The 140563-nt window shown below is 41.6% G+C and overlaps 14 protein-coding genes across 19 annotated transcripts in view; 5 read left to right on the forward strand and 9 right to left on the reverse strand.

The window, feature by feature from the left end:
• The first annotated feature begins 278 nt into the window (after positions 1-278).
• Positions 279-1225, forward strand: diras1b (DIRAS family, GTP-binding RAS-like 1b). Its single transcript, XM_076108141.1, has 2 exons — positions 279-587; positions 938-1225. Exons 1-2 carry the CDS (start codon positions 279-281, stop codon positions 1223-1225), a joined length of 597 nt encoding a protein of 198 aa, XP_075964256.1.
• A 12806-nt stretch (positions 1226-14031) lies between these two features.
• Positions 14032-14457, forward strand: gng7 (guanine nucleotide binding protein (G protein), gamma 7). Its single transcript, XM_076108193.1, has 2 exons — positions 14032-14144; positions 14332-14457. The coding sequence occupies exons 1-2, from the start codon at positions 14064-14066 to the stop codon at positions 14455-14457; spliced, it is 207 nt and encodes a 68-aa protein (XP_075964308.1). The 5' UTR covers positions 14032-14063.
• A 6569-nt stretch (positions 14458-21026) lies between these two features.
• Positions 21027-23532, reverse strand: LOC142968142 (growth arrest and DNA damage-inducible protein GADD45 beta-like). Of its 2 annotated transcripts, XM_076107912.1 has the most exons (4): positions 23401-23532; positions 22652-22753; positions 22287-22500; positions 21027-22084 (listed from the first exon to the last, which is right to left on the reverse strand). In XM_076107912.1, exons 1-4 carry the CDS (start codon positions 23436-23438, stop codon positions 21980-21982), a joined length of 459 nt encoding a protein of 152 aa, XP_075964027.1. In that variant the 5' UTR covers positions 23439-23532; the 3' UTR covers positions 21027-21979. The 2 variants fall into 2 exon arrangements, with proteins under 2 accessions (XP_075964027.1, XP_075964025.1); XM_076107910.1 differs by lacking the exon at positions 23401-23532 and having other exon boundaries at positions 22652-23386.
• A 556-nt stretch (positions 23533-24088) lies between these two features.
• LOC142968539 (interferon-induced protein 44-like) lies at positions 24089-28342 on the reverse strand. 2 transcript variants are annotated; one of them, XM_076108444.1, is made up of 8 exons: positions 28204-28342; positions 26758-27269; positions 26517-26568; positions 25857-26052; positions 25474-25626; positions 25177-25348; positions 24855-24955; positions 24089-24731 (listed from the first exon to the last, which is right to left on the reverse strand). In XM_076108444.1, exons 2-8 carry the CDS (start codon positions 27236-27238, stop codon positions 24480-24482), a joined length of 1407 nt encoding a protein of 468 aa, XP_075964559.1. In that variant the 5' UTR covers positions 27239-27269; positions 28204-28342; the 3' UTR covers positions 24089-24479. The 2 variants fall into 2 exon arrangements, with proteins under 2 accessions (XP_075964559.1, XP_075964558.1); XM_076108443.1 differs by lacking the exon at positions 28204-28342 and having other exon boundaries at positions 26513-26568; positions 26758-26841.
• A 3247-nt stretch (positions 28343-31589) lies between these two features.
• On the reverse strand, positions 31590-41959 carry LOC142968247 (microtubule-associated protein 1S-like). The gene is made up of 10 exons (XM_076108050.1): positions 41797-41959; positions 39752-39847; positions 38595-38677; positions 38132-38269; positions 37302-37791; positions 36970-37056; positions 34391-36885; positions 33707-33848; positions 33338-33555; positions 31590-31745 (listed from the first exon to the last, which is right to left on the reverse strand). Exons 1-10 carry the CDS (start codon positions 41957-41959, stop codon positions 31590-31592), a joined length of 4068 nt encoding a protein of 1355 aa, XP_075964165.1.
• A 655-nt stretch (positions 41960-42614) lies between these two features.
• On the reverse strand, positions 42615-43549 carry LOC142968658 (cocaine- and amphetamine-regulated transcript protein). The gene is made up of 3 exons (XM_076108632.1): positions 43415-43549; positions 43094-43174; positions 42615-42722 (listed from the first exon to the last, which is right to left on the reverse strand). Exons 1-3 carry the CDS (start codon positions 43547-43549, stop codon positions 42615-42617), a joined length of 324 nt encoding a protein of 107 aa, XP_075964747.1.
• Positions 43550-45163: 1614 nt separating this feature from the next.
• On the forward strand, positions 45164-48849 carry yju2 (YJU2 splicing factor homolog). The gene is made up of 8 exons (XM_076108338.1): positions 45164-45304; positions 45615-45715; positions 46357-46501; positions 46680-46814; positions 46899-47080; positions 47354-47504; positions 47977-48148; positions 48377-48849. Exons 1-8 carry the CDS (start codon positions 45281-45283, stop codon positions 48496-48498), a joined length of 1032 nt encoding a protein of 343 aa, XP_075964453.1. The 5' UTR covers positions 45164-45280; the 3' UTR covers positions 48499-48849.
• Positions 48850-49386: 537 nt separating this feature from the next.
• LOC142968490 (SH2 domain-containing adapter protein F-like) lies at positions 49387-53323 on the forward strand. Of its 2 annotated transcripts, XM_076108370.1 has the most exons (8): positions 49392-49566; positions 50286-50535; positions 50657-50758; positions 50931-51093; positions 51196-51453; positions 51536-51710; positions 52517-52636; positions 52808-53323. In XM_076108370.1, exons 2-8 carry the CDS (start codon positions 50290-50292, stop codon positions 52992-52994), a joined length of 1251 nt encoding a protein of 416 aa, XP_075964485.1. In that variant the 5' UTR covers positions 49392-49566; positions 50286-50289; the 3' UTR covers positions 52995-53323. The 2 variants fall into 2 exon arrangements, with proteins under 2 accessions (XP_075964486.1, XP_075964485.1); XM_076108371.1 differs by lacking the exon at positions 50286-50535 and having other exon boundaries at positions 49387-49566.
• Positions 53324-53329: 6 nt separating this feature from the next.
• Positions 53330-58043, forward strand: spmap2 (sperm microtubule associated protein 2). Its single transcript, XM_076108055.1, has 7 exons — positions 53330-54390; positions 55320-55395; positions 55999-56060; positions 56145-56202; positions 56540-56867; positions 57497-57656; positions 57733-58043. Exons 2-7 carry the CDS (start codon positions 55334-55336, stop codon positions 57966-57968), a joined length of 906 nt encoding a protein of 301 aa, XP_075964170.1. The 5' UTR covers positions 53330-54390; positions 55320-55333; the 3' UTR covers positions 57969-58043.
• A 32604-nt stretch (positions 58044-90647) lies between these two features.
• Positions 90648-97437, reverse strand: LOC142968391 (TLE family member 5-like). Its single transcript, XM_076108243.1, has 7 exons — positions 96886-97437; positions 94665-94762; positions 93158-93221; positions 92731-92775; positions 92585-92647; positions 92241-92315; positions 90648-91721 (listed from the first exon to the last, which is right to left on the reverse strand). The coding sequence occupies exons 1-7, from the start codon at positions 96910-96912 to the stop codon at positions 91482-91484; spliced, it is 612 nt and encodes a 203-aa protein (XP_075964358.1). The 5' UTR covers positions 96913-97437; the 3' UTR covers positions 90648-91481.
• Positions 97438-98140: 703 nt separating this feature from the next.
• On the reverse strand, positions 98141-124386 carry gna11b (guanine nucleotide binding protein (G protein), alpha 11b (Gq class)). Of its 3 annotated transcripts, XM_076108238.1 has the most exons (8): positions 123335-124386; positions 111980-112164; positions 109919-110073; positions 108540-108668; positions 107507-107635; positions 105097-105226; positions 104450-104603; positions 98141-103902 (listed from the first exon to the last, which is right to left on the reverse strand). In XM_076108238.1, the coding sequence occupies exons 1-8, from the start codon at positions 123468-123470 to the stop codon at positions 103712-103714; spliced, it is 1209 nt and encodes a 402-aa protein (XP_075964353.1). In that variant the 5' UTR covers positions 123471-124386; the 3' UTR covers positions 98141-103711. The 3 variants fall into 3 exon arrangements, with proteins under 3 accessions (XP_075964353.1, XP_075964354.1, XP_075964355.1); XM_076108239.1 differs by lacking the exon at positions 108540-108668 and having other exon boundaries at positions 123335-124385; XM_076108240.1 differs by lacking the exon at positions 107507-107635 and having other exon boundaries at positions 123335-124385.
• A 531-nt stretch (positions 124387-124917) lies between these two features.
• On the reverse strand, positions 124918-128118 carry LOC142968389 (uncharacterized). Its single transcript, XM_076108237.1, has 4 exons — positions 127836-128118; positions 126708-127256; positions 126463-126623; positions 124918-125848 (listed from the first exon to the last, which is right to left on the reverse strand). Exons 1-4 carry the CDS (start codon positions 127998-128000, stop codon positions 125416-125418), a joined length of 1308 nt encoding a protein of 435 aa, XP_075964352.1. The 5' UTR covers positions 128001-128118; the 3' UTR covers positions 124918-125415.
• A 646-nt stretch (positions 128119-128764) lies between these two features.
• On the reverse strand, positions 128765-131402 carry tpgs1 (tubulin polyglutamylase complex subunit 1). The gene is made up of 2 exons (XM_076108282.1): positions 131065-131402; positions 128765-129950 (listed from the first exon to the last, which is right to left on the reverse strand). The coding sequence occupies exons 1-2, from the start codon at positions 131400-131402 to the stop codon at positions 129296-129298; spliced, it is 993 nt and encodes a 330-aa protein (XP_075964397.1). The 3' UTR covers positions 128765-129295.
• Positions 131403-132337: 935 nt separating this feature from the next.
• Positions 132338-140563, reverse strand: part of LOC142967977 (inositol-3-phosphate synthase 1-A-like) — a 19116-nt gene continuing 10890 nt past the window's right edge. Inside the window, exons 4-11 of the mRNA XM_076107656.1 lie at positions 139884-140013; positions 138578-138771; positions 138079-138228; positions 137313-137531; positions 134440-134604; positions 134227-134340; positions 133373-133590; positions 132338-133207 (exon numbers count right to left, since the gene is read on the reverse strand). Of these exons, the coding sequence (XP_075963771.1) occupies positions 133018-133207; positions 133373-133590; positions 134227-134340; positions 134440-134604; positions 137313-137531; positions 138079-138228; positions 138578-138771; positions 139884-140013 (1380 nt within the window). The 3' untranslated portion in view covers positions 132338-133017. The remainder of the gene's footprint in view (positions 133208-133372; positions 133591-134226; positions 134341-134439; positions 134605-137312; positions 137532-138078; positions 138229-138577; positions 138772-139883; positions 140014-140563) is intronic.

Below are 140563 nucleotides of genomic sequence, written 5' to 3' on the forward strand. Positions count from 1 at the left end.
TTGGAGCCTCACCAACCTCATCCTCTCTAATTTGTAGTCTGGCTCACAGTCAGACCGCGAGGATAGTTAGAGTGCTTTCACACCCACTGGCCTGAGGTCGAGTCCCACCAGCGCTCCCCTTCCTGTTCCTCCATCTGCTTTGTGATTTGCTAAAATTCCTCTTTGCTAAAATGATCCTCTCCTCCCCACCCCTCTCCCTTCTCCCCCTGCATCCTCCGCCATGCCCCAAACCCTCGACATCATAGGTGTAACACTGTCTTAAGCCTGAGGGGGGCAGAATGCCGGAGCAGAGCAACGACTATCGTGTGGTGGTGTTCGGGGCAGGGGGAGTGGGGAAGAGCTCCCTGGTGCTGCGCTTCGTGAAGGGCACCTTCAGGGACACCTACATCCCCACGGTGGAGGACACCTACCGCCAGGTGATCAGCTGCGATAAGAGCGTGTGCACGCTCCAGATCACCGACACCACAGGGAGCCACCAGTTCCCAGCCATGCAGCGCCTGTCCATCTCTAAAGGCCACGCCTTCATCCTCGTCTACTCCATCACGAGCAAACAGTCCCTGGAGGAGCTCAAACCCATTTACCAACAGGTGGGGAGTAATGGTGTGTGTGTGTGTGTGTTTGTGGATGGCTGGGTTGATTGTACCTGAGTGTGTGCTGTAAACTTTACACGTATTATAACTAAATACAGAATGGAAATACAGGATAAATCTTTTACTTTGATTACTTCAGGCATGAAATGCAATACATTGTGCTTTACAGAAAATCAATCATTAAAAATGTGTAATAAAACAAGGATAAATACAATTAAATAATGTGTAATATATATTTTTCTTTGGATGTTAAGATTACCACCAAATCAATGTTTTGGGTGTTTATAATGTGCTCTCACCAGCCAGAACATAACAAGCTCTCCTCTTGTTCTCCTTCTCCTCTGCAGGTCTTGGCCATAAAGGGCAACGTCGAGGCCATCCCCATCATGCTTGTGGGCAACAAGAGCGACGAGACCCTGCGGGAGGTGGAGACCAAGGATGGGGAAGCCCAGGCCAACCAGTGGAAGTGCGCCTTCATGGAGACGTCGGCCAAGACCAACCACAACGTTACCGAGCTCTTCCAGGAGCTCCTCAACCTGGACAAGAAGAGGAACATGAGCCTCAACATCGACGGCAAGCGCTCGGGGAAGCAGTCCCGCGCCGAGAGACTGAAGGGCAAATGCAGCGTGATGTAAATCCAGGAGAGGAGGAAACAAGAGGTGGAGGTTGAGGGGGGAGGAGGGGGGGGGGAGAAAAGCGAAATAAGGAAGACGAGGGATTGGAGGGACTCACTAAACGCATCACTCAGAGCTAAACATCTGGAAGGTAGCAGGAATCTCATCATCCACATCCTCCTGTTTGACTGGTGCATTCACAAACACAACTCGGCAGTTATTTTGAAAACATACAGGATTTCAGTTCCGAACCTTACATCCATGTGCATTCTGCTAGAAGGAGAGATGAGGGGGGGACTGATGCAGAATATTGAGAGGCAGATTAAAATCAAGACGTGCGCGTCGCAGATGAATTACCTGTGGACGTCAGCCACGGTCGGAAGAAGCGTGGGTGTGGACTTTTGCGTCATCCGAGTGCCACAAAACCTGGCTGAGAAGCTCATCGAGACCCTGGACTGCAATGAATACCACAGACTGCATCATCCCCTGAAAACAGGCTGAAGGTTTCTGATCTACACGAAACATTTAGTGTCCCTCCCTCCCTGCTCAGCTCCCTCGTCATCCCAGCACCCTCAGCCTTCGCATACACCCCAAATACTATAACAAATATAGAGAAATGTAATGTATATGTAACAGAGCCGACAAAGTTCGTCAAGCTCACTCATCTGGTAGAAACACTATTATAGCCAAAATAGAGACTGAGGTGTCCGTCATGCTAGAAAGTGCAGAACCCAAAGGTTTTGAGACTGCTAGCGTGACGGACATTAAATCAGCAACAAAACATGCGACCCAGCTACATCCCAGAGCCACTCCTGAGGACTCTGATCTAAATAAACAAGGGATATTTCAATATATTCCATCTAGTCTACATAAGCACCGCCCAAACCAGTACATCAGTCACAAGAATAGGGTGAAGTTTGAAGCATTTAAGCTTAGTCTTTTCATCTCCTCCTAATCATCCCTTCTGAAAGCTAAAAAAAGACCATAATTAACCTTCATCAAGCTGTCATCATGTTAAAAACTCATCTGCTAAATGTCCTCTTCTGAAGTGGAGTAACATCCAGCGGCAGGGTATGCACACGCGCTACTGATATGACGCAACAATCCTTTTAAGACTCTCATCTAGTGTAGAATAACTCTGAATGAAAAGAAGCTGGACTCTCATCAAACATAGAAATACAAGTCTGCCTTGTCTACGAGGATGATACACTCGAGGATGATACACATCATTGCCAAGCTGGTAAGACGAAAGGGATGCTTTTTGGTTCTGAGGCTAAGAATGTCCGTTTGATTTGACACTTTTCATGTGTACGTTTCTCTTCTTTTGCCTTTCTTTCTTGCCTGTTTGCTTTTTGATGCTCTTTAAAGTTGTGTAAGTGTAAAAAACAAAAGCCCTCCTTAAATAAAAAGCACACAGAGATGCATGCAGATCATTCAGTTTGACCTGAATCACCAAATTCTGTTTCCTCTTTGGTTGGTTTGGTCACATTACCTCGCATTATGCTCATGCAGGCATCGGCAAGCAGGAAACAGAATGGGTCACACACACTTTTACACACACACGGCATGCGCACAAATGCATTCATGCAAGAGTAAAAAAAAAAAGAAAAAAGTCAATCTGAGTAACACTGTTGACTGATTACATGAAGACAAACAGGACTCACTCAGCCTCAATGCCCTCACGTTGCACTTTATATCATAAACACACATGCGCACACACACAACTGTAATTTGTCATGTTTTTGCCTATATGTTACGTTTTAACGATCTCCACATAATACAGAATATCCTCCTGGAGCCATTAAATAGCTCCACTGTATGTCCAAAGTGCATGAATACACCCGTTTTCACGCAGGAGCTCTGAATATTGTACAAAGTCTACACAGGACAGCCAAAAGCACAATACTTTTTTACCAACATATCTATTTGTACATTTATTTGTGTTTCTTTCTTTCTTTTTTTTTGTATGTTTTCCTTGTTTGTCTTCTTTGTGCGATTTTCAGCTTCAACATTTATTCACCAGTCCTAAACATGGAGAAATAATCGCATCATGATCACCGGTAGCTTCTCCGTCTCAATATAGATGTAAAGTGTTTTATTCGTCCGGTACATGGCACAATGAGGTTGTGGTTCTGCTGCACAACAGGGTATCGTGATGTGACCGGTTAGCTGTGGTCACGAGGCTCGTAGATGCGACAAAACCCCCACAGAATTGTAGGTCGCATAGGACAAAGAGGATGGGCATTATTTGTCTACTTTTCTCCATCTCTCAGGCGGTTTTAACAACAATTTGGTTGGAGGATAATCTGCTCCTGTACTGTTAAACCCAAAGACACAGATGATGCCCCTTTTTACTGAGTGCCCATCTCTTTGGAAAGAAAAAAAAAAAAAAGCACAGCAACTGTTTCCGTCTGTCTCCTTCTCTGTCTTTGTGTGCAGCAGAGTCAACAACTGGGCACTTTAGGGTGACATTTTACTTGAAGACTTGCTTATTAATCAGCAATGCCTCATTTATAAGCACCATTGTAAAATGTCCCTCCTGCATTATTCACGCCCACAGAAAAACGATTTAAAATAGTGTAGTTATTGTAAATAAACCATATTATGGGAGTTGACTGACATGTTTATAAGAGCTTCAAGTAAGATGTTACCCATGTTAAGAAAAACTGTACCCGCTGTCTTTCTGGGAATAAGTCCTTTGTGACCAGGAAATGTTGTTACAGTAGGAGGTTCGATGTTGCTATGTACTGTAATATACAGCTTATTAATAATGATGCTCATCATATATTGTATTTGACTCATCCACTCTTCAGATCTATCAATCAGATAATACTAGCAAAATGTGAATATGTAACTAAAGGTTCCACTCCATGGCTGTTGCCTTTTTTTTTCCCATTTTGAAAGCTGAATGAATCCGTTGGTATCGATGTGTTGTACTTTGCACGAATGTGAGGTCCTGTTAAACTCCAACATTAGCAATGTAAAACCTACCCTTTACCTGTTCGATGCCAGGAATGCTCACTCGTACTCTCTCTTCTGATTTCATTTCATCAATTCATATTTTGAAAAAAAAAAAAAAGTTGTATTTGAAATTGTTTGTCTTGGTTCGTTTTAGATGCCCGAAGGATGGAGAGATATCTGTCATGTACCAACCTTATGTGTCCTTCTAGAGGTTAAAAAGCTAGAAAAACAAGAGCTGGAAGTTATCTGTAAAACTATCAGACAGTTCTGACCTGATCTGATGTGTAGCTATACCGGCAGCGGTGGTGCACACGCTGCATAAATATGAGCTTGACACGTCTGGTTGCTTCACGCAAACGCCAGCTTGCGAGCGCATGTTTGTGCAATCTGTTGTTCTGCTGACGTCTACAGGAGACTGTCGTTGTTCATGTCCCTGCTCGGAATATGATACAGCAGGGAGGGGAAAACAATGACACAGCGTGCAATAGCAGCATGGACAACAAGCTTGAGCGAGAGGCTGCACTATTATTAGAAATGGTGTGAAAATATGGAGTGCATTAAACTAACTATAGGCTGTATAAGATTCAAATGTGCTTGCATGTGAGGAGGCGTGCATGGGAAGTGCGTGAGCGTTCGTTGAGTTTCTTGGGCTGTGTGAGTTAAATGCTGGCATGAATTAGGACAGACACCTCTGCCCCCGTCCTCCCATGGCCTGTCTCATCTCGTTTATCAATGAAGCATACTCACTGCTGCTGTCAGTGTCTGTGCGTGTGACCATGAGTGCATCCATGTATATGCGCAATCAGCCACCTATTTGCATCCCTTCACTCTGGCCTGTGTGTGTGTGTGTGTGTGTGTGTGTGTGTGTGTGTGTGTGCATGTTTGTGTGCTGTACCACCTTATGAAACGTCTGTCAGATATTTGAAGCTTTCCTGTGCAGAATGCCTACACATTTCTGCATGAGTCATCCCGCTCTGCTTTAACACGCCTACAAAAAACACACACACACAGACAAGTATATAACGGGCATGGAGGCAAAATAGACAGACTGCATGCTCTTAGCTACACACACACACACACACACTCTCTTTCACCCATATTACATTCACACAGGCCTTGTCAGTGAGCCAGATTCTCTCACTGTCTGTTGTTCTGCTCTGCGCTGTTGTACAGGCACCACTGTCAGCACTACGCCTCCATAAATCACCTGTGCGCCCCCTGAAATGTTGAGTTTCCTTCACATTCATACCTCAGACTTTATTTAATTTTTTTTTGATGTTGTGTAAGTCAGTTGCACTAAAACAGAAGGAAGGCCAACCCTGCTCACATCCGATTGTAGATAGTTGTAAATAGTGTTCAAAGGACATAATATTTCAGAGAGGAGAGTGTGCAGAGAAATGGATGCTGTGGTGGGAAGATGTGTTTCCTTCAACGTGTCCAATTCAAAGTAACTCAGCGAATCTAAGAGTTTCCTTCAGAGGGGAGCTACTTGGTGACTTTATGTCAACTTCACCAGCTGTCATGAAGTCGTTAAAACTTTGGACTTTTTTTAAAGTGTCCTATGAATTTCTCTGCAAGATAAACAGCCTATTGAGTGAACAGAGGAAAGCTACGGAAGCCCAAAGTGACCAATATTAGATATGAAATTCTGAAATATTTACGATGAATGTTTAAAATTCAGCTCGTTATTATAAAATCCAGTTTCTTTTCACAATAAAAGCTTACTGCAGATCATTTTTTTTTTTTTTCAGGGTTTTTATTTCCAAATGTTGCTTTACTGTTTTTATTTGTCCGAATGAACATTTATTTTATAACAGCACTTTTCATCACTAAGTCTTTGTTCGTCAATCATGACAAACAGGGCACAACCGGTTATGTGATTGACTGTCTGCTCAATCAGACCAAAGCATCAGCCAATCACATGGCTGGAATGAAATAAAAATGTCCTGCAGATAAAATAATATTCAATAATACTAAAACGAGTTTCTGGGAATATTTCACAGTTTTTGGTTAAATAATGTCATGTGATTATTTATTTCATGATGTCATTGCAATTAATATTGAACACTTTGGGTCTCCATTGGAATCTACATTGGCAGCACCTCAGACAAGGTGAAGTTCACCTTACCTTGTCTGAGGTAACTGGGTTCTTTAGAGCACGTTGGTGTACAGCAGAGGAAGTGTGGTTCACATGTGTTCTTCCATAGCAGGATGGGAAACAGGACCCTATGACACTTAAACGAAGGGCAGTCAGTGAAACATAAATACACCGGAAAGGTTCTGGTTTATAGTCGAACTTATGTCCCATTAACTCATTCCTACCAACGAGGGCAGTTTACAGTCCTGTTGAGTCAGGGGCAGAGGATCTGAAGGAAATCGTTGTTGGAGGATGAGTGGAAAACGGACCGTGTTAACCTCTCCGGCTCAGCCCTTTACATCTTGTCTGATCCACCCAGATCCTCACAAGCTGTTTTTTTGCTGACAGGGGGCATAAAGTGGGGCTTTTAGACTTGGTGGGTAATGTAGTTTGGTACTATCCTGTCTCTCTGGCCCTTCATTCCTGCATGGTCCCTATTGGTGTTCCAGCCAGCATGAGAACAAGGACACAAACTGTGAATCATCTTTGTATTCTTTAAATAAAATTCCTCAGCAGCATTTAAGGCTTCGGTTTTGCAAATATTTTCATTTCTTTTGAGCACTTATTGTTTTCTGTAAATTAATCTATTAGTTTTTGTTTTTTTCTGTTGGGACTTTTTATTTATTTATTTAACTTATTATGATGTATAGATATTTATTCTAGCAATAGTCTTCCTGTTAAAATATACTGTGCTGATGCATCCTCTGAATAACTGAAAATAACACACATATATATATATATAGATGATAATAATAATCAAATCTGCAAAATGATTTTCCTAATAAAAATGTGAACTTAGGAGTGTTTCTTGTCTTTTTGATGTTGCTCCGCTCACCACCGGTGTATGATGAATCAACGTCAACTGTGCTAAAGGTTTGATGGCTCTGTCGATCGGTCGGCCCACCACTTTGGTCCAGACCGAAATGTTTCAACAACTGTTTGATGGATTGCCATGATATTTTATTCAGACATTCATGGTTCCCAGAGGATTAATCCTCCATGACTTATGTGTTCCCCTGATGACTCTTCTCCTGACATCATGTACGTTTGAGTCAGATATCTCAACAACCATTTGATGGATTGACATGAAATTTCGGACATTCATGTCCCCCCTCATGTTGAATTTATCTCCTTTTTGTCACCCCTATACGCATGTTGTCAGTTCAACATTTCAATTTGTTCGATACTTTACCTGCAAAACTAATGACATTCTAGCGGAGTAAAAAATTACAATATTTCCCTCTGAACTGCGGTGGAGTAGACATGGGAATACTTAAGTAAATGAAGGCTATACTTAGTTTGAAAGCCTAAACTCTAGCAGACCTGCTTAGCATCAGCATGTCAGCATATAGATATGGAGAGAGAGAGAGCGAGAGAGGGATTCACAGACTCCCACACCTCCCTTCACTCTCACTTCTTAACCCTCTAACATCTGCTTGGGGATGCTGTGCCCAGCGCAGTTGCTATGGAGACAGTGTGACGTTGACGACTGCTGTCGCATGAGAGTGTGGTGTGACCCTGGTGGGGACAGAGATGTGTTACGACAGGCAGAGGTCCCCCCCCCAAAGGGACACTGTGGCGAAGCCCTCTGCTGTGTCTTAATGAGACGATGCTCGTGTCCACAAACACACACGCAGAGACATGCACACGTGTGCTTCTAGTCATTTGGGAAAGTCTGTGTATGACAGCTCAGAGCAGGCCGGGACAAACAAAAGAAGGTGTGGGTAGGTGTCACCACTGTCAGCCTGAGAGCATCTTTCAGTCGTGACTCATGGGCTTCCACCGCTCATTTCTTAGAAGATGAAGAGCCCTGCTGTAATCCACTGTAACCACACTGCCTCCTCAACAAGAGGGGGGTTGCAGAGGGAATACAGAGAGTGGAATCAGAGAAGAAAGTGAGACAAATAAAGGGGGGGGGGAGATGGTGAAAGATATGGCTAAAAGGTGAGGAAATGAGAGAGAAATGTATATGCATCAGCATAATTTCACACATCAATGGAAACGAGGCCAATGCGGTATTCTGTGTGAGTTATAAATAGCTCTCTTGTGGTTATAATAAGTACTTCAGGTTTCCATACAGCCACGAGGAAGACATGGCTGTAGACGTGTGTGTGCATCAAAGCAGCTCTATCGAATGCACATCTCCGTCAATGTCAACATCATTGTCTACATGGACCCAACAAATAAAGATTTAGGGTAAAAAAAAATAATCTCCTACTCATCAGACCTGTTGTCACCTCTTCACCACAGTGCGAATCGTCCACATTCAGCCAATGATCATGCAGCAGATGCAGCACTTTTAAGCTCTGTGTGGAGGAGTGGACTATCAGCTCCGATGCGTGTTTACGCCGGGCCTGCCAGGAATAGCAGGAGCGGCCCACACCTCCCCGGAGTGGACGGAACTATACAGTTGGGTGAAGGGCGCCACCGTGTGGCAGCACAGCGCAGTGCCGTCATGTGGAGCGGAGGCATAGCGACTGTGAGGTACACAACTCGACACGTACGTGCAGGTTGCATTTGAATCATGGTACAGTTGCGAAATATGGCTTATTTTATGCACATCTTGCAGCAGAAAAACAAATTACAAGCCAGTGCACTTTATTGAGCACTAACAAGTCCAAAAGTACCATGGATAGAAATAATGGTCATGCATTATAGTCTTCATTTAATGCATGCACCGATGAGGGAAATCAAAGTCAAATCAATTAATTCAATTAAATCTAGTTTTCATGCATTCGTTAATCGTGCAAAAATAAGTTTACAAAGAAAAACATATTATCAAGCTTTAACATATTAGACACATATTTCTAGTGCATTTAGGGTGTGCTACTTATCACATATTATAATCTTTAAAGCAATATGTTGGAGACGTTTGAAATAAACGAGAAAAAATATCTGAAATGTATACAAAATATTTGGGCCACTCAAAATACAGCATTCGTGATAAGGCTATATAAGGCTATATAAGTAAAGGGTATTTTTTATTTATTTTCATATAGAATGAAAATATTCAGGCAAATTCAGTAATCTAATTGAATATTTTCATGCAATCTGAGCTATCATTATCAATAGATCAAAATGATCAGAATTGTGCTGTTATATAGGCTATAAGTTGTTACGACACATCAAGGTTCCAAAATAAGAGGTTTCGAGGGGATCAAGCAAGAAACTTTTTTTTTTAAACTTAATTGTTAAATAAACATATGGTCTACAAACTGAGAGCAGGCAGAGACATACAAATCAATGTTGAATGGGGCTTTTTATTTATGCAAGTGTTACCCCATCTACTTCATTCTGCTTAATGTACAGTGCTGTAAAAGCCTTGGGTCCTGATGGGGCACCAGGGGTCCTCCAACAAAAAAGATGAGATATTGAAAATATCCAAATTCTTCTCGTTTGGTAGATGCATTCGGGCGATATATGTGAATGTTTGTTTTTGGGAGCCCCTGGGTTAAAGGTGCTGTCACCGGATCGGATGGAGTGAGGAAGAAGGGGAGAGGGAGGAGGAGGAGGAGGAGGAGGAGGAGGAGGAAGGGGGTAGAGGAGTGGACAGACAGTGGTAGCGGAGGGGGAGGCGTTTGGCTCGGCGAAGACGGGGAGTGAACGAGCAGAGAGGGTGAGAAACCAGCGGATCTGGCCCTTTAAATCAGCAATACAGCGCATTCGGAGGTGAGTTTGGAGATATTCGGTTATTTTTCTCCCTGTGTATAATAATTGTAACGCGTTCGTGCGCCTCTGTAACCCCGGCTTCTCGTCACCGAGGGCGGCTGCAGCGGAGAGGGGCTTCATCGGTGTCACGAATCCGGTTTTCCCCAGCCCTTTGCCGGCATAGAGGGTGGGGAGGACCGGGGAAAGGGTCAGTGGAAGATTTCCTACAGCTCGGCTGGACTCTGAGGACGCACAAGCCACTGTATCCAAAAAAAACCTCTAGATTTGATGTGCTGAAGTAGGCCGTGTGCCGATCAATTTGCATAATAGCGGAACATAAAGGCATGCGCTCCAGTCTTGTGCCCATTGTCGCTGGATGGGTTTATATTGGCTGCTGGAGCTTGCCTCCCTCAAAACATGTCACCACCCTGCTCCCACGGCTAACAACCAGGGCCTATTTGCAAACCCGAAGCGGTCTAGTCTGGTCTTCACTTGGGAAAATATCTCTGGTTTTGATATGTACACACAAGGTCTGCCTGTGCTTGCGCGCACTGTGCGTATGCGTGTGTGTGTGTGTGTGTGTGTGTATGCGTGTGTGGAGTGTGGATAGCCATGGGAGAGAGAGGACATGCTGTTCTATCCATCAAAATGCCCGCATTGTGTTTTCACACGGTAGAGCAGCAAGCAGGGCCTATAGCGGAGGACATGGCTCCGTACTGCAGGCCCGATCAGCGCTCAGGAGTTGCTAGGATCAATAAGGGTTGATACATGTTTGCGCGTCTTGAGAGCGGCTGTGTGCTCGCAGGCTGGCTGGCTGACCACGGCCTGTCCAGCACGGGTGGTGTTTTTGGTCCAGGCCGAGACAAATGACCTGCTTACTGTATATGTTAGCCCTCATGTGCACCGTCTTTGCAAGAAAGTGTTGTCAATTTGCGTGCGGGGGAGAAGAGAGATTTGACCGTGGAGGTGGCAGAAACTGACATTTGCGCTGGTTTTGAAGTGTTCAGCTTCCTTCTCATAGCACGGAATGCGCCGTAGCAGAAAGTTTGAAAAATCAACAGATGCAGGCACTCGGTTTATTATGTCACTGATGTGTGAAAAACGTCATTTAGGCTATAATTCTGAAATTGTACTGTCCCTGCGAGTTGCCACGTTTGTTGCTAATGCATTAGGGGAAATATGAAAACATACATTTCTGAGCAAACCCATCATTTGCATCTGAATGTTCACTCTCAAAAACAGAAGCGATGTAGTTTGTGAAAGGTACAACAGCTTGTAAACAAAAAGTAGAAAAGTGCTGTCACCTCGTTTCAATATTTGCTCACATGCTGTAAGAAAAGGTGTTTTAGAAGAACCATAGGGGGTTGACAACTAATACTCCTTTGATGAGCTTGTAGTTGGCTGTTAAACCCTGACAGCTAATGAGAACTTATGTTGTGATGGAAAGGTGGTCTGTTCACACACACTCACCTCCTACTTAGAGACAAAGATCAGGAGGTAAACCATTACATAGGGTTGAAAATAGTTTTTTTCATTAATGTTAGGGTTACATTCAGGTCAGGGTTGGGTTTAGGCATGAAGTGGACTATAAGCGAATCGTAGGGTAAATTTCCAGGGTGGGTGATATCCCCATAAAAATCCAACACAATAATAAGCGAGCCAATACCTTTTACTATTCAAAGCATCTAATGGGGTGTGCCATAATTTCTGAGGGAAGCTCATCATTAAGAGGTTACCTCTGAATACATTTTGCTCTGTTATTATGCTTAAATTAAATGGCTGTGTGTTAATTATCTGATCTAACGAGGAACTAACAAGTGTTTGTATTTTCTAGAACACAATCTAACGTCACACTACAGTTATATTGCTGCTAGTGTTTCTAAAAACAAGACGTCAACAGTATCTATACGCCCACTATAATCTCCAGGGAATTAAGGGAGTCAATTCAATGCCGTCAAAAACAAGTTTGCATGTGTGAGAGAGAACAAATACACAGAACAAATGGCTGAAAGAAAAAAGAAACCCTCTAAAATCAGGGCATTTTGCCTCTAAGGGTCTAGTTGGGATTAGGATTTGGGCTCAGCGTTAAAATCAGGATTAGGATTTAGAATTAGGGTTAGGTTGGGAGACAATTAATAAATGTCAGAAGTATGATACTACTAATGTGTGTGCAGATACAGAGAGATAGAATTGTATCATGTGTTATAATAAAACAAATCCATTCACACCCTCTCTCTCTCTCTCTCTCTCTCTCTCTCTGTCTCTGTCTCTCTCCCCCTCTCTCTCTGTCTCTCTCTCACACACACACACACACACACACACACACACAAAAGCCTTAATTACAGACATGAATCTCTGAGCTACTCCGCAGTAGGAGTAATTAAAGCAGGACTCTCCTCCCGGGAGAGAGGGCGACAGACAGAGAGACACAAAGTCGTAACACTCTCACAGTGATGAACGTGAGGAGCAAGGTGCGGTTTTGATCACTGTTTGGGAAACTTCCACACCGTGCTAAAAGACTTGTAAAAGAAAATAAATGGAGGTTTAAGGAGGTTTTTAAATTAATCTTTGATAGCACAGGTATGACAGGACTTTTTTTTGGAATGAGCAATTCAGCAGTGTCCTACCACCTGGTCATTCAAGCGGTGCTTTGTGACGAAACATGAAATTGTGATGACAGATGTTGTAGTATAAATCCTAAGGCTGATGATGGGATAGTTTGAGATTTTTCTAACTGAAGTCAGCTGTTATTCAGACTCAAAATTGCACAAGAATGACTATTCTAATGCAGATTTCCCTCTCACAGTTGTTGTATCACCATGCACACTACACTACACTACAGCTGGAACAATATCTTAAATCCAGTTTGGGATTCGTGACATGACAACGTAAATGGAGAAAACTAACATTCTTAAAAGTATTACATGTTTGCCTGTCTGTAACCTGGAACTGTTTAAGAAGCCATCTCACCTGCTCTGCTTTTTTTTCTTCTTCTTTTTTTTTTTTTTTTTACAGAGACAAGCCAATGTGAGCTCAGCTGCAGTCCAGCTCTGTCGTTTTGACTTGGCAACCGTTTTCTGGTCGTGCCTGCACCGCTCAGATCTCCATCCAGTCACGGTCGTGATCAGAGAGAGTCCTGTCGGCCTACCATCACTCAGGTAACAATCTATAATCTCATGTGCTAAAAGCTTGAAGAATATTTAGTATGAATGACTAACATAGATCGATAGACTATTTATTCAACTATTCAATTTCTCAGGTTGTTAAGTCAAGCTCCAGCCTTAGTTATACTATGCATATCATCTCCATGAACTGTGTTTTGATCAGGAAACTGCCATATTTCACTCATTAATAGTGTCGCACTACCATGTAGTCACCACACAGTGGTGCTATAACTCTACAGCTGAGGCCATTCAGTCCTCAAAATAAAGCTATTGATGACTTTAAAAAAAACTACAGAAGTGTCATCAACTAAATGTATAGTAGCAAAGATAAAATTGCTCATTGTGCAGAAAATTGCCCTTGTTACGCTATATTATTATATAATATATTATTGGATGATTAACATGGATGCATTAATGTCCAAGCAGCTTTTTAATGCGGGTCAGTAGTTGGACTAAGTCTACGGTGGCTAATTTAAAATACTTTATGAATAGTATAATCTGTAAAGCAACTAGTAACTGTCAGAAGAATGACGTTGAGTAAAAAGTACAATATTTGCATCTGAAATGTAGTGAAATAGAAGTACAAAGGGGCATAAAATGACAACACTCAAGTTAAAACAGCAAAGGTGTTATGATAATGTATGTAGCTACACCATCAACAATCAACAACTTGACTGCAACAAATGTACCTTTTATGTGTTATAGAATACAATATATATGTACTCACAATATATTTGCTTTCCTTTTAAATGTAAATTTCCAAGCCAGAAATGTCAACCCTCAATCTTGTCCTGGTTACACACCAGACACATATCAGAACACATCGGAAGCATGTCGGTCTGTAAATGCAAAAACTATGTTCCAGTGTTTTTAGTAGCAAACATTTTCTCACTCTCTCTCTCTCTCTCGTACAGTTTTCTCCTGTGTTGGTGTATTCTGATGGATCAGTATGTCTACCACTAATAATATCGCCCAGGCCAGGAAACTGGTGGAACAGCTGAGGATTGAGGCGGGGATTGAACGCATTAAGGTAGGACGATAGTTTACTGCCATGTTTGTTGTGAGCGTGATTATTCATCCACATCTGCCCTTTCCTTCCTTATACTTTTCACTTTCTTCTCCTTCCTCCCCTTTCCTCTTTTCCCCTACTTGTCTAATTTCTCTCCACATATCCTCCCCTATTTAAATCCCTCACCTCTCTCCCTCTCTCCCAACAGGTTTCTAAAGCAGCAGCAGAACTGATGAGTTACTGTGAGCAGCACGCTCGTGGCGACCCTCTGCTGGTCGGGGTTCCCACCTCTGAAAACCCTTTCAAGGACAAGAAGCCCTGCATCATCCTATAGCCGCGCTACGCTCCTCCTGCCACACAAACACACATTCACATACAGACACACATTACATGCACACATTCAAAACTTAAATTGATCCCTAGACACACACATGCAAACACACACTTCAAGTTTAGCATATGCACACACTCATGGAAACACACACACAAACACACACACACACACTCCCAAAATAGCCTCTCTGGAAAAGCGCCATACCCCGTAGCCACAGCTAGGGTGCAGGTATCTCGTTCTCTCGGTGGCTGAGATCAGTATATCACTGAGTATGATCCAAGGTGCTTTTGGTAATATTCACATGTGCTGGTAAATTAACTACAAGTGTCAGCTTAACTTTAAAAGGGAATTGGACATTAATAATCAGTAGGAAACCAGGATCTTTTTTTCCTTCTCTTGTCATGAAATGAGGGGTTGGGTAAAGGGCGGACAGCAGTGCCATAGGCAAGGAGTGGGAGGATGCATGTGGGCAACAGAAATGGACGGTAGCCGCTTATGCCGACCGTGCCAAACATGACCTGGTGTCCCATTAAAAGCTTTTTTTTTGTGGGAGTTAAAAAAAAGGTCTGAGAGCTTTGCCCACGAACCTGCCTGTGCAGGGTAATTTTGGAGCGAGTGGCTAAAGCCTTTGCCTTTATCGGGCTAGCATGTTCCCACCCAAACCTGTTTCAACAGACCTTCTCTGCCTGTGGCCTCTGGCCAAACCTCCAGCTGTGCCAACCTGTGCAGAAAGTCATCTCTAGATGCTGATCTGCTGTCATTGATTCCACTTCAGTTCATTATGGCTGCTGTTGGTCGAAATCGATGTCTAAGCTGACCTCAGATCTGCACCTATGAGGGGAACAACTGCTCTACACAGAACTCAAGCTATTAACCCTGGACGTTTACTGCATTTTTATTAAGAAATACCTGTTTGTGAACTCAACGTACGTTTTGATATTTTGTTGAAGCATTACTTAATAGATAAGATAATACTGTATTTTTTTGTTTTGCTTTGACATAGGTGTTGCCCCTGGCTGATCAGGTTTCTCTTCCTGTCTGACGTTAAATGCCAGCATTAATGAAACAACAGGAGATCTGGTTGTAAGCCAGGGGTATTACCTGCTCGAATCTTAAACTGAAGTTCCTATCAAGCCTCCCTGTGCTTTACCCTGAAAGAGGGAGAGGTCGCAGACTGACCACACACGAGAATCAGTCTGCAAGGACTGCAAGGCTGGAGGAGAAAAACCCAAACTTAAAAAGTAAAAGTGAAGCTGTCCTGAAGATTAGAAATTAATTATTTCTTACTTTCTCTGCTTATGTTTGATTCATTTGATTGGCATTTTTTACAAGGTTATGGGAAGAGATATATTGCATTGGATTGTGTAAATGTGGAAGTGTTTTAGTTTGCCTCTGTAGTATAGAGGAAGGGGATACGTCTTGTTTTAATGCATAAGAATAATTATTGCTTTAAATCAGAATAGAATAACAATTACCTGGCTTTACCAGTCTTTCAAATTTCCAGTCTCCCCAGTAGATGAGCTCAAACTGGTCAGGGACTGGATCGGTAGGAGCCAGCTGTCCCCTCCTGGTTTTGAGCTGTCCTCTCCTCCACAATGCTCCTCCTCTCTGACAAACCAAACTTGATTGTAAAAGCTGAAGTGAAAAAAAAAAATGAAGTCAAGAGAAACAAACTAAATGTATAAACTTTCTTTCAGACATGTGCAGAGGTGATAAGTTGAAGAGTAGCTGTTTTGGGTTTATTTTTTGAGTTTCTTCTTTCTATGGAGTCCATGGAACCTGGTCAGTTGAGTATTACCCTGTACAGTGTTTGTAAGAGACAAAATCTAAACACAGAATCCCTTACTGTGGATGTTGGATTTTTTTAGGTACTACTTATTCTGTTCTGTCAGTCAAAGATCATGTCTGTCTTCATTTTTGTTTTTGTCATTCAGGTTTATAGAGGCTCGCGATAGCGGAGGATGGTTTTAACCACCAATACAATACAAACACCTGATGGAAACAAAAGCCCTGTAAGGTTTAGGGTCGTTTCCTGTTAGAGGATTCATCAACACCGGACCTCATTCCAGTGGCAAAAACCAGCCTCCTGATCTATCCTTTAACACCAGAGCGGTCAAGTTTTTATCAAGTGTTGGCTTTGGTGGGCGACAGGCAACTAGGACAACACACACATGCACATAACACACTCTCTCTTGCTGTTGGTTTTTTAGGTTTGATTGTCAGGGGTCAAAGGTTAAAGGAGTGGCAAGGCTGTGTATTGAGAGCTGCTTTTGACGGTTAATTGCTGAACGCAGGGAGCTTTTTGCCATCATATTTACATCTGAGCATTTATCCAAGGCTTTTGTGAGGCGTGACGTACAGTGGCAAGCAGGGTGGAGTGATTTAGACAGGACTTACGGCTGCCGAGTGACTGTAAGGGGAGTTGAACCCATCGCTTTTCTGTTCTCTAATCACTACGTCAATATGAGACACCTGCTGCACTGACTTTTGGGAGTTGGGATTTATTAAAGATTGATACCAATGTCATGTTTGTACGGTAAATATGAAGCTACAGTCAGCAGCCGGTTAGGTTACCTAAGCTTAGCATAATAAATGGAAACAGGGGGAAACAGCTAGCCTGGCCTTGTCCACAGGTATCAAAACCCAAGTACAAACACCTTTAAAGCACACTAGTTAACCTTTTTTTAGTTTAATCTGTATGAAAATCAAAGTGTAAAAAAGACAAGTTGTGGTTTTTTTGCGCAGGGTGAACTTCAGAGGTGCTGGTGTTACCTTTGGACAATGCCAGGCTTTATATTTACCCACTTCTAGTCTTTATGCTAAGCTAAGCTAACAGAGTGCTTCAAGTCAAGGCTAAATTGCTAATTAGCATCAATATGTTCACTGTAGGCAATGATTCTTGGGCCAGCTTCATTCCTCATTTGTCTTTGTTACAAACACAGAGCTGGCGGTGCCCAAAGTAAGAAGAGAGCAGAAGCTGGAGAAAGGCCATAGAGGGAGCTAAGGGTGTGTGTGTGTGTGTGTGCACGTGCGGGTGGGTGCTGGGTGCAAAGTGTTTGGCGGATGAGAGGGATGATTTGGCAGAGCAATAGGCAGAGAAGAGAAAATAGAGATGTAGCAATTGTTAGTGCGTATTAGTGCGAGAGTCACAGTGTGTAAGAACACACAGTGCCTCCGGCGCTCTGCAGAGTGCCACATAGTAATGTTACAGTACTGCAGCCCTGCCATTCCAGGTCAGGGTAACTCTGACCGGAGGAGAGGTCATGTGACGCTGTCTAATTCAGAACATCATGCACGGCCTCCACTCACTCTTTTTATTTGTAAGATGCTCATTCTGGAGAAGAGTAAAGAAGGATTCTGTCACAAGATAAAATCGTTCAGTTGAAGTGTGGGAAGCTATTTTTGAAGTGATGACCAATAATAACCCCAACCCACGAAGCAGACAAAGAATTTATTTTTCTGTTTAGCTTGTGCCTGATTCAGCTACATTATATTAGCTGCAATATGTTTTCACCACTCATGAAAGCCTTAGAGACCTAAAGCAATAGTTTGACATTTTGGGAAATATGCTAATTTGCTCAGCAGAGAGTTGGATGAGAGGATTGATACCACACTTATATGTGGCAGCTAGTTAGCTTAGCTTAAAGACTGGAAGCAGGGGTAAACGGCTAGCTTGGCTCTCTCCAAAGGTATAACTTACCTGTCACCTCTAAAGCTCACCAAGGAACAGGTGATATCTTAGTCTTGCCGTCAGCACTAGGCAAGCAACAGAGGCTCCATTTTTCTAGTCCTTATGCTAAGCTAACCAGCTACTGGCAGTGGCTCCATATTTATCAAACCGACAAGAAAAGGGTTCAATCCTCTCAAGACTCTCAGCAATTTATCCATTAAGTGTATTTCCCAAAATGTCAAACTATTCCTTTAAATTAAATAAATCCCTTTATCTTCAACCTGATTTAGGTTGACATGAATGGTGGTCTTTCAATAGAATAAAAAAACAAGGATCCAGCTGAAGATACATAATGCACAAACAGAGATCTGAGTGCAAACTGCGGGGAAAGGTAGAAGGTAACCCAGAATTACTGATCTGGGGTTTGCTTTCTGCAGAATCCGAACATCTGAACTAAAAGTTTGCAAGGTGCAGCTAAAGTCAAAGAGGATAACAACTGCAGAGGAATCGCACAACATAGAACAAGCATGCACGCGTATCAGCGCACGCACATACACACACACACTGATGTTGTCCTGGAGATGTCTGACAGATGCTATTTTTTATCATTATTGTTATTTCAATCATTCCATATCTGGTTGGGCTTAAAATCAGAGACAGCCGGCCTAAAGTTCTGGTTTGGCTGACAGTTTGTGTGATTGGTTGGTTGTTAGTTTGCCTTATAGTGCCGTATATTGTGTTAATGCTGGTATTGGGGTTATCAGATCAGCAGAATGAGCAGTGTTGAAGTAGAACACATGGCTCGAGATGGAAATCCACTGGTTTTGTGACACAAAGCGTGCAGTGAAAGTGAAATTAATTTGAGGTCAGGTTGGGGGAGAGCTGAGGCTCCTCATTGGTGGACTTTTAAATCAAACGTCACTGAATCGGCTCTGAGCTCTTCCGGAGACTCATCTTTTGTGTTCTGCTCTCCTGTGTATGCATATAGTATATGTATCTTTTTGCCTTGATTGATTATGAAGAAAATATATCTATTTTTTGTAACTGTTCTCTGATGTGCCATAACTCATGTTTTCTTGCACACTGTTAATATTTTGTCGATATTGCTGTTAAAAAGATGATATTGAAAAGTAGATGACATTAATAAAAAGATGATATAATAACACACGCTCTTGTGTAATTGTTTTACCTCCGTGCCGGCGATAGCCCGTCGGACACGTTAGGTTCGTTAGGTTCTGTTCATCCGTCCATCCCATTCTCATGAACGCGATATCTCAGGAACGCCTGGACGGTTTTCTTTAAACACATTTTTGGCCATAACTCAATAATTCATATGCTAATTATGACAATTTCACACAAATGTTTGATAGGATAAAATAATGAAGTCACGACACTTTGATGATCACTTACCTTTTCCTCTAGCTCTGTCATCTGCTCAAAATTGTAATATGCTAAATGAATGACATTCCCATCAGCCTCAGCAGTTTGTGTTTACTGCTAATAAGCAATTGTTGCCAATTGTTGCATTTGCATGTTAACTTTGGCAATGTGATGATTGAAATACTGTGCAGTGGCAAAATAACACAGTATCCATTCAATTTGGGTTTAATTACATGTGAGGCATCCATATTTATTTGGTGTTCAGGCGCCTTTGTTTTAGTTAGTGGAATATATCTGAGTTTTCAGAAAACAAATAGTAATAATTAATGCTATTGAAAAGTCTCAAACTCCAATATGACATAAACACAACATAAATATAGTCTCATATACCATCTGTGCATGGCTGTAGACACTTACTCTTGTTCATTTTTAGCTGCAATTTACAGAATATGTTTTCAGTCTTTTTGTCTTTCTGTGCTCTGAGTAGGAAGGCCTGGCTTTTTTTCCTCACTCACTTTACAGGTATTCTATGCACATAGACACACGTGCTGCCTTGGTACATAGTGTACAATGCAAAGATGAATACTTGTTGCATCAAACAGACAAAACAAAGAACAGAGCAAACAAAGAGCACTGCTAAGTAGAGCCTTGGGGCATGAATGTAAGTCCCCTGGCTGTCTCTGTGCCCTTTGAAGCATTGCTTCATCAAGCAAGGGTCTCTTCCAAGTTTCAACCCATTGCCGTCCCTTCCCAGCTTCCAAACCCCTCAGCAAGTCAAAGCCAATCAGATTTAGGGTCGATGAACCAGAGCCAATCAGAGGTCAGTCCCCATGCTAGCCACACCCCTGTACTATAGTGGATAGTAAACATATGGGAGGTGCATGTGCCTGAATGTTCCCCCTTATGTTTTGCAGTCAGAGAAAGTGAACCGACATGTGAGAGCAGAGGGTGAAGTTGGAAACAAAACAGAGTGGGAGGAGGGCAGAGGGCAGGATGAGCCACTTGTACTGTGTTGCAGGTACATCTTGCTATACCTGATCATGTTGAGATACCATGGCACAGGTAGGGTTAAGGTCCAAGCCCTCTACAACATGCATTCACAGGTTTTGCGTCATAATGTGATGTGAAACATGTACACAACTACAATGCAAAGGGCTTGGGATATTAAATTCTACGTTTGAGCAGATAACTTGATTTCTTTCTGTCAGCTTCCCCCTCCCCCTGGATTCTTGACTAGGGACAGCGGGTCTGCGTCAGCTTGCTTTGCCTGTTTGTTCCAACACAAAGAGTTTCTGTCTCAACCCCAGTTTGTCTCTCTGACTAATGTTTACTATAAGAAGGGAGCTAGCCAGACAATTTGTAAGGCCCCGTCACCAACAAAGAATGAGCTTAAAGTGTGCGTCATTTTCCCATTACTTCAACCCAAATGTAAACTCAGCAATTTTTCCAGTTCGATGATGCAAACACGGCTTTTGTCTTGAAATTTGAGCATGAAGTTCTTGATATAGAAGTAAATCAATTATGAATACAATAATTTATTGACTTAGATAACAGAGCACACAATTAGACCTTAAATAGCCAAACGCACAATGGATACAATCAATAAATTACTAGTGTAGCACCGTTCATATTATATTAACAGCGTCTAAACAAAGCAGCATCCTGAAAGCACAAAGATATCGACTACGGTTTCTTTTGCAGCAAAATGACAATTTACAGCAGATGTTTTTCATCAGTTCAGTATTCTCCGTCGACAATAAAAGAAATATGCATTGTGCATTGACATTTTGTAGTCCTGAATTGCCAATAAATCCTGTGTGACTTTAACATGAACATCATTTCTATTTCAGTTTCCATGGTGACGATTCCTACGCAGGTTCAGCTGCTCATTTGAAGAACGCACACGCTGCACGCCCAGTCATTTCTAAAGAAAGAGTCAAGTATTGTACAAGCATACCACACATTCACACACACCTTCTCTCCAAGGACTCTCCCATGTCAGAATACACAGGAATGCTGGGCATAGTTTCATTACAGCATTCCTGTCCTGTCCTTACAAACAACATAGGTCTTCCAGGTATAAGTTGAGGTGCGGACACTTTTCTTTTGATGCTGCTACTCCTGTTATTGATTGTCACACCCCCATAAACATTGCAAGCAGCCAAACAGAAGAAGAAAATAGAAGCTTTGATTTAGTTTTACAGACAATGTAAAAAAAACAATGTGGCCTGGATGTGAATCTGCTTTTCTGTTTGCATCTCCTGCACAATGCAGATTTTGTAAACCGGTCTCCACTCTGGTTGTTTCACTAGTTACTGAAAGGAAGTACTTGGTTCCTGCTTATCAGTCAGGATAGCCCGTCCCAGTTCACTCCAGGCCAGTCCTGCATGAGCAACAACGGATCCCTCAGTTCATTAGCATCTGAACCCAGAAAGCTCCAGTCTTCGCTGGTGTATGCGGGTGCCAGACCCTTCAGCGTTCTTGCAGAGCCAGTTCAGGCACCCACTGGTCAAGGCGTCGACTCTCCTGGCAGTAGGTCCCCACCTCCTGTAGCCTGCAGTGGTCAGCCTGTGGGTTCTAGACAGGAAACAAAGACAACATCAAATTCATGTTCAGCCTCTAAGGTGAATTTGGTCTGCAGAATACAATGCAATAAATATTCACTCAAATAATGCCAATATCACAACATTTCACCTACAGCACTGCATGACAACACTCCGTAATGCTTTGTTGGTCTTTCAGTTACATAAGACAGGGCTATTGTGCTCAGTCAACATACCGTAACCAGCATGCAGTGGAGGTCTCCGTGCTCTTCTTCGTTTCTGGCATCCACAGCACCCAGCAGCTGCTGGAGCCGCTGAACTCCTAAGACTCGCAGGATGGTAATGCTGCTGTCGCAGCAGAAGGACTGTAGCAGGGTAAAGTGGATCTGCAGCGCCACATCGTCTACATCGTCAGCTGCCAGAACACACAGGACCACACTGTCCGGGTCTCTGGGGAGGGAGGAGAAAATTAGAAAATTGTGAGTTTAAGGCAGACACTTGCACTCAAGTACACAAGTTATTTTCTGAAATACAAGAGAAGCATCTACTTGTGAGTCTTAAACATTACAGGCATTGGCTAAACTTAATAGTTTCAACTCACGCATTAAGAAGTTTAGCTGATTCATAAATGCCAACGGTCAGGCAGTCTTGTTTCTGAGCCGTCACCAGCAACTCCTCCAGAGCCAGACCTACAGACTGCATCCTGAGAGGGCAAAACATAACATTTAACGTTTTGCATGCTTGAAAAAAAAAAAAAGTCCTCACAATGGTCATGTCATACACATGCTGCAGTTCTTTAACAAATGGGTCTAATATTGTATTAACCCATTTCATTAAATGCTGTTAAAACACCTTTACCTAATAAAAGAAAGTCCTAGAGAAGACAGATAAAAAGCAATCAGAGGTTACTCCTCCAGTCCCATTAGGTTTATGATGCATGTGGATGATTGTGATAAAATAAAGAGGGACTTGCCTTAATGCAGGCTGTGCAACATGCATGCACAGTAAGTCTATTGTGCAAGTACGTTATAAAATATGAATAATCAGAGTACATGTTTTTAAAAACAAGATTATGCAACAACTTTTAAAAGTTGCATTATGCGGTCAAACTTTAATGAGGTAAATGTATATCAAAGTATTTGGTGCTGAAAATATCTGCACCCAAGAAAGATAAAGTCTTCAACCTAAACTCACAAAGTGTGATTGTGCCTCAGCAGTTCAGGCAATGCAAGGCTCCAGGCAAGAGAAGCATTCCTGTCCAGCACATGATGTCCATCCACATGGCTCAGACGGCCATAAAACTACAGCCACATCTGACAAAGTGCAGAAAAACCGAGCGCCATATCTCACCTGTTCTCGATGGACACAAAGCTTTCCTCTGGAATCATGTTTGCAAGTCAAAAAAACGTAACCCGGTGAGAAAAGCGTGACAGCAGTCCGGTGGATTCACTAGTCCCTCTGTGCGTCTGTGCAGAAGCGTTGGCAGCGTTTGTTGTTGGCAACGTTACGTCACACTCTTTATACCGGGGCTGAGGAGAGGGCGGCACCGAAACCACACGAGTTTTGCAAATGGCTCCAAAGAAACTCAACGTCTCTCCTTGTCATGTGGACTGGTGGTTTGTTTGTTTGGTTACAGTGCGTCAGGCTTTTACACGATATGGGAGTACATTTGCTTTGTCAGTCAGCCTTGTTGCTCTGCGTGACATCTCGGTGCATAATAAAACATGTGCGCGTGCATAGGCATGGTTGCTAAATGTGCATTAAACAAAATGATTCCAGTTACATTCATTGGTAAAAGTAAACTTCGTGGGTATGTTGAGCTGTGCAGATGCAGTTGTGCAACGTGAGCTCCTCGTCTATTCACAACATCCAAGATTGCATAACTGGACACCAGTTTATGAAATTATGACTGACATCTGGTGGCTGACTGAGGGAAAGAAAAGTCTGACTAACCTTTCTACTGTTGTAAAACTGAAAGTCACAATAGTTTGAATTCAGTTATGTAAACATGTTCAAGTAAGACATCCGTGCAGCCAAAGACCTTAATCCATTTATTTCCATTGTCTGACTGTATAATGACATACAGATAACAGATAATGCATTTTTAACAGAAAATACACGCTTAAACAGTAAAAAAAAAAGTAGTTAACGTAAACACTGAACTTGATGTAAGAGTCAATTCACCCAAACTACAGAAAGAAGTATGAACATATTCAGTTGTGTGAAATCGGCACCATTCCTTTGTCTTTAGTTGTTGTTACGCTTTGGATAAAAGCGTCTGCTAAATGACTGTAATGTAATGTTATACTGCTGGCATATATATATCAAAAGTTAAACTATTTAAACAACCACACATTTCTTTTGATATATTTGATCAACCGACTCATTGGCTTGAATTATTGAGATATGGGAAATCGTGATCCTGTCTTTCAGACATGATGTTTGGTTTGTTCTGATAGAACTGGAAGATCATTGGATCTGTAGAGGTCCTGATGATCAACCACCTCTTGGTCCTCGATAACCTGGTTCTCAAAGAAGCTGTCTGTGTAGTTCAGCATCTGCTCCACGGCAGTCAACAGCAGTATGTCAATACTCTGGTCCAGCTCCAGCTCATCACTGTAGCTCTTCACTGGCAGCACACAGGACAACGGGATGCCAAAAAACTCACTCAACTCCCGTGCCTGAAAGACGGCAAAATAAATGGACATGGGTTAGAATCTCAACGCCAACACAAAAACAAGTCATTGATTACAGCATCGCTGTTCTCATGATTGTGTTGAGCATCTTAACATGATGATTGTTACCTTCCTCTGGATGTAAACACTGCGATAAACATTCTTTAAGTCTTCTGCCACCAGCGGACAGGCCTCGTCTACTTTAGTCATCAGCAGAATCTGAGGAATTCCTATAAGAGAGCAGAAGAAAAGGTAGTAGAAAAGACCAGATTGAAATAGCCGAGAAGATAAAGTCAAAGTTTACTGACCCTAAGATTCATTACAGCAACAAGAGAAATATAATTCAGCATGGGAAAAGGCTAAATTAATTGTTGTACACAAAAAAAACTAACAAGATATAAACGGTGAAATGGTGGAACCACGATAAAAATAATATTCTTATACTACTAACCCAGGTTGTTGGTCTTTTTACGGATGTCAGCAAACTTGTCCAGCATTTCTTGGGTGAGGAGGGAGACCTTGCAGGTGTCGACCACATAAACCACACAGTGAATCGCATCACTCAGGGTCGCTTGCTTCTTAAAGCCAGGAGAGTCCATCTGGAGTGGCGTTAAGGGATTAAGCTGAGGAACAAATAAAGCAGAAAGAGAATCATTTGTTATTAATCACTCAACAAAGCATCCTACATTCTTACCACGAAATCAGTTACATGAAGATGTGGGCAATTAGGTAGATAGTTATAAGAGACCTGGTAGCGATCCTTTATGTGACCTTTGAAGACGTTGACTAAGTCCTCAATGTTCATACCAGCCTCAGCGTTTTCCTCCAGCCCCATTGTGTCACACAGGATCAGAGGAACAACTCCACCACCTTTCCCTGCCTTGATGGTGTAGGTGCGGAACTGCAGGAGCGACATAAATGTAGTATAATTAGAGCATGTGGAATCCGTTCATATTACAATCAAAGCATGTCAACCTGTATATGAACTACAAAATGTAAAATATTGTCCTTTTTCATGTTTTTCTCTGCTGTTTTTGTTGCAGGTTATAAGCTGACATTCACGATTAGGCTGCAGCAAAAACAACGGACATATCTGCAGAGTATCACAAAGAGTAAAACTTGTGCCAGCACCTGAGTGGTCACACTCTTCCCTGCTGTACCAGCGATGGCCTGGGATGTCATGTTGCCTCGAAACACCGAGTTGACGGAGTTGAAGAAGGTCGACTTGCCGGCCCCGACGGGCCCCACCAACAACACTCGGGCTTGTTGGACTGTTTTGATCTCAGGATTATAGCTCCGAATGTCCTTCATCAACTGCTGCCTTCTCCTGGAGGGAACACCGATGATACACAAGACATTTAAGCCTACATCTCTAATACAAGTTAGCTGCAGAGGATTAGTTTAATGGTCATGTTTAATGTAGAAAGATTGAAGGTTTCAAGCGTGTTGCACCTGTAACCACACCCAACAGTGATGTCACAGTGTACCTACACACCTTGGAGTACAGTTCTACATCACTGCAGCAAAGTGAGGAGTTAAACCACTGGAGGTCGACAAAGACCAGACTTTAAGCTGCTGTTAAGTTTCTCTTTAAATTACAAATTAAAATAGGCGACAATCTCACAACAATAATACAAAATGTGTACATATTTTTCTATTTAAAGCAAAGTTAGTCGTACCATTAAATAAGAGGTGGATTTAGACACTTGGTTCTTTACTTTTGCCATTTACTCGAGTCACACCTTTTTTATTAATTGTGGCAAAAGTTGCCAAAGATTTCTACATACTGTATTCGCAGTCCAGCGAATGTTCCTCCACGGTTTGGCCAGAAGATCTCCCAAACCTGCAGGAATGTTCATATAAGTTAATTGAAACATGATGACATATTTTATTCAACACTAGTTTGCTACAGTCCACTTTAATAAAACAATGCCATTCTTAGTCAGTTCATTGCAGAAATGAATCAACGCATAAGCTAATTCAGTATAACAACTTACTTTAAAAGATAAAACACATCCTTATCACCACACACCTTCAACTCGATACACTTCAAACTCAGTCAGTGCCAAGTCTTCTCCGTGCATCTCTGCAGCCTTAAAGGTGAAGTTCTCCCCTGGTTTGGACATGATCTTAGCAACGTCCTCATGCAGGAACACCAAGGCACCATAATTCGGACCGGTGGCTTCATCTGTGAAAGCATACTGTCGGTTGATACCTGCCACCCTCAGTGGTTTGCTTCCTCCTGCGCTGAGGCTGTAGAGGAAGGCCTCCTCATCAGAGACTTTCGCTCCGCTCTGGGCGTAGTCCTGAGAGGTGTAGGCCCCGAAGACAAAGCCACCGTCATTGTAGGCGACGATGACAGTGGGCCCCTGTGTGTCACAGCGGTTGTGAAAAGCCAAAGCAGTGAAGCCGTGGACGCTGGCTTTGTAGAGCAGGTGAATCCTGACATGACCCAGGAGAGAGAGCAGCTTCTTCTGCTGATCTTCAGACAGGCTTGAAGTAATGACAGGCATGACGACTGTAGGGTAGATTGTCCAAACACACCTGAAGATGCAGCACTATGATTAGATATCATGGTAGAGTTTTCTAACAAGGCATTATCTTCATTACTTAAAAAAGCAAAAAGTGTTGGCATGTGAAATATGATCACTAAATATGATGTGAAGTGTCCAAAATCACATGCAACCTCATATAAAATGTATTCAACAAGAGAAATGTTTTTCAAAGGCGACGTCTTACTATCAAGATTACAATGTGAAAATATTACATTAGAAGTTAAAGTTCTGCATTCAAAATGTGAAACTTGAGTGCAGAGTTTTTATCAGACATATTGGCGTGCAGCTGACATATTGTGAATACTGGTGCAAAGATTTCAAAAGATTTAATTGTTGTAACTGGTTGAGTTGTAGCAAGTTTTAACTCGTCACAGGGTCACAAAATAAATCTGAGGAGTTGTGAATTGACTGGTTGGGGAAGAGAAAATTAAAGAGAAAGAGAAACTATTAACTCCAGCTGTCAGATAAATGCAGTAGAGTAGTATAAAGTAGCCTAAAGTAGAAATACTCAAGTTAAGTACAAGTAAAAATTGCACTTAAGTACAGTACATTCACTTAGTTACTTTCCACCACTGCTTAATTTCACATGAGATATCAGATGTACCTTTACAATTCCATGTGAAAAAAACGTTGACTGTCACGTGTAAAATGGCGTTTGTGCTTTGTTATAGGTATATAAGTCGTAGCTGTACCTAATGGTTGTATTAATTTCCATGATACATCATGTAAACATTACGGCAAATACTGTCAGCATCCCACAACTGTATTTCTTTGTTATTAAGAAGATGATGAAAAGATGGAAAATGCATCAAAGAGAAAGCGTAAGTATATCGACGGACAAAACCGCACTGATCGATAATTGAAACTTAACCAATGACACATACCGAATAACAGTCGATGCAGTTGAAGATTATCAAACTCACCTGCAGTAAAATACCTAAAAGTCTTTTGGTAGAATGCAGCAGGCTGCTGTAGTTAATTTGATCTTTGTTTCTCCGTCCAGGGAAAAAGAAAATGAAACTACTACTGTGGTTTGAAAAAAAAAAGTTTCCGTCACTTGGGTCCTTTCCTTGCGTCTTAGTCCCTCCCACCAGGGATGCGTGGAGGAAACCATGCGAGGAGAGAGGAACGAGGAAACGACAATTAAGAGACCAGGGTCTAATTGCTATTCCACTAATTGACAGAATTCGCTCAAGGGGAATTCTCGTTCTGCAATCTCGCGAGGTGACGTGTTGCCGGAAGACCGGCAGTGTATCGGATGTACTAGTTAGTTTTCATGTGGCTGACTGACTTATTATTAAAAAATCATCAAGTAATCATAAAAAAGTTTTGCCAACAAAATGTCTTTAAATCATTTATGCAAAATGGCCCCATTCAGAGTGTTACATTTATCAGATACGCATAACATTAAAATATTGTTATTGATTCTTGTTTTCAAGGTAGAGTTTATTTTCACAACTTATACTGTTTTGTAATGTATATTTTAAAAACGTATCATGTGTTGTTGTATAAAGCATTGATCTGAAAAGTATAGTATGGCTGTAACATAAATATAGTACACAGTATTACAATATGTCCCCTTGAAATGCAATGGAGTAGAAGTATAAAGTAGCCTATGACAAAATTGTACACATGTGCACCATCACTGGTTTTATGATTTTGTGATACTTTGTAAACTGATGATGTAAGTTTGTCTTAGCTTTTTCATTTGTGTCCTCTTGTGTGTGTATATATATATATATTAGTGCTGGGCAAGTTAACGCGTTAATATATATATATATATACACACACATATATATACACATACATACATACATACATACACACACACACACACACACCAGAGCAGCAAATGATGAAGAAAACGTTATTGCAAATAAGGAGCAGGTTAACTTGTTTGAGCTGCAACACATTCATAATTTATTCAACATCCACAAGGCAGCATTGCACTTCAAGGACTCTCAACAGACACGTTTGAATGGTGATGCACATTCTTTATTCATACATTAGTCCCGGCCCCACAACCCACACATTTGGACATTGTTACTGTATGTATTACTTACAGACAATTACAAAGTGAAAGGTTCTACTTGTTCATCCCATCGCCCCGCTCTGCCACAGTGCTTTACTCTCTGTCTTCATGAATATCATGAATGAAACAACATACAGTACATACAGTATTTTATACATGCGGGACACATAGTTACTATTCACTTTGCTACCTTGTGGTTCAAGTAATTGTCAATCAATTACAGCTCTACTTCATCCCCACGTGGCCAATACATAATTTAATCTGGCAGCCTTTTGCAGAAGAGTGTAATAAAAAGAAAATAACTATGACTTCACAAAATAAAACAAATCTCAAGGATAGTACAATCCTATGATAAAAGTTTAACTGTGAATTTATATAATTATAAAATGTCTTTTTGATCATTTAGAGATACAGAAACAAAATTACATTTGTTTTATGTATTTGGGGACGAAGGGGAAAGTGGTTGGTGGCGTCTTTGTGATCTCATGCTTTGGTATTGAGGAAACTGTTGTGTGCCACATTTGTGTGAACTGAGACAATCAGTTGTGATTGATTTACATCCCAGAATATGACACCCGTTCTTGGACATCCAGACTAGGACAAAAGGAAATTTAAAAAAAAAAAAAAAACAGTGGACAGACAGGTCTGGAGAGAATACAATGTAATCCATCACATTACATATGTGTGCTTTATTTTACAGATTTGTAATGTCTTCATAATTTCCTGTGAAGGAAAAATCTTAATAATTTGATACTAATTACAGGAAAAGCATTTGTATATTTCCAGAATAATTTCCTTGAAAGAACTGCTCCATTTAGACCACAGTAAATATTCATTCATTAGTCTTTTATTATTGGAAAATGTTCCCTTTACATGTGTCAAACTGTATGCTGGAATAATTAACAACTATTAACAAATAATATACCTAATTCCAGAAAACTTTCCAGGAAATTAGGGACTCATAAAATACAGTGTTGGAGTGTACCGCAGTCGATTTGATTACAGCCATTCAGTAATTTCAGTTACCGTATCAGGATTACTTTATTCCAAATATGAACGCAATCTAATTTATTCGTATTGACAGAGCACAGCATAGAAAGCTGTTATTAAACTCACTTACGATTTTATGCCGTGCGAAATATTTGTCTACGATAAACTATATTATCATATCAACAATCTAAATACATGTCATCACTTTTAATGTTTTTTTTAGTAAGATTACAAGTTAACATCAATTTCTACAAAAGCATTTGCTGTTGGATTCCTGATTAGCATGATTTTAAGCTCCTGTAATGGATTACAATTACAGTACCGTTCCTAATGAGATGATTGCTGTAATGCTATCAAACTTAATCTGGTACTCTAATCCCTGTCGACAGATTTGTTGTTGCACACTCAGATTCAATGATCTCAGATTCAATAATCTCAGATTATCACTCAACATCAGATACATCGCATCTCGTCAGTTTGCTCTGCGGAGATGGCAAGGTCAACAGTGAAGCCACTGAGGCACAATACTTGTTGAAAGCAGGTACAACACACCGCACAGCTCACCTCGTGTCTGCTTACAGTGCTCACAACAAACACCTGACCACACACTGGGAACTCTTCATTACAAGTACAATGCAAGACTCTCTTTTTACGATACATACATTATCTGTGCAAATCAGACAAAGATCATTTTTATGAATAAAAGCAATACAATGCGACCACAATGCTTTCATAAACAAACGTTTGCACACTCCTGCCATTTGGGAGTATCTGGAAAAGGGACGTCAACTGGTAAATGTGGCATGAAAAGCAGCAAAATGGACCCTTAAACGTAGCACTACTATCACTCTTCAGTGCTGAATGCATTAATAAAACAAGCCTACACAAAGTGCCTTTAACCCCGTGTATGCTATATATATTGACTAATCTAAAATCACAGCTTTCATGTGGATCCACACGTTTGCACCCCAACATGCTTCTCTTACAACCAGTGTGATCTCCTCTCCTGTTTTGCACAGGGTCATGGGTCGAAAAAAAATCATGCAATACTCCCCCACAGGAAGGGCTTTTTGGTGCAAAAGTAGCCCACAAAGAAGTGATTAACCAGTAGGGGAATGGGTGAAAGTTCCATGTTAGTTGTGTTCGTGCAGAAAGGGGCCATATATTCTCTTTAATTCCCCATAATATTTGTTGCTAACTTTCTGTAACTCTGTCTCTTTTTTTCTCTCTACACACTCTTCTGTCCTTCAGCTCATATTCACCCTCCGTCGTTGCATCCCCAAGTCTTCAAAACTCTATCTTGCATGCAGGAAAGGTCTCGTCCTGCATGGCGACCGTGCTGTTGGATCCCAGAACGGTGATGCCCAGCTCCTTCTGTCTGTCCAGGGTCTGCTGGTACCACTCCTGCATCGGCACCGACTCGAAGGTAGGAATCACTGTCACCTGCGGATAGACGGATAAAAGGGAGGAAATTTATCTGCAGTGTAGGTTACATTTGACTCCCATCACTTTCAGTCGTTCGTCAGTATCCGTGGCTACAGTCTTCAAGTCATTCATTTGCACACATTAAAATATGACTTCCGTATCTGCAGACAGTCATGCATAGGTTGCAGTTTGGGCTCCAGTTGCCAGCAAATTTAGGCACTGGCTTCAGTTTAATTAGTTGAAATCGATTTCTGTATATGTTCTGTATCCACCATTTTGTCTGTATGATCATCTTTGCACTGTCAGAGGTGGATCTATGGGCTCATTCTGACTCTCTGTCCCTCCCTCCCGCTTCCTCAAACCATTGCCATTCTCTTCCTGTCCACCAGATGCCCTCAGACTTTTTCTCCCATCCCAGTCATCTCATCTCACTCACTCACTCCTATAGGCACTCCCTGCTGCCCTGCAATAACCCCTTTCCCTCCAGTCACAGTCGCCTGACTTTCCCTGCCCAACTGCTCACCTGTCCCCACTTTCTCTCATCAGCTCTGCAGATATTTAACCGGCCATTTTCCACTCACTCCTTGCCAGTTGGTCAAAATTGCAATGCTGGTTTCTTGTCTTCTGTTTTTGCTTTTGAGCTTCTGAAACTAGCTACTGGAACCTTAACCTGGACCAGTAGCTGCCTGCCTACCTATATCTGTACCTGTTTCAGGAGAGCATGATTTACTCAGAACCCACAAAACAATAAGTAAAGCATGAAAGAAGAAAACAAATCTGCTTTTAAATTACGGTCTGACAAAAAACGTATGTGGACTACTGAACTGAAATCTCAAATATACTTTCAGTCAACAGTCTAATAGCTGTTCTAAACTGAATATATAGAGAGCTGAAGACCCACACCTCTTCCAGGTTAGCTTCTCTTACATTATTTGTACTGTCGCCTCTATTACTGTAAATAGACTTACCATATATTACAGTACACATATTTTGCAACAGTGGGTCTCTTTCTGAAAAGCTAAACTAATAAAAATGTGAGCAACTCGACAGATAAATAAAAAACAGCTGCGGCTCCCATGACTCTTAGCTTCAAAAGCTAACAGGACAAAGTATCCTCATACAACGGTTCGTATGATATCTGGTGCATTTTCCTATGAATGTCCAGCAACAAAAGCCCCCGTTGTGCAGAAACTGTTTAGGTAACAAAACTACTTACATACAAATGGATTACGTGGGTTATTTACGAATTATAGTGCATTACTTTTCATGACTATAACTACAAACAGTGTATGAGTACTGCCTGAATGGCAGTTATTTTGAATTCTGACAAAATGGGCTAATTGTTGTTTTATCTTATCATTTTGATTTGAGATTAGAGATTATTTTCTTGGCATTCAACAACGGCAAGAATCAATCAGCTGTTTGTGTGCTGTCAAAGGCTCATGGCTGCTGTAGTCATTTAAATCTGACAAAAATAATTCTTTATCTGAGCTGAAAACAAGCAGAGCTTATTTTTTCTTCAGAAGGGCTTATTGCTATATAAGCTAACCACCAACATCAAGTAATGTATGTTTCAATGTACAAGAATCTAATCGTGTGCGTGTTTCTACCTGCATAGTGTCAGGCCAGGACATCTTGGCATCCAGTAGTGCGTCCAGTGTATGCCTCATTAGCTCCTCTTTCTCTTGGCTGTCACCACTGATGATGTAACAGGAGGAGCGAATGCATCTGAAGAAGTCCACACTGACTGTTGGAGAGGAGGCTCCAGAGGGAATATAGGCCAGGTCCACGTACACACTGACTTCACCAACAGAGCTGGACTTGGAGCCTGTGACCGGGGGAGAGAGGATAAACTGCTGATAGACATTTCAATACAAACCATTGGACACACATCAAGTCTGTAAAGTACAAGGGGAAAAGGGAAAGGTATTGGATAAATTCTACAGTATTTAGTACGATTCACGTTTTACACCTCCTACCTGGATTGGGTGAGGATTTTGCTGGTGCTGAGCGGGTGCTGGACGAAGGCGTACGAGTAGAAGAGACGTTCCCCTTTGTGACTCCACTTTGGCTCCCTGTCCTGCTTTTCCCTGAGCCTGATCTTTGGGAGGCCTCAACCACCTGGCAACAGAAAAGCAAATGTGTACACAAGGTTTTATGTTAGATTTCAATTTAGCCATAATAATAAACATTAATTGTATCCTCAAAATCATAATAATGTTAAAAACTGAACAGGACTAAATACCTAAATTTGACACAATGTTATACTTTTATGATTCCGTATGGCACGAGGGCACTAAGGCTTGATTCAAGCTACAATATAAAAAAAGTTAACCAGAAATGTTGTCTGAATACTGGAGTTGTTACAATACCGATATCGCCATCCCTCTCTTGTTTCTCATCTCTGTTGAGAGTGCTAAAGGAGACTGTAACGTTAGCCAGAGCTAGCAAAATGTCACCAATTTGGCCATATTTCATACTGGAAAATCCCACCAGTAAAACGAGTAGCGACGACTATTTAACACACTGGTATTGGATCGATACTAGCCGATATGCAAGTTCAGGTATCTGAATCTGTATTGGGCAGGAAAAAAATCTCCTAAATACACATGTGAACTCATGCACCATATTACACAGACTTTATGTTAAAAAGACAAACTCACAGCTGGAGTTTTTTTCCCCCGCATTCCAGTGGCTTTTGCTTTCTTCCCGTTGGCGTCGGATTCAGACTGAGGAACAGGCATTGATGTGTCCGGAGGTGGGGGTAGGGGCAGGCTGTCCCTGAGAGGGGCTGGAAGAGGGTCTGGGGGCAGAGCCTGACTAGAGCGGAGATTATGGGGAGAATTAGACGGCTCACTGCTCGACTCATCCTCATCTGAGTCCAGACATCCATCTGCTGTGGTGGATGGGCAGTCCTCCGTGCAGACGGGGGCACACGACTCACTAGGTGATGCATCCTTGGGGTTGTTGTTGTTGCCGTGATGATGATGTGGAACGAAGGCTCCTCTGGAGGGCTCGCTAGCACCCGAGCTGGAGTCAGGCTGTTTAAGATGCTTGAACTCGCAGGGGGAAACCAGACATAGATCCACATCGTGATTTGACGCCTCAAAATTAAGTGAGTTAGGAGCTGGAGGCCGACCCATCTCTGAACCCTGCCCTAAAGATCTTGGAGGCTTCTTTATCGGTAAAGACATCCCAGTAAAATGGCCCCCATTGGAGTGGGAGTTATGAACACTGTCATCCCCCTCTCTCTGACTCACAGTAGTTGGTCCCTGCTCCAAGGACATGGACAGCGATTCGTCTACTTCTGTGGACTGAGGTGAGCTCACCTCTGCTGGCATGGAGTGTGTAGTGGTGGTGGTGGTGGTGGTGTTAGTGAAAGAGGGAGAGGGGTCTGAAGGTCCCTCTTTAAATGAACCCAAAGAAAGGAAACTTAGTTGCCTCTCTCTTGGGTTTGTGTGACTTTCCGGATTGCTTTTGGACTGCCCCTCACTTTGCTTGGATGATCCATCTGGCTGGTGGTCATCAGCTGACTCTAAGTCCCCCATCTGGGCCTGTAACCTGTTGAGAGTTGCCCTATTGCACCACACATCATCTGGGGACAGACAGTAAGGAGTGTGGCCTGCACTGTTGGGCCGTGAATCAGGGGAGGTAGGCTCTACGGTCTGACCGTCAGGGCTGACAGGGGCCTGGTTCTCTGGAGAGGATCGCGAGGGAGGGCTGTTTCTCAAAGCCCCGTCCAGGAGAGTGTATTCGGTCGGGGTTAAGTCTAGCTGGACTGTGCACTCGTTCTTTGGTGCCTTGTTCAGTGGAGATGGAAATCCTATAACCTTTGCTGGTTTGGCAGCATTTCCATGCGCATTCTGCAGGTCTACATCAGCTTTCTCTCCAGTCCAAGCCTGGTCTTGCGCTCCATTATCACCACTCGCTCCTCCCATTATCCCTGCAGCTTCTTCAGCTACAATACTCTTCTCTTTGCTCATGCCTCCAAGGCTCTTTTCATTTCCTGGCTCACTGATTTTTTGCTTTGCCTTATCTGCCTTATCTGCCGTTTCCACCTGCGCCTCACCTCTTTCAGTTTCCTCCCGGAGCCTGAGAAAATCGTCTGTCATATCCTCCGGGGTAGACGACTTGGAGCCACAGGGGTTCTCTTCAGACTCTTTCGCTGTTTTTTGATTGTGCTGCTCTGTATTAAAAACCCCTGGCTGTGGGCTTTCCAAAACTCTCCCAGTGTCAGGTTTTGTTGCAGTATTTACATTTACCTTCTTTCCATTATTTGCATCCTTTCCTGATGGTGTTCTTGTTTTTTTCACCCCTGTTTTAGAGTCATTTGTTGCTTCCTTTTTGAGCTTAGTTTTATTTCCATTCTTTGGTTTGACAGGGAGAACATCATGTATCCCCTGATTGGTCCTCTTAAAACCATTCTCCTGGTTATTCCCAAGCTTCTTCTCCTTTTTCCCATCCTTCCTTCCTCCTTTCTTTGAGGTATTATTCTCGGACAATGCTCCTCTTTGCTTCACACCTGTGTCTTTGATTCTGGTTTTATCAGCATCTCTTGAAGTGGGTCCATTTAATACTTTTCCCTTTTCCCTAACCAGTACCTCCTTTCCCTCTTCTTTAACTCCTGACTCTTTTCCATGTTTGGGTGTTGGCTCCTTCCCCTGTGACCTGCCACTGTCCTGGTTCTCTGTCTTCTTGGTCTTTCTGTCCTCCCCCAGTCTCTCCATGTCCCCAGTTGTCACTGTGGGTTTCTGGAGGAAGGCCAGTCCCTTTAGCTTCTCAAGCCCCAGCAGCAGCGTTGCCTGTGGGGTAACACCAGGAAACAGCACCCTGACTACCTTCTCCTGGGGACACGCTGGGTGCCACACCAGCAGGGCAGACACTGAAGCCAGGGTGGTGAGAGGGAGAGTTTGGGATTTGGATGCTGATGACACTGCGTCAGGCCAGTTATGCATGAGTGCCTGGTACTCCTGGCTGTTTTTGCCAGGGCTGAGGATATATAAATCCAACTGTCCCACTCCCATCTTCTGGAACAGGGTTAGCGGTTCAATGGGAACCCCTTGCGGGCGAAACAATGGCTGTGGTCTGATGTCTAACTTCTTTAACAACTGTAGGGTTAGGGCCGCCTGGTGTGTGCTCTTCAGTACATTATCCACACCTAACATGAGAAGAATGACAACTTAACTTGATGGCAATCACTCACATTAGAAATTACTTCAGTAAGTTTTATTGCATTACTCACAAGGCTGTTCATCCACCTGCAGCCTGCTGGGGGCGTTTAAGAACACGACTCCAAGCTCTGGGGAGATTAACCTCTTAGACGAGTCATCTGTTCAGATAAAAGAATATTAGGACACGGAGACAAAAGGGGAATTTGAACACGAAAGGGGTAAAGATGAATACACACACATCCCAAACTTTTTTTTACTTTTTTTTTCCCCGTTAAAAGTTTTTACTTATCCAAACCAAGGGTCTACCGATACAGGTGGACATCTGGTAAAAAGACTGTATAGTTTGAGGCTGAGGCAAATTTGTGATTTTTGGCTTTACGATTGAATGGACTTGGCTTCTTACCTTTGATATCAGAGCTCAGCTCCAACTCAGCCACCTTCCTCTCCAGGAAGACGTTGACCCCGAGGAGGTTTTCTGTCCCAATGTGCGTCAACAAAACGGCATCAACCCGGTCGAGGTGTCGGACCAGCTTCCAAAAACAGGCCTGAGAGTCCGAGCCGCCATCCACCAGCACCGTGAACCCGTTAACGGCAAAAAAGGCACAGTCACCGCGGCCAGCGGGGAACACGTAGCAGCAGGGGCGGGACAGCTTGAGAAAACCCACGGTGATGGGAGGAGGCAAGAGGTCAAAGGGAGATGGAGGGGAAAGAGTACCAGAGATGAGGGAGGTGAATTCCCCTAGAGCCTCCATGGCAGGCAGCACCTCTGGGGGATTGATGTGCAGCGTGAAAGGCTGGTTCCCCAAGAGAATCTTCCTCCACTGGCCGATGTTGGGACAGCCGAGGGTCAAACTGAGTTTGGAGGAGGCGGCAGAGCTCTCTTGATCGATGAACTACAATCAGAGCATTTTTTTTAGATACTTTAGTATACAGGCCAAATGATGAACCAGCTGGGCCAATGTTAATTATCATAAAATTAATAAATAGAATATTAGCTGTTTGTTGATTCTCAAATATTAACATCCGAGTCTGCCTAAATCCAATATAGGTCAGCTTCTCTTCCCCATCTTGATGACACGTTTGTTTATATTTAATGCAGAAGCTGCTGCTGATGATTTCTGAGTTTAGCAGTAAAATAAACTATGAAACAATTACTCAATTCAAAGCAGCTGAAAAAGCATCCAAACATTTATCGGTGCGGAAAATAAAAGCCAGAGAGACGCTTTGTCGTACCTGCTCTGTTAGTATTTGTTTCAGCTGCTGTGGTGAGAACAGTCCTCTGTGAAACAGCAGGTCTCCACTTTCCTCCACGCTCTGACCAGCCAAGATTAACAGCTTATGGGCCGATTCCCTGGACAGCAGAGCAAACACCTGACCAGGCCAGACAGAGATGGTAAGATTTTTATTTTTCCCCATAATCAACTGTAAAAGAAAGGCTTCAGAGACAAATAAAATACAAGGAGAGTGAGAATAATCCATAACAGGCCTTTTGAGCTCAATCAGCCTAAAAGTAACTGTTTTCATAATTTATTTATCACATTTGAGTCACAAGCAAAAATACTATTTACCTTTTTAAATGTGATTATTTTCTGGTAAAACCTTTTTTAATATTATTGCTAATTAAATATCTTTGGTTTAATAAATAAAGAAATAAATAAGAATCTGAATTCTTGCAACTATTTTTGAAACCCCTCACCTCTGAATGAACCTGTTCCTGAGATGGACTGATCAGCACCTGAGTGTCCAACACTCTGGTACTGTGGCGCAGACACTTCTGCCCTGAGGAGGCAGAGAAAAAACAGAGAATAGAAATGAAGGGACAGACAGGCAGACAGCCAAGGGGAAGATAACAAGAGCTGAAGTCAGATCTGAGCAGGGGGCAAGAGGCCAGAGGCAAATAGGAGCGGAACTCAAAGAAGTCAATAAATTAAAAAAAGCGAACTGGGATACCCGGGCGGGAGATTGACTCCCTCAACGAAAAAGAGGAAGGAAGAACAGCTGAGTCAGAGGGACCGTCTGAGGATGAGATGCCAAACATGACAAACAGCCAAATTAACTCAATCTGCAGTGAATATCCAGTCTGAGGGGAACTGGATCAACCTTTGAGGATACAGAGGGAACACAGCCAACTGGAAAATAATGACTCAAATAATTACCAACGTTTCTTTAAGTCAGAATCAAAAGTGGTTGCCATTCGTCACTGGCTCACCGGTTTGTGATACAGCAGCATGCACGAGTTTAAATGTGAAACATTTTTGTGATTCAAGACAATTTGGGAATTAAATTGGTTCGCTTTCTTGCCGAGACTTGGGTGAGAAGATCAATGCCTGACTCGCGTCTGTGTGCTAAATTTGATGCTACAACCAGTAGCCGGTTAGCTTAGCTTAGCATAAAGACTGGAAATATGGGGAAACGGCTAGCCTGGCTCTGGTGCAAAGATAACAAAATCTGCCCAACAGCCTCTGAAGCTAAAACAAAAGGCCTAATTGTTTTACAAAACCCTAAAATAACATGTAAGCTCAAACATTATTAAAGGATAAGTAGCTGCAGTAATATTTACCACATAGGCAACCTTTGGCTGCTATTTGTCCTCCCTTTTTTTTTTTCCCTGGTTGTCCTTGGCTCTGCATACTAAAAGGCTGCATACAGAAAGAGAGGTGGCACAGCTTGGTTACAGTTCTCCATTGTTTTTTGTTCGACAGGCCCACCCATGTTTAACAATCACTCGACTGCGCCTCTACTTTCCTTCCTTCCTTCCTTCCTTGTGGACCCTAGACCAGTCGAACTGGAGAGTTACCATGAGCACGTGGCTTTCTTCGCGATAAAGGGTCAAATTAACTTATTATTACTGACCTGCACCCTTGAAAGACGCCGTGTGTTGGGAGAGAAACTCTTGGAGATAGAGATTCAGGTTACAGGATCTTAAGTCGATGTCCCATGACTGAATACCTGGAGACATAAAATACACCGTCACATGGGGCAACAATCGGTTTCACTCCATCAAAATCAACATAAGGGTCCAAATATTCGCAAAACACAGTGTGAAATTAGTACATTTTCTAGTAAACTGTGGTGGGAAAATGATTTTACCCGCTGTTGAGTCTTTTTAAGCTGAAATGAAGAATATTATCAAACAGAACTTGCCTTTCAAAAGTATTTATTCTCTGGCCAGAGAAGAGGCACAGTTACACAGCGTCACTCAGACTCTGTAGAATTGTGCACTCCAGAAGTAAAAATCACACACAGTTATATACAAGAGTGATCAAGGGTTGGGGCCTGTTTACTGGAACATCCTGTTTCAGGCCGTGCAGGCCATGGTAGTAAAGTATAAGAGGTGCTTTATCTGTTACAACAGACACACAGACATATATGTTTTATCCTTAAGGCATAGGACATGTGAATATACAATACTTGTTATCCAACACAGAGAAGAAGAGGATATGGGGGCAGGCAGTCAGCTGCTGCATGGATCACAAGTCTCATGATGCAAGCTTATGATAGACTGCATGTATCACAACAAGTAAATAAAACCATTCTACTCATAAGAATATCAAGTTTCTATTACACAAACAGCAAGATACATTTGAGCATGTATGTTAAGTTCAGAGCAATAGTACAAGCACTTAAGCATTTAGACAATATAATATAAGTAGAAATTTTCCATTACAAAACTCAAACACCAGTGTATGTCGATTTAGGCATTTATGCAAGTATAAGTACAAGTTGATAGGAGACATTTTTGATTACACTGAAGTAATCCATTTAAGTATTGGACATTTAAAAACATTAAAATGGTAAATATTTCTCATTCTATTTTTTGCCGCAAATCATGAGTAACGTCTAAATGGAACAGATTATTAACTGGAGTCTACATGAAGACCATCAAAGGTGTAATAGTTAAATGTTGTCAAAATTCAAACATATGGTTCTTTCTTTTCAATGTATTGGGACTGAAACTTTTCATTACAAGAAAATGGAAAGGGGTTGAGTTGGGTCGAAAATATTTAGTAAAACTGCACCACTAAATTAACAATCATAAGAAACCTAAAGTAGAATTATCTGATAGTATCAACATAAACTGAAAACTCATAAGCTTTGTGAAAGTGTTCACGTTGATGGCAGAGCAGCTGTAATCAAGTGGCCAGTGAGGGTATTACACAACAGATAAGAAAGAAGAAAACCATTTGGTGATTTTAACTTTAGACTATTCTTTTGATGAATAAACCATTTAAACACATTGCGAAAACCTTTAAAAAATGCCTGATGTCACACTGCTGAAAACAAGGCTGTTTTTCTTAGTTCATGAAAAACTGACATTTTGGAGATGCAGCCATGAAATGTTTATAGGCCTAAATGATAAATATCTGTATCTGTCTCGTGTTTCCGCTGTTCCCTTATCTATCTACAGCCTGTATGCACATAAACTGTCTGCACTCAAATCTGCATTTATAGCTGTTTGCTTACACAGTACAACACAGTCTGTCTACCACTGCCTGCAGTCTCCACAGTTACAGCTGTACATTAGCACACAAAGGTTATGGCACATCGTTTACAAGTGGCTATGTTGGACTGAATATTCGCCATGCAACATTTCCCCCAAAGCTTCTCCTTGCATAACGATATACTGAGAAAAAAGACAAACCACCCGCTGCAGACTGCTTTTAATTATAATGTGCCCAGAGGGGTGAGGTGATGCTGATTGTGGAGTATTGCCAGATGACGCATCCTCCGATCAGCGGGGTGAATAAAATTACATAAACACTGCAATGGGGTCAGTGTAGCATCCTCGATGATGAATCAGTCGACGAGAACTTGCAGGCTTCTGAGTATTTTATCCAAATGTAGAGAAAAGCAAAACGACATGCAGCAAGCATTAAGAGGCGTTGACGTAAACGTACCTCGTTCAATCTCCCTGCTGATGGGTCCCGTCTGTCTGAGGTTTGCGGTCCGTCCTACAATGATGAGCAGGGAGTATTTGTGGAGGCTCAAGTCGGGGTTTGCGGTCGCAGCGCGCCTCGACTCCTCCTGGACCTCCCTCTCCGACACCCGGCTGGACGCCATGTTGGAAACTTGCTCTTGGATGTGATGTCATTGAAAAATCCTGACAGCGCTTTTTATTGCAGAGAGAGATGACAGCTGGTGTGCCGGGATGCAGTCGTGCATTATTGAATGTTGAGAGGCGGCATTATTGATGACGCGTGGCAAAAACGAATCAATATATATTTTCTTTATTGTCGTCCCATAAGTGTTTTTTGGTGCTGTAATTTTAATCAAAAGCAATTTTCCAACAAGGATTTTGCGGGGAAATTACGATCCTCCAGTTTCTAGACTACAATTGAGGTGGTGCATTTTATAATACTGCATACTGTAACCCCTCGTTTGTATATAACAGTGCAACAGATACACAAACACTTGGATATAATTTAGTTTATTTATTGACCGTATCTTACAAATGTGTTTAGAAATCGTTGCTTATAGCTTTGCTATCTCCCCCCATAGCAGGAACAACAAACACAATTACAGGGGGAAAAATAATTTATGACAAAAACATACAAAGTATTTCACAAGATGCCACAATCCCACACAAATAGCTTCCACGGTGGAAGAACACGTTAGATCTATTCAAAACATAACGTAACATTTTGTAGTCTAAATTTGTCAAATAAAAACATCATTTATAATCACATATGTCATTCATTTTTCTCATTATTTTCCTTCACAAACATTTGAGAACATAAAAGTTACAGGTAGTACCCCGGGGACAGCTGCACAGCGTGCCAATGCGCGCGCCTTTACGCACAGCGCACGGCTCCCCGGCGTCACACTGGAACGACAAAAGCAACATAAATTCATGAAAATAGGGATATTGTTGTTCACTCGTTTTCTTCATTAAAAAAAAACTGTGTTTCAAAAGTAATGGTCATACAAAAGTCAGAAAGTTATGTGTCTGCATTGATTTCCATGTTCAAACACTTATTACAAAATACATTTTATGAACAGGACAAATCCTCGTCAAATATGCTCTGTGACACCAGAAATCACATCTACGAAAATCTTCTATTTTAGCATATTTGTAGATGTTATAAATTCAATGAATTTCACAAACATAGACTTTTTCAAATGTATTTATAAATAAACATATTCTGTCCTGGAAATGCAAACTAATTAAGCAGTTTTATAATATCTTACACCTACCGAAGGCAGCCAACCATGCTTTTTCTCTAAGGGCATCTCTTTGCTCCTCAGCTTCTCCAAAACTTCTTGCAACGCGTCAATCTGCAAAGAAATGCCAAAAAGTAAAATATTCATCAAATATATTAAAACTTGACACGTGTTCATTTTGAGGAAAACTCATTCTTTAAATTTAAAAGATCAACGTTTTCTTTTATGCGTGTGCTATTAATCTTTTTGTAAGAGAGTCACTTTCTCGAACAATGTTTATTGTTGCGCATCGTTCAACAGCCTTCATTCATCCTGCTGACATTTCACATCCAAACCCCTGGTAAAATCTCTCACCAGGTCTTTCTCCTGTTGGGTTTTCAGAGGGAAATCCAACGAGCGCGTCTCCATGGAGGAGTCTTCTGCATGAGCGAGCCACAGGTAGGCGCAGCAGCAGGTGACCGTGAGGAGGAGAGCCCGAGCGCCGACCATGGTGCTGACACAAAAATTGAAGCAGTCTCTTTTTGGCGAGTGGAGAAAAGTGGAGTGGGAAGTCTGCGGTTGCTCTGTGAAGGTTTGGAGGTCTTCTGTAAAGGGACCCCCTCTTTATAGGCGCTTTACGGCTGCTGTTGACATCAGCCACCCTCTGAAATATTCATGAAAGGTTTCGACACTGGTGACACTGCTCAGCACCTTTTGTATCTTTAGAGGAAGGGACCTGACAGGATGAAATCAGGGTAGGTTGGAAGGTGGATTTACATTTCACAAAACATATTTGATCACGTAATTTATTTGCTGAGTGGGAACTAAACTTTCATCACCATATTCCAATCTTAGTTCAGTTTGAAATCTCAATCTATGGTCTGCAAAGTAAGCCTTTTCAGTTCAACACACATCTGATTCATTCATGAGTCATTTTGATGTGTCAGAATCAGGCTGAAATCCCACCACATCATAAAAGTTACACTTCGGAAAACTGTAAATCTGTCAAATCCAATCGGAAAAGAACGCAGCCCAGTTAGGTTTTTATCTTAAACATGAAATAGTATTGACTACCTCTTATGGAGGGTAACTTTTAGAAACATTCAATTTTTTGCTGCTAATCTATTCTGCCTATCTTCTCTTGTCACCGCTGTTCAATTAAACTGAAATCTGACCTCAGGTTAACCCACATTGACACCAATCTGTTATCAGGATCCAATTTCCTTTTGTAGGAATAACCTTAACTGCCCTCTAGTGTGTGTATGTGTGTGTGTGTGTGTGTGTGTGTGTGTGTGTGTGTGTGTGTGTGTGTGTGTGTGTGTGTGTGTGTGTGTGTGTGTGTGTGTGTGTGTGTGTGTATGTATGACCCCATGTCAATGACAATTCTTCCATTATATTGATCCAATCTCTCATTCTCTTATATTGAGACAATCTGTCTCCTGAAAAAGGCTAGACGAGGCTAAGGATGAAATAAGGGCAGTGGTCAATATATGAAGCCTATGACTCATTCAGGTTGAATAAAAGCGATTTAAAAATATTTCGAGGTTTGGGGTGTTTGGCACAGTATTTATGTGTGTTTGTAAACACACAAAATACACAATGTATTTAACATTTCAATTATTTTACAGATATATGATTATTCTGAAATGTGTGTGTGTCTGTGTAACTTTCATTGCATTATATCACACTGTCATGACAGATGCACTGGGATCTCATTACACTGTAAAGTATAATCACAAGAGTATATTTCTATTATTCCATTGCTTTCCACAGCAGGTCACAGAGGAATTTCGTACCATTTATTAATATTAGGCTATAGTGTGGTGCCAGTATGGTCGACCATTCAGCAGAATATCTATCAGAGGAGAAAATTACAAAACAAATTTTAACTGAACCCTTTCGGAGAAATTAACACAGACAAGCCAATATTTATATTAATATAAAACAAATGATTATGTTTTACTTCCCTGTAATTGTCTCTATTCATCTGATTATATCACTGTCTTCCTGTTTTATGTTAACGTTTTATGCCTTCAGGAACTGAAGGCTGCTGTTGTAGATGCTCACCCCTGCCGCAGGGGGGCAGCAGCACACTTTGAAGTGCAGCTCGTGATGCTAATAATGAGACAACCGGAAGTGTACAGTGCAGCCTACAAGCAGCTAGCACTGTTGTGGAAATAGCTCTCAATCTAATTATTCCAACGGTTTGTTCTCCACGTTGGGTTTCCAGCAAAAGCAACAATGTCTGAAAGAAAAGTATTAAATGTAAGTATATGAACGATGTGCCTCTTTGCAACGGTTAAAACAGTTAACGTTAGCCCTATGCGCCAAGCAGGCTAACGTTGGCTTTGAAGCTAAGTGTACTGGTAATAACGAGGATTACTATTCCGTAGTGGTTTGCTAGGTTTGTTTCAACTGTTCATTTGCGAAATCTTATGTACATAAGGTGTCAGCTACAGTCACTTTCTATAGGAATCAACCTCCATTGTTACTACTGCTACTACATATTTACTGTTAGTTTTAAAACATGTTTCCCTCTTTTCAGTTACTCACGTTTGTGTTTTTTCTTCCACAGAAATACTACCCCCCGGATTTTGATCCTGCCAAAATCCCCAAACTTAAACTCCCTAAAGATCGTCAATATGTAGTCAGATTGATGGCTCCATTCAACATGAGGTTTGTGTTTTTCATCCACGCTCCACATTCTCACACAGCTGGATGATGTTTCATTACATGGTTAAAGGAGCTTGTTTTCAATACACAAATACAAACAGCAGTAGCTGTCACATATTTACATCCAGGATCTCAGAACAAAGTTCCAGTAGCTTGATAGCCTCATTGAATAGAATAATAGTTGAGTGGAGAGGAGAAGGGGGTATCGCTTGGGAAATTAGATGCTCTGTCCTTCCACCCAGGGATCCGTCTTTCTCCCAGAAAGCATGTGTTAGAAAACATCAACAAATCAAAGCCCGTTATTCCTCAGCCAACATGTACAGAGATTCTGATACATGTACGTTGAGCTACAATTGGTCAATAATATTGTCCCTGCTGATGTAATGATCCGGCTCTGATTCTGAATATAGTTTTAAGATCGCAGTACAGTCAAAGGAGGTTGCAGCTGGAAATTTTGTATGCCTCTGTTGACAACAATACAAATTGCCTTAATGAAGGCCTCGTAAAACTAAACTTGTAAATGGTTTCTCTGTATTTTTCAAGTTGACTGAGAAAGTAAGGATCCCGCTGAGCTCTCTTGGTAAAACACTGTTAATGGGTCACGTGACTGTGTTCATCAGCATTGCCTCTCTGGTTGTTTGCAGGTGTAAAACATGCGGAGAGTACATCTACAAGGGGAAGAAGTTCAATGCACGTAAAGAAACTGTGATGAATGAGCTGTACATGGGACTTCCCATCTTCCGTTTCTACATCAAATGTACTCGATGCCTCGCTGAGATTACGTTTAAGGTGAGAGTATTCAATGCACTGATTGTAGCTATGATATTTAATGAAATGATACAAAACAAATACTAGTAAGTAAAGGTAATATATAGAGCTGTGTCTGTGTTATTTTGTGAATGAGACATCTCCAGCATTATGGATAAATTAGTTTCTCACACTTCCTTATGACATGTTGTGACTACAGACTGACCCAGAGAACACAGACTATGCAATGGAGCACGGTGCAACAAGAAACTTCCAAGCAGAGAAACTGATCGAGGAGGAGGAGAAGAGAGTCGTACAGGAGAGGGAAGAAGAGGAACTGAACAACCCCATGAAGGTCAGTGTTTAAATGCAATTTCCTGTTATTATTTTTAATTGCCAATAGGAATGAAGAGTTGATGATTTCCCAATCCTCTAAAAGGTGTTGGAGAACCGCACAAAGGATTCCAAGATGGAGATGGAGGTGCTGGAGAACCTCCAGGAGCTGAAGGAGCTGAACCAGAGGCAGGCTCAGGTGGACTTTGAGGGAATGATCGACCGGTACAGAGACCAGGAGAAGAGAGACAAGGAGAGGGAGAAAGAGGAGGATGAGCGAGAGACAATGTGAGTGAGGGAAGTTTATATAGACAATGGGTAGTTAAAGAATGTTTTTCAAGTGTACATTTAAGTAATACAAATGTATTTGCTAGAATCATTTAGATATCAAACACTGACGGACATAAAGAATACATAACAAATGCTAACAGATGCAACTTTGATCTCTGCTTATGTTTTTGAATGGGTTTTATTATGTGTATTCCTCTTCATATCAGTGGGAGCTCAGAGCAGTAGTCATTAAAAACCCAATTAAAACTGGATGCGTTTATTGTTTCACAGAGAGATGCTGGATCGTGCCCTTGTGAAAAGAATCCGAGACTCTGACTCTGATTCAGAGAGGGAAGAGGAGAGCAGCAGTTCCGAGTCAAAGAAACCCAGCACAGACAAACCAACAGACATCCTCACTACAGTCAAACCCACAGAGTCACAGGTACGTGTGACCACTCACATGTCTAGTGTGTCCCCGATTCAGTGAATGACAGCTTCAAGTATCTGTCAAGGTTTCTTTTAACATATTTCAATTTAAACCCTCAATATTTTAGTCCTGTAACCTGAAATCCTTCATCTGAGAGCTCATTGTTCCTCTGGCTCCTTCTGGTTCGTGCAATATTTAACAAACGATGCCCAAAAATAACCACATCTTGTCGTTTTGTATTCTTGATGAACTATTGCTGTCAGTGCGAAGCTGGGTTACAAAGTCATCGCGTTTCAAGTGGCGGCTTCACAATAAAAGTCACCCCTGGTTTCACTGGTTGAACACTTTAAACTGTTTCTTAATACCACTCCAATATGGCTTAAGGAGAGCGAACCATGAAGCCGAATTGTACGCATATATTGTACATCTTAAAGAAGCCGTCCTATGAGCAGGAAGTACTTGATTGTTTCATGCTGTGTTTCCACAGGGAACCTCAGCTGGAGGAGTGAAGAAGGCCAAGGTGGAGAGCTGGGAGAGGAGTGTGGGGACGCTGGGCGGTAAAGGGGCACTGGGGTCTCTGGTCGTGAGAAAGAAACCAGCGGTGGCTGTCAACAAACCCAGACCAGCGGCAGCAGCTGCTGCTCCCCTTTCACAAACAGGTAACACATCAGTATCTCCTACATCTTATATGGAACTCTTTTATAGCCTCTGCTGAAATCTTTAGTTCCTCTCTTTGATTTATTTCCTTTGTCCGTTTCTGTTCCCATGAGCACCAACTTATTTCTTTTTGTACATTTCCAGATTTTATTTCGTTGCTTGTTTGCGTCTTTCATCAAAAGTTTGAATATGATTTGGAAGGCACGGCAATTGTTTCTCTTGTTTTACAGATTCAAAGGCGTCTACGGCTGACTCCAACAATGCCTCCAAGCCTGTTACCACACAAAATGGGTCATCTTCTCTCAGCCTGCTGGGGGCGTATTCAGACAGTGACAGCGATGACAGCGAATGAATAGAAGATGCTTGGGATGTCTTTTTGATTTGAGCGACGGACACACAATTGTATAAATGATGCATGAAGAAATATAGGGATTTGGACCATTTTTGTAATTGCTGCACAGAAATCAAAATCACGTATAAACCAGTTTGAGGGTCTATCCTATAAATATCCTTTCTCTAAAGAAGTGACTGATAAAGTGTTGGTGGGCAGTCATTAGCAGGGATTTTAGTCTGCTGTTTAAGGACTTTCCTGAGAATTTTACCTTGAAAAAATAGTAATGTTTTCTTTTTTTGTGAGTCAAATTTGCCCTATGAAAATATCAGGTGTATATTTTAGTGTTTATTAAAATCTGTTTAACTTCAACTCCTTGTCCTTGACATGCTTTGATATCTTGCAACACCTCTCTTTTGATGCTATGTAATTTAACATTTGTGTGGACCATTAAATGTGATTTTAATTATTCATTCATAAATTTCATCTGATTTCTATTAGAGCTGGGTGATGCAATATTGACAGTATGATATCTGGGAGTTTGCTATTTGGTACAGAGCTGTAGATATTCAATATTCAAATAATGCATTAATAGCATCGATGTCTTGTCTTTTCAGGGCCTCTTATACAGCTTAGTGGTTTTCTATCATTGCCATTAAAGTTAATGCCTATAAGGTTGTCATATCTGCATCAATATGTTATTATATATCAGACCACAAGAAGACACATATCAGTCTGAATTACTCGAACTGCAGCTGTGAGACAAATGATTGCATTTGTGGATTAAGTACTAGTCACACTGAGTCACAAATCCACTAACGTTGCACATTGACAGCATTAATGTCGGCCAACCAAAAATATCTCCCTATGCCCCTTTAAGACAGTCCTCTGCGCCAGTGTTGTGTCTGCTCCACGGTCTCGTCTGGTCCAGCTAACATTAGCGGACTGACCTGCTTGGCTGAGAAAGCAGAACGGATTTCACGGATAACAATGTTTTATTTTGAGGCCTAACAACGTTAACAACGACACGCCGGATGGTGAACTGGAAGACATAACTGGAACGGGACGCCGTCAATGCGAAGAGAGAGGGTGAGCGTAAAGAAGTAACGTTAGCAGTCAACGTCAGTCAACGGTTGAGCCGCTTCGAGGTTAGCTGCTATCCAGCTAACTTAGCTTTGGCATATTTACTGAGCATTCACCATCAAGTGTACGAGTCACATTACTTTAACCCTTTAGTTGTTTTTGATAAATAACATATCAGCGGTATGTGTCTACATATTTAGCTTGGTGCTAATAGTGTTGAAGAAAATGCTGACCTTAATCTAGCGTTACTATGATGAATAACGTTATGTGATTGATTGAAACCCCTAATTTACCCCCTAATGCTAACTAGCTATTGTCAATGGTTGACCTTTATCAAAAAGAGGCTCTTTCTGCTGGACCTGTTGATTGATTGATGCTAACGCCTTTATTTCTCCGAGCATGATCAGTTCTTCTGGGGATTTAAACTCTAGCGTTAGCTAAATTCATATAATATTATGCTAAAGACAATCAAGTCCTCGTGGGGATTTATTAGCCTGCTTTACTTATAATACTTTTTATAGGCCCAACTCAATGTTACACATTTGGCTGGTGTCGCATTTCTTTCTCAGTGTTTAATTAGCAATTAGGTCAACGAGTATATCTTTTATGGCCCTGATGCAAGATCTTGTGGTCATTTGTCTAATTCTTTCTTTTCAAAAAAAAATGCTCCAGCACTTTGTCATCCTTAATAATTGTCAGCTATCTGTTTGCCGCCTCATTCCCAGATCCATGGCAAAGTGGTTGAAGGACTACCTAAACATCGGCACCAGGCGTGACCCTCCACAGCCCCCGAGGCCAGATTACAGTGAAAGTGAGATTTTGAGGGCCTACAGAGCCCAGAAGGAGCTAGATTTCGAGGACCCATATCAACACTCCGATAAGGAGCATCAGAATGGTGGTTTCAGCCCCTGTAGCGCCACAGTGAGCCTTCCCTCTTTCCCTGCATTCGGTTCCGTGCTGCCTAATGGTGTGGAGGTATGACATGCATCTTTTTACAGTCAGCCTATAGTCTTTTCTCCTAGATCTCCCGTTTGACATTGAGTACGGAGGTGAATTTTGAGCATTTAAAGTTGTGTTTACATGTGTTGTGTTCCAGGTGAAAGTGGTGTCTCCCAAGCACAGACTTATTAAAGTGGACTCTCAGGAGTTTGGCTGCTGCAAAGTGCCCCTAAATCCTGTGACTATTCAAGAGGAACCTGTAAGAACTGTTTGTGTTCGGCTTTACTTTTCCTTGGCATTTCTCCTTTATTCCTTCTTTATCTCATTTTGCGTACTCATTTTCTCTCACACACGCATAGATTTCACACACAGTTATATTTCCAGTTTATTCGTTTGTGAGATGCTTATATTTTCTCTCTCTCCCCACCAAGGTGATTCCTTCTGCCCCAGCAGCGTCGGACTCTGACACAGATTACTCTGATCCGTTTGATGTCCGTCCAGACCCAAGAGGCAGACCAAACTGGGAGCCCAAATCTGCATCAACAGACTGCTGCAGCTACATGGAGCCATTTGAAGCCCAGCGGATTATCTCAGGTTTGTTATGAGACATTTTTCTCTCACGCATTTTCATTTATTTATTTATTTTTTGGTTTCAGGTCAAATTTGAAAGTCCTCGACTCTTTGTTTATTGTGCAGAACTGCAGCTCAGCGTTATGAATAACAGGTCTGGGAGTGCAGACGGCGGCCAGTTATACGATAACCCGTACGAGGAGCGGCCTCGTCACTACCACCGAGCTGCTCCAGCAGCACAACAACAAACTCAGACGGTCGAGGTTGGATTTGCCCAAATAGAGAGCAGAGAGAGCAGGCTGCCTCGGGACGATGAGAGGCCGGCTGACGAATACGACCAGCCCTGGGAGTGGAAGAAGGACAACATATCTAAAGCTCTAGCAGGTAAACTGACATTGCCATTATATACATTTCAAATGTGTGTGTATGTGTGTTTACCTACTTGTATATCTCTGTCTGGCCATAGTTCAGTTTGAAGGGGCAGAACGGGAGCGCTCACGAGCTCAGACAGACCAGACCCGGCTCACCAAGACGGGCACCGCATCATCCACAGCTGACTCGGCTACACTCCTGCTGGTTGGTGACACGCCTCCTCTCCTGGGAGAGAGAGTGGATCCATCTATGCCACTGGAGAGACAAGTGTACGTGGACGTCTGCAAATGTTAAAAGATGGTGTTTTTAAATGTTTTCATGCCGTCCGTCCAGTCCATTGTCGTTAACGCGATATCTCAGGAATGCTTGGAGGGAGTCCAGCTGGTCTTTAACGGGTGAACTGATGTTCAATCTTCAATTAATGCAAATGCGTGATCTTTATTTTTAACTGTGTGGTGTGTGTCACTAGGAAAATGTTAAGATTTTTTTTATCACCTCCAGTGGGACAAGTTGGATTTGAATGGTTGTTTTATATCTTCACAGTTGAGCAAACAGAGGAAATTACTTTCCAGTTGTATGTTGATCCAAAAGGTTTAATTTCTTTTGGGAATGCTCACACAGGTTGACGGCAGCACTGGGTTTTGTTGCATTTCCTTTAGTTGTGTGTAGTTATGTGTCCCCTGGCTTTACTCCCTTTTTTAGTACAATAACTCACGATTCATGGCTTTGCTTTGAAATCTGAAGGATGAAGTAAAAGCATATACCATTTAGGCTACCACCATTATAAGTATACGTTATTGGGCTGTTTCGACTGTCTCTGTGGTAGAGCAGGATTCAAAATTAAAGCAACACAAAAGTCACAAATCAGGCATCAAAAAAGGATTTCCTATTTAGCATTTAGGGTTAGCAGTTACAAGTAAAGACAGAAGTCAAATAATTCAGTCATAGGTTTTTTTTTCCTCAGTGCTGAAAGCTAAACTTATGTATTGAAACATGTTGATGGAACGAAGTAATTGGCATGAAGACAATGGCAGCCCACGAGTAAACTCTTCTGTTGCCGTGTTTCCTCCTGCAGGTGGTACCATGGAGCCCTGAGCCGCTCGGAGGCAGAGAGTCTACTGACTCTGTGCAAAGAGAGCTCCTACCTGGTGAGGAACAGCCAGACCTGCCGGAACGACTACTCGCTCTCACTCAGGTAGACACTCCCGCTCTCTTACTCCTGCTGTGAATGACGAATCTCTCAGTACTTCCTGTTTGGTGTTTTTTTTTTTTTTTTTTTCTTTTGATGATAAAGTCTGACACGTATTTATTTACCAGACTACAAACCTAAGAAGATAGATTTCCTTCTCTCTTCTCACTCTGCCAGGAGCTGTAAAGGCTTCATGCACATGAAGTTCACTCGGTCTGCAGAGGGGCGCTACGTGCTCGGGGAGAACAGCCCTCCCTTCTCCACCATCCCCGAGGTCATCCACTACTACACTACACACAAGCTGCCTATCAGAGGAGCCGAACACATGTCCCTACTGTATCCTGTCATAGTGCAGACCCTCTGACACTGACGCACTCGCGTACTCTTTCTATTGGTGCTACTGAATACAATATATACTCAATGTTTACCTATTTCCTTCTTATTTTCCTACATGCCTTTTCACCGCCATTCTACCTGAACTGCCCGCAAGAGATTGGACTGTTAGGTGCAATCTTTTCCGTTTAACATTACCCCAAGAGCTACACTGTCACCTTAATAAGAGAGCTCGGTGCCTCATGAATATTCTGGTTGTGTCACTGAAATCCTCTTATTTTAATACCATGGACTCCTGAGAATCAGTAATCATTGATATTAAGATTGGTAGCTGGAACTTTTAGGTGAATATAAAAAGACAGAATCTACAGAATATTGCATGGAGATGTGTCTCTTTTACTGTAGAGCATAAATATACTACACTGCCAGATCACTTAAAGGATAATACTGGTGTTGTCTAGGTTGAGTTTTCAACCCAGGCAGCAGTTATTTCCATGTGAGACGTGGGGATTTAAACTAGATATAGACGGTAGAAAGTACTGCAACTGCAAACAACACTATTATTATCCTTCAAGTGTTTCAATATCAAGCAAACACTCCACATACTGTGACTGTTATATAGCTGCGTATAACTTCACCGAGTAGCAGACTCCTGCGGTACTAGTTTAGAGAATAATAACTGCAGTATTATATTGAAAGCTTTTGGCTTTGTGATCATTACTGTTCAAGGAGCTTTGGTAGATTATTTACTGTTCTGTTTTATAAGAATTTAAATGTCTTTTGAAAATAAAAGTGTCTGTTTTTAAATAGTCTGTGCGTTGTTTGATTTTGTGTTCTGTGTCTGTGTCTGAATTTTAAATGAATGATTGTGAAATAGGCATTTCACAGCATATACTGTCCCCGTACTGAAGTAGAGATGAGGTGAGAGAAGGTAAGTTAAATGTGCTCTTTATCTCCTCAACTTCAACACGTTCCACGTCTGTGGTGTTAACACCAGTATTGATGCCCTTCCTTCCAATCTCTCCTTGTTTATGTGAATCACTTAAAATGTCTCGCATACGGTTTTGAATTGTGTACCTATAGATGGATATATTTTTTATTTATATGGGCCACAATACAGAACAGTAACCGTCACCTTTTAAGTGATTAAGTGGGGAATACCTAAGTGTACCAAACAGGGACACGGAGTCGGCCATCCCTTTTTCATTGACAATCTTCGGTAGAGACCTTTTCAAACTTGACATGATTAAGAACCTAAATAGGCTCGTTTGTATTTCTTGTAGCAGCATTTGTTATTGCAGAAGCTGACGGGAAGTAAACAGGGACCAAAGCTCTTACTGGCAATGAGAAGGTCCACACCAGCGTCACCCGATCCCCTAGTAACCGCGGGTGTCGGTGGCACCACGAGAGAACGAGGCACCGAACAGGTAACAAGTTAAAGATAAACCTTTATCTGTACTATTTGTACTGCATGTTAGACGTCTTTGGTGCTATCAGCTACAGATTGAATGTATCGAGTGCTTGGTTTCTTATGTTTATTATACACTTAGTTGTATTATATTACCAATAGTAGGCTTACATGGGAACATTTAAGTCAAATCAAGCCTGCAACTAGTGGTTATTTTCCCCATAATGTTGATATTATTTATAAATTAATCCATTGAAATGACAGGAAGTAGTAAAAATGTGCATTACAGTTGGTATCTTCCTCAAATTGCTTGTTTTATCTGCCCAACAGTCAGAAACACAAACGTATTTACTTCATACTGACATATTCTAAAGATGAGCAACAAATTCTCACATTTTAAAAGCTTGAAACCAGCTTATGTTTCGAGTATTTTCTTGATAAATGACTCAAGAAATCTCTTAAAATATGTAAATAATACTCAGCTTTGAATGAAAATGTGTCTGAAATGTGTTTCTCTACAATGAAGATTCAACCACCTAAAGATATCAAAATGACATCTACTCCTTTCCCTAACTGAATTCAATATAATCAATAATATGTAAATATATAATATAAATGCAACACAAGATGTCTCGTATACCGAAAAGTCCATTCTGAAAGCGGCTTTCTAGTGGAAATTCTGCACAGGGAACTTTTAAATGGAGGGTAATCCATTATTTTCTGTCTGGATGGATATCTTAATCTTTTTGTTTTTCTGGGTCTCGCTTATGGCAATTTTAAGACTGAAATGACGGACTACCATAACATTCATTATCTACGAATGATAAAGTGCGCCATTGGCATTGAATTCCCTTCATGCACACTGTTTATTGTCGTGTTTGTGAAGGTTGATTACATTGCAATAAGTGATGAATTACATCAGTAATGTGCTCTGTTTCCCCACATCAGCTTCATCTGTGTCCATGGCAACTCGGACGCATCAACTCGCTCAACCCAAACCCAACCAACTCAGACATCCAGACCGGTAGGCCCAACGGATCCCCTGTGTCTCTTTACGTCTCCTCTCTGTCTCTCCTCTGTCTCTCTACGTCTCCCCTCTGTCTCTCTACGTCTCCCCTCTGTCTCTCTCTGTCTCCCTATGTCTCCCCTCTGTCTCTCTATGTCTCCCCTCTGTCTCTGTACATCTCCCCTCTGTCTCTCTATGTCTCCCCTCTGTCTCTCTATGTCTCCCCTCTGTCTCTCTACGTCTCCCCTCTGTCTCTCTATGTCTCCCCTCTGTCTCCCTATGTCTCCCCTCTGTCTCTGTACATCTCCCCTCTGTCTCTCTATGTCTCCCCTCTGTCTCTCTATGTCTCCCCTCTGTCTCTCTATGTCTCCCCTCTGTCTCTGTACATCTCCCCTCTGTCTCTCTATGTCTCCCCTCTGTCTCTCTACGTCTCCCCTCTGTCTCTGTACATCTCCCCTCTGTCTCTCTATGTCTCCCCTCTGTCTCTCTACGTCTCCCCTCTGTCTCTCTATGTCTCCCCTCTGTCTCTCTATGTCTCCCCTCTGTCTCTCTACGTCTCCCCTCTGTCTTTCTCTGTCTCCCTCTTTCTCTGATGAGGTCTCTTTCTTTCTTACCTTCCAGTCGTTCTGTTTACTTCCTGGATCGGCTGCCACCAGAAAAGACCGGATCCACCACCAGAACTGGTACATCTCCACTGTTTTCCCAATTTACAAACCTGCCCTCTCCTGTTTTTTTGTGATTCTGTGCATAATTATTTTTCCTTGTAGAGTTAACCCCTCGCTGGTCGGAGCTATGTAGAAGTAAAAGGTTCTACACTCAAGTCACGTAAATATACTAACATTATAATATTACTAATGCATAATAGCCTACTACTAATGACAAACTAACAATTCATGTACGTGTGATTATATTTAAGTTTCTTCCTTTTTTATGTCTATAACTTCAGTATTATGTCCGTTTCCTCAGCACTAATTCCATCAAGTCAGAATGTTAAGATACCATGAATTATAGCCATTGTAGAAAGGCTTTTAATGTGACAAAAAAACATCAGGAAGCGCATTTCATTTCAGACATTGTCAGGACTTTATCGTTCTCTCCCCGACAAAGTCTTATATGTCTGATTTGATGGATTTAGTCGTTGTTTTTATCAAACCAAACCCAGGAAAACTCAGCCCGTAAGAAGGAGCCCTGTGGAGTTTTTGACCACTATGAGTACTCTGGAGCAACGCATTTATGAGCAGCACCCAGTTTGTTCTGGTACATTCGTACCTTTCCCTTTCCTACTCACACCAATTGCTCCTCTTTATCACTTTCCGTGTCCTCTCTCACTCATGCTCTCGTTTACTCTCTTCTTCTTCCCCAGACTTTCTCCCATTTGGGAGGTGAGTGAATGGGCTCTCCGTGCCGTACCATCCGATCGACTGTGTAGTCTGGCTCAACCTCGGCCCCCTGCAGCTGGCTGGCAGCAGGAACGCCCGCTGCTTGCTCGCGTGAGTAACACACACAAACCATTTACTAAGAAACTGCCGTGTGTGCGGTAGATCATGAGTTAGCTGCTCTTCAATTATGCAATGAGCAAGTCTTTTAAACTCCACAGCCAACTGTAAGGCCAGGCTTTCAGCTACTTCGAAAGTCTGACAACTGAACTCAAAGGACTTAAAGGTTGTCTTTAATTCTGTCATAGACAGTTTATTGGTGCAGGAGTTTTTTTTATCACTTTGCGCTCTGTGGTTTCACAGCTTTTGTATTTTCCTGATAGTACAAGTGATAGCAGCTGTTTTTGTTGGTTTTGCACATATCCGTTTAGCAATAATACACCTTAAAAGTTTCACATTTAACGTTCAGATGTACGACAACAACATAATTGGTTGCACTTTTTTGAGACCGCTTTGAGTGTAAACAGCTCATTTATAATGCAGTCCAATCCATCCAATGGTTGTTGACCGACCAACGTTGCCATCCCTTGAGCCAATCTGCTCGCACGGCTAAAAATGGGAGGCTTAAGACCAAGTTTCATTTATTTTATTTATTCCGAACAGCTCGCGTCTGACATTGTGCTCCTGTGCATGTGTGTGCTTGTTTAATATAATCTCATTCATGTCCTGAAATGTGACCGTAGTTGAACAGAGTGACGCAGACGGCAGTCGCCACTTCACGAATATGCCAGCTTGCCCAACCAAAAACAAGGCCAGTTCTGGAGGACTTTGGCCCAAAATCTAAGGCTGTAGCCATGACCCACATACCCTGCAAAGCGTCAGCACACATAGAGCTACTTGCAAGTAGGTCTGACACATTTTGCTCTATTGTGACATGGATTTACCTGCTATCTGACATGATTATATTTCATCTTCTCAGCCCCTAAGCACGACCACCCCAAGTTCGAAGGAGAGCGCTCGGTGTGCTGGTCCGTCTCCAGAGAGGCAAGAAACTTCGTAGCCAGCCAGAGACTTCTTGAGCTGTCCAGTCCCAAAGAGAGGAGCGCTCTGTTTGAGGGATACGACCCGTACGTGGTTAGCCAGGCAGCCCGCTCTGCCAGCCCCTCGCCTCGGATACGACAGCTCTGTCTGCCTCGCAAATGTAGCTCAATCTAGGACAGATGAGCTCTCGTCCCCGGAGGAGTGTTTTGTCTTCTGCTTTTCCTCAATGTGATAAAAGTTGTTTCCATGTAAAAACGTGACGTGTCTTATTTGCTGATATTAAGTATCATTATTCATACCAAGTATGACATTGGTTGGACTTGTAAGCTACTGGTATGTGCGTAATGCATTTTTAATTAGTAAATTATGAATAAGACGACCTGCCTAATTGCGAGAACGTCATTTTTAACAGGGAGGGAGATATTGGTAGCCGCAGCTAAAATTGCTTTGAGACATCCTGCAACAAACGTCCTTCAATTATTTATTGTTAACACAGACGGAGAGCCAGTGAGTCAACTCTGCAGGGAGATGTCACAATATTAATAATACATTTCAAAAGGCTATATGAACCATAACAGCTTTTACATGGATAAAAAAAGACAGTTTAAGTCCTAAACTGTTTTTGTTGTTGTTGCAATCCACAGTAGCCTAAGTAGGAATGTGTAGCTCCTTTTTTCAAAGCCTATCTTCTTTCTTTAGTTCTTTCATGAGACTTACATAATTGTGAAATCAATTCCTCATTTCGAGAGATTTCCACGATCCTCCAGGGGACCCCGAACCCCAGCTTTGGAACCGCAGGGAAGTGCGGCACGGACAAACAGCGGGGCGGGACAGATGTGTTTATTGTCACCTGAGAGCCAGCTATACTCTTCCATAATCGCTATAGATAGACTCGGCGCACGCACACACACACACCGGTAAGCGGACTAGATTTTGGATCAACCCGTTTCCACTCATGCGTTTTATTTCTCGTATCTCTAAACTTGTCCGCGAAGTCTTGCGCAATTGATGAAGTGGGTACAGAAGTCTTTGTAGTTCGTTTAGTTTATCGTGAAATTAATTTATGATTACTTTAATAAATTGACAAAGGTGGACGGCTCCTACTTGATGTATGTGAAGTTTTATATAAAGTTTGCTGGTTCAAACTTCTAAAATGTGACGATTTGTGGCTTTACTTTTCTCTGTTTTACATCCTTGCAAATTGATTTTATGTTTTGCACTGTGGGTAATAAGTGGGCTACAATTTCTTGTGTTTGGATAATCTTCTTAATCAAATCTAATAGGACAAGACGGTGTACATCGCACGTGGGAGACGTTTGCATGACAGGTAGGAACTATAATTACTCTTATCTTGAACATACATGTTAAATATATATGTAGAAGAAGAGTTCAAGTGCTATGAATGATAATAGAATAGTTATTGTAAGTAATAATACAACTTCATTCCAAAATAACAATGTGGAATCATTCCCACTACAATATTGGCCATGTATCTTTCCACAGTACATTGTAACAACATCATTTAGTACCCCCAAAATGGAATGTGTCAAAAGTTAAGAATATTATGAAATTACAGAATTAACTTCACCTCGACGGCTGTAACTTTAAAATGCTGCATCAGTAATATTACGATGCATGGGTAATTCCAGTCACTCTGCTGTCTAATGAGTGTTTTGTAGTTTTACTTAGTAAAATTATGACTGGACAATGTTGTGGGTTTTCTACTTCCATTTAAGTATCGCAGAAAATATATATTTTTGAAGCTTGTAGAGTTCACTTTTGTGTCAGAGAAGTGTTGGTTCAACTCTGTTTACAAACTGCTTATCAATGCAAACAGGGAGACTTACCGTGCACAATCCAACCTCAAACGACAGCTCCAAAAATGAGCTGTATCAACACCTCTCACTCAGGGTCACCAGTCTGGGTGTTATAAGGTTGGATTTATTTCAGAGCTTTTACTTGGGATTTTACTGGTATACCTGATAATACGCCGGTCCCTGATCTGAGGCTGCTCCCTCGTGTTTGTAACATGATGAGTCTGAGCTTTCACACCCAGGTGAGGTTTATATGCTGTTAATGGTAAAATGTCAGACCTGAAATTCTCTCTTTATTTTGATGGAAGAACCGTAGACCACCATTTAGGAAGTCAAATTTTCTCTACATGGGAAAACTGCTGCGACACATGCCCTATGTTGCAATGCTAAGTGTAAAAAAAACAACCTGCGAGAACTTGACATTACGGCTCATAACAAGAAAAATGGAGTGAAACTTATTTCACTACAACATTACAACATAAGCTAACCCAAGGAAAATGATGAAACGTAACCACTAAACCGAGTCATTCATTCTTTTACATCCTGGACTGTCGGTTCCTGAATTCTTCTCAAATCTTACATTATGGTGTTCTTCTTTTGTGAAGCTGTTCAGCGTGCAGGGTCCTCAAGCTGAGTCGCTTAGTAGTGTGATGGGGGAAAGTGAGTAAGCCGGGGTGCGCTGTCAGGAGAAAGCAGGTGGTGGTCATGGAGCGGAGACCGGCTGTGGTGTGGACCTGCCTGCTGGGGGCCGGACTCGCTTTGGGTAACATCCTCTCCTTTTTATAATCCAGAGCAGAATGACTGAGTTAGAACCAGAGTGGTGACATGTGCTGATATTTGTGTAGATGCCAGTAGTGGTTGGAGGATATAAATCATTATTGGAGAGGGATTATGATTCTTTATATTCGATCATATCACCAAGCAGGAGGTAAATTACTACCACACCTGTTTTGACAGGTACAATACTGTTGGTGTGATAAATACCAGCTACTTGTTTATCTGGTTTTCACAGACAGTGCATCAGTATGTCTGGTGAATAGACTCACCAGTTCGCACTAGGCCGTATGTCAAACATATGTGGGATTTTCAGCCTATTTTAGGGTTCTGTCCCCAACATTATCCCCACACATATCTAGGTGAAAGCGGAGCCAGCAAGGAGAGTCTCGAAAGTCTAACCTAACATCTTGTGCCGTCTTGTCTGAGCTTCAGTTTCAACCTCAGGCTAAATAGCAATGGCATCACGTTTATAAATATTTGATGGAAAATAAATCATGTGCAACCCACGTGATTGGATTGAGATATAATTATCCTACGTTTTTTTGTGTTGCCGACAGGCAACAGTTGGCGCATGGAACAGATTCACTTACAGCTAATGCTAAAAGCATGTTCTGCATGAAGATGTTTTTCCAAACCACTGCTTGTGCATGTTGTAAAAAAACTCATAGCTTCATAACAAACCTCCAAACCTCCTCATGGAGGACTTGCAGCATCTTGCCCATCCATGCCGTTAACTCCAACCTCTCTCCATCTTCTGCCTTTCCTCCAGCCTTCTCCGTTACGACCCCCAAGGCTGACCCCCGACCCCCAAGGCTGATTGGCTGTGTGTTCCACAATCGAGCTAACGTCACCTGCCATTGGGAGGCTGGTGACACCCCGACGACAAACTTCACTCTTGAAGGTCTTTTGTATTTTGAGTAAGCCAAAACATTCCTTTAATATGTTAGAAGTCATGTTCGGGCACATATAAGTCGGTGAAACATGCTTCCGCACTTTGAAGTTTTTTGCCATAAGCGAGACCCAAAAAAACAAAAAGATTAAGATATCCAGCCAGAGACAGAAAATAATGGATTACCCTCCAGGGTTTTCTTTCCCAACACAATTTTTGATTTAGATTTAGTAATGATAGGCTTTATTCTCCAGCCTGAATTATGTTAATTCAGTATATAGATATATTTACAGATAGGTCAGAAATTAAAGGGAAAAGACAATGTAAAGGGTCTTGGCAGGGGCCACCACAAGCCTCCATCCCCCCGTAGAGTCCAGACACTGGTGGTGGTGGTGGTGGCTGATGAGGCTGATAGAATGAGTTGATGAAGTTGATGAAGATGATGAATCTGCGAAGATTGGGCGGTGATGGGGAGGCGGAGGGGTGCGTAACAGCAGCATAAAGGTACTGAAGGTAGAGAGACGATCATATTTAAAAAGGAGACAGCAGCAAGATGATAGGCTAACGATGTAATTGTTTCGTTGTGCTGTTGGATAGAGGAGACCAGCTGATCTAAACAGCTGATATCATGATTGACAGCTCTGAACAATGAAATAATGAGTGAGCATGTGTGAGAAGTGAATGGCAGATGTATGATGAATAAACTACGGGCTTAGGCATGCAAGAGTATAGTCTTCCTTAGGCTAGAGCTTCATTTGCATCTTTTGTTTCTCCACTCATTAATGCATCTTTTAAAGGATAAGGCTGGTGTCGTTCTTTAATTTCCATATTGCCTACAAATCACGTGAAAAGCCTGAAAACAACAATTTGTTTATTTGTCTCGCAATACTTTCTGACTTGACTAATGTATCTGTGGCCCAAAACCTACTCACTCCAACTTAAGATGTAAACCTTTTAAAGAATATGTCACAAATATGTCGTTTTATAAGCTTAATACGCTCCTTAAACAGCTGGGCACTGTAGTGAGGAAGCCAGGGGGACTATTTGCAACACTTTTGGTATTTGCAGCAACAGGATGGGTTGTGTGAGATTGACACAAAATAAACTGCAGTGATAGTTTTTGGACAACAATTGAGCTTTATAACACATGAGCTATGTCAGGCTTTGGCTACAGACAACACTTGTTGACATTAGTAAAAATAAAGAATAACTCTAGCCTTGTTCTTTAATTTGTCACCTACACATATCTAGATAGCTGACCGTTCACTCTGTAAAAATGCTAATTTGTCAGCAACACACTTCCCTTAGGAAGTTGCTTAATTTGTTCAAATTTATGCGACTAATCATTTTCTAAGAGTCTGTCTAGCAAGTTTGGACAGATGTCACAGTTACTAGAAAGAGAGCGTAACAAATAGTTTTAATTTAATCTTTTTAAGATTAAATTAAACTTCAATAAACTTCAACCTGAGAAATAGCTTCTGTTTTACATGTCTTCTGCTGAGCTAAGATAAGCATTTTCTACTGAGCGGCTGGTAAGCAGAAAACGGATAGTGGCTTAGATATACATTTTATATCTGATATTTTATGTTCAGTTTATTTTACACTTCTATCTTCTGATTGGCTGGTATTATTATTATTTATTTTTGCTTCTTGCAGTGTGTGCAGCAGACCACAGACCACAAGGGACTGCACCTAGCATTTCATTGTGCAACTCCTTGTTGTAGAATGACAACTGATGAACATTGAATCTTTGTTTATCAGCGTTTATGACAGATTTCAAACAATGTCAAATTAGATTTGCAAGTCGCTCTTCACCAGTAGCAAACCATTGGGATTTTGAATGTTTGCAAGTTTGTGTTTGATAATAATTCTGTATGCTTTATGCAGATGCTTGAGTTTGTAATCAGCTTTGAATTTCACATTCGTGTGAGACTTTGACGGTGGTTTGATGAATCGAGCCGATAAGAGTCAGACAGCTTCCATCTCCCTTCAAGTTGCAACATTGTGTTTCAAATGGAGAAACTCGACTTTTTTTACACAGCAGTCTTCTGATGTGTGCGAGACTGTGTGTGTGTGCCTGCGCACTCATCTGAGACACGTGCAATGCATAGGATGCATATACATTTGCGTGACAAAGCATGCATCTATGATTGCTTGTGGTTTTGTACCTGTTTGTGTCTGCTTCTTGACTATTGTGTCTAGGGAAGGACTCAAAGAAACATTGTTTTTTATATTGGTGTATGTGTGTTTGTGTCTCTTTCTGTTTATGTCTATTTGGGGATGCACAGTATAACAAACAAAACTGTGAAGCTGTTCGCCTGCACCACATCTGACAACAGCTGCACGGCACAGAACAGCAAAACAGTGAGGAACGTCTTTTGCATCACCATCACAGCACACGGGCGCAACGGGAGCATATCGTCACAAAGACGGTGTCAGCCTGGTAGGACTGAAGGTGAGGCTGCTGTGCTTCCCTTACTTGCACCCGTATTGTTCCTGCTTACTTCTTTTTCACTCTTCTCTCCCTGTCTTTCTCAGTGATGTTGCCTCCAGTCGATTTGAACAGCATAAAGTCAGTCGGTTGGAGTCCTCAGTATCTGAACGTAACCTGGAGCTACGTCCCGGGTCGCTTTCCTCTGTCTCTCGATGAAATCAAATCTGGAGACCTGCAATCCCAAACAGAGTTCACAGCACAGGGGCAGGTCTGCAACTTCCAAATATGTCTAAACATAAAACCACACACACCTGCATGAAGGATCCCATTCAGAATATTATTGGTGCCGTTTCATAAAGTTAAGACAATGTCTCACAAAATCTGAGCAAGTGGCACACGATGTAAAAAGTTGCCTGATTAATGAATACATTGCAATGTTTTTATTATTATTATTAAAATCCTTCACGTTCCACTTTCAAGAATAAAAACAAATGTGTAGCTTCCTCACAAGTTAATCTTCATCTTACTTTGTGCCGTTTATCTTTCCTGTACAGTTTGATGCGCAGGTGGAAAACGTGACAGTCAAAGACGTCAGCTTCCTGGTTTGTCTCTTCAGGCCTGACACTTTATACACTGTCAGGCTTCGTCATCGCTACAAAGGACCAGAGAGTCCGTGGAGCCTGTGGAGCAAGGACCTACAGGGAAGGACAGGAGAGGATGGTGAGACAAAACAGAGTGGACAAACTTGTGTATTTGATAAAAGACTTGATCACTGTAGTCCTACTTAATAATTAAACCAGTGCTGGATATCGCAATTAAATAGTTAGCGCCTAGGGCACCCCCCCTTTTTTATTTTTGTATTATTTTTTTTATTTTTTTTTTACACAAGACTTCTATTGCTTTCTAAATTGATAACCTTTTATTTTTTACTTTTAGTACATACTGCAGCTGCCCTTACAAAGTACGTACTGTTGCATGCAGTATTCATTAAATTGGCACATACTTCTTTGTCATTGCTGCTTGAACCTAAACCCTCTTGCTCATGTATCCGCTTTGCAGACATTTGTGGGTCAGAATAGCCAGAAAAGCATGTTGCAACCGGATGCACTAGAACATCCTGGTATTTTTGACATACTGCATTTAACATCATTTGTATTGGGACGTACTAAATCTTTTCCTGGCACACTAAATAGTATGGTAAGATGGTAAGATGGGTATTGGAACGCAAAGTCTACAGCCATGCTTGCAGGTTTAAACTCTGAGTTAAAGGTAAGCATGCTATGTGCTGATATGTGCTAATTAGCAATAATGTTTTTCAAAGTAAACCAAATTGAAAATTTGTCCAAAAGATGGCACAAGAGTAAAATTCAGGAGAACACCAAAGGGGTTCACCAAAGTAATTTGGATTCATCCTTTGGACACCATGAAAGAATACAAAGGCTTTGCCGATCCGTCCAGTAAATGTTGAGATACATCCCTGCAAAGGGAAAAACTATTTGACTTGCTGGTGGCACTAGAGGAAGTTGTCACACATCAGCAATTAGTGACGCGCATGAGAAAGGGATATATGAACATACAAGACATTTCCACCTCGTACTTTCCCTGTAATTAAAGGCATATGTCTTTTCTAGTTTTCACTGCTGACAAAACGGATGCATGCCACCACCACATTGTTATTGTATTCAATAACATTCTGCTGTATCTCCTTCAATGTATTTAAAAAATATTTTTCCCCTCTTTCCCTCATATAGCTCCATCTGAAGCACCAGCTTTCTGGAGGCAAGTGAAACAAACAGACAAGAACGGTTTGAGACTCACCTCACTGCTCTGGAAGGTGTGTGCGTTGAAGTGTGTGTGTTGAAGTGTGTGTGAATTTGCGTCATGTGACTCATTTTGTCCCTTTGAGCTGTCAAGATTTACAGTTTAATAACTTTTGGATGCGATTAGTTTTTAATCACCATCCCCTCACTAAATGTCCCTAATTTGTTTTGATGTCTCTCTGAAATGACTAATTTAACGCATCATAGTCTGATTGAAGTTGAGAGCGCAGTTGAGATAGCTGTAGAAAGAGGAAGAGATAATTCAATTTCATACAAACTCTTTTTACATAACATCATTTTCTCATTTAAAGCTCCATCAGCTCACATCAGCTCACTTTTACTTCTCACGTTTTGTTCTCTGGTTTCTGGTTGGTTTTCAGCCCTTGCCTCACCTTATAGCCAATGGCAGAGTTCTCTTCTTCAATGTGACCTGTCAGACAAAAAGCGCCCAGGTCCTGAACGATCACATGAGCTGCAGAGATTTGCGCCCTACGTCCTGCAGCTTGCTCCTGCCTGCTGAACCATGCTCCTGCGCTCTGACGGCCTCCACCTCTGCAGGGACCTCGCCAGAAGCCCGAATATGGCTCAGTGGAGCTTCTGAGACAGGTAGGGTGTCATGACATCAAGGTACAGCCATCGATGCTATTGTTCATCATGACCTGAGTCTTAAATTCTACCCATACACAACTTTGCCCATCATTTAAGTAACTTTGATCCCTTTAAAAAGGTTCTCTCTGGGATTCAGTTTCAATGCTCCGTTGTAAGGGTTACCCAAGTCCTTGGAACTCTACTGGAGAGATTAATTATTTTGTCTATGCATTAAATAGGATAACTTCATTTATTTTCAACCTTGACCCTATACTCCCATATTTGTGGGTCTAAGCAACTAATGGTGGTAACCATTTTTTATTTGTTTCAGTATTTACAGAAAACAAGTGCTTGTTTTTGTTACTGACGAGCTCAGATTGTTATTATAAATGTCTGACAAGCTTATGGAAAGGACCACCGAGAAATAACATGTTGGTTTTTTATTGTTTTTTTACCATTCGCTTGATCAGTCAGTTTGTTATTGTCTAACCAAGTCTCATTCTGAAATCACGCCTCGCTAGACATTGGCCAAATCAGCTAAATATTCAGCCATGACATTGAAAATCTTTTCAATAACATGCTATCTGTACTCAACACTACAAGTTTCCACTGTGTCTTCTGGCGCAGCGCTGTTAATACTGAAACAATTAAAATAACTGTAAATAAACTGTAAATAAAGCCATGCCTTCAAACTACTCCATTACTTCTCTTCAGAGCCACCACCCCCGAGCCAATTCACTGCAGATCGACTGAATGACAGCGCCTTGGATGTTCGTTGGACGGCTCCAGTTTATAGGTCAACGAGCGGCTTTGTAGTGGAGTGGTTTGCTGTCAGAGTGAAAACCAGTAGCATCCTTTACTGGGAAAAGCTGAATAGTTCCCGTACAGCGCTGATCATCACAGGTAATCCAACAATATGTACAACAGCCTAATGTGGAAAACATTAGGACTATGTCCCACTGTTAGTTCTTAAAGGTGCTAATTTTACAAAAAGCCTAACAGCCACCCTCCAATTGCCATCGCCATGTTGAGAGCCATGTGGAGACAATCCCTCAATCATATATACAGTATACAGTATAATGTAATGAAGCGATTAGCTATGGAACAGATTTTATTAATCAAGTAGAATCACCAATACTGATAATTACTTCCATCTTTTTATCGTTTTAGAGGGTATAAAGCCGATGGAGCGTTATGCTGTTTCTGTCAAAGGGCTGCATGGTGAGAGAGGGGCGGGGCAGAACCGGACGCTTCTCATTTATACACGCCAAGGAGGTACGTGATCTACATTGTCTCATGCCAAAAGGTAAAAGTAGGTCCAGACCAGGACAGCTTCATTTCTACTTACGATGTAGATAAATGGTCACCAATGTATACTTTTCTTTTTTTTTTAAAGGCTCTGTAATCTCCTAAAATAACTGGGGACTGTAGTTTTTGGGAAACATCATTCTCCAGGAGTCATTTGTGCATTTTTGGGGGAATATTTTTAGCTGCTGCTGAACACAGCAGGAAGGTGTATGTGGTATCAACACAAAAAATGAACTATAGTGTTCAAGTTTATCGTAATGAAGTAACATGTCACCCAGAGCAATTCATCATTATTGCAACAATGGAGGTCTAGTGCACAGAGAAACAAGAGTTTGGCTTTGCAGGCAATACTTGCCAGTAAGATACATTTAGTTTTTGACAGGACATCACAGGACTTAGTGTTTGTGAGCTAAACTATTGTCTGTGTTATAACTTGGGTACTTGCTCTACTTCTTTTCCCTTGTGTGTTCCAAAGTATAATGTTCTCTTCTCTTGTACAGTAGCTTGTATACAGTGCACCATTAGCGGCTCTTTATATTAATACTTGATACTTGAATGGAAGTCGATACTAAATAGAACAATCGATTGGAACTTGTTCATGTTGTACCTCGTGTGATGAGGTGATCATGAGGTGATTTGATTGCTGCCAAACCGTGATGGTGTTGTCTCACAGTCTTTTTACGTTCTAACAAGCATACAACAGAGAAAAAGAGAACTATAACATTCAACGAATTGTTTGAAAATCAATTCCAGCCGCTGTGTTTATTTTCATTTTATTAATTTCCGCCTCTGCTGGTATGGTGATGAAGTCATGACAGCCTGTTTGTGAGAAAACAATATCAAATTTGTTTGATTGTAAGCCAATATTGTCAGACCAGACAACATCTGCTCAGCAGGTTGAAGCAACAACAAGTTAACCAGACCGGTTGTTGTGAAATAGAGACAGAGATCCAGCCTTCTGTGGGTGATCCTCACCACCCCCCTCTGCTCTTATATAGTGCCCTCGGCTGGTCCTAAAGTGGTGGTGCAGAAGATCTCCGGCAGCAGAGTGGAGCTCACGTGGAGTCCTGTACCTGTGGAGCAGCTTCATGGTTTCATCCGCTACTACACAATCTTCTACACAACAGCAAACCAACAAGACAGGAGTGAGTGATACACACACTTTCAAGCCCGCTGAGGCGACGCTGGCCCGCACTTTACACACGCATTAATCCAGATGTGTGTAAAAGGAAACGCTGGAGAGTAAGCGGCCTGTTGAGAGTGTCTTTGAGTAGGATGAGAGTAGTGTTGGATTTGCGTTTGTTTCAAAATCCAATATTCAACATTGATAACGTCATTCATCTATATTTCTCGACACGTTAATTGTAGTTCTGTTGAAATGAGTCAGTAGTTTTCTTCCATTTCCTTTAGCAGATGACTTTAAATATATATCATTGATTTGTCGGTTACATACACATGTGTATTGGTATGTTTGTGATGCATTCAAAACATTAACACCACTTTAACCTCTTGAGCACGACGCCCCCAAATTTAAACTAAACTAAAACATATTCCATTTGGTTGATTATTCTTAATCCTAAACTCATTAGCTAAGGCTTGCCTTCAAACAAACAAATAAAATGCAACACTTTGTTCCAAAAACAACCACATAAATAATTTAAAACACAATGATACAGACTATATACTTAAAACATTGTCAAAGGTAACAGTAAAATATCTTCAGATTACACGATTGTCCTAATCTTTGTATCCTTAAGAGGGGAGAATGAACACTTACAGTGAGCTCATGGATATTTTATTGAATTGTTTTTTCATATTTTGTATTTTTTTTCTTTGTTTTCATTCCTATTCTTTATTGCTTCATCACATTTGGTCCATGTTGTTCCTTTTCTTGTTTATTCAGAAGAGATTGTGCCCGGTCAAGATCTCCGTTACTCTCTGAAGGATCTGTCACCTGGTAACTACAACATCTGTTTGGTGGCCAACACTGACGCTGGAGCTGGAGCAGCTGGGCCCATCGTTAATGTGCACATAGGTAAAGACTGGAAACACACACACACACACACACACACACACACACACACACACACACACACACACACACATATTGCTGTTTCTTTAACTAAACTTAGTATGTATGTGTGTGAAGAGGCTGAGGAAATCCCGATGCTGCTGTATGCCATCCTTTCTGTCATTCTGACTTTACTGGCGTTGGTGCTGATGGGCTGCCTGGCACAGAATAAAAGGTAAGATCTCCGTGCACCAAAGGCACCAAAGGCATCCATCCCACACTAAACAACACAAAAACACCTCCTCAAAGTTCAGTGTCCTACTTTTACTGTTTTACCTACCTCGTACATTTGGCACATCATTTTATAATATATATATTTTTTTCATTCCGTAATGTTTTTCCAAACAAATAACTTCGTAGGCTAAAACAGAAGCTGTGTCCAGACGTACCTGATCCTTCCCATAGCAGCATGGCCCACTGGACCCCAAAAAGCCCTCCGGAGGTAAAGTTTAACCCCTCTCCCATCCTAAACCCAACATACTGTATGTTCACTTGTTTCTGCTGCCAAAAGTGGAAAATAGAAAACTGTATACTTCCGTAAATAAAATTAGATTTGTGTTTTTCACCTCAGAGTATGAAGTGGCCTGCAATCGCCGAGAGAACCGAAATCCAATACTCTGACGTTATTTTGCTTGGTGAAAGTGAGCCGCAGAACTTCGACCCAGATCTGGACCTCAGCTCTCAAAGTAATCTCCAAACATATTCCTCATACTGCTACTCTCCGCTCCCAGTTTCAGAGGCTCAAACGCCTCAAAATACCAGAAAATCTGAGAAGATGTGCATCAAAAGCTCAACTAGTGCCCAGACGACCTCCAACACTGATCTCTCCTCCAGCTCCTCCATCTACTCCACTGTCCTCTTCTCTCCAACGCTGAAAGGTCCCCCTACACCTGATCCATCCCTCTCCTACCTCCACTCCAATGGCTGGCAGCAAAGCGCTGTCAATGACGTTAAGCTGCAGCTAGGTGGAGACAGTGAGCCGTCTCTGCAGAGCAGGATCGCCACCATATCTGACTCACCTCTCTCACAAACAGATGAACTAAAAACCTTCCGTCTTTTTCTGAGTCAGCATCAAAGCCCTGTCTCCTCTTCTGACTTCAGCAGCATCTCTCGTTCCTCCGTCCTGCCTCCTCACCCAGCTGACGTCGCGTCACCCCAACACACTTTTTCTCAAAGCCTCAACAACTCGATTCCTTCGCTGCAGCCCGACACCTTCACTCGCCCCGGTGATACTTTTACTGGGACTTTTTCACCTTTTCCTCTCTCTGATTTTGTGGATTTCTCTCTCTGTCCTATGGAGTGTGATCCTTACATCTCCTCTGCTATTTAGTTTCATGCCAGGGACTTAAAAAATATATATGTTTTATTACAGTGTCCATAAAACATATGCACAGCCCCTTTGTCTTTTTTATTAAAACGTTCAGTTTTTTCTTTACAACACAATCCAATCAATTACATTATTTAATCTTTACAAGTGGATTGTATATCAGAAACACATTTTCTGATTATTTTAAATCAGTCTGATCAAGAAATTCGTTTTTCTCCGGCATTCTTTAATGCTGAGTATCCAAAACATTTTTAAAGGAATAGTTAAACATTTTGGGAAATACACTTATTTATAGACTTTATTTGCTTACCGTATCTGGTTCCCACTGCTTCCAGTCTTTATGCTAAGCTAAGCTAATCGGCTGCAGGTTGTAGCTTCGTATTTACTGTACAGTCATGCCGGTGGTGTCGATCTCTTCATGTAACTCTATAGGCAAGAAAGACAATAAGCATGTTTCTCAAAACATCAAACTATTACTTTATTTTAACTACTAAGTTTGAATAGGACAAGACAAAACATGAAAAAAGGAGGTTGAACAGTTTTTATGGACACTATTATCTGTGATTGACGTGTGACATTTTTGTACATGTTTAAACCACTGTGACTGTTTTATAATGTGTTTTGACAATGTGCTACTGTACACAGCTCATACATATTGTACTGAATGTTTGAGCCATGGCTTGAATACTGAGGAATGTAAATAACACAAAACGCAGCTTGCAACACCGTCTTCTGTACATATTGTATACACTGATGTGCCTGTTTTATTTTTCTTTATTCAGTGCGCCTTTATTTATAAATGTGATATCATACATACGACCTATTTAGGATGTTCCTGCCAGTTAACAGCATCTCTTCTCCCCCTATACATATTTTTTCAGTTACATACTTGCAATGTGACCCCTTTAGAGTTTTTTTAGTTTCCCCCATGTTGCTTTGAAAACTCACATATCTGAAATTCAGACCTCTTAAAACGCTGCTCAACCTTACAATGAGCCATCGTTTGTATCAGTGTTTGTAACTGACTACTTCAGAAATGAAGTTCTTTTCAGTCTATGTTATTGGTACAGTATGTTTGTGCATTCAAGTCAATGCGTCGCCATTTCCACATTAAAACAGAACATATGTTGTGTGTGAAAGTTTGGATTCATAACTTATTCGTCCTGCATAACTTGTGTTTTCAGTTGAGAAGATATCCTTTAGACTGGAAAGTTTACTCAGTATGTTTGTAGCCTTTTTATGGCACAGGTGATACTAATAACATTAACAATGTTTCTGCTCTATTCAAGTCTCCTAGTTAGCCGTGGCAGTGTAACAGTGAGCCCGCACAATACCGGGACACTGAAACTGAAGCAGCTAAATTGATTTCAGCCATGAAATGTATTATTTACACTTGCGCTTTTCCTGCTGTGACATCTCAAAATGTCTTCTGTGGAAAAAAAAAAAGCCTTAGGATAAGGAGTCAAATCGTCTTGGTAAAGCACACAGTGGTAGAAATAAACTATGTCAGATTAAAGAGTTTGATTCTGAAGGGTTCTAACACTGCATTGCTTTCCTACTTATGAACAGTATGCCGCTTTAAAAATAGAGCTATCACATTTTTATGCTCATATTATTCTGCCAAGAAAAGTAAGGAATGATAAAAAAAAAAATGAAAATGCTCATAGGAAGACAAAGCTATGGCATATTAAAAGTCAAACCCATGACTTTTGTGGGTGTTATGACTTTCAAAGTAAAAACTGAGATACTGAGTCAGATATGTGATGGTCAAAGAATTTACGTTAAAAGTCAAATTTCTGACTTCATATTTTTATTCACTTACCTGAAAGGTGTTTTCGCCTTTATTGTATAATCCCTACCTTTTTGTTTCCCTTGGGAAAAATGTTTCCGTAATATGGACATGAATAAGTGAAAGTGATCTCTCCGAAGAAGAATACTATTCTGTATATATCATATACAATACTTAAATTCCAAATCAATTCAGTGTGAGTCACCCTCAAATACTTTCTGTCCCCTGGGGGAATCAAACTCTTTAATCAGGCAATGTTAGTGAGACCTACTGTTACTCTTACTATACTAATATACCATATGAGGTGTTTGAGGTGGGTGCCATGCTTTTACCACGTGGTAAAAAAAGTGATAATTGTTCCTTTTTCTGCTTGGATTCGATCACCCAAATCAAGAATGCAAAGCAGAGAAAAAGATTTCGGGAAGTAAAATCCTTTGTGGGCGACTTTAGAGCGCTGTTCATGCAGAAAGACGCGCCCCCTGTGCGTAAAAAGGCAGGACAGGCAGGACGCAGCTCTACGCAGCGCAACGCCTCCTCTGCTGCTCACCTGAAGCAGCGCAACGTGAGAAACAGACAGGCGGACAGGCGGACAGGTACACAGGGAAGCAGGGAAGCGGAGCCGGAAGAACGAGCAGGTCGACTTGTCCACATAGTTTCTTCCATAGTAACTCCAGAAGTTTCCTAGATTACAACTCTGCCCTTTGCTTTTTTTTAAAAACGCGATTTATTTATGAGAGTGAAGCGGCGTTGGAGAAAACATGACAGAGCAAAGAAAGAAGTTGATTCTGATCGTGGTGGATATTCTTTGTGTCTTTGTTGGTGAGTGACTACCCTTGTTCTCTGACAATATGGCTGAAATTATGATTACTTTCAGACTGTAGAGCTCATCTGGTCTGCGTTCATTTGTGTATTTTTTTTGTGGAGTTGAATCAAGACTCCAAAATGATATTAAAGGGGGGGAGGGGGGGGCAGCTTTTACTGAAAATAATGTGCACGGTGACGCATGGGATTGCCCAACACACACACACACACACGCGCGCGCTCGTGCGAGATTTATAGATCTATCACAGGTCACTTGTTGCTTCATGACTGTCTGAACGTTTATAAGGTATTGATACCGAGTCCTGTCTGAAAAGGTAACTTGCACATAATTCAGTTGCAAAACGATGCAAATGAGAAGGAGTGTTCACTGCGGCACAATTTCAACTTTGCAAGTCATCATTGGTCTCTATCTTGTTCAAACAAGACAAACTGAGTCTTTCCCAACACTGAGTAAGAATGCTGCTGCTGCTGCTCTTTGGTTGTCACTTCACTGATTTCTCTTCTAAAATCATTTGGGTTGAGACATATAGGACACATCCTACCTCACTATCTGGCTTTCAGAATGTTGATTTGCTGAGGCGATGATGCACTCACAATCTGAATTAGTTGTTTTTTTGACTGCCCATAGGTCATAGGTTTGTTGTGTGGAAGTAACCACAAAGTGCAGTTTGTGCATCTCCAGCTGTAAGATCTGTAAATGCATGGTCATGCTTTTTCTGCACATTTGTTTCTTCCTGCCCCATGTGGCCCCTCTCTTTTTAAATATGGGTTAGGAGGAAGAGCAAAGATCACTGTCATGAATCTCTCTCTGTGACAGTTAAAATCCTGTTTTGTGTGTGTGTGTGTGTGTGTGTGTGTGTGTGTGTGTGTGTGTGTGTGTGTGTGTGTGTGTGTGTGTGTGTGTGTGTGTGTGTGTGTGTGTGTGTGTGTGTGTGTGTGTGTGTGTGGAGACACACACAACCCTGTGGGGCTCTTTGGTGCATAGGTGACTACTGTAGAGGGAACGAAACAACTTGTTGCAACTCGCTTCTGGACTCCAGAGATGACACAAAGTCCATTAACAGAATTGACATCTTCCAGCTGTTTGTGTCACATCTGCTCACATCTCTGAGACCATGAGGCTGACAGAGGTTGTAGTTGAGACGATGAAGGGCGCCAGAGTTGTTCATTTCCCCACTGAGTTTATTTTCTTTTAGATGTTTTTTTTTTTGAGGAGGTGAAATATGGGGTTCAACTAGAACTCTCCTGCAGTGGAATCCCTGTAAGGGCAACAAGAAACATTGAAGATTACAACATTTGTAGATCCATCTGTTGACTGACGGGGAAGAATGATAATGACCATTCAACTGTTCAACCCCCACTACTCTCTCTCTGTCTGTCTGTGTGTGTGTGTGTGTGTGTGTGTGTGTGTGTGTGTGTGTGTGTGTGTGTGTGTGTGTGTGTGTGTGTGTGTGTGTGTGTGTGTGTGTGTGTGTGTGTGTGTGTGTGTGTGTGTGTGTGTGTGTGTGTGTGTGTGTGTGTGTGTGTGTGTGTGTGTGTGTGTGTGTGTGTGTGTGTGGACGTGTGGACCTACTGTCAGCTCCCTGCGTCTGCATTTTGAGGGAGAAAGAAAAAGTTAAGACTGTAGGGATGAGCTCAAAAAATAAATTGTCTGGCGTGAGGTAAAGATGTTTTAGACATAATTAGCTGATTCAGTCATATTTTTCCTAGTTGGTCAGGTCAAAATACCTCAAATTAAGTGATCGTTCATCATTAAGGAGTACAGCTGTGAAATCTCATCAACTAAAGGTTTCTCAGTTGACAATGTATTTAGCTGACTAAGCTTCACGTTCATGTGTTTATCGTCTCACAGTGAAGGTTTGGATGTGAAAGTGTGTGTCGTTCATAGGGGTAAGTTAGTCATCAGCCCTATGATTTATGAATCACTTTGGATGAGTCTCTTGGTGGGTGATTTGTTTTTGTTTTTCATATTATCATATTTTACTTTTCCAGTAAATTCAATTGACAAAACTTTTAAAACTGCCAGATGAATAGCAGTAATAATTAGCTCAAATATTGTAATGTTTTGAAACAGATTCACCTCAATATGAGTACATAAAACAATATAATGCAGGATCTCCATCTGTACTTAAGGAAACACTTTCAAGATTTTGATTTAATTGAAGCAAATTTTCAGGAAAAAATATCAAATATCATAAAGTTCCTTGTCTTCCATTAGTAGATTGAATATTTTTAATGTTTCAGACTTTTGGGTTGGACAAAACATCTTTGATAACATCACATGGGGCTCTAGGAAACTGTGATGGTAATTGTTCACTCCTTTTTCTGCTGATTTACCATCGAGAAAAGAATATGCAGATCAATCAATAACAAAAACAGTCATCAGTTGCAGCCCGAGACCAAACAAGTAGAATGAGTCAAAGTTTTTTTTTTTTTTAGCTACAATGCGCAAATACTGTAGGTATGACTGCAACAAACATCAAGACAAAGTCAGAAAATAGTGAAAGTCACAATTTCACAGACCAAAAAGACACTTTAGCAACACGTTGGCCATCATTTTTTTATATTCCTTCTTTTAATCATTGCATCTTCTACTCCCTTGTTGCTTTTGTTTTCTTTCAACTTAAGAGTGTGGAGCGTAAACTGACATCAGGTTTGATCTCCCATGTTGTGTGTGTTTGAGTGAGTGAGTGAGTGTGATATGGCAAGAATGTGCTGAGTGTCCAGATTGTAACTGACACCGTGATTCTGTTCAGTATTTTATTTCTCCCTCTTCCCCTTTGGCAGTCAAACCTCCATCCTGCCCTTATTTCTTATCACTGCACACAGCATATACACACAGTTTGCGAGTGTACACACACACACACACACACTACTGCCCATAGGGGCTCACACAGGCAGATGCCACCCAGCAGAACGTCTGTCTGTTGTTACACTGTCGGTTATCAGATTCATGATACATTTCAGAGTCAAATTATCAAGATTTAAAAACAATGTAATTTCATGAGAAACAAGCTGCTCTGTTCATCTTTTTATTTCACCTTTGTCTCATCTCTTTTCCTGTGTGTCCTACATGCATTCTGTCTGTCCAGGTTATATACATTTCTAGCACTTTCACTTGGCATTTTAATACGTCTTGTTTAAAGGAATAGTTTGAAATCTGGGGAAAAAATGCTTTCTTGCTTGATCTGGAGAGAGTTAGATGAGAAGATTGATACACTCTCATGTCTGTAAGTTAAATGTGAGGCTACAGCCAGCGGCTAATTAGCTTAGAATAAAGACTGGAAACATGGGTTCATGTCTGAAGGTACATACGACTATTAGCACCTCGTAAAGCTCACTGCTGAACATGTTATATGTCAGTTGATTCTATCGAAAACCAAAGTGCGAAAACAAAATATTGCCAATGTATCGGGGGTTATTAGCTGGACTATTTCTCATAATTTAATAAATAATTCATATTTATGACTCTGGGAACTCCTTTTTGTTTCGATTTAGGTACTTTGGTCTGCACAAGAGTCTAATGATGATGCCAATAATTCTCACATGAAGTGACAGATTCAGACGATTTATTTTATTCCTAATCATTTCACTTTATTTTTAACACTCCATATCATTTATTCACTAAGACATTGTGTCCCAGGTTTGATGTCTGGAGACAAACTGCTGCTGGCTGTAGTCAGGAATATGGGAGGTGCAGGTCAGCAACCTCCTAAAACTTAAAAGCAAATACCAGTCATTCTGAAAATGCACGTTAGTCAGATGAACTCAGACAGGTTGGTAACTATTTGTCAGCTTGAATGCCTCACTCCCACATATGCAAGAGTTAACTGTAATATTATTAATCAGTTAGAAAATATGCAATGCAACACATGGCTTATTTACTGTCCCCACTTTAAATATACAGCATGTATTTTCTAATTCAGCATTAGAAGTTATATTTGTTCTTTTTTATGCATTTCTGGCTGAAACAGGATGTTGGTGCAGGACAAAGTGAGTAAAGACAGTTAAGTGTCTGTTAATGTGAACCAGTGTAAATAAAAGGGGCAAAAAATGGTTTCAAAGAGAGTTGAGTTCATTTTCCAGTTGTGCGTCATGGGTACCTTGGAAGGTGGTGAATGATTAGTAGATTGTGTTGCACATCTTCTAAAATATAGATTTACTTTATAAAGGGGCATTCATTCATCTGGTGATTGCGTTCTTATTTAATGGAGTCATTGTTTGGTGAAATGGCCATTATATGTTCCCAGAGACCAGGGTGTCTCAAAATGTCTTGTTTTGTCCAAAGCTTTGAAGAATGACAAATAATAAATCGGTTGTCACAAAAGCATATTATGCAGATTCATTTTCTGTTCATTAATCAATAAATAGATTCATCAACTAATCGTTTCAGCTCTAGATGTAAAATGACTTTGCAATGGTCAGCGATGACGATCAATGATTTCCTTTTGTTAAGGTGAGAATCAGCAGTGAGGGAAATGAAAGTGTTTTGTCTGTGTAGTTATAAATACAGCCACACTCGTACAAGTCACTACAAGCTTTAGGATTTAACTGAAGCGTCTGCAGAGTTTTGTAACAATGCTTTTGTGTTGCGCAGGCAATGCAGCGAGTGACTGACGACAGCAGTTGTTGTTTGTCTCTGCTGAGTGTTATTTGTGTGCCATTTTAACATTTTGCTCACATGTTTGAGATGCCCCACACACACACACACACACACACACACACACATAGACAGACAGAAACAGTATCTGACTGCCAAATATGTGTCAAAGTCAAGTTGGAAGTGTTGACTTCTGCTCCGACGTTCCTGTGTGAAAATGAAGGAGAGATGCAAAGAGACAGTGTATTTTTGTGGGCTAGCTTCTTGTAAAACAGGACATTGTGGAGGTAAATGTATTGTCTGCATGGTTTCAGAAGGACCTTTCAGTCCTATGGTGGTGTCATGTGAGAGAGGAAGAATTGTTTCTTTGTTTTTAAAGGTTAAAGTCAGTTTTTCACTGTTACTTTGCCCTCTTCAGTGAGATATGCGCTTCTGAAGGATGAAGCGTTATAGACTGCTTCAACATATCGCAAACTGTAAGTTCTTCAGTGAGAGCGCACCTCAACCGAGGACAACCACACTATCCTGTTTAGTGTACGTTAATAGAAGGAAGTGTTTAGAACTGTACAACCTGCTTTAACCACAAAGTGAAACACAATCATTGGACTCGTGTGCCAGATTATTTCTCTTTCAAGCACAGTACTTTAACAAGAAACAGGACAATATATGTCAGCTAAGTTTTTTTTACATAGTATAAATTGCCAGCTTAAAAGAGTCCATGTTGGCAGACAGAATAAACAGGAAGTGGAGGAGTATTTCTACTCCTTTTTATAGGTGGATGAAACTCAGGTCTGAAGTAGTGTTGCTCAACCTTTTCATACAACAAGGTTTCCTACTCTAAAGCTGCAATATACCAAGCTAAAGCATTTCCCCATCCAGGACTTTCCCTGGCAAAATCCATGGCCTAACAGGAAATGATGCGCTTTCTTTTCAACAATAGTTTTTTCCAGGTTTAGTAGAGGATTAGCCCCCACAAAATGTGAAGAACGATGATCGCCATTATGGAGAGAACAGACACTGGGAAATGCAGTGCAGAGATCTCACACCAATGAGCACCACAGATAAAGCCAAAATACACAAAGGAAGAAGTTAAATATTGGTTTTCTGAGCACCTCGGTGTGATGTGGAACACTAGTTTTGAATCCCCCGTTAGCTGCAGAGGCACAAATCTAACAGTCGTCTGTTGAGATTTAACCTCAAACAAATGGACACCTACGACACGGTTACCTGGTTCCCATTAATGTCTCAGTTATTTAGATGAGGACTCATCTTGAGGGCTAAATAACAGGAACACTTTCCACTTCCCGCTGGGTCAGAGGTCAAGAGTAAGTTGCACTTGTCTCTGATCCCAAATTCCATCATGTTTATTTTCTCAAAGTGGAATCGGGGGTAAGCTCTTGCCAGAAGAGATTGTGAAAGCGTAAGACAATCCTTTCCCTTCTTATCTCGTCTGTGGTTGTTTTGTTACCGAGGACAAAAAAAGGTGTGTGTGTGTGTGTGTGTGTGTGTGTGTGTGTGTGTGTGTGTGTGTGTGTGTGTGTGTGTGTGTGTGTGTGTGTGTGTGTGTGTGTGTGTGTGTGTGTGTGTGTGTGTGTGTGTGTGTGTGTGTGTGTGTGTGTGTGTGTGTGTGTGTGTGTGTGTGTGTGTGTGTGTGTGTGTGTGTGTGTGTGTGTGTGTGTGTGTGTGAGAGAGAGAGTGAACGAACTCATTTCTTAGGAAGGATGTAGGTAATGAGAAAGAAGTTCAGGAAAAGGAAAGTTGAGAATATTCTCAAACTCTGAAACATTTAGTCACCATGCCAAGGCTTTTACTTTTTAAAATGTTATCTTTAAAGTAGAATCTCCGACTTGCAAAGCAGCAAATAAATGACTTTGGACACGGTCAGTGGCTGTTTCCTCCTGCCTGCAATCTTTATGCTAAGCTAGGCTAACCACATCCTGACTCCGGCTCTCTACTTAACCCCTACAATTACAAGAGCGACAGAAATCTTCTCATCTAACTTTTGCTAAGAAAGGGAACAAACATATTTATCAAACTGTTACTTAAGTACTTTCACAGAGTAAACATGTACCCGGTCATTATTCTTCCACGAATGCGTCTCATAAAGGGTGAGCTCCATTTGTTGTCACAAAATATGTTGGTTAAGCATGTGCATAAACATATGTACGATGATTTCATTAAATCCATTTAAAATAACTAAAACACAGTATTGTGGAACAACTAGTTTCTAATGAGATATCGCCTAAATAAACTAAATAAAATCACTGGAATTCTGTGTATTACAGACAAATTAAGTCCTTTTCTTTTGAAAGGAATTCTGCAGTTTTTTTTTTAGTAAATTTGGGGAATGACCCTCTGTCCCCCTCAGCTCCACCCAGCCCCTGGGAGAGGAGACCGCCCTACCAGAAAAAATGGCCTATCAAAACATACAGGCCTTCTGGAATAATGGCAGATAAAAGCAGTCGGCCCCACTCGGATAATAGGAACGCTCCATGGACTCGGCTCCCAGAGGCTGTTGGAGCATGTTTGATACGAAGGGAAATTGACTTTCTCACTGATTCTGTTGTTAAATAAGCTTAGCAGTGGTTGTGTGTGTGTGTGTGTGTGTGTGTGTGTGTGTGTGTGTGTGTGTGTGTTTTGAAGGCCATTGCCCAACTCTGTCCACTCACGTCCCCGCCCTGGCAGTGTGTAGCCACCAGAGACTGGTGTCAAACAAGCAGCAGCCTCTTATCTAAATGTTATGCTTGCACCCTGCAGAATAAACAATGGTTGGACCTCACTTCAAAAGGAAGCTGAGAGCACGCATGACCTGCTGGAATAATGAACTCTTGAGATGTGAAGAGCAAAAAGAGGGGCTTCCTTTCATGAAAATAAATTCTCTTCAATGAGGTTAACGGCTTGTCATCAAAGATCATTACTGGCACTTGCTTAGAAAATGGAATAAATATTAAATAAGGCATAGTGGCCAGTCTTTGTGTTCCTAGTGAATTAAACTATTGGGTGGGGCAGACTGATAGGTGCTTGAAGAGTAAGTCAAGAGAAAAAAATGAAGCATCATATTTGCAAGTGTCTGCACAAAATAACACAGACGACTGTAAAATCAACTTTACCGTTTACATTCACTCTTATAGCGTCATTTTCAGCCATCCACGTTTCCAGTTTCAACTTCTTCCTTTGTTTATTCATACTTATAGTGTTGTGCATTAATATTGCTGTCAGTAGCAGGAAGCAAAGAAGAGTAAACACTGGCTCTAAATGTTCACACTTGACAGACTCTGGACCAGTAGACATCCACATTTGTACACATGACATCTAGTTAAAATGACCGTCCCAAAATTACGCAAGATGATTTAAGGTTAGACGTTGACCATGAATGGTAAATGTTTGGATGTTGACCATAAATGGGCATTGAGTCTCTTTAGAGTTTTTGCACATTTTCACAAATTGTGGTTAACCACAGACACGACCCAACATAACCGTTCTGGAACATGTTTCCCTGTGTTTCTATGTCCTCATGTCTTCCATTTAGTCCTGCCTGTCACACACTCTGAAAGGAAGGAAGCAATATGTTAGTCTCGAGCCACTCTTACGGCATTGCCCAGTAAATATACAGTCCAGCTCGCGCTTGCAAAAACAAACATTCCTCACTCTCATCCGCTTTAGGAGTTCAGTGATGAGCTCTTGAAAACAGGAAAAGTATTTAAGAGTTACCTGGAAGGTCCCTGACATCAGTCCTGTAGATTGGACTATTGTCCCTGCTCAGATTTAAGAGACAGCTTTATGTGTTTTCTGCTGGTGCTGTGCAACTCTGAGCTTTGAGTCTTTTGTTCACAAAAAAACTATTCGTCATTATAAACTTACATGCATTTTGTTAAAACCTCTGTAGGTTATAGACCCGTTTTTTTTGTACGAGAGTGTGGTTTCACATGTCTTTATTTTTATTTTTTTATGCGTGTGAATGTGTGTCCTAGTTCAATCCTCAGCTCCCATGCCCTTCGTTGTGTAAACGCTGCCCTGATGTCAAAGGTCATGGCTGTCCTGTCCCGTGTGTTTCCATAGTGAAACTCCATAGAGCGAGCGCGGCCCAGAGAGGTGAAGTTGTTGCCACTGAGCTCTACCGATGACAAATTAATTCACTTGGCAGAGTCGGGCCTTTGGACCCAAAGCTGAAAGATTAGTCTATCGGTGTGTTCTTAGCTGTTTCCTGAGCTGCATCTCATTGTGTTGCGGTTCACTTGTCGGCACACAGCTGAAGAGTCTATTTAATACAGCGTGATTCTAACACAGCGTGAACCAGCATCACTGTTTCAGTGCCTGCGTTTACTTAAAGCAGTTACAGTAGCTCCACTCTAGAGAATTTTACTTTAAATCAGAGTAGTGAACACCTATTTAAGGGGAATCATTTTTTATTGTATGCCTTTTGCGACCCAAGTTCCCAACCCTTTAGTCTGCAGAATTACCCCCTAGAGAAAATTTTTGAATTTCATAATCTAAACTGACATTTTAAAGCATTTTGAATTCACCTCATTATGCCACCGTTAACCCTCTGAGACCTGACATATACTGTTGTATGACTTTTTTCAACATACTACAATATGACTTTCAAGAAATGTATCATGACATTTTACGCCATACTATATTATGGCTTGTTTGTAACATTTTTATGACATGCATACATATTATGACTTTCATATAATACTTTTTTTTTGTGTCTCTTCTTCTAGCGGCTCTGCCCTCAGCCATCCTGACACTGATGTTCAGCCCGTACCAAAGAGGAATCTACTGCGATGATAAGAGTATTGGCTATCCCTACAGGAGAGACACCATCTCCCATGGAGCAATGGCTGCCGTCACCATCACCTGCTCCATCCTCATTGTTAGTCCATCATGTTCTTCTGAGAAATGTTGTGACACAGTAATAAGAATAAAACAGACAAAAAAAAAGATGCCTTTACCAAAGATTTTATTTCCCAAATGACCTGAAAATCCTTCATTAAGTCTCTTCAATCTGCTCCACAGATCACCACGGGAGAAGCCTACCTTGTTCACACAAAGCGTCTGCACTCCAACTCCCAGTTCAACCAGTATATGTCAGCTCTTTACAAGGTGGTAGGCACCTTCCTGTTTGGAGCAGGTGTCAGCCAATCACTGACCGACCTGGCCAAGTTCACTATAGGTCGTCCTCGTCCAAACTTCTTGTCCGTGTGCGCTCCGGTCAGCTGTAACGGATACATTCTGCAGATCAACTGTACCGGCTCCCAGCGCAATGTAACTGAATCCAGGTGAATCCCGCTGCCTTCACCAAACATAACAAAGATGTATAAAGACTGACATATTTTTGGAGTCAAGTTGCTGATAGCTCATATAAGAGCTGATATTGTTTAGCATTAAACATGTTTAGCTTTGTCAGTGTGGCTTAATTTGAACCATTATTAACAAAATCCTAATGGAAGCAGGACAATATTCATTTTAATGGTAATGTTAATGCACAAGTGAAATCCCATCAAAATGTCCTATTGGGATCATTTAAGAATTGGTGTGTTGGTTCTATTATAAAGGTGTAATTACATTTATTTGTCACTTCATTATCGTGCTTAGTGAAAATCAGTGAAAAAAAAACAAGTGAATTTTGTACATGAATTGTGTTTAATTGCCGTTTTGTTGCTCAGGTTGTCGTTCTACTCCGGCCACTCGTCCTTCGGGATGTACTGCATGCTCTTTTTGTCGGTGAGTGTGTCTTCTCCGTTGTTTGCTTGAGACTTTCTGTAGCTTTGAAATGTCTTTTTACCAAAGACACCCACAAGTGATTCAAAACAGGAGCCGGTGGTCAACACAGGCGCTATGGAAACATCATTGTTTCCTGATTACACATTGAACAATAGCCGGCAGAAGATGGATTCAAATTTTATTACCGTTAGTGTTGAGGAGTTTTATACACAGCGCTGTTCTGTGGCAGAGCTCTGACCTTTCTGTGGCGTAAGTGGGCTGGGTCGGCCAAAATAGAAATCAAATGGGAACAAGTATTTTCTATTAAGAAAAGATTGTATATTCTCATTATTTCTAGTTTGTGTGATTCCCCACAGAAAGGACACATTTTCAGAGTTTATGCAGGAATCTTGAAGTTAAATTTAGATAAATAAATATTTTGTATTTTTTTGTTTCATTTGATTATAAGAAGATACAACTAGTGGGATCCTTGTTTATTTTTTGTTAAAATACTTAATTTGTTGTACAATTAAATGTGATTTCGAGTAGAGGTTCATTGTAAATTCATATATAAGTTGATTTAAAAACAAGAATGTGTGTTTTTGTGTGTCAAGCTCTACATCCAGGCCCGAATGCAGGGGAAGTGGACACGACTGGTTCGACCGACCATCCAGTTCTTCCTGGTGGCGTTTTCGTTTTATGTCGGATACACGCGTGTGTCTGACTACAAACACCACTGGAGTGACGTACTGGTGGGGCTGCTGCAGGGAGCCCTCATCGCTGTACTCACTGTGAGTGCAACAATGTGTTTCTGTGTCTTTTGTACTCAAAGATTATAGGATTACAGGTGTTTTTAAAGCCCCTATGTGCAGCATGTTTATGATTATAGGCGCACATGATCAGAAAACCCCCAAAAAGTGTATCTCAAGACCTTTGTCAACTTATTAACTCCAAAACTTCCTAGTCTACCAGCAGTACGTTGCCCCAAACAGAAACTCGTAATTGTGAATTCCATAACTTTAACAAATGGACAACTTGCAGTGTAGAAATTTATGGTAAATATATCTAGTAACTTCCAGACACCAACTCTAACAAAAACAACTGGCATGCAATAGATTATGGGATACTGAGGGCCACACACACACACACACACACTGCCTGTGTCCTCCACATTATTTTTTACTTTTAAATACTGACATTTACTCTTCCTCTGCTCTCTAAGGTCCGATACGTGTCCGACTTCTTCAAGCAGCGCCCCCCACTCTGCACACACACGGACGAAGCAGAGATCGAAAACCTTGAACGCAAGCCGAGCCCGCAGCCTCCCGACTCGCAGCACGGAAACCACTACAACTACTCTGGACCTGTATGAGCTCTTTGCAGCAGCAGCTCTTGCCAACTTGGGCCTACACACACTCTAACAGCAGCTCCATCACCAAAGGACCTGAGACTTATACAGAAAAACACAATGCAGTAACCACTAACTAGAAATCCAGACTAGACCTGCTCCACTCAGCAAACGGCTTCCAAACAGTTTTACAGCTTTGAAAACTCAGATTCCCCAAACCTGTTGAAACAGAAGCTCGTGTGTGTGTGTGTGTGTGTGTGTGTGTGTGTGTGTGTGTGTGTGTGTGTGTGTGTGTGTGTGTGTGTGTGTGTGTGTGTGTGTGTGTGTGTGTGTGTGTGTGTGTGTGTGTGTGTGTGTGTGTGTGTGTGTGTGTGTGTGTGTGTGTGTGTGTGTGTGTGTGTGTGTGTGTGTGTGGCGAAAACACGTGGTTGTTTTTGTGTACATGTGAAACGAGTTGTTCAGTTTGAAAGTGTGCAATGTTAGATTTGTTTTGTGGCTTTTTCTTCTTAATTTTGTGCTGCTTTTATGAGACAAATGTTTCAAATTTGTGGCGGAGAATTTAAGTTTAAGTGAAAAGCAAAGACTGCCAAAGACATCTGTAAATGTCAAAAACACCGGCCAAAAAATACCTGTCCTTGCAAAGAGTGACAACCTTGGTGGCTGAATGTTTTCTACTTTGTTGCTTACTGCAGTCAAATAAGACTTATTTTACCTACACTGGAGCTAGATTATATCTGCCTGTTCCGTCATTTGTTTATCGTTCCTCAGCAGACGTCTATATTTAAGTGTCTTTAGAACATATGCATGTGTAATGATGGACTGCTTTAACAATAGACATGATTTTGTATAGTGCCAACATTTATTTTGTTTTATAACTTCTGTATCTAATAAAATAGTGTCGCTTTTTAAGAATGCATTACCACTACTTTGCTGTGACGTTACAGTGCAACTTTTTGAGCTGGCAACATGTTTTTTCTTCTAGATATATATCTATATATATACACACACACAAACTTCACCAAAATTAAACGGATGGCCATTTTTTTTTTCTTTTTATTAATTCAAGTGCTTGTAAAACCACAATTTCTCTTTAATTTCTCACAAACTGGATCTTCCTTCCCTTTTTATAAAAACATGTGTAACCTATTGTGAAACTGCACATAATGTACTCGGTTGTTTTGTGTAGTTTTCTCCATAAATATTAGCCAGCATGACGTGTACGAGTGCTTACTTCAACATCAGGGACAAACAAATGCGAAAGGAGTCTTTTTTTTTTTTGTGACGCAAGGGAAATACTTTCTCATTGAGCTTTTCTGTGTTCTTGCTTTACACACCGACGCAGGGTTCATGTCTAGACTTGCTACTGACGGCTGTGGGATTCCTCAGTGCCAAAGGAATGGGGCTGTTGGGCCACGTCAGAGGAGTTGCTTTGTTTTTTTTAAGCCTAATCATTTCATAGTTATAACACTTGCTAGATCAGAGCGCTGTGAATATCTTCTCGTCTTAAATGAAATTCTAATTGAATGCACAGAAAGCAAATCTTTGCGTCAGCCTAAGTGTGAAAAAAAATCTGTCTACGAACATTCTGTATTATTGTTAGTCTCCTGTGTGAAAAGGCCTTCACTAATAATTCATAAGACTTGGTCGGGCCACACCAATAAATCAGCCAGGTAAAGAGTGACCTTAAAAAGGTCCAGGGGTGAGCTTGATTTGGCGTCATCCAGCGGTGAGGTCACTTGTAGGAGAACCACGCCAACCGACGCTGGAACGCGATTGGCCCCATCTAGAGCCAGTCGTAAGTGTAGCATCGGCTCTTTGGAGAACAGCAAAGTCAATGTGTGTGTGTGTGTAGTGGGAGGGGAGTGGTAATGAAAACACAATTCTTATTTTAAGGTGATTATACACAAAAGAAAACACTTATATTCCATTTCTGCTAATAGATCCCCCTAAATGTTACACACTGTTCCTGTTAAATATTTGTCCACCAGAGGGAATTCCAGCAGAAATCTGAGAAAACATTGTAATTATTTTCTTCTTTTGTAAAGTCTTTAAACCTGCAATGATTGCGATTTTTAACACTGGCATAATCGTCCTAAGAATAGATGAAAGACTCAAACTGCAAAGAACTAACAAATTCAGTGACGGGATAAATCTATGACGACACCTTTTACATTACATAGTCATTAATATAAAAATAACTATCAGAGCAGCTTAACAGCCAAAGATTTAAGGCCCTCGTTAAATCTGGCATAGTGGTTAGATGACTCCTTCAGTGAAGTTACTAATTGGGGGGAAATTTTGCAACGCGTAGTTTTTTTTTTTTTCTTTTTAAAATTGCGCTGTGCCTCTGCATGTTCCTGTAATGAGATTCATCCCTCAAAATGCCAACTTGTGCGCGAGTCAACCAAAGCTCATACCACAAAATATTAACTCACGCTGCAGAGGAGTTGAAAATCAAACTAAACATTTTTTGTTATCAGGCTCACAAAAGCTACATTTCATGAATCTCAAAATCACTTCATGTACTCACGCTCCCCCCCCCCCCACAGACCAACCAAAGACAAATGAGCACTCTCAATCACATCTTTTATTTGTAAGGCACCAGAGAAGCTTCCTTACTGCTAAAAGGTTGATTCATTCTCATTAGAGTACACAGTTGCTTGTTTACATCTTTGTATTTTTTATTTATTTTTTTTGCCCCAGGTATCTTAAACTGTGTTCATAAACACATTGAACTGGTTTTTGTTTGCACAAAAGAAAAAGATAAAACATTTACAAACCTAGAAAACAATGTTAAGTGTTACTGCCTACTGAGAGAATGGGAGAAAAAAACAGGAAAAAACGACATGGTATACAACATTGTGCCTCTCTTTAACTGTAGGCTTGTAATGCACACATACAACACCAAAGTCTTCCATGATACACACACGTTAAAAAGCAGCTTTGAAACATACAAAAATGCTTTAAAAATATGTATATTGATATATTCATATGTATACAAATTGGCCCTTCACAGCAAAAACAAACACACATACCATTCATATGTCTGAGTTTTGCCAAAGGAGGTTTTTCTACAAAGACTGACGTCAGCATATAGAGCGCAAAAGACTAACCGATCTGTTCTCGCACTCTATATATTAAGGTCAACTCTCCAGGGAGGGAAAATCATCACCTACACTAGCACAGACAGGAAGAAGAAAAACTAAGAGCACTGAGCCACAACTGAAGTGCCTTTCAAATTAAAATACAGAGGAAAAGTTTAAGCTCCGATCTCGGAGGGTGCTCAGACGCTAAAGGTGGATTGTCAAAGCTCTGGAAAGCACTCACATTAGAGGGGAATAACAGCGCACATCTGCAGTGTACAGATGCTTGTCCCACAGTCAGGAAATGATGACGAGAAGAGGACAGCAGCGACCGTGAACACAGCGCTGCTGCCCTCTGCTGCCTTAAATATGAACAGTCTCATTCCTCAACGCCAGCTGTGTCCCAATTCCATGAGACATACTAACTGCAAACACACTGTATGCATTTAGTATAAGCATTCAATACACCACAAGTTTTGTAATCAAAATGTTTTTCCCATAATAGTTGTTCCACTACCATCAGTTACATTTTGATTTGCATTCTCAAAAGTCAACTGTGCAATACAGTACACATACTACTATTTAGTATGCCAGAAAAAGATGCGTTCAAAATGCACTCTCAGTACAGAAAACATTTGCCCTTAAAAAGTACATACTGTTGCATTCAATTAAGGCATACTACTTCCTCATAACATTGCATCTTGAACTTTAAAACCCTATTCTCTTACTGCGCAAAGGATTGTGGGTCAGATAAGCCAGAAAAACATGGTGGCATGCATACTACAAAATGTGCACTAGAGCATCCTGCTATTTTTTGGCGTACTGCATTTGGCATACTATTTATCGGGCCATACTAAATCCATTTCTGGTATACTAAATAGTATGGTGGTACAAGTATTGGAATGCACAGTATGTCTCAATACATAGTGTGTCAGAAACACCAGGATGTCTTACTGCATCCGGTCGCATTTTACCATATGCAAGCCAGCATGCTTCTCTGGCTGTTCTGACCCACAATCCTCTGCTGCAGTGGATATATGAGCAAGAGTGTCAAAGTTTAAGGTGCAAAGTTATGACGAAGTAGTATGTCACAATTGAATGCATACTGCATGCAACATTACGTACGTTTAACGGCAACCCTTTAAAGCAGAGAGGCGGACGTTTATCCACATGACAATGTGACAGAAAAAGAGCAACAGGAGAGAAGTTCCTGCCATTTCTGTCACCTCCACACATCTGGGCCAATTGCTGCATTGAGTGGGTGTAAATGGCGGATTGTCAGTTTTCCGACAGTTATAGAAATCGACAGACTGACTAATTAAATTACGCGACAACCCTGGTGGTGGGGGGGGGGGGGGGGGGGTTAAAGCGCAGAGAAGCACTTCTGATGAAGTATCCCGACGCTTTCAGTGGATTTCAAATCCAAACTACAGATATTAGTATTTTTTAGGTTTGTTCACACTAGCATCGTTTCTGACCGCTAAATCGACACAAAAAAGTCAAAAGTTATTGGCATTCGACTCTCATTATATATATATATATATATATATATATATATATATATATATATATATATATATATATATATATATATATATATATATATATATATATATATATATATATATATATATATATATATATATATATATATATATATATATATATATATATATATATATATATATATATATATATATATATATATATATATATATATATATATATATATAGATAGATAGATGAGCATGTAGTTTGGAATTGGAAAAAATGTAAAAACATCTAAATTCTTTTGCAAAAGGACACAATAATTTATTCACCAGGACAAATTCTGACTGTGGGAATCTGGTTTTCTGAGGGAACGCTTGGTTGATGTTGCTAACAGAGCTTTAGCAACTCACCCCGGACACATTCTTCAAAAAAACAATGCGAAAAAAAAATTAAATAAAAAAGAAGGAGGGGATCTTCCCCCGACAATAACACACAAGTTAAACAAGACAGGAAAAGACAGGTGCTTGATACAGTCCCAGTATGAACTGAAGTGCTCTTCTAACTTACAGAAATACAGTACTCTTACGTCTTTTACGACCATCTGGTTCTGAAGTTTAGATCCTGTTCAAGTTTGTCTTGGTCAGTTAAAGGGTGGACCAGTACGAGGAAGGGGTGGCGTGAGGAAAATACAAAAGGTGCTTTAAGAAAAAAATAAAGTTAAATTAAACAAGTGTTTTCTTCTTTCCGACAACATTCACTCAAGCACACACAGACACATGTTAAATGTCTAATTAGCCTATCTCTAACTTCACGAAAACACCATGTCAAAATAAAGTCAATTTTTTTCAGAGCTTAAATTCTTGTCATTTAAAGATGAGTCATGGCCCATGCCACGTAGTGCGTGCAGCAGCAGCAGCAGCAGCTAGGCCTATGAAACACGATTTAACCTCAAAGACGGGTATACTAACATTTGTACAAACTATAGGTTTTTAATTGAATGAAATCCAATTTATTGGGGATTGAGGTACACAGCTATGGTTAATGCATCCAGTGGTTGGTCGTATGAAAATGCAAAAAATGGTGAAAAGTCATGTGATTTATGTTTGAATGCACCCGACAAGTGAAATGTCTCTTTAAAAACATCCCATTTAACATCGGACTAAGATTCAATTTGGCTCCAAGTACATAAATGAATGTGATCCAACTCCAAACAGCTCCAGCCAACATTTTTCATTTTGTAAAAAGAAAAAAAGAAAAGATGGCGCTGTTGTGCGCTATGACTGGAGGAACCGAGATGTTGCTAGATGGCTAACTTTGACTGACAAGACGGACCAGTAGGAAAAACTCTGAAGGACTGAAGAGGACATGAACATTCAAAAAAAGAATAATTAAGAAATATAACCCAGTGAGAGGCAGATCTGTGTAAGGGACACTGCTGTTAGCTTTCATCCTCAGCGCTCACTCCAAATGGGAAAACATTTATCTCGGTTAAGCCTAACAACAGTGGCTTACACTACAAAAAAAAAAAAAAAACGCATCTATTTTAAGTCTAGAAGCCTGAACTGAGTCTATTACCACTAAAGAATAAGAACATTTAACTCTCACTCTCAGCCATTCAGCAGTTTCATTCTCTGCACATCCAAAAATCTGTCCTCTCTGCATGTCATCATCCCTGCAGTTACTCTTCTACATCAACACTCGGCAGACAGGCAGCCAGACTTACATCAATCTCCATTTACAGTTTTACCTTTTTTTTTTTTTTTGTTATAGACACTTCGCCCCCACAACTACCCCCTCCAAACCTCCTTGCCGTGTCTGCGCTAGTCTGACTTGTCCCCATCATCTCCTCGGGGCGCTCTCTCTGCGGCTTCCCGGGCCTTGTCCTCCTTCACCGCCTGGGCCTGGCCGTGGGAGTAGTTGGCCAGGATGGAGGAGAGGGAGAGCAGGCCGGAGCTGGAGGAGACGGCGGGCAGGGAGGGCGGGGTGAGGCCCAGGGGCAGCGAGTTCACGGGCAGGGCCAGGCCCTGGAGCTGGGACAGGTGCTGCACCTGGAGCTGTTGCTGGAAACACACACATGGCACAGAAAGATCCGTCAGTGCTTCTTCTTTGGCAGAGAATGAAGTCGCTCTCCCTCTGCGTGTGTCGTTATCCGAGCTTCTCCTTGCTTTGTTTACAAAGCCGGGTCAGCCAAGCGTGCACGTTAGGGCACGTTAGTGCATGCGAGCGTGCCCGCTGGCTAACTCAGGGCAGCTGCTCTCTTACGGTGGATTCAGCTAACAATGCCGTCTCGACCGACAGCGTTATTGTAGAAGCGTGGCACACAGCCTCAGTTTAACGCTGTTGGCTCTGTCGCCATTGTTTGCACTGTTAGCACTGTTAGCACTGTTAGCGGTGATCAAAACGCTCCCAATCTTTTATCTTGCACCTTCAACATTCTTTTTATCATTCTGTGTGCCTATTGGCTAAAAACATATTGGCTGGAAAATTGATTTGGTTTTATTTTACGTTTGGGATGAGACACAACTCACCTATCATCTTTACCCACAGGGAGAAAAACAAAAACAAAAAAAACAACTCACCCGTATGATGGAGTTCATCTCAGGGGGCGTGACTTGCTTGGCTCTCTCTATGGCGCCCATGACTTGCTGTTGATGCTAAAAACAAGACAAGACAAGACTTGGTCATGCACTTGACATCTAAGTGCATTAACATGACCTGAAATCTTCAGCAAGAGAGAGGACAAGTGACAAGATTGGACATATTTTTTTAGAAAATCGAGTCACCTCTGATTTGCTAGTTTATATACGATTAAAAAATACAACCAGAATGTAAAGTAAACAAGATGGTTTGATTGTACAGTTAGCCCCTTAAGCAGTGTGTGCTTGATGAGCAGAACATCTCAGGCACATACAAACATCATTACCTCTTGTGACAGGTAAGGCAGCACCTGAGCACAGATGCCATTCAGTCTCTTCACTATCTCAGCCTGGAAAGAAAACAGAACGATCAGAACGGCAAACTACCAGATCTTGACTACCGACGGGATTCACAACAGGAAACAGTGATTACCTGTTTGTGCATTTCAATGTTCAGCCCGTAGGACATTTCATAGTACTACAAAAACAAAGAAGGAGAAAAAGTTAAACATAGTAAACTGAAGCTTTATACTCTCAATACATTTGCCATACACAGACTTATATGTAGGTATATTATATGTGTGGATTATGTACTGAAAAATGTAGATGCTTTTGTCATGTGATCTGTAATTGGTCATTGGGCATCATAAAAAGCGTTAAAAGCAGAATCCGTTACTGATCATGAGATGAGTGAACCCGAGGAAGCCACTAAGTGAAGCGCAATCTGTGACTAAGTACGACTAAGGGAACATTCTCGGTGTGCTTGTATACCGACACTGCAACACTAAGTGACTTTGGTTGGTATATTACAGGAGATGAAGATTAACAGCCACGTCTCAGTGAGTTAATGCAACACTTACCATGATGTAGTGACGCTGCATCTCTGACTTTTCAGAGGCCAGTTTATCACACTCCAACTTCAAACTGGAAAAAAAACAATATAAATATTAAACAATAAAAATCAGTTTATACTAAGCTAAGATGCTTGCTGGCTGTAGCTTCATGTTTAGAATATAGACGTATGGGCTCATTTCCCACAATGTCTTAACGATTCGTTTCGATTAGATTACGCGATGCTGAGCCTCCGTGTACCAGTAAATACAATTTGATTCTAATAAATTATATTTGCTGAATTACAAAAAGCATTTAGGGGTGGGATGCAAGATAATGGGTTTCTTTAAAAGCAGATACCCATAACCAACATGTCCCTACCCATATTGGCTACACAAATATGCAGATTTGTCTCTATTAAGTTGTTTGACATGCTAACCTGAAAATAGCATCAAGCGTCACACTCACAATATATTCTTAAAGCAACCGAGGCAGACGGAAAATGAACTGAGAGGTATTTCTCACAAGTCAGTTGCCCCAACAATAAAATGTGGGAAGATGTTTCAGACTGAAATGATATCAAAACGGAAAATGTTGCACCTTTTACGTGGATGACCAGTCAGTGTTGATGGTATATGTAGTCCATTGAAGCAAAAGATATCCTCCGTGTGTGTGCTATATTGACCAAGAAACTGGAGTGTACATTTTACAGTGTTTTGGCTGACTCTGGTATTCGGCTGGAGAGAGGCCCCTCCAGAGTCTGAGCTGCTGAGAGCAAACACTGACTTTTCTTAAATTGCCCTCCGATGCAACCACGAACGGAATCATTCTGCTGTATTGAATGCCAGCAACAACCCCTAAAGAGGAAGCTGTGTGTTTGTGACGACGCATGAAAGTTGTCCTCCTGATTGGGACAGAGGTGTGCTGGAGACCCCGGGGATAAACTTGAAAAGACAACCCAGACCAGCAGGTGTGATTTTTGTCATTTGCTAATTTATTGGTCTGCCTTCAAAGAATGATTGAGAGCCACCAAAAAAGCTTCTGCAGTGGGGCAGCTGCTCAGTGGGCAGCCGCCACAGCAGAGAGACACAGTGGGGGAAACCGGTGTGTAGAGTCAGCAAGACGGGTTTGGCGAGTTTTAATTTATGTCTGAATGAAGTGTGTTTTACGGTAAGTCAACGCGGCAATTAGGCCGGTTTTAGTTTGGTGTAAGAGAGAAACTTGAATTCAGAAGGTGTACGTCGTATTTTTCTGTTTAGGTTCAAGAATATTCACTTCATTGACATTTTGAGAGTTATCAGACTAAAAAAAAAAAGCTTGTTTAATTAACAGAGCAAACTCGAAAGCAATGCATCTTGGTACATGTAGGCACAGCTCCGCTAGCAGGAGAACTCAGTTTTCTTGATCAATAAAGCACGAACTGAGGAATTTATTTCTTCAGTGAACTACATTCACCAGCAGCACTGATGGACATCCACATAAAAAAGGTGGCAAATGTTCCCTTTAACTGTATGTATGGATGTGTTAACCGCATACCTGTGGTACTGTGCTTGGAGGAACTGGAACTCATCCTTGATGCGGTCACAGGAGTCAGAAGTAGTGAACTTGAGAGGTTGACTGGACTGAGAGGATGCCTGGACAGCAGAGTAACATACTCAGTTTATTAATTCACAAAGATCCCTGCATCCAGGTCCAGACAGTCAGTCTGAAACCATACTTTGGATGCCTAACAATTCCCAACCAGTCCAGCAATAAAGGAATATAAAAAAAGTAATTTTGAGTTGTTGTGTTGTTTGTTTGGAGACAGCAGTTTGACCTCTGAGGTCAACCCTTTGAGAGGATAGCTAAAATGAAGGCCAGCCTAAACAGGGCTTCGTGTCTGAACGTACTGTATAAAATGAGATAAGGAAGGAGACCGTTTAATTTGCTGACAAATTGATATGCAACATCTGTCTTTAGAAAAACCACTGGCCCGACCTTTCCAGGACCAAAGAGTGTGTTGATTGAGGGAAATGTGTTTAAAGAAGGCGAGATTAAAGCAAGCCGGTGCTGACCATATGTGAGATTTATTTAGCCGCATAAGAAGTCTGGTTTATGTATAGACTACACTTAAACCATTAATCCAAAACTGTAATCCAGGGTTTATCCAGTTCACTAAACCTCATTACTCTCTAAATAAGTGGCACAAGGACAAGAGGTTTCCAGTGGGATTATGGGGCCGAACAGAGTCACCCAGTTACACACAGGTCAAAACCCTGCGTCCAAAACACTCAGTGTACTATAGTACTGTATTTAAAAGTATACAAATACAGTGCAGAAACTATTACTATCTTTATATTTTAGATACTAAACAGTTAATTGAGTAATGAAACAAAGTAACGGTCGATAACAAAACATTACCACAGAGCTAGAGGTGAAACGATCAACAGAAAATATTTATTTTACATTCAATTAATTAATTGGGTCATTTATCAAAAAAAAGTAGAACGTTAAATATTCACCTTTTTCCTGCTTCTCAAATAATCACAAATGAATGTTTGTTATTTATAATTTCAAAAGTGTTTTGAAATGTTACGTTATTTGTAGATGTGTTGGTTTTATTTCCACTATTTTCCCAAATTTCTTAGACTGTAAGAAAAATCAATTTATCATAAAAGTAACAGAATTATTTTCATTAACGACAAATGTGTCTGTCACAGCTCTCCAGAAATAGATGGTTGGAGAGGAACAACTGTATTACAGTGGTTCAGCTTCCTACCTATAAAATAGTTTAAAACTGGCCCTTATTGCTTGCCATAGTTTGATATCATTGTAAACTGGATGGAAATGTTGTGATTTGTCCTGCTGGTCATACAAAAGAAGGCATTTTAAGAAAACTGTGAAAAGGCATTTTTCACTATTTTCTGATGCTTGTTAATGTTTGTTTGTTTCAGCCCTAATCGTTTCACTTCTGTACATGTTTAATACTGATTAGCATGCTAACTGCTATAACTTGATCCACAATAGTTTAGCGTTTCCAGTGGTGCTTTAGTTGAGGCTTTTTCATTAGTCTAATTATGTGTGAACCTTTTTCCTGACTTGGCGTTAGTTGATTCCTTCTTGTTTTTAGTTTAGTCATGAACCGTTTCTTTATCTAATGTATATTGAATAAATTAAAAGAGCAGTTATTGTCTAATATGTCTTTAAATTCACCCGTTACAAGGCTGTTTAGCTCTTTTAGCCTTCTAACTTTAGCTCTTTTTACAGCTGTCAAATGAAAATGGAAACTTGCAACCGTTGTGATACTAAATCATTTAAGAGATAAAACCTTTTCTTTAAAAAGCAACAGTTGTATATAAGTTAACTAACTACATCTGCCGTCCCCTTGTATCTAAGCTACTCTGTCTATTGACAGTAGACACACTAAATCAAGCTAGCCCACGCACACTATCATGCTAACTTGCTCTCACAGACTGAGGCTAACACATGAACTTAAACTAGCTGTTTTGACTAACGGCTAAGCTAACGGCAGACTGTGTTCGCATCCAAATACAGAAAATATAGCTGGTATTTAAGTGACATACATTTTAACTCTCAAGCTGCTTTCTACCCTCCAACATAAAGGTGAATACGTCGTGAGGATATGTAGAGATGCATTGTGAGCTGACAGCTACCTGCAGCTAGTATCAGCTGTCGGCTGCTAGCTAGCCGTTAGCTCGGCTCGCTTTAGTTAGTTGCTTTAGTTTCCTACTGAGAGAAGTTCCACTAGCCAACTTACCGAGTGCCTTGATTGAGGAAACATCATGTCAGCAGTGTGTTTCGCTGTGTTCCCCTTTTGGTTTAATCGAATTACCGGGCTAGCTGGCTAAGCTAACAGGTCCCCAGATATTATTAAATGATTGGAGACGCTCTTCGCACTTTGTACTCTGTCATCGTTTAGAATAACGTTAGCTAACGCGAAAGCAGCAGGAGCCGAAGATCGTCTTCTGGTCTTCGCGGTGAGGAGAACCACCGCCTCCGAGGATGAGTCGGCTAACAAAAAAATAAAAAGCTCTTCAAAGGAACATCAGGGTTCTTCTTCTTTTTTTTTTTTTTTTTTTTTTTTTTCTTTTTTTTTTGGAATAACGTTAACGTTACACCTCCCCGGGGAAACCCTGGATGTTGACACATGAGCCGCTGACTTTCCTCTGCTTTGAAGAGAAGAGCGGTACCAACCGGAAAACAAACCGAGCAGCGGAGCCGCGGGCGCCCCTAGTGGCAGAGGGCGGAACTGACCCGCTCATCTCAATAGGAGCACAGCTTCTGCATCCACTGAGCATACATTGATTTCAGTAATTTAATCAATTGCACATTCGTTTGGGGGTGGAAGGAGTTCTAATATTTTTACTTAGCAATACTGCTCTGTAAAAATACTTAGAAGTGGAAGTCCTACATCCAAGAACAGCTAAATGTACTTAAGATATTAAAGTAAAAGTACTTGTTGGGGAGAATGGTCCCTCTTTCAGTTATATATATATATATATATATATTTTTTTTATCATAAATCATATTGAAATATTACTGTTGCTTTGACACAGCATTTAATGTTACAGCTGGTGGAGGTGGAACTAATTTGAACTACTTTTATACTGTTGGAAAGTTTTATCTAGCACTTTGTTTTGTTGTAAAATCTTGATATTCAAATTAACTATCAACTCCACCTGTCAGATAAATGTAGTGAAGTAAAGTTTAAAGTAGCATAACATTTAAATATTAAAGTAAAGTAAATGTACCTGAAAAATGTACTGCAGTAACTTTCCACCACTGGAGAACACTGCCTAAATATGTGGCCATGTAATGCACTGGAGCCCTTTTTAATTTAATGTTATACTATGCTCACATTCATCACAGGAATCTATGTAATATTGTGTTTCATCCAGTTTTCACGATACCTGACACAGAAAATACTGGGTGGGACTCTGGTCTCTGAGCCCTGTGTGTAGTCTGAAGGCTACTGAATGGGAACGTGGAAGGGACAGGGTAAAAATGCAATGCACAGAAGAAGGGAGTTTAATAGTTCAATTGGGCATCGGCATGCATGTTTGCCTTTATCATACAACCACTAAGAGACATTTTCAAATTCTAAACAGGGGTTTTCAGAAAAAAAACAAAAAAAAAACTCTTCAAATCCCCAAATTAATTTCAGTGCCCCAAAAACATTTTATTTAAATAATCCCAAACTGTTTCATAGAACTTCCCAAATCCTGAACATGTTCCCATAGGTCCACCCAGCTGATAACCAGGAGGCGAGGGAGTGCCTAATATTGCACCCCAACATCTTCTGTTCCTGCAGTTGCCATTAGGTATCATAATTAAATCAAAAACCTGAATCGTTTGCATTTTAAATTCCTTTGATGGCCCACGGTGGCTGCTTGATTTGCTCCCACTGGAAAGAGATTGTTTTTTGTTAAATTTTAAACTTAAGATCAATGAAATTCACAATGAGACTTGCTTTTGAGATTTACCGAAAAAAAGAAATGGATATTTCAGCAGTAACTTTAAAATCATAAAACCCACTCAACACACACACACACACACACACACCATGAGCAAGTATAGGAACAAATTTATTTCAATTTAAAACAGATACCTTGTCATTATGTTTCTCTCTTAGAAGGCGGCAATGATCATAAGTCATGTTCATGTTTGAATGAGGATCAGGCAACAGTGGTTGAAACAAATACATGAAACACATAAAAAAATATGGCAAGAGTTATGTAAATCAATAATCGATAATAACCAACTGATTGAACCCCCTTCATCGAGGGCTTTGCTTCAATGAAAACATCAAAGCCCTCACTTCCAACACAAAATAAACAGCACATGCAATTATAATTACAGTTTCTTAAAAAACAGCAGATTATCTTTTAAATCTTCAATCTTAAATACAGAATAAAGTCTTTGTGTGTACTTAATCATCTATCCTTTTAGTCTCTGGTGTGTTATATTTAAAAAGGGGGTGGGGGGGTGTCTCAGGTGGTGGTCCTTTGATGATGACCACAGCATTGGCACTTCGAGAGAGCCTTGCTCTAGAGAGAGTGGGGTTGGCACACTCAGTATAATACATAATTTACATTTGGTTTACATACAAAATAAAAGAGAAAAAAAACAGCGTTTTATACACCACTACACAATTGACCTTCAGGTTTCATTGGAGTGAGGAAAAATAAATCAAGTGGTCCAAAATAATAGAGTTCTGGTAATGTTTTCTTATGATACAGGAAGTGAAAAACACAAAAAAAAAGGGAAATAGATTTAAGTTTTTGAAATATGCACCGACTTCCACACTGATGTCCAAAAAAAAAGATAAGTTTGATTCCGCTTATTCTAACAAGCCCACAGGAAGGGAAATCACACAACCACGGTTACCCGAAAAAGGTCACAGAGCACGCTCCGAAACAGCAAAAGGACCGAAACACCATCTTTCATTATTCAAGGCAATGAAAGGCAACAAAAAAAAAACAAGTGTGTTGTAGTGAAAACCCAATCCAGTGTTTCACTGGTCGTCGCTCAAAACTGACAAGAATCAAAGAATGAGACGGAGATTTAGGTTTTGTACAGACTTGGCTTCTCTCTCTCAGCTTGTACATGTTGAGATAAAATGTGTCAGAAACACACTGCGGGCCGCTAACGCGCTACCAAAACCACACCAAGCAGCCAGTCGGCCCTTCACCACGCGCCACTGTTGTAGTGTCCAAGTTTGAAAATAAAACGTGACTCGTTACCGTTAAAGTGAGCTGCACTCAACAACACAGTACATCTTAAACATACTGATAAAATACTTGGGTATCCATACTAGTATATTGTTCCACTTAAATACTGGCATCCTCTTTCTGACAGCAGTCCAACAGATGGCTGTCTGCTTTCTTCCCGCTCAAGGTTAGTGTCATTTTCAGCAGACAAAATGGCAGTTAAGGACCACACGCGTTTAGAAATATACATTTTAGCCCCATTAACCTAGTGTTCACTGCATAACTCTTTAGTTTTTAGACCGATTCTCTTGTCTTTTTGGCAGCCTGTCGTTTCTGTTCACCGAAGAAAATCAACCAACGTGAAAATGGTTTGAGACGTTTCGTCATCTTGGTTTCTCGTTGTAATGCAGTTGAGAAAACAGACTGGTGAAAGCTCATCTTAGTTTAAAGGGTGCACTAATCAAATATGCGAGATTGTTTAACAGCCGACTCGTTTTGACCTAAAAATAAAATCCTTCCAGTAAGTTCCATACAGTGTGGTGTACAGATTTTAAACCTGGGAAAAAAAGAGCACAGTTCTCCATCAGGAGATTGATTGGATTGGTGCATCCCTCTTTGAATGCAATATCAAGGGACTGTTGAAGCAGCCCCTTCTCACTTAACACCAACAATCGCACAATAATGTTTTTAAAAAGGTGACTCAATGTCAACTGTGGATCGGATTCGCTCAGAATCAAGTTTAAACTCTGCAAGTTACTTCTCATACCTGCTAGAGTGAACAGAGGCCGATAGCTGCTCGCAAAGAAGGAAATCAATTTAAAAATAGGAGAAATGGTCATCAATAAAGTAAAAGATCTGTAGTTAATGGATTAAAACATGCAAAGCCACAAGCATGGTCATTAAGTCAAATACTTGGGGGGGGGGGGACATGAAATACTTGTCCTGGTAGTAGTGTATTTAGTGAAAAGTGTTTGTACACTGCGTGAGGCATCACAGGTAACACTGTGATACCAAATGCATACAAATAAGTAGAAGTGGAGAGTCAGATAATGGGTCCACCTAATTCACCAAAGGGCCGGATACTTGAAATAAACAAAGAGAACCGTTTAGTGTTGGTAAACTCTCTACACACACCGTATGCTTGCATTTACACCCTGCCTATACTTCCTATAGCACAGTAATCTCTAGTAGTGGATGACTTGTTCACTGTGGTCCTGTACTCCACTCCCCCACTGTCTGATGCACTGTGATAGCCCTTAATGAGGATGAAAAATAAGTCACCTGTAGAAAAGGTCAAAGACCAAAAAAAAAAAATAAAGTATATCTGCACTTCACTGGCACTATCAAAGCAAGCCTCAAAAAACTGGAAATTAACAATGCAAAAACCAACAACTGAATTTTTGTGTTAAATTACAAATAGCAAGCATGGACCGCATGGGTCTTCAATCATTGATAAAAAAGTCCACCTACGTTCGTACTGTACATTTTTCTAGGTATGCATTACAGCGCCGAGTCTATAAACCGAGAGGAAATACAAGTTTCTCTTTTTTTTTTTTTTTCCTTTTTCTTAAATCAAACAAAACAAATGTGAGGGCTCCTAAAGAAAACCAAACAGTATAATCATGGATGGATGGAGTTGTGATGGCAAAGTACAACTGGAAATGTCTCGATAAGAAATAGAAAGCAGAGATAAAGTCCTTACTATACCAGACATTCAGGGTTTTTAGTTTAGTTTTTTTTTTACAGCAGTTCAGACTCAAGTAGGCTCCGCCATGAGAAAAGGAGCACTTCAACATGACAGACTCAAAAGCAATCAAATTATTAACACCTTTAAACCTGGTCCATAAATTAGATAAATTAAAAAAAAAAAAAAAATCTTTAATTACTCTTAAAATCATCTCGTCACCATACTGTGAAGATTTCTACCAGCCCTAGTTAATATAGTCTGGAGCCAGAGCGGTCGCAGTAGTAGAGAGGAACCTCTTTTCTCAGACTATTGCTCCTTCCGTTTCCTCTACACCGCTCAGCTCCGTGTAGTCAAGTGAACAAAATCCATAATCACAGTATTACTACTACCATAAATTCATAGGAAAGAACTGTATGCTAATGAAAGAAGTTGATTTTTTTTGTAGATTTTTTTTTTTTTTGCCAAAGATGGTGTACCACAGAGCGTTTTTTTTGTACAGGAGTGTTTTGTGTATATGTATTTACAAACGAATACACACAAACAACGTTTGCAGACTTCAGAGTGCGTTTTCTGTGAAAGGATCATAAACCCCCCCCCCCCCCCCCCCCTCAACAGCAAGCAATCTATATATAAACAAAGTGACTATACAGTAAAAAAACAAAAAAAAACAGAAACACATCCTGATGTGATGTCACAGTCAGGAAGTGTGTCTGATTGGACGGCTGCGTGACGCAGGTGTGACGTCATCAGAGATGTGACCGCATGGATTCCATCCACACCACAGCACTGTGGTGTGGTGGGCGTGTTTAATTTACAGCTTGTGTTTTGTTGAATAAGCTACTTGCAGCCCGAGCTGCAGATGTGCTCCGTGGGCTGATCAACACTGATGACATCACGCTCCCCTCCACATCTGCTTCCGCCAATCGGAGCAGAGCCCATGTCGAAAGCAGGGTCCTCTCACCCGCTACTAGTGTTTTTGTAATAAGGGTGTGGGGGGTGTAATCAGTGGAGCCAGATGCTGTGATGGTCACATGGACGATTGTCCCTGTGAATCCACACAGAAAACATCTGGAGGGGGGAAGCAATGCGATTAACTAAAAAAAAAAAAAAAAGAAATACCATAAAAATCTTTAAAGGATACTTATGTCAAGTAAAAATTCTGGTTGCTTCTTTTTTTTTTTAAGACGTCTTTGTTTTGCAAAGTTTAAAAGTTGTAATAGATTTTCTTTACGAATTCTTATCACCATTCCTTTGAGTCATCATTTGTTAAATAGAAGAAGACGTAGCAACAAATTTCTATCATTAAAAACATTTTTTTTAAGAACTCAGCAATTAAGAGATTTTGATTAGCTATGTCTTGCCCTCTCGTGCTTTTAACTTAAGTGTGTTTATTAATGCATTTACTTCATAATATATATATATTTTTTGCGATTGTGATGCTGACACTGGTGGGTACATTCATAGATGCTAGATGGAGACAGAATCCTCGGCCCCGTCCCCTAGTGTCCGGTGTGAGGCTTCACTTTCTGTCCAAGTCACTCTGTCTCAAGAAGCATGATGCCACCCACTGGTTCCTAGTTGGTTTCAGGAGATACAGCACTCGCTTCCTTCCACACCGATAGGAGCTCACAAAGGACACGACAGAGGATCTGATCTCACACTGCTGAGGGTCAACTCCGGAGGGCCAAAGGGGTTCGATGCCGCTATTCACCAATACACAGCTCCTCAATGCTGCCCCAAATACACACACAAACACGTACCACACCCACACACACACACACCAACACCAAAGTCCCCTTCAGTCACTGTACAGTCCTTGTGAAAAGTTTGTGTGCCAGATAAAAAGTGCCAGAGCCAGCAGCCGAGGCCAAATCTGACACACGGAGCAGCTTTGGGAGGAGCGGGTACTCTGACACAACAAGCTGCCCGAGCGACGGAGGAAGAGGGCGAGCTTTGGTGAAAGAGGAGGGGCGGCGTTTGCAGGTGGGAGGATTTGTGAATGTACTGTACTGGAAAAAAAAGAAGGAAGGGTTCTGTTAGTGAGCGTGTGTGTGTGTGTGTGTGTGTGTGTGTGTGAAAGCCGACATGGTGTGCTGTGTAATGCATGTGAACTTGAGCGCACACTCCCAAAGAGGTGTGCTTTCGTGCAATGGGGGAGGAGATGTGCCGTAGTCGTAGGTGGGCCCTCACACCAGATTGTACTCTTTGAGGTTGAGCTGTAGGATGGTGTCTTTGACAGCTGCAAACACAAAGCGGATGTTCTCCGTGTCCGTGGCACAAGTAAAGTGAGAGTAGATGATCTTATCGCTGTCTGGGTTTAAGTCCACAAACATCTTGAGAATGAACTCCCGTGCTGCCTGTGCATCTCTCTGGGGACCTGGGAAACAGACAGACAAGCACATGCAAAAATTGTTTATATCATTATTATAAACCGAGCACAAAAAAGGAGTGGGTCAGCAATTTGGGAAATGCGTGTATTCCTGATGGATACATGTCTGTGCATGTAGTATTGAGCTTTAGACGGGAGGGGTAGCGTAGCATAATGACCGGGAAACGGCTTACATGACCAGAAAAATACTACTGTGGTGTTCCCTTCTTGCCATTGAATACCCGGTTGTCTCTGGTAAGGCCTTCTTCCATTGGTGGCGTTGTTGCAAATGGTCCGCAATGCAAATATGTTGTTTAAAAAGCCCTACTTTACCCAATAAAACCTGGAAAGCAGTAGATGTCTTGTAGCCCCATAATCTTGTAGGCCTATATTGCGTATTTAATCTGTGTAAGACTTCATTAAAAGTGGAAGCGTCTTCATTATTTTTCTTGCAGTTTTGAATAACACATTAGCTCCATCTAAGGGGGCGGCTTCCGACAGTCCATTGCTAGATTAGTCAACATATACACACACACCAACGTATAGATGATCTCACCATCAAACTCTGGGAAATAGTCCACCAAGTGTGAGTAGGAGATTTTCTCCTCTAGCAGGTCCTTCTTGTTGAGGAAGAGGATGACGGAGGAGTTTTGAAACCACGGATAGGTAATGATAGTCCTGAACAAAGCTTTACTCTCCTCCATGCGGTTCTGGTGCAGAGAGCAGGGGAACAGTGAGAAAAGTCATATGTTTTAGTTTAAATTGACTCATCTCATTGAGATGTATGCATTTTAACACAAGTTATTTTCATGCTGCCTGTGTGTGTGTGTGTGTGTGTGTGTGTGTGTGTGTGAAGAACACTGGGCCTCATTCACCAATATCTTCCCAAGGTTTTTCTTGAATTTTGTCTTCAGACGGTTAGATAAGTCTAAATCATGACGTGTTCTTGTAATGATAAATCCTATTGTAAACTGAAAACGTGTGCATGCGTAAAAGCCCCGCTAATCCACATATAAGGGCATGAGACTGCAGGGCTGTGTGCACACTGTAATAATGGTGGAGCACCAGACTCCAAATGTGAAAAAACAAATTCAATAGTTCTGCCGAATGGTTGGTGAACGAGGCCTATTGTGTTTTAGCAACATTAGGTGTTTTTCTCTTGCGTATTAACTGAATGGTCAAGGTACTTTGATGTCCACCTACCTCATTGTCGGACTCCACCAGGACCTGGTCGTACTCACTCAGCGCCACAAGAAACATGATGGAGGTGACATTCTCAAAGCAGTGAATCCACTTCCTCCTCTCTGACCTCTGACCTCCGACATCCACCATCCTGACGGCAGGATGAAGGTGAAGAGGAAGAGGACAAGTGAAGAATCAAGAAGGGGAAAAAAATATTTGCATGTATTTCTTGATGTTTCATGTTCTCATTACCCTCAATGTCTGGTAAAGGCTGAAAGGACGGTACTTTTAAAAACGTTCTTAAAAGGAGGTGTTGAATCCATCAAGATGTATTTACTTGTGATAAAACTTTACAATAGAGGAACACACTTGTTTCAGGTCCTGAAGTCATTCTCTGGTGTATGTCTTCCTAAAACCGTTTCAGCACATGACCCAAATAAAGATATAGCCTCTCATCCTGGGACCAATGAAAGCCATAACCCGTTTTTACTATCATTTATTTTTGGGTGCTGATATATCGTGTAAAAAACAATAAAAATAGAGGCCATCGTGCAATCCTAATAATGATATTTCAAGCCAACTAGTTTGGGGAAAAAACAAGACTTGATGGGTTCAACACCTTAAGAAGAGATTTAATCCTATTCACAAGTTCTTGTCTATGTGTTTTAAAGGGTTTCAGAGCAAACGTGAGCAGATCTCTACATTTGACGAGGAACTAAACAAACAAACAGTGTAGTGCAGTGTGAATATGCTTTTGTCCTTGTAAATAGGCGAGTCATGCATGCCACCACAAAGATAAAAGCTTCCCGTTTGACACAGATCTAGGATCAGTTTCACAACCAATGCCACTCAGTTTAGGAAATTGTGTTACTTTCATCATTTGTCAAAAGTGCAGTCGCAATGTCTGAGCAGAAGCAGACAAACTGCGGTATCAGAAACTACAGAAATGTTTGTAATGATCGGTCGTTATTGGATCTTCCCCGCAGATGACGAATGAGAATCTATGGTTGTATAGTGAAGATAGAAACACTGCAATACACAGGTAGCTGTGTAGCAGATTGTCTATCTGGTTGTGCATCTTATCTCAGAAGGAAAGAAATATTCTTGCTGGAAGTCTTAAACTGAGAGGCATACATTACATCCGATACTAGATCAGTCTGTACTTGTTTATGCGCTACTGTGAAAGTGAAAAGGTCAGAATGCATTCATTTCTCTACTCGACAGCTTTCTCAACCTCCCTTGGTGTGTGTGATAAAGCACCACACACAGACAATTTGTGAAGTTTTGAAACGCACTTGGAGAGGACAAATGGGGAAACGGGAGGAACAATGAAATGAAGGACATAGATGATATGGAGAGGGGCACAGGAAGAAAAGATAGAGGACAGGAGGCAGAGTTGAAATGTTGATGTAAGATACAGAGGGCACCTCTGGTGGTGGGATCCTTTTCATGGTAGAAGGACGCCTCCTATGTAACCGAATGACAAACTACAAGCTGAGAAAATTGCATCACAAGTCGAATGATATATACGTTGGATGTATGACTTCAGCACATGTGCGTGCAGGCCGACAAGCTGGCATTTGTTGAAGCCGTTCAATAAGAGCAGTCCTAAAGCTGACGGATGTGTGAATCCTCGTGAGGTTTCTGCTTCCCTGAGCTTCTCCTTGACACGGTCACCCTTCACTCGTCAGGGAGTTCAGGTCCCAGTTTCATTAAGCCTTCATTTGTGACGACCGATTCAGTAAAATCTTTCCGGTCAAAAACCGTTGATGTCGAGCCATCATACAAACGGCATCGGTACAACTTTAGGTTGAGCTTCCTGTACTTTGTTGGGCCTCTGGACACACAGGCGCAAACCTCAAGACCAGGTGAGCCATGGTCTCCTGAGAGAGCTGCACAAATCTAATATAAATTCACAAGACAAGGGTGCCCCCTGGTGGTGGCCCAGTCCACCGGGGTCCACAGAGACCCAGGGCCAATATAGGCCCTGCAGGACCTGCTGCCCAAAATAACATTCCTCTACCGCGGAGAGGACGACCTCGTTTCTTCTGCCAGCCGGAGAGAGGAGGAGGAAGAGAGGAGGTGACCCATTTACAGAGACCGGGCACCAGAATGTAGGACTGTGTGTTCGTCAGGGGGCTGTGTGATATGTGCGCGGTTTGTGGCAGGAGGTAAAAGAAAATGTAGGACGTAAAATGGTTATGACTTTAATTTCTATGATTGCAGGGGAAGGGTTGAGGAGTAAGAATGGGATACAGACACTCATCAATGCATCAGTTAAAAGTCACAGGTTATAAGTTCTTTCCAGTGATTTGGTGGACAAAAAAAATCAAACATGGGTTTATTTGGCGTTTTGGACAAAAACACATCAGAGGACGTATGGGTTGATGATGAACAAGGAGAGACTGAGCCAAAACGGGCATCTTTCTACCTGAAAATGATGCTTTGCAAGTCGAATGGGTACTCTATGATTCCTGTAGTGGGGATGCGCACCCTGAGCACATCCTGCTGAGTGGGAAGATAGCTGGAATCTGCAATACGATCCAGATCGGAAAGATAACTACAGGCGGGCCGGTCGAGGGGAAAAAAAAAAGAGAGATGAAGAGAAAAAAGAGACAGAAAAACAGTTATATAAAGCGGGACAAGCAATTACCGCAACCCCCCCCTGCAATTCCAGGAAGTGTGGATCAGTCCTGTTGAGGAAGCTTCACAGAAAAGGCCACATCTCAGAAACATAGGGTGTTAGTTAGTGTCACTGCTCCACCAACACTGTATCCAAAAAAACAACACAAGACTTTTGATGTCAGCTGTTAACTTGCAACCGCAGCTTTTAGTTTACTTGACTCCCCCCCCCCAAGTACTTTCGTGGCTTATGTTGCAGACAGTGTGGTGGCATCAGTGACAGTAGGAGCAGTGTTTCAGCAGCACATACAGCAGCACTTGGATTAGATAAAGGTTTGGACAAGTATGACATCAAGGATAGCAGGAAGCATATTCCATAACATATCAACTCGTAATTTCATTTTAAAAAGTTCAAATTCTTTTGTTTTTAAAACAGTGCCCAGATTTGATATGAACTTCCTGGTGAATCTTTGGCATCACTCACCCTTCTTCATCTAGTGTTCAGTGGCTGCTCTCCAAACGCTATAGTGCAACATGTCCGGCCTTAGTTTTGTTCCTGGAGCCAGAACATTAGCACAGTTCTGAACACAAACCACTGATATCTAATCAGGTTGACTAACACAACATCATCTGTATTTTTCTCTACAGGACAACTTGGTCTATTTAGCCAAATAAGTACGAGCTTTCCCCATACAGTTGTAATGCGAGGACATTTTGTTTTTTAGGGTACAATTTACAAAAGCCTTGCCCCTGTTTCACTAATGTGTTAGTATCCTGACAGTGATCAGTGGTTTCTGTCCTCTAGCCACGGTGATGCTGCAGTCCTGGTGCCATGGGGGTACCTGAAGATGCAGTTCTCCAGGTCAAACGGGTACTCTATTATACCCGTGGTGGGTACACGGACCCTCAGCACATCCTGCTGGGTGGGAACGTATCCCTCTGCAGTCACACGGTCTATATCGCTAAGGTAACTGGAGATGAACAGTATGGACAACACTGAAATGAAGTCAGATTCAATGATTTTCTTCTCTTCCTCACATACACACTACACATCAAAAACAAATGGATAGCGAACGTATTTACCATAACATACACATTCCCAACAAAGCAGGCACACCTGCATGCACACTGACATGAAGCGTCATTAATCTGTAGTACAGCAAATCAACAACCAGGGGGCCCGGTGAGTTACGTGCCTTTTGATATTTAGCCTGGGGTCACAGATTATTAGGACGTAATTATGGCAAATACACACAACAGGAGGCTGACACATTTGGCTACAAGGTGCAAGCACAATAATTGTACACCGGGGGGGCAAGTGTATCTCTTACTACTGGCATTCAGACATTTAAAATCAATCATTGTGAAATGACTTCAAAGTCACTGTTTTACTCTCTTTCAGCTAGATGAGACAGCATGAACTAAAGTAATGATCGAACAATTATCATATAGTGTGGATAAACATCTATGGTGGACTATAACCAACATTTAAAACACCCGCTTTTATAGCTGTGGCTTGGCATATCGGGTTGTTAAATCGTGAAATAGGCTGCTGAATTTTGCGATACGTCAGCTGTATGCGGACAAAAGGCTTACAAGGTAATTATACACAGGTAGTTACACACACAACCTGCAACTAAAAACACAACCAAATACACACTTATTACTCTAAAAACTGGTGTCCTGATCTCTGGTCTGGAGACAACTCTGTCTCCCTGCCGTACAAGAAATGAAAGGGTCAATTTATTCTGCAACTTACCTCAGGTGTTATCTAGTTAGCAGATGGATTTAGTTAACGACAAGTAAAAATTGTAAGTAATAGGTTTAAAAAAATGAAACAGCTTCAAGTCTGTCCAGAAACAATGTGAGCAAGTTAACTGTCACATTAATTATAGCACACCTCCATACTTTAAATCCTGGACGTGTATGCGGTTGCCACAAACACACCAACAACGCTTTTCCACATAATCCGTTAGTGGACAAAGTTAAACCAGACAGACTGTTGTACATAGGTTTGGGAACAGACATTATTGTTGTATAACTAGAGAATCAATTACATTGTAAATTTGCAAAAGGATCCCCATCAGATCCTGGCACTGAAATCTGCATCAGTTCCCAAACCAGCATCACAGATATACACTTAACTCAGTCACACGTATAGCATTCTTAAATCCTGGATTTCTACACACGTAGACACACAAAGACAGAGAAACTGACGTACTATTTAGTAGAGTCAGAGAGCTGGTACTCTCTGCGGCGGTCATAGGCCTCCTGGATCCCTGGGTCGGACCACAGGCTTTTGATAGCTGCGATGAAGTGATAGTCAAACCCATTGATCTTCTCAATGTCCACCTCCTTCACAAGCATGGCGTTGGACTGAAAAAAACACAAGCAATGGAAAAAAAGTTGAGATAAATCGAGATGTAAGACAATGATGAACTTGTTTCTGAAGATATTTGTAGGCAACTTTCTTTATTGTCCGTTTGGACCTGGTGGCTGATGACCCACATATTCTACTTATTCTACAAAATTAAGGTTTCTTCAAGACAAATTCAACGCATATCTTCTTGTGCAACTGAACATTTTTCCTAGGAATTAAACGCAGTTTGTCTAACTGGGAAAACAACAGATGAAGAGGTTGTAGGATGATGAATAGCAGTAGCTCCCATCAACTTTGCTATTTTTTTTTGTTTGTTTATTACTGGAGCGCAGAGCCTGAGACGATCTCTGCCAGATCTGCCGTACCAAAACGCCATCAAAAGTGGAGATGACCCAGGAAGAGAGAGATGAGAGCCGAGGACAAAGCTAAGCTAACCCAGCTAGGACCTAATGCTATTCCACTACCCGGCCTACGCTGATGTCCGGACAGCAGGACAGAGCGCTGGACCCCGCTGGGACGAGAGGAGGGGGCCTCTGTGTTTACGTCAATGATTGTTGGTGCTCAAACACAGAGTTGATGTGGAATCTTTAACGTTAAGATGCCTAGAGAAGGTTTATCCATGTGAAGAGTAACAGACATGATGGACATTAGACAATGGCCATACTGTAAATGTATAATGCACAACAGACATGCTATGAGGAGGAGAAAAAAGAGAAACACCTTTAGTGGGACACAACCATGACATGTCTATCCAAACATCCTTGTTTCCCCACATACGTTCATACCCTACCTACTATTATATGTTTTCATAGCTGTGACTTGATATTAGATACGCGAGACAGAAATTAATACTTTTCTTAACTTTACAGTGTTTTTAGAAAGGTCTTTACAGCACTTACTAATATACACACACACATTACTGTGATCCAACTATATGGGCCCATTGTGCTGTATCCGTAGAAATAGAATTGGAGTAGAACGGACATTGTTTGCAGAAGTAATTTGCCTAAAATAAAATGGTGATTGTTGTTATACACACAATCAGTGGGGCTGTATGCGTGCGTCACACAATATTGCTCCGCCCCTAAGCCGGCAGTGGAGCTAGTCACAGAGCCAATCAATGTCTGTTCAGGCCAATTAACACTTTTCTTACTTAAACAAAAGTGCAAAGTGTGGATTACATTCACCTTGCATTCCAGGTGTAAATGAGTCTTCAATTGGAGGTTCACAATAAGGACTGGAATTGAGAACTACAGTAGCATACAACAATAGACTATGTAGTTGTATTGTTCACACACCATCGGTAACTAGTTTCAGTTATTTTAATGAATATACAAATCAAACGGATGCCTCCGGTACCGAGAAATTAAGCGGAAATACCATAAATATATCTCCGTTAATGGCAACAATTCAGGGGGTGAATTTGTCTATAACTCGCCCGTTTATATTATATTAAGACTTTAGGCATGTTGCTCTCCCACAGGTCTCTCGCTCTTTTCTCCCCGTTAAAGGGTTTTTCCTGTTCCGGTGTGAGGGTTCCGGGACAGAGGATGTCGCACGTGTACAGATTGTAAAGCCCTCCGAGGGAAATTTGTAATTTGGGGCTATACAAAAATAAATTGAATTGAATTGAAGGCGTGGCAGCTTTGAGTGACAGGTGGGTGCTGTCTTAGGTCCATATTCTATAGTACAAAATACTCAATTATCATATCTGAAGCAGACTTCATCACTGGTTGACGTGGCTGGGGCTTGCTTAAAATACAAATGATTTCTGATCGGCTGTGGTCTTTCACTACACACTATCCCCATGGAAGTTTAGAAATCACACCTTTCAAATAACCAAAGGCGACTCTGGAACAAATGACCGTTAGGATATTTTCTTATTACCGAGTCAGTCCTTACCCGATTCTGTTCAAATTTGTAGGGGATCTTAAGGGTCTCAGTGGCGCGGATCATGGCCTGCATGGAGGTGAAGATGTTCTGGTAAACAAGCCGGATGAAGCCTCTCTTATCTTCGTCTGAGTACCCAGCTCCGTGAATGATTCTCATCTGCTTGATGAAGGTGCTCTTGCCACTTTCTCCGGTACCTGAACAGAACAAGGGAGGCAAATAGTTAGTATAGGTAGAAACGCAGCAAACTTACGGTGTGGGCATAGTGAGACGGCACGGCAAAGGCCTGCGTAGTCTTGTTTAAGACGTAATACACTCTAAAACACACACAGTACAGTCTTATATCAAGGATACAAAACATCTAAAGAAAATACTACACTTTATAAGCCCAGTAAAGTCACTTTCCAATCATCTATGCATCAACTGTCAAAAAGTGGTAAAAAAGTCAGCACAGCATAAGACTTTATACACCAGAAGCAGTACGACGGTGCTTCTGATGATAGAACATTGGCAACCATTTTGAGAAATTGGCAACCTGTTCTTGGCCAATATATATATATATATATATATATATATATATATATATATATATAAAAATAAAAAATAGGAACAGCACATAGCAATTGTGCACCCCGCTATAAATAAATGTCGCATTAGTGACATTTGGCATTTACTCACGTGTGCGTATAGGCATCTGTTTTAGAGATAAAACGATAAAAAGCAAACTACAAAGAATGTATTTACTGTAATAAAACCGTTATACCAACTAATGACCTGAACTTTATGGTAATCCTGGATTTTTAAACAAAAAAAACAACAAAAAAAACATTTTCTGTGTATTATACATCCATATACAACCAAGAGAACATTTACTAGATCACAATATTCAATTAAAAATCACATTTCCCGTGATCAGGATTATATTCGTATTGCTCACTCCACTTAAGCGCTAGAGCCCTTTCCCTTCCAATTAGTGGACAACTCATTTTGAAATCAGATTGATCGCAAAAGACGATTACAACAACCTCAAGTCTGCGATCTGAGACGGATGATCCACGAAAAGGCAAAAATGGCAGAAAACTTTGATGCCAGCTGAAGAGATCCAAGAACATGCTGCAGCCCGTTTGTGTATCTGATGTTTTATTAGTGTTCATTCATTACCAGCATAAGCCGGTAAAAATTAAGTAATGGTCTAAAAATGTGGTGCTCATCTAAGTCAGTTTTACACGTTATAAAAATCCTTCTACAGAAATTCCAAATATATTAACTAAAGCTGGTTACGAGCGCTTATATTTCAAAACGTCAGGATGTTATCGCACAGTTTGGAGAGTGAACGAATCAACAATGTTTCCAGGAAGAGGAGGAGATGCGAGTGTGTGGGGGGAATACAATCTAATTTGATGAATATGACGAAGACGACGTGCCCTACATTTAGTATCTAGCACTGAACTGCCTCTGCCGAAAGGTGACAGCAGGGGTCGTTGTCAAAAGGCTGCATTCCTTCAGTGATCCTCCTCTGGACTCCTGAGCCCATATCTGGCTGGAAGATCATCACTTTGAGTGGTGTCAGGTTTCCAGATTCACACATATGGTAAGGAGCCCGAGAAGAGGCTTTGGAAGACAGGCATGTGCTTCTAAAGATTTATTCTGAATCTACCAAAACACCCTGAAATTCAGTGGAAAAATAAATAATCTCTGCATCGAGTAAAAACGCACGTTTTCAAGCTTTTCAAGACCGACGGTGATTGCCAAAAATAATCCCCCACTTGGCTTGGTGTGTTGGGTCTAACCCACATTTCACACTAGCCCTCTATGTTCTACATGCCCAGAAACACAACCCCCCGGCCACACACACAAAATAAAAAAGAAGAAGAAAAAAAGCTGATGAGTGAAATTAAAAAAGGGATCCAGCACATATATAATATCTGCAGAAATTAAAGGGAAAGACGAGGAGGAAAACACACACACACACACTCATCTCAACACCACCTACATTCAAGGTTTTTGAAGCGCAGCCATATTTCCGTTACCATAGCAACCCCTCCTCTGTCTCCCTCTCTTTTTAGTTCCTGTGTTGTTTTTTATTTTTTTTAAACCCCTCCTATCCACCCCTTCTCTCTCTCTCTCTCTCTCTCTCTCGTAGCAGACAGTAAATATAACTGCGAGCCCCTCAGGCCTGCTGTGCTCTTCATCGTTTTGTGCACCACAGAAGAAGGGCCTCGGCTCCACAGAGACTTTTGGGGGTGGGCTGGTGTGAGGTCAGTAGCGGGGGGGGGGGGGGGGGTCCCAACAGATTTGGCGTCAAAGCAAAGGTGCCTATTTGGCAATATTTTGGATTTACTGCCACTGGGACACGTTTGCAAAAAGAAGTCTAACTTCCGATTACTGGTTGCAAAAAGTCAAGATGGCGACGGCCAAATCACCGAACTCGAGGCTTTATAGCGGCAGTCCACAAACCAATGGGTGACGTCACTATGATTAGGTCCACTTCATACAGTCTGTGGACCCATTCCAAAACGGAGGAGAAATACCAGACGGAAGGTGTTTCTGTTTTTAAAGCAGAACCCTTTAATCATGTATATTACCGCTACGCTTTTCTCTGTTGTATTGTTCGCCTTTGCCGCAAACACTTTTCAAACGTTTACTCCAGAGACCAAGGAGATGGCGTCATTTCCTGTAATTCATCACATGAGCGACAAAAGCCCAAGCTTTGGCTTGTTTACTGCCCCCATGAAAATATTGCCACATATCCTTGTTGTGCATCATAACATAGACCCAGCTAATTGAGGATCAAATTCTAAACACACATCTCTTCCCATCTCTCTCCATATTGCTCTGTCGGCTAACTACGGACCACAAACGATGAGGTCTCATTTGATTGGATGAATTTTTGTACACGCCTCTGAGTGCAGGATGAGTCATGCGACATTTATAACTGTTTTACGGGAAGACAAAAGTACTCAGATACTGTTTTTTTCACCTATATTTAGCATTTAACAAGAGAAACAATTAACAGAGGAAACGGGTGTTTAAAGTGCAAAGTAAGAGCTCTAATGATATTGTGGTCACCGACAAATATTTTTCTTTTTGCAATATGTCCGTTGTAATTATCAACACCACTTTTTCGTCACCCCAAGTGTGGACACGGAATGATTATAATCTCCATGATGAGATTTTCTTAAATGAGTGCCATGGCTTAAGAAACAATCTATAGGATCTGGCATCTGTTTCTAGTTTGTAGCAGTTCAGCACAGTGTGTATTGCAGACTAAAATACTGCCGCTTACTCCAAACCTTTTTGTAAAGCCTGTATTTGATTTTATTTTTGCTCACCCACACCTACTCGACCAGAACAGCACTCGGTGCATACTCGCTGTTGAACAGACAAAAGCTATCCTAAGGTGGACAGATGAACTTGTGTGTGTAATGTGCAGTGCAGGCTATACCATGTACAGTATATTCAATTTACAGCTGTGACACCCACGCACACGGAGCACTCGGCAGAGACATCGGCACAAAGCAGTGGAGTTGTGCCCAGATCCTGACAGCAGGCAACACATGTTGGAAAGCTGCAGTAGAGCTGAGAGAGAGAGAGTCCTCTTTCTGTTGTCTTTATGCTCGCGTGTGTTTGCTGGAGTCCTGTACTGTGTGTTGCCCAAGTCATTGCAGGGAAAAGGGAAAGAAAATGGGCCATCACAGTGAAGGTAACATCCATGCCTTGAGGTCCACAGGATCCGTGTGTGTCCACAGTTGGTTAGGCAGCTGGTGTGTGTGTTGTGTAGCTCCGGGCTCCCTTGGCTCAATCCCTTTCCTTTGTACGCCAGAAAGAGGCCAGTTTCTAAGATGAATTTAGTGAAGGATTTTAGACCCACGCTACATTTCGGTTAGCCTTGTGACTGCCTGATTCATACAGTATCTTTCCAGCGCGCTCCTATAAAAGGCCAACATCTGGCTGATGCCAATTTTGAGGTTCTGATAATACTTAAACCTCTGCTGTGTCTATGCAAATTTCTTCTAACCGCTGAGATTGGATTGTCAAGCGCTGCCTAAAAGGGCCGTTCATAAACCCAGATAAGATAACACTGTTCATACCAATGGACCGTTATGTGTCTATGTGAATTTATATGCAGGTTAGCCATGTTGCCGATAATCCACATCTCTTTGTTAAAGGAAAGCTGTGACGGGCATTGCAGAGGGAAGCCAGGTTTAACAGGGATTGCCCTGCTTGAGAATGAGGCCTTTTGTGGACTGCATGGGGATGCACAATGAGAAAAAATAATGGGATATGAGCAGACCGTGCAAACAAAGCAGGCCCTTCTCACACACACACACGAATCTGCTGCACTAAGACAGCGGTGTGTCAAGTCCATCAGGTGTTGTGTCACAAGCTGACATCAGTTGCGTTATGTAAAGGCTTATGAAAGCTAGCGGGGCAACGGAGGATACAGGTGAAGTGTGCGGCGTCTTAACAAGATGGATAGCTGTTACTAACCACACAATGTTTGCATTTCACTAGTTCTTCTTAGTTAGGCTGTTCAGAGCTAGTTTTAATTGTATGCACATTGTTGTTTGGTTTCCCCTGATTCCGACTTCTCGCTCTGATCCGAGAGGCAGTGTTTGTGTGTGGGCTGTGTAGTGTACCTTGCATTGGGCCACAAGCTGAGCTCCTTTTGTCTTTCCCTCTCTCTCACACTCGTACCTACCTGGCACAGAAAGCGTTATCAAACCCAAGTAGTGTGTGAGCTATTAAAAGGTGACCCCTTTTTTCTAGGTCATATCCAAAAAAGAATGGACAGATTCTAGTTATGAATATCCAAAATTCTTGACTGAGATGGAGGAGAATGGAGAGGCATATTTCTAGCCTAAGGGAGGTTAGGAGGGGTTGTGAAAAAGGGGGTAGAGAGAGAGAGAGAGAGAGTGTATTTGTGGGGGAGAGCTGGTGAGGGCATGTTAACGGTTGTGGCTGGTGCTGGTACAATCTGGGGAGGAAAAAAGGGAAGACAGAGGCTCGTAGTGTGTTGTCTGGTGAAAGAGGGACACGATACTTAAAGAGAACACAGCAGAGGGAGATCTTGTGACAGGGTCACGAGAAATAAATCAGACATCAAGCTGGAGAGCGATCCTCTTGCTCACTACCGGGACATTAGTGCCGCAGCGCAATACAAAGAAAATGCTCTCCGTGCTTCTTTTTGTTAGCTTGGCGATCACAGATTTTATTAGCTCCTTCTGCAAAGCATTGATTCACCCATGAGAAACGATAAAGATCTCTTTAGTGAATCACAGTCTATCTAGTCTCTGTTCTCCAAAATTGGGCATTTTGTTGGAAGAGAAAATCCCCTTTTTGTATCTGAGATTAAGGCATTTCTTATTGCATCAAAGGATAAACTGCTCTATCTCCCCAACATTTCTTTAGTCCTTGGTGTTAGGACCCCCCCCCATAATCTGACTCCTGCTACTCCAATGCATTTTTTTTTTTTTTTAAAGCAAAAGGATTTATGCTCGAATACCATGTAACACCGGTAACGACGAATTCTGCACCAAGCCCAGTCAACACATGTACTGCTCTCTGGTGCATTGAGGTAAATGTATCCACATTAGGTTTTCCACACTAGAAATCCCAAACCACAATGCAAGCCTGACATCCTCCATAAAATGACACGTGTAAGCATGCTCCATCGTTCCAACTCCAACGCAAAATTGAAAGTTGAAGTGACACGAGTTAAAATGGAATGATCACAGAGACGTGTGGGCTTTACTGTACGCAGCAGCTGGTGGGAGTAAACAGGAATGAACATGCCACCCTGTCAGCACAGAGAGGGCTGAAGACACTGAACTAAGAGGCACTGTCCCCGTCCTGTGGGGACTGAGGTAGCGGCGGTATATGGGACAGTCACCATCTAGCCTCATTCACCCCCAAATCTCCAAAGAGCGAGCCGCGACCCCATTTAGGTACGAGTGCATGTGTTCATATGTGCACCAGTGAGCAACTGTGTAATAGACACCATGTCGTAGGGAGAGACAAAGTGTGTGTGTGGCTGTCTAAGGTTGACCGCCTGAACATTTACTGGAATGTTCTGTGATGAAGAACGCACAGTGGGGTGCGTGCTTAATGTGTTACCTGTTGACTTGAAGTGACTTTAATTTCATACTATAGTTCATTATAAATGATCGTAACTGGACACTAGATACTGTACGGAGTGAGACACAGACTGCGTTAAAGCCACAGAACCTACTGCAATCGTGCTTCACGAGTTGTCCTACTGTACAAACAGTGCCTCCATCACAGTCTCATAACAAAACATTTCTAAACAAACTTAAGTGCCACACAAAGTAGCTGCAGTGTTTCCAAGGCCTCACGCATAATGCAGGACACACACGCAGACTTGTTGTCACCATGAAACCAAAACCAATGAGCACAAATGTACACTTTTCATGTCAACAAATCATTACACAGATACAATGAATTTTAGAGTCTCCAAAGTTACATTAAAGACCCTGACCTGTAATATCCCACGTTTGAGTCGGGTTAGGGATCTTTATTGCATGTCACGCCCAGTCTCTCCCTTTCATTTTTGTCCTCTCTGCCACCAGTTTCCGCTCCTACTAGTGTCGTGCCAAACCAACCTTCTTGTTGCCAAAGGTTAATGTACAATACTGTGACAATAGAAACTCGTTAAATATGATAATAACAGCATATTTATCAGCGGTGTGCTCGAGATCAGACTGGAGATGTGAACACTTAAACGATGGGTGAGCTTACTCGCCATCTTCCTATGTTTGTACGTTTTAAACAGAAAACATATTTTGATATGAAATGACATCTATAATACAATATAGCCAACAGCAAGTACTTCGTTAGGGGCCATTTTCAGCTCCCTAGCGAATCTCCCTTCAGCCAGCTGTGTTAACGTCACAGCCACACACACACACACACACACACACGTTCCTCACACACAGGCAGCTACGGCACATGGTAAAACATAAAGGAATATACTGCAATTCATTTTCAGTGGGACGTTATTTGTCCAGTAACCTGAAGCAATTTTATTTGGAGATTTGTTTGAGTGAGAGAAGGTCCTGTAACTTGGTGCAGTTATGTATTAGTCAATCTTTTACTATGATACCATTGTTTTTCAAGTTTCCATGAAAGAAAAGTAACAAAAATGTGTTAACGTGTATGCTGTCATTTATAGTTCTTAGAAAGAAAATTGAAATGTGCAAAAATCAGAAGGTCAGACTTCTAAGAATCGGCTAAGAAAATTGCAATCGGTGCATCTCTATTCTTTACCAAAGAGAATCAATTCCTTTTATTCCAAAATCAAAAATATGAATCTTACTCAATGATGACGGTTGGCAAAATATTTCCATTCACAGAAATGCTGAAACCGCATTCACAATGAACCACAGAGAAGTACAACGTGGTTGTCAAAGTGTTCCTCTGTACCTCAGAGAATATGTTAATATGCCACATGTTTGCTTGTCTTAACTCTCAAATATTGCAAAAGCCCATTTCATGATTTCCATATTAAAAAGTATTAGATCTGATCACGATAAAAAGGATTTCAGGAATAACTGGCCATCCGCATAGCTCCTCACATTCTCTCACACACACTCACACACACACACACACACACACACACACACACACACACACACACACACACACACACACACACACACACACACACACACACACACACACACACACACACACACACACACACAGAGGAGTAGAGCTAGAAGATCCCTATTGCCATATATGATCAAAATAAGACGGCTTGGCAAAAGAAGGAAGGTCAGCAATAAACATCTGAGCCTCTCCCCTGATCCTCTTCCTAGTTCAATCAGACTGTTCCTCTGAAGGATGTCTGAACCTGATACCGAGACGTACTGCATAGACAAGAACAACTCAATCAATGAGGACTTGGCAAATGACTGTACATTAAACCTCCACCTGGGATGATGTGCTACTGAGCCATCCAAAACATTTTGGGCTGGTGAGCAGACTTTTGGCCCCTATTTTTAATACTGTGCTCGACAAATTCTTTTGATGACCAAAAATGCCTTTTTGATGTCATTCTCAGGAGTTTTTAACTGATTGCCAGACAGTCTTCATATTTCATGTGAAGCCCACATTTTCATGAAAAGCAAACACCAACTGGTACAACGACAGCTTGACTGGGAGCTTACAGTTTGTCAGCACTTTTGGGAAACCCTAAAGAGTTTGCCCTTCCCTTTCACTTTACTGACTGCTCGCTCGCTCCAGCAGTTCATTTACCCGATGCAGCAAAGGCCACAGCTCCTGGTCCACTGTGTTTTGACCAAGTAGAGGCAAACCACTGGTCTGTGGAGCAGGAAGCTGTCAGTATGGCCCGATATGGCCTCAGTCAGAGGCAGCCAGACTGTGGGCAATGCTGCAGCCCTGGCAGAGTTGTTATTTTCTGACCAAGCGGGTAAGTATGATGTTTTTATAGTTTTTAACTGCAAAACCAACCCTAACATTTACCCTCTCTCAGTCTGGAAACACCATGCCTGTGTCTGGCATCAAATAAAACAAAACCCCATAACTGTTTTATCGACGAGGCATGGCTGTTCTGGCAACGCACCGTGACTATATAGCAAACCCTGGCAGGAAGGGAGAGGAACACCAAGGGAGGGTGGATCTGAATTATTGCAAGAAAAACACTTTGTTGGGAGAATGCTGCAGCATCCGTCAATCTAGAGGTGAACAAACTTGCAGATTAATCATATTGTCTGTCTGCACCGTTAATTTAGTCATTTTTTAAAGCAGGAAATACTAAACACTTGCTGGTTCCAGCCACTCAAAATGGGAGAATTTAAGTTTTTTTGTTTTTAAATTTCTGTAAACAGATTAACCTATCTTTGCATTTTGGACATGACGGGCAAGACAAACAATTTCAAAATGTCACATTGAGCAATAGGAAATTAAAAATGTATTAAGTACTTTTAGTTTCTGAGAGTTTCCCCCTTGAGGACAAATAATAAACCTATTAAATCTATTTAACCACCATGCAACTAACTCTTTTTTACATTCAAAACCCACAAATATTCCATTTAAAACCATATGAAATTAGAGTGGCTGCAAACCGTCTCATTGGATAACCTAGAACTAGAAGCTAATGCCGTTTTTGTTTGATAAATGACTTAAATCATTTAGATCACCACAATTGTTGTTGAATCATTTTATTTTGATCAATAGTTTTAGCTCTACCCTACAAAATAAATCCAGACACACAAGACTAGATGAGGTGAATTATGAAACCTTAAAAAGAAATATGAATCACATGCCTCCACAAAATATTCCAGTACTAATATGTATAAATCCATACAACTAAAATTGAGAATACTTGGCCAGAAGGAGCAGTTGGGCACTTTGCATTGAGTCTAGCTGAAATATAAAACCTGTCTCCTGTCAGGTAGCGAATGACCGGAGTCAACTAAGATGGATTAATGTCCAGTACTCAATATATCCTCCTTCCTCTTTAAGATACATTTGATGAAACACGGTGGTTGAATAGATTTAGTCGCTTCATTATTTGTCCTCGAGGAGGAAACTCTTTTAGAAACAGAGGTTGTCTTCGTTCTCCAGTGATGTGTGGAGAGGCAGGCGGCTCACTGAAGGCTGCGGGCCTGTGAATAATGCCAGGGGGGATAATAGGAGTCAGTGACATCCCAAAGTCTCAGCAGCGGATGTGTTTAACCAAGCCTATTAAGACCTACACTAATCCTGCCTTACACGTCCTTATCCAGGCGTCCACTGACAGCCTTAACTCACACAAGATGGGCCACTTACACCATGACTGATAGCAGGTCGTGCTTGCTCTGCCTTTCACACACCAACACTTTCACAAGTGTTTTTTAATGTCTGCTGTCAAAATTAGGGATGTATTGAAAAAACAACACACCAGATGGTAGTGCAATGTTTTACACAGAGTGTAAATGACCACCTTATTTTTTAAATATCCTGGAATCAACCCAACCGTTTATTGATCATCTGGCGGGAGAAATTTGATTGCAGCACACAAGCAAACCCTTTCAAAACTGCGACACAAAAACAAAACACCCCTCTGTTGACACGCTCACGTTGGCCACCAGGTAGAATAGAGTGCACTAGCGATTCAAACGTATGACGGAATAGAATATGTCCCATCGACGGTGTGGCTCTAATGTGGCCTAGTTATCCGAGCTGAGGTATCCAGCAGGGAAATGAAAAGGAGACACACATGTCAAATAACCAGGGCTGCTTTCGGTGGGCGAGAAATGGGAGCAAACGTTTTGAAACCAAGGATGCAACCTAGATAATTCTAATTGTCCTAAAATTTTTTTTTTTTTTTTTAAAAGGACACTTTCCTTTTTCCAAGGAGCTTTCACACATCTGTTTTAAGTGGCTGGCGGGTAACATGCACACACAGTTAAACGTTAGCCTGTTAGAAGACGCTTGCACACAAAATACATTTTTCTGAAAGCCACGCGACTACACTGGTGATAAAGCATAGCCCAATGTTCCTTTTTGTGCCCAGAGAACAATGAATCAATGCAGTACAGTGCAACTTGTTCAACAGCAGCTCCCTCTTGCCCACACACCAGCTATAAAAATAGCCAACATTAACCTACTCAGATAGACTCCAGGATGAGGGGGCAAATCCCCTCAGTATCCTCTGGAAGGGGTAGATGTGTGACACTGGGGGGGGGGGGGGGGGGGGGGGGGGCTAATACATATTAGAAAATTATAATGGAATGAATGGACAACCAAGCAAGGGCTAACTGAGGCACCTGAAGCTTCATCCAGTTGAACAAAATGTTATGCAACCTGGTGAAAGCAACAGTGTAAAGCAATCCAAAGCTGCTGCTTCTTTTATCAAGTGGCCATCTCCGCCTTTCAACCATCACCAGCTAACAAACCACGGGGGCAGTTTTTTGATGTTAGCCGACTAATTAGCTTGAGAGCTAGTCAATAATGTCAAAACTGGCCCACTGACAAGCATGTGGTATAGCCTGCAACATTAAAACGGTGACATCTTAGTAACTTCGATGCCAAATGATCCGTTGTCTGCACACCAATGCAAATACATATTACTCGAGTAAAGAACCAGTGCGGCTAGCTAGCCAGTCTTTGCAGATATGCACATTAAACCAGCCAGCTTACTGTTTTTTGTTTTTGTTTTTTTTACTCCGACCACGCATTTCGCAAATTCATGCGATAACGTTTCTCGCACTGAAACCTAGCCAGCTAGCAGCCTTAACTAGCAGCATATTTGCTAGCATTGCCAAGAAGGCCCAAGAACGTGAGTTGTCCATACAACGACACACAAGACGTAACAATTAAAACGTGTAACATGTTACATACCGAGAAGAAGTAATTTCAGCTCTCTCCTGGAGTCGCGCTTGTCTCGGCGGAGTTGTTTGTCAATTTCTGCATTGATTCGTTTCGACTCCTTCGCCTCTTCGCTCAGGCAGCACGCCATCATGGACTCCAGAGTCATCCCCTCTGCTGTGGGCAGCCCGGTTAAGACGGGACGCGATACACGGTCTCAGTTTATCAATCTCAGGCGAGGAGGTGGTCTGTCTGTCTGTCTGTCTGGACGTACGGACGGACGGGACTAGCTCGGGGCCTCGCTGTCAAGTTGTCCCAATCAGCCGAGAACAACTGCGACTTCACCCGGGTGTTCTCGGCAAAAATCACGGGAGATCCGGACGTCAAGAGGCGGCCTTAATACAGTTAATGTTAAAACTACTGCCGCAGATTAGCCACTTAATACCTGTTGTATAGCATTAACCCCCTCCTCTGTCTTTTCGTCTGTCACTGTGGTCCAAATTCAATCTTCACAATCTGCCAAAAAGTGGTTCAAAACTGCAGCCTCGCGACATCCGAGCCCGTAACAATTGATTTTCTCTGCAGCCTCACCAACGGTAGCTAGCTGGTTCACGCTACAACAAGTAGTATTCCTAGGTGGTCGGCTAACATTAGCGTGATCGCCGTTATTGCACTTATCTACGCGGCAGCAATGCGTCCGTTTTCTTAAGTAACTACATGAGCTAACGTGGGCTAAATTGCACGTAGCGGCTACACGAGAGCAGAGCCTCGCTAGCTCTCTTAACGACGCCTCGGCTAATGTTGTGTCAACCCGCAGTGATTGGAAACAGCGAGCTGGTTGAAGGAATTCGTTCGCCTAGCTAGCGATAGCAGGGCAGCACCCTATCACGTCCTGACTCATCTTGACGGTAAAACACGAGGCTACTACCACCGCCTTAAAGAGGGGTAAGATGCGGCCCGGCCCGGGTGGCTTTTGCCAGAAATGTATTCGCTGCAAACAGCTGGCTTTCGTCGCTGGAACAAGGTCGGAACACACACACTCCAAGTCTGATGCCGAGCGAGGAGGAGGAGATACTGGGGTGTTGAGTGACAGGCGGGGGGCTTGCATGAAACATTGTTTTTGACAGACCAATTGAATGGGCGAGGGCGGGTCCTCCGGGGTGGGATCCGACTGTGTGCACACAAGATGCAAAACCCCAATATGCATTAGGAAGGGCTTGGTTTTCGGGTTTTATACACTCTTTAAATACAGGCACCACCTGCTGCGTAATCTGCACTGCTGGGAAAAAATGTTTTTCAAAATCTGGTGCAACGTGGTGACTTATCAAGACATAATTAATTTCATTAAGTAGTCAAACCTCATCAATAACCTGCAGTATAACGCAAGCAGCATCAGACAGGACTGATTATTAGCGATGAACGTGACATCTTGTGGCTTAGAGCTGAATTGCATGCAACACATGTTCATAGTATTCATTCAACAAGCCCATTGGTCCATATTGGTTTCTAGGAATGTAGCTTTTTTTCCCTTTTACATTTTGTTCACACTGTGTAACACATGTTTACATTACACACAGGTTACAAACCATCAGAATCAAAGATGATATCAAACCATATACAGTAAACCCAGTTAAAACAAGACTGGAATCTTTATGCAATGATGCACTACATAAAAATGTACAAAATGGAAAAAAGAGCACATCATGCAGTCATGATTAATACAAAAATGCTACAGCCATGATAGTAGCCCCTTCAGGCTGTGATGCGTAATACACAATAGAAAACACTTGTTTCATATATGAAAAATTAAGGCAAATACATTTAGCTGTTTTTACATCCTTATCACGAGTTGGAACTTGTGAAGATTGGCCAAAGTAAACAGGTGTGTGTATGATTTTAGAAGATTTAAGACTTGATTTGAGGGCGTTGTCAAATTTAGCTTATTTTCAGTCAGTCTTTGCTTAACTTGATCCATCTCTGGTTCATTTAGGTTCAACTATGTGTTTGACATCAATGCTTTGTTAACAACCAAAGCGCTGTGTGGCTAAAAAAATCTAGTGCAAGTACAAATGTTTACCAGGATTTCAATAAGTCTTTATGTGTTGGAGACTTCTTCAATTACTCTGTTCCTCAAAAAAGTCACAGAAGAGCTTTCGGGCCTCCTCGGCATGACTTTGGTCAGTACTGGTGGAGGGAAGTTGCTTGTGGCTGGGCTGAGGGCTCTCTGCCTCGGCCACCTCCACCTGCCACTCCGCCTTGAAGGCGTCCCCGTGGGACTCGCACATGTTGTGCAGAATGCAGCAAGCTAGAATCATGGTGGGCACCACGTCCAGTCCGCAGTCGTTCCTCTTGCTCAAACACTGCCAGCGCGCCCTCAGCCTCAGCAGCGCCTCCTCGGAGACACGCAACGCTCGGGCGAGCAGTCGATTGAAGAGCCGCTGTGGCTCGGTCAGTGCTGTGTGGCTGGCCCTCCGGCCCTTTTCCCCAGGATAGGCCTTCATCAGCCAGCTCTGCAGAGGGTAGCAGGCCTCCCCCAGCAGCATATACCTAGACATACCAGACGGCTTTCAGTCAGTTACAGCACACCCTGGGAGACTGGAAATCCTAAGAGGACTCGGAATTACGGCATTTCAACTGCCAATGCCAATTGTAAACATGCAAATAATTTATTAATTTATTAACAACATTAATTTGTGCATGGAGCAAGGAAGTTTATGGATGAGACAACAGATGAAAATGGGTCTTATCAACCTTGAAGTTTTTAAGATATCAGATCACCAGTGGTAGATCTTGGAAATCAGAAAAAAGGGTGCGGCTAATCTAAGAATACAACATGCAACCTCTAATATAAAATAACAAATATTATGGACATAATATATATCAGCAGTCTGTGTGTATACTTGTCAGATGGTGTGTATATGTCAATCCTTCCCACTCCGTCATGAAATTGGCTTTTCAATGATGTTGGGCTAATTCTTTGACAACTGTGGAGATTTCCTAGATGGTGTTTATTTGAGCCGAACAGTAGATGCTGTTTTAAAGTGGACAAATGACTCCTAACAAACAAGAGGATGGAAATGCGGTATCTTTAAATGCCTGAAAAATGTGACGTTTGCACTGAATTGGATCCTGATCCAACCATGATGTTGACGTTTAACTACCTGAGCGGTTTTCCCATGAAGGTAGGTGGCGGGGCCGGCGACAGTCCACCGTCTGCAGCTGTGGCCCACAGGGATGAGTTCTGGAAGATGTCAGCTGGGTCCGTCCCACCTGGGAAACTGGCACATACGTCCCAGAATTGCCCCCGGCCACTGACGGCCACCTCAAACACCAAAAAGACAGGAACTCAAAATCCGACAGCTAGCGAACATGTATTGTCAGCGGCATATATGGGTGTCCTCTCTACCTGAGACAGCACTGAGAGCCAGCCAGCGGGGTTGGCGTAGTCAGATGCGTTGTTTGACGGGGTGATGATAGCAGTGTGTAGGGTCGATATGGCAGCAACGCAGTGAGGAAAGCCCCATTTGGACAGGAAGAGCTGGGCTGAATCCTCCAGCTCCTGCTCACTGGGGGGCCGCAGGTAGATGGAGCTGAGGAGGGCCACAATGGCGTGACACATGTCCCTGACACACCTACACACAGTGGACTTCCCCACACCAAACAGGGTGCTGATGGTGCGGTATTCAATGTTCGATGCCAGGCGCCACAGAGCCACTGCTACGCGTTTCTCCACCGGCAGCGCCAGGCGGAAGCTGGTGTCCTGGCGAGCCAGACGAGGCCTCAGCTTGTCACAGAGGTAGAAGAACGTCTCCCTGCTCATACGGAACTTATTCAGCCAATCAGACGGCTGGAATTCCGTCATCACCACACGCTCCCACCAATCAGTGCTTTGGGTGGTGGTCCAGGGACGTGTGCGGATGCGGGCGTTGGAGCGGATACTTCCTGCTATCATCATCTGAGGAGGATCAATAATGAAATAAAGATTTTCTTTAAATTAATTCACGTTTTTATTTCATCTCGCAAGTCACCGTCTTACAAAAGTAAATAAATAATTGATCCTAAGGCTAGATTAGGACCATCACTCATTTATTTTCAAACTGTGCTGTAGATGGGTGGAAGAATCCAAAATGTGCCATTTCTTAAATGGAGAAAAGTTTGTTCGAGTTTATTTGACAACAGCAACAAATTCTATCCGATACATTTTTATTAAACTTAAATCCAAATTCTGCATCCATAAATATAAATACACTAACTGCTCTGGTTGGTCAAATTAAAAACTATATCTCTATTATTGCATACAGTGGAAATATAAATTATTATTATATATTTTTTTGGAGGGGGAGTTCTCTGGTTCTCCTACTAAAATGACACATATATAATTGTGTTTTTATAATCCACAAATACAGTGTTTAGATATTTTAGTGTTGATAATGTAAAATAAAGTACACCTGATATGTTAAGGCCACATAGTCTACAGCAGTATTTATATGCATGGCCGTGATTATGTTGGGATATGAGGGAGGGAGGGACTGACCATGAGCATCCTTCTCTGTCTCTGGAAGAAGTACTGCCGATGTCTGATGCGTCTTTGAATCTCACTGCGCCTCTGAATGTTTGCGTTGTTTAAGTCTCTCCTGCGCTTCAGCAGCATGTAAGTCATCAGGAACATGAAAGACCGCAGCTGCTCCTCTTCCTCCATGTTGACAAGTTCAACCAGGAGGCAGAACGCCAGTTAACATTGAGTTACGAGGATCACAGCGACGTTTATCAAGCGACTCAGGCGCTGATGCAGGCAACGCTGCTGTCATTTCACCTCAAAGCTGTAAACCGGCGTACTTCCGCCTTCTTCCTGTTTATGAACCCGACGATGAACCAGAGTGGTGCTGCCATCTAGCGGCTGGAACGAGGTAGTGGTTGCATTGCTCAAAGTGTGAGACATTTGTCAGATATGTCAAATAAATGAGCCCATTTTATATAATAATGTTTTAATGGTTTTTAGATTGTCTCTATGTAGGCTACTGTCAGAGTGATTTACACTCAAAAGATGTATTTTTGAATAACTACATTTTAACTTTTAGTGAGGATTTGCTTCACATGCTTAAATGCAGTTGAAATATTTTTTCCTTGAGTCGATGTAGTTCTGCTCTGTCTCTTTTAGCTTGACCAAACCCGCAGTCTTTTAATCCTTTTAGGACTATTGCTGAGGATATGAGTTATGGCCTCCTTGGTCCATCCTTGGTGTTTGGACCTTTTCTGAGTCATCGCTCATGCATCAGTGACTCCAGCACAAGGAGAAGAGAATTAAAAGATTTTTTATTTATTATGGCTCTTATTTTTTTTTGTCTGCCTCCTTCAACTCTGAATTCAATTTGTCAGTGTTTGGAAATATGTGCTGTGAGCACTTTCTCTGCATTCTCTTTCATGGCAGACTCGAGATAAGACTTTCAAATAAATAAAAGACAGTGAACATTGCATGTTTATTCCCCCCAAAATGTTTTCTGCTACAATGCCTTCACAGGGATAGCATATATCACTTAAATAATGCAATACAACAAGAGGACAGCGAGTTCCTAATAAACATCCCTCTCAACAAAAAAATAGGATTATTACAAGGATTAGAAATAGATCAGAACAGAGTGTTACTTTCTAATCTGAGCATTTTATGGAAACGGCTGAACAATAATGGAAAACTGTCGAGATCAATGCTGATCTCAAGGAAAACATTTAGTAAGTCCTTTCCACAGCACGGTAGCTGCTCGCTTAGTCACAGCAGATGCTGATTTCTTATCTCTTCCACTTTAATAAGATCAATAAACAAACAATATGTTCTAGTGTACTCCAAAAAAAATAGAATTTGGGTATATAGTGTCTAGGAGGTTATATCTGTGAGTGTAGGTTAGAGGTTAGAGGAGGTACTGTACACAGAAGGTATTTATTTACTATATACTTTAGATTGTGTTACATTCATAAATTATGTGGAAATAGACAAGAAACCTAGGACACAACTTTCACTCGAGTGATAAAAAGTTCTGCCGCTGCGTTCTCAAACTCCTTTGCGTCCATATTACCACCCGGGCCCCGTGTCTGTGCTCCAGCCATGGCCTGACCTAACTTGTCTGGAGAGATCTTGGCACTGGCCTCCAGGTAGCGTAAAGCCTTCACGTTAGCCTCCAGACAGGGATTCACTTTAGTATTCGCATCATCACAGCAGTTTGCCTCGCAGCCTTGGGAAGTCTCCAGGGCTTCCTTTAAGGTCCCCAGCACGGCCAGGCACAGCGCCCGCGAGGCAGGCCCTTCGTCCGGGCAGCACACTTCAGCGTAAAGCCTCTGAGCCTGCCGGATGTAGTCTGAGAAAACTGCACATGTGAGCACACCGTGACGGAAGATGTCATAAGGGACGGCCTCGTGGTCTTGGCAATGGAGGCGTTGGAGGAGTGGGGCGGAGGTGGAGGCAGGGACCCCGCCCTCACTGCACAGGCACTGCAGAGTCTGTGTGTAGAGGCCTCCCTTCACTCCTCCTCCTCCTCCTTCTGTCGGGCTGTCGGTGCAGGAGCCATCAGGGGCCTCAGTAGCCTCGCCTGAACGTCTGAGGGGCCCAGTGAGGTTCAAAAGGTCATAAGCCACACGGACATTGTTGCTGAAGGCTGATCTGGGTTTAAAATGAGAGAAGGGAAAGTAAACGAGTGTTTTCTCTGTGGCAGTTAGAAGGAAAAGCTTGTTATTTATCAATGAAATAAGTGAATTCCATGGATCTCAGATACAAATATCTCAAAACATGGTTAAATAGGACCAGTACAGCCTGTATAGCTCTATATCTCTGGAGGCAATTGTGAAAATATGTTCTTTTGTAATTTGGGTGAACTGACCCTGTAATATTTACAGAATAGTTACAGAGGATTTGAGATACCAGATGTGGTGCAACTTTCTAACATGTCATTTATTAAGGGTTTATGTTGGAATGGCTGTATTAATGGCTATTTAATTGTTCATTCATATGCTTTATAGAACCATGAATAAGATCAAATTTATTTGGCTGTTGAGTGACTAATAATTAAGTCTTTAATAGTCATATAAAGGGTGTATCACTTTCTGTCAAGGGTTCTTAAGATAAGTCTGCAGTTGTACGTTTGAAATAATAGTTAATAAAGGTAATGTGCTCTAGATTGTCTGCAGTTCTTTTACAGAAGATCAGAGGTCAATCAATCTATTGGGGGGTTGTCTTCCTGATGAGAAATTAAGACAAATCAAATCCTGAAAGAGGACAAACAGCCACAACCTGGCAACCCTACTGTTGTTCTTATTAAATGGCTCATAGCATAAGCAAATCATTAATCAACCAATAATATGCCATTAGTTACAATAAGCCTAAACCCTGTTGCAGTTTGTTATCAGTCCCATTGTCCATCAACAATTTTACGGCACATTGTGCATCATAGAAATGCTGTATTGTGGCACCATTATCATTGTGGCTAGGCCTGCATGTTATTGACATGGTACTGCGAGTTATTTATTCTAAAACACCCAGGGCTATAATAATCATACATTGATCAAATCCTTTAGATATATCAATATGTAATATATATATAATATTATAATATATAATATACAAGTAACAGCTGATTAATGTAAGTGTCTAGGTACAGTGAGAGGACATAATGAGGGTTTGATCACAGGCCCCATTATAATAATAGTCGGTTCAAAGGGCACAAGTCATGTCAAAGGGGTCTGGTTTAGGACCGCATATCTCTGAAATGTGTCCAGACCTCTGGGAATGGTGCGCCAGCCTCAGGTGCCACAGCGCCCGGTTGAGATGCTGCTGCTCCTGCGCGCCTGCGCTCAGCGGGCCGTTGTTCAAATGATCCCCGTCGCTGCCTCCAGCTGTGCCGGTCTCTGACGCGGAGGCGAGGTTGCAGAAGTGGTCGGCGAGGAACCCGATGGGATCGTCCGACCTGGCCTCCACCATCTTCAGGATGGCTCCGCGGAGCAGCTCTCCCACTCCAGCCTGCGACAGAAACTCCCTGTCGCTGTCCGATTTGGTGGCTTTGCCCTCGGGCATCCCTGGAGGAGTAGTCCCGGACCGGCGCTTCTCCTTGTCCGCCATAGCTGATGACGTCCCGTGTCGCAGCAACGGCAGCGGAAGTGATTCAATACCGGTCGAGAGACAGGAAACGGTTTACGTAGGTCTATGTTTATTCATCCATATGGCTAGAAAATGTGGCAAAAATCATCGGATGATTTACAAAAAGCCATCCGATGATTTACAACAGCTGAAAGCCCCCAAACACAAAAGACGTGTCTCCACAAAATCAGTCCGCTCTGTCGTGCTGGTTGCTGGGGACGCTGTCTGACGTGTGTGCGTGCGTCATGTAGTCCGTGAAAGAGATTCTGATTCCTGGGCCCTCACTCAGTGAAATGTCTCCAGTTTTTGTTTTGTTTGTTGCTGAAATAGCCTGCTATCTGGGCACGATTTTTAGTGTTACACATTGATTTAAGCATATGGAATAAGCACAAAACTGAAATAAAATGTGTTGTAGTGGTACAAAGCCTACTCTCCAACACTTCTGGAGCAATTTGCTGCTTTCACCTGTTGGTAATCCAGCCTTATCCCACTCACCTGAAACCCAAATGGATATATATATATTTTTAATACTAGCACAGGTACAATAGGCCACCCAAGATTCATAAAACCATTCCAATACTTTTTTGATATTTTACTTTCAGGAAGAGATAGAAGCTATAGCCAGCTTGACAGTTTTTGATACTCAGTGCTGAAAGACACAATTTAGTCAAACACACACCCATAGTGTCCAGTTTATGGGTTAGTTAGAGAGTCCTCTGACTGATATCTGCTATTGATTAAAATGGCATTGGTCTTATATGTTCTTGTTTCTGATCACCATGTTTTATATGGTGTCATGTACTTGCTTTTGCAACAATAGCTATTTACCTTTCAGGCAAATAATGCTTATTTTAATTTTGATAGATGGCTTAATGGGAGCAGAGGGGAGTTAAAAAAAGAAACACAAATCCATCATATATGTTAGGTCCAAACAAGGTTTATTGTATATTCAAAACCCAGGTTACTACGAAGTCTTCATCCCTATTTTCTCTTTTTTAGAAGAAAATACTTGATTTAGCCTCAAACCAAAACACAAGGCAGTGACAAACAATAACACAACTAATGTGAAGAAGATACCTCTCATTCATCAAACAACAAACAAAGCATTTAACAGTTAAATACAGCTGCACCACATGTGCTTATTTAATATTGACCTATTTCCAGTAACTATACAACAGTGTTTTACATGTACATTGCTCACAAAAGACTAGTTGAATAACGATACTAGCACAAAAACAAGATTGAACTTATTTAAATTCAATACATGGCTGATTCTAGATATAAAAAAAAACATTTGAACAAAATTGCCTGCTTTGACCAACGCTACGCTTTGTGGAGATTAGTGTAGTTTATGGACTTCTGTTGATGCTCAGTAACTAAAGAGGCCAACGACATGTATGATATGCAAGTGTTGAAGCATCACACTCTTTTTTTAATAGGCCAAGACTTGCTGAACTCCTATGATTTTTAAATGTTAAATTTACTCTGCAAAACTGTTTTTTTTTTTCAATGATAGATTAATGAGATCGTTCAGGTATCAAGTTTACTATTGCGTAAAGTTAAATTTCCACCTTGGGCTGTTGTGTTGCGTTTACAATCATAACGCAGAAGTTGCATCGTCGACATGGATGCCATTTGTTAAAGGTATATGGCTCCCGTTGGTGAGGGAACTCATTTTCAAAGCAGCCCCACTGCCATCGACGTAGGTTGGATGTGGAGGCAGGAAGTCTCTCTGCAGCTTGTGCTCCAGCAGCATATGGCTCTGAGGAGGAAGGCCGAGGCACGCTCTGAAAAAGAAAAGGAAGGAGACTGTTGTCAACTTCTGCCACTAATGACACACCTGCATGTAAGCCTTGAAAAGTCCTTCAAATTACAATTCTTCCGTTGAATGTGCATTCTTTGGGGAAAGTGTGTGGTAAACTAGGTTAAGAAACCCAAGCCTTGTCCCCCACCTCATGACGTTTTCTATGCAGGCCCTCTGGCGGAAGAAGGAGTTGATGACCGGTGCCCCAGGTGGGACCAGGGGGGCCTTGCAGAGGAAGGAGAGCAGTGCTAAGACACTGTGGAAGGACTGGAAGTCCTCCTCCCCCTGGGGTCGGATAGCAATGCGCTGACAAAGCTCTGTCAGGATCACCAGGTCCAGGATGATTGGGGTGGCTAGCAGAGAGTCCTGTTGCAAAGACAGAAAGATGAGAATGGTGTTCTAGAGTGAGAAGGGTATGGCCAACCCACATTCGTTAATGCATGGAAAACACAATGCAGTTCCTTGTCCATGCAGGAATCGCATTTATACAATACCAGTGTCTTTTTCTAATACTACCACTAGGAGTCGCCAAATCAAAACTTTTCAAATTCTACACATGAAAGGCTTTTAATGCAAACTATAGTGATGCAGAAAATTGTAGCATTTTTTTTACAAGAGTAATTTATTTTGTATAAAAATTGGAGAATCCAGGAGGAAAAGCTGCAGTCAGCCAGATAACCAGAATAGATGTTATTTCATGTGTAGGAATGGTGGTAGACTTAAGCAGCTAGGCCAGTGAAACATGAAACAACTGCGTCAATGACCTGAAGATGTCTCTTTAAATTAGCCTCCACACTTGTTAAGAAGGATTAACAGTAAGCTCTGGCACTCTCGAGCCTCTTCCTCCACCACTACTACTGTCAGATGAAGAAGAAGAAGAATAGATCTGAACGTTGTGTTTAACAAGCAATTAGCAGTCTGGACTCTGGAAATAGTTCTAATATGCTAGATTTGCCTTTTTCAGCCGCACGTTTCACAGAAATAGATGTAGTGACCACTGACCTCACAGGTGTTGTGCAGAGCGATAGTATTGGTCCCTCCCATCATGATTTCAGAAGTGTATTCATCCATGGCCCGCTTGCTGTCTCCCAAACACGGAACATACTTAATCACAACCTGAAATGACAACACAGAGACAGTTTCAAACATCTGACAAGTTGTTTTCAGTAAACGTCAATGTGTAGCTCATCATCCGCCTGTGTGCGAGTCACTCACACAGTGGTCAGGTTTTTCTCCAGGCTGGTACAATATGGAGTTTGACTTGACCATGTCATCCACCACGTTGCTCTTGGAGATCTCTTTAGAGAGAAACTGCTGAGGAGCCGACAGGTTCTTCCCATCGTTGTTGCCAAGATGATTGTAGCTGACGATGGCGGTCGGCTGTCGAGTAAACTTATTCAATCATTGTATCACGGCATTTTTTTTTTTCTTGACTATTTTTATACAGGTTTATAGTGGCTTACTCTACTGTCAGAAGTACATAGAATATAAAAACATGTTAATGTCATCATATATAAAGGCTTTGCTTACTATAGGGTTTGCTCGTTTGTTCCTATAATGTTGGGATAGCAGTTTGGCTGAAGTATTTTCGCCCCGGTGAGACGTACCTTGAATCCAGTGTTTTAATCATTGCTCTGAGCCCGTCTTTCTCGACTGTCTGAAGCGGGACCATGTCCTTGCACAGATGGACTGTTATTGCGTTCGTAATGTCGCTGCACCGCTTGCTTTTCTTGTCATATGCTGCCTCGAGCAAATGACTCTTCAAGCGATGTCTGACCCACTCGCGTTAACGTTACTGGTTGACGGCCTCGAATCCGACGGCCGTCATCACACTCTTGATATTCCAACACATGTTTTCTGCTGAGGTGATGGAGTAAGTTGCTCCTGTTACCATCAGCTGCAACAGCAGTGGCTGGACAAACTCGCAAAACATCGAATTTTTTAAAACCAAAACACTTCCAAACAGCACACCCAGCTCCTCTCTTGGGCACAGACTCTATCGGTGCATCTCCGGTCTGTCTTTGTTCATCCTGCATCGCTCTGTTCTGTTCTCTAATGTAACGTTAATGTAGAGACGGAGCCTCTCCCAGCTGTTAGCAGACTGTTGTGCTAGCGGGCTAGCGAGTGAGCTATACCCAGCATGCCGTTCGGCGGTGAAATTTTATAAATGTACAATTATTAGTGTTACAATTTATTTATTTGTCACAAACTGTTGTGTCGTTGTGTTTTACCCTGTTAAAGAGCGTTAGTTGTGGGTTATTAATTGTTGCGTTTAGAGCTGCAACTAACGATTATTTTAATAATCGATTAATCTGGCGATTATTTTTTCGATTAATCGATGAATCGGATATTAATGGGCCAAAAAAGGCGAGTGAATAAAAACGTGTCTTTAGTCTTGCAAACTATACCACCCCTGCTTTACTACTGTTATTAACGAGCTAACGCTAACTTGTCATGCTTGTCAAGCTGGATAACGAGTAAACACCGGCACCAGAAGAGCTACTGGAGGGACGTTACATTCCTCACTTCAAAACGGAACAAAAGTAGGATTCTGTAGTGACTTACCCTGCTGTTGAACCCCTTCCTCCTCATCAACATGTTCACGTTGTTGAATCAGGAAATACGGTAGCCGTCTGTGTTCACCCAGAGCTCTACCATACCTCATATCAATAGAGACCGGACCAAACTATGTGTATAAATGTGTGTGTGTAAACCATATAGTACAAACAATGAATAGACGCTGCCGCATTTACGTCTACATGACGTTATTGTGAGTGTTGGTGGAGCTGCTACAATGTTAGCTTAGCCTAGCATCGATCCATCAGAGCTCCATTGAGAAGACAAGTAGCCTACAAATCGGCATCATTACGTAGTTATTTCAGAGTTCCTTTTTGTCGGTTTATTGCCGTTAAATCACAGCCAAATCAGTTTATTTTGTGTTCATACAGCTGTAGTAAACAGCGACGTGTGGCTTGCTAGACACAGTGAATACACAGAGCTCCTCTGGACAATGTTATGAACCAGACATGACGGCGTTTAGTTTCCCGGGATATCTGTGACTTCCACAACACGTACTAAGCAGAAATAGAGGTTATTTTTTTTCCATGGTTAATGGCGGACAGTTGAACGGCTTTCAGGGCAATAAGCCCCGCCCCCTCTCCGGCGCGTCCAGCGCGAATGAACACAAATAGTCCCTGGCGAGACCTGTGAACACGGCATTAGGTCGTACTGATTTCTCTGCCTCCGCCATGTGTTTCAGAACAACGTTACGGGTCTCTCCGATGGTCTTTCCTCTACCTCCGCTCTTTCTTATTTTTATTTTTTATACTCAAACATCTCCGCGACTTATTGAGTGGCGTAATAATCGCGCAACACAACGAATCGATAATGAAATTCGTTGCCAACTCTTTCAATAATCGATTTTTATCGATTTTTTGTTGCAGCCCCAGTTGTGTTATAAAGTTATAACCATGATTAGAGGTCCCTCTCAATACAGTTAACCCAACTAGCTCCGACTGTAGCGCTCCTAGCGGCGAACAATATATTTTGCCGCCTGTTAAAGAGTGACAGCAGTTGTTTCGGGTATGACGTGTGTGAAAAATTCATATCATATGGGAAATTAAAACCGGTATACCGCCCAGCACTAAATTTGAAGTTGTCATATTTTCTGGTAGGACTATCACATTGTTGCTCTTCCTCTTTTTTCCCCCCGGTTATGTTAATCCTTACACGAACCAAGGGTTTACGTTTAGAGGCAGACACTGCCACACTCCTATAGTCGGTCATAAGTGATGATTAAGAGGGATTATTTTGAGTCTATACTTTTTTTTTAGTAAAATAATCCTAATTCTGCCGATAAGATATTTGATCCCTATAAGTGTAAAAAGCAGTGGTTTATGAGACCAGTATCATTTGATCCAGTTAAGGACAATAGATGATAATTTCTCACATTAATGGATTCCCACTTTAATTCTTGTCTTAGATTTCAGTGTTCTTAGCTTTTCTAGTATACTATAACCATGTTAGTAGTGATTCAGTGTGGTTAGTATCAGACCGGTAACTATCTATCGGTGTGTCCATTTTCTCACCTTGATACCCGAGCTGACCAGGAAGTCCACCAGCACCGACTTAATCTTGGTCTGACCGGATTTGAAGTCATCTCCTCCGATGAACACCCCATGCTGCACGGCCAGCTCTACGGCCCCCGGTACAAAGGTGTTCTGCGGAGAACCGTTGATGAAGGCACAACCCTCCAGTATGCTGGCCACTGCAAACAGAGTGGAGGGAGAGACCTCTGCTGCTCCATCCTAATGGATGTAGTAAAAAGATTACAACCGTTACTGAGTGCATCATCATATTCCAGCATGACTCACATTTCCCGAGACCCTCTTTAGCTGTTTGCTGAAGATCACAAGTCTGTGAAATAGACTATTGCTGACGGCTGTACGAGCATGCTGAAGACAGGAGATAAAATATAAACTCACCCATGAGGGGAAAATCATAATTTTCTTCCCCTGATCTGATATAAAAAGGAATAGCTGACTCATTATGGAAATTCATCTACAAATCCACAGTGAAGTGTTAGGAGAGCTAATCTTCTCATCCTCTAAGCTTTATGAATCTCTAAATGGATGGAGGATTACTGTTTGGTCCTCGGCATTAGGAGGAAATTAAAGTCGAAGTCATGACTACTGGCCGCCATCACAGTTTAGGATGGTTTGTAGGACAATTAAAAGTTAATTATCATACTGGGTCTCTACTGAAACCAGGATTTGTGTCTTGAGAGCTTGCATTTTAAAGCTACGTTTCATGAATCTGGAAGTTTTCCAACCAAACTCTGTTCTCGGCTCTCACCTGGATTGCAGCAAGCAGGTTCTTTGCCTTGTCATTGACCCCTGGTATGATATCAGAGAAGCGCTCGGTGTTGGCAGTCCACAGAACAATGACTTTGTCCACACCACTCGACTGATGGAAGTCCCTTATGTCAGCTCTTATCTGCTCCACCTGGAAGACCATTTACTCTTTTAAGTCAGATTAAAATGACACATGAAGCAAAAGGAATTCGAAGTGAAATACACATATTACATTACAGTCATTTAGCTGACGCTTTTATCCAAAGCGACTTACAATCAGATTCTATCACAACGTAGGCACAGCTACGGGAGCAATTTGGGGTTAAGTGTCTTGCTCAAGGACACATCGACATGCAACTAGCGGAGCCGGGGATCGAACCGCCGATCCTCTGATTGAAGGACGGCCCTGCTCTCCACTTAGCCACAGTCGCCCGTCTATGGATATATGGAGCAGAGACTCCGGCCCTCTTAAACCTGCTGCTCAGGAGACCAAGCGTTACCTGCTCCGCCATGCTTCCAGTGAGGACGTTGTCCGCCCGACTCTCTTGGTTTGCAGCGATGAATTCTGGGATGTAGATGGACGGTCTGGGTTTCATGCGGCTCAACTGTGGCCGCAGCTGCTCTTGCAGCGACCACTCGAGCACCTGAGCTCTCTCCATCGCTCTGCCAAGATCCATTGAAGAGATATCCCAGCCTAAATAAATACACAAACACACCTCAAGTATAAATGTATATATAAATCATTTTCCAGAAAAGGGCAGAGGCTGACCTATGCCGGTCAACACTTTCATCTTACTACAGCAGCTCTATAAACAGCTTGCCTGTTAAAGCTCTTCCCTTATGAAGTGTCAGACTAGACTGCATTAGACGACACCATACTGGAGCACATCTCTGACCATCTTCACCTCATGGAGAGGCTCTCCTTGAAGCTGCCCTGGGGTCAGATTTCCCTGCCATTTACACTGCTGTTAACAGCTCACTTGCGCTATTATATTACACACACTTCTCCGTTTCTGTATCAGAGGTTAGGGTTCGAGCAAAGTATCTGCAACTGTCCGTACTGTTGTGGAATATTTCTTATGACTAGTCGGGAGAAGAAAGTGGATGTTTTCTATCAATATAAAGTAAACAGAGTTTTGATGAACGATCAAAGTTTGTAAAGTCAATTTATTTGCTTGCAAGCAAAGAGAACAGTCTCACAGACACATTGCAGTGATCTGTAAGAGTGCTCTGCCTAACAGTCACAATGCATGGACATTTATACTCAGATAGCTTCCTGTTATCTGCTTAGCTAACAAGAATACACAAAGAACACAATAAAAGGCAGGTCATCCTTCGAGCCTTAGTATACTTCATTTAAGACAGTCAGGAAGATGCTTTATCTCGTGTTTGCAAATCCCTTTGTTCAGTTTGCCTTACAATAAACAGTTTAAACTCACAACAGATGCTTCCTTTGAAGCCACTGTGACATTGTTAAAATGACCATTGCAGAGACAGGATAGACATTCTTTACCCTCACACATCATATCTGCATGCAAAGGTTTACGCCTTTACAACTTCAGATAACGCGTCACAAAGGAAGTAAAAAGTATTTCAAACAGAGGATCTGTGTTAATCAAAGCCTCTCTGTGTCTCTGTCTTACGAAGAAGAAAGAAACAGTGCACAATGATAACAGATAACAAGTCACCTGGATACTAAACTAATTAAAGTCATCTACTGAAACTACAGTTTGGTGTCTGCCCTTTTAGGACTTACATTCTTTAAACCTTCACATGAGACTATGACATATTTTCCCATTACAGTACCGTCAAAGACTATGTCATTAGGGTGCACCATGGGTAGGAGGTCACAGATGGGCACATTGACCTCGCCCTCGGGTCCTGAACCCAGACAAGCAGTAGACGCCTGCAGGAGGGAGCCAAAGTAGTTTGCTTTCTGCAGAATGTGGGAGAAAGAAAAGAAGAGAAAAACACAGATTTTATTCCCTCTACAGACTTTTTTTCTAGTGGGTTTAAGGTTTATTATAACTGAATTAAATCCTTTGAACCAGAGAAAAATGTCAGAAATGGAAATCACGGGAAGCAGCTCATAGAGGTAACAATGTATGCCCATATAAGGGGATATCCCCAAGACCAGAGTTTGTTAAGAAGGGCTCAACTCTCTACTGAACAGGTCAGCATAACCAGCTTATAATGAGTCTTACCACTGTATCGGGGAAATATAGTAGGCTACATTTATAAAATAGGACAAGAAGGTTCTCTATTTGCTCCCTAGTGCCTAAGGCCATTATAGTCTGGTCGTAAAGAGATCATTCACCATCTAGAACCTTTTTTGAGAAAGAAGTGTTTGCATGTTTTAGCCGTAAAACTACCAATGTATGCTTGAATGGATGGCCACTTTCCAAGCAGGCGACAAAATCAACTTACAGAAGGTTGTTTGAGTAGGTTACAAAAGGAAGTTAGATTTGTTACCGTCAACGTGAAGT

The sequence above is a fragment of the Anarhichas minor genome, unplaced genomic scaffold, assembly GCF_050575085.1.
Source record: "Anarhichas minor isolate MPS153535 unplaced genomic scaffold, ASM5057508v1 ptg000040l, whole genome shotgun sequence".
Classification (NCBI taxonomy): Eukaryota; Metazoa; Chordata; class Actinopteri; order Perciformes; family Anarhichadidae; genus Anarhichas; species Anarhichas minor.

Excerpts from the sequence above, each read along its gene's own strand:
- diras1b (XM_076108141.1), top strand. The coding sequence starts at position 279 with ATGCCGGAGCAGAGCAACGACTATCGTGTGGTGGTGTTCGGGGCAGGG. Across the intron at positions 588-937 it reads TCAAACCCATTTACCAACAG|GTCTTGGCCATAAAGGGCAA; the intron begins GTGGGGAGTAAT and ends TCTCCTCTGCAG.
- gng7 (XM_076108193.1), top strand. The coding sequence starts at position 14,064 with ATGTCTACCACTAATAATATCGCCCAGGCCAGGAAACTGGTGGAACAG. Across the intron at positions 14,145-14,331 it reads CGGGGATTGAACGCATTAAG|GTTTCTAAAGCAGCAGCAGA; the intron begins GTAGGACGATAG and ends CTCTCCCAACAG.
- LOC142968142 (XM_076107910.1), bottom strand. The coding sequence starts at position 22,884 with ATGAAATGGGTTAATACAATATTAGACCCATTTGTTAAAGAACTGCAG. Across the intron at positions 22,501-22,651 it reads TCAGCTAAACTTCTTAATGC|AGACCCGGACAGTGTGGTCC; the intron begins GTGAGTTGAAAC and ends CTCCCTCCCCAG. Across the intron at positions 22,085-22,286 it reads TCCACTGCATGCTGGTTACG|AACCCACAGGCTGACCACTG; the intron begins GTATGTTGACTG and ends TTTCCTGTCTAG.
- LOC142968539 (XM_076108444.1), bottom strand. The coding sequence starts at position 27,238 with ATGCCTGTCATTACTTCAAGCCTGTCTGAAGATCAGCAGAAGAAGCTG. Across the intron at positions 26,569-26,757 it reads TGAAGTGTATCGAGTTGAAG|GTTTGGGAGATCTTCTGGCC; the intron begins GTGTGTGGTGAT and ends ACATTCCTGCAG. Across the intron at positions 26,053-26,516 it reads AACATTCGCTGGACTGCGAA|GAGAAGGCAGCAGTTGATGA; the intron begins TACAGTATGTAG and ends TGTTCCCTCCAG.
- LOC142968247 (XM_076108050.1), bottom strand. The coding sequence starts at position 41,959 with ATGGCGTCCAGCCGGGTGTCGGAGAGGGAGGTCCAGGAGGAGTCGAGG. Across the intron at positions 36,886-36,969 it reads GCAGGTGGATGAACAGCCTT|GTGTGGATAATGTACTGAAG; the intron begins GTGAGTAATGCA and ends TTCTCATGTTAG. Across the intron at positions 33,849-34,390 it reads GGGGGAAAAAAACTCCAGCT|GTGGTTGAGGCCTCCCAAAG; the intron begins GTGAGTTTGTCT and ends TTCTGTTGCCAG.
- LOC142968658 (XM_076108632.1), bottom strand. The coding sequence starts at position 43,549 with ATGGTCGGCGCTCGGGCTCTCCTCCTCACGGTCACCTGCTGCTGCGCC. Across the intron at positions 43,175-43,414 it reads CCCAACAGGAGAAAGACCTG|ATTGACGCGTTGCAAGAAGT; the intron begins GTGAGAGATTTT and ends ATTTCTTTGCAG. Across the intron at positions 42,723-43,093 it reads AGCATGGTTGGCTGCCTTCG|TGTGACGCCGGGGAGCCGTG; the intron begins GTAGGTGTAAGA and ends TTGTCGTTCCAG.
- yju2 (XM_076108338.1), top strand. The coding sequence starts at position 45,281 with ATGTCTGAAAGAAAAGTATTAAAT. Across the intron at positions 46,502-46,679 it reads TCGCTGAGATTACGTTTAAG|ACTGACCCAGAGAACACAGA; the intron begins GTGAGAGTATTC and ends TTGTGACTACAG. Across the intron at positions 48,149-48,376 it reads TGCTCCCCTTTCACAAACAG|ATTCAAAGGCGTCTACGGCT; the intron begins GTAACACATCAG and ends CTTGTTTTACAG.
- LOC142968490 (XM_076108370.1), top strand. The coding sequence starts at position 50,290 with ATGGCAAAGTGGTTGAAGGACTACCTAAACATCGGCACCAGGCGTGAC. Across the intron at positions 50,536-50,656 it reads TGCTGCCTAATGGTGTGGAG|GTGAAAGTGGTGTCTCCCAA; the intron begins GTATGACATGCA and ends GTTGTGTTCCAG. Across the intron at positions 52,637-52,807 it reads GACTACTCGCTCTCACTCAG|GAGCTGTAAAGGCTTCATGC; the intron begins GTAGACACTCCC and ends TCACTCTGCCAG.
- spmap2 (XM_076108055.1), top strand. The coding sequence starts at position 55,334 with ATGGCAACTCGGACGCATCAACTCGCTCAACCCAAACCCAACCAACTC. Across the intron at positions 55,396-55,998 it reads CAACTCAGACATCCAGACCG|TCGTTCTGTTTACTTCCTGG; the intron begins GTAGGCCCAACG and ends CTTACCTTCCAG. Across the intron at positions 56,868-57,496 it reads AACGCCCGCTGCTTGCTCGC|TTGAACAGAGTGACGCAGAC; the intron begins GTGAGTAACACA and ends ATGTGACCGTAG.
- LOC142968391 (XM_076108243.1), bottom strand. The coding sequence starts at position 96,912 with ATGATGTTTCCTCAATCAAGGCACTCG. Across the intron at positions 92,776-93,157 it reads TGCAGCGTCACTACATCATG|TACTATGAAATGTCCTACGG; the intron begins GTAAGTGTTGCA and ends TTGTTTTTGTAG. Across the intron at positions 92,316-92,584 it reads TGCCTTACCTGTCACAAGAG|CATCAACAGCAAGTCATGGG; the intron begins GTAATGATGTTT and ends TCTTGTTTTTAG.
- gna11b (XM_076108238.1), bottom strand. The coding sequence starts at position 123,470 with ATGACTCTGGAGTCCATGATGGCGTGCTGCCTGAGCGAAGAGGCGAAG. Across the intron at positions 112,165-123,334 it reads GCTGAAATTACTTCTTCTCG|GTACCGGAGAAAGTGGCAAG; the intron begins GTATGTAACATG and ends TGTTCTGTTCAG. Across the intron at positions 104,604-105,096 it reads TGGTGGAGTCCGACAATGAG|AACCGCATGGAGGAGAGTAA; the intron begins GTAGGTGGACAT and ends TCTCTGCACCAG.
- LOC142968389 (XM_076108237.1), bottom strand. The coding sequence starts at position 128,000 with ATGGAGGAAGAGGAGCAGCTGCGGTCTTTCATGTTCCTGATGACTTAC. Across the intron at positions 127,257-127,835 it reads GACAGAGAAGGATGCTCATG|ATGATGATAGCAGGAAGTAT; the intron begins GTCAGTCCCTCC and ends GATCCTCCTCAG. Across the intron at positions 125,849-126,462 it reads TTCATGGGAAAACCGCTCAG|GTATATGCTGCTGGGGGAGG; the intron begins GTAGTTAAACGT and ends TGGTATGTCTAG.
- tpgs1 (XM_076108282.1), bottom strand. The coding sequence starts at position 131,402 with ATGGCGGACAAGGAGAAGCGCCGGTCCGGGACTACTCCTCCAGGGATG. Across the intron at positions 129,951-131,064 it reads CTGGCGCACCATTCCCAGAG|ATCAGCCTTCAGCAACAATG; the intron begins GTCTGGACACAT and ends TTTTAAACCCAG.